This window comes from Mauremys mutica, chromosome 1 (assembly GCF_020497125.1).
Source record: "Mauremys mutica isolate MM-2020 ecotype Southern chromosome 1, ASM2049712v1, whole genome shotgun sequence".
Lineage (NCBI taxonomy): Eukaryota > Metazoa > Chordata > Testudines > Geoemydidae > Mauremys > Mauremys mutica.
Genome location: NC_059072.1, coordinates 99,611,724 through 99,755,902, shown reverse-complemented (window position 1 = coordinate 99,755,902; position 144,179 = coordinate 99,611,724). Strand labels below are relative to the sequence as shown.

Here is a 144,179-nt window from a genome sequence, read left to right as displayed (position 1 = left end):
AAGTCAACCAGCCTAAGGAATTCAGTTATTGTTTTCTAGACATGCTCTTGGTGCTCAATCCTGCAAGGTGCTGAGCCCTCTGGCCATGGTCCAACAAAACACTTAAGCATGTGCTGTGGACCAGAGAAAAGGGTATTATGTTGGACTTACTCCTCCACCACTTCTTCCAGAATGTCTGGAGATTGAGCATCTGGTGGGACCAGCCAGAGATTGGAGAGATTTGAAACCCCATCATGGCCCCTGTTTGGCTGTTGACAAACCTAGTGATTATATATGCTTCTGACTGAAAAGACAGGACAAATCTCTCCTAGAAGCAGTAAGTTTTCACAGTATCCCTCCATGAAGTTAGTTAATTTGGAAGCCAGCAGGTATTAGGGATTTAGGATTTAGGAGTAGATGGATCTTGCGTCTAATCCAGTTGAACAATTCCTATGTTCCTGTGAACACTGTGTAAGGCCTGGTCTACCCAAGGGTGGGGGTCGAACTAAGGTACGCGACTTCAGCTACGCGAATAGCGTAGCTGAAGTCGAACTACCTTAGTTTGAACTGCCTACCTGTCCAGACGCCGCGGGATCGAAGTCCGCGGCTCCCCCGTCGACTCTGCCACTGCCGTTCGCGGTGGTGGAGTTCCAGAGTCGACGGGAGGGCGTTCGGAGTTACACGCGATAGTTCGAACTCCGAGAAGTCGAACTCTACGCGTCGACCCGGCGGGTAAGTATAGACCTACCCTAAGACTGAAGGAACACAAAGATTCTGGTTAGCCTTTGAGTTAAGTTGATTAAACTGGGTCTACCCCTTTCCACCCAAAATACTTATTACTGCTATTTCATGGTACCAGCATAAGTGGTAGCAGTGGCTGAGTCATTCTAAAAAAACCCGAACAGGTGTAAAATCAGCCTCCTAGCGATATCTTCTCTGATTCTAGTCATCATAACCGTATCACACGTGTGGTTCTTGTTCTTACACTTCGTAGAAAGAGTAGTCTCATATGAAGTTACAAAATGATCCTAAATGACAGCATGTGCAGTAAATCTACATATATCCTGTAAGAATCCCATTCAAATCTCTTTCCGTGCCTTACAAGAGCAAGCCCCCCATCTTCCATCTATACAGTTTTACATACATCAAGAAGTAGTCTAGGATTTTCTTAATGATTACCCTTTCGTAAGAGCACAGCTGATCCTTCTGGGCCCGATCCTGAAGTTCTTATTCAGGCAAAATTCCCATTGACGTCAATGAGTGTTTTGACCATGTAAGGATTTCAATAGCGAGCCCTGTAATATTAAATACTGTTTTGCTCAAGGTTTTAGTCTATGTAAAATTATAGTAATCTTGGACCTGGCTCTATTGGTTAGAACTAGAGTGCAGAGCTGTGCCAGCTAAATAGCATAATAATATTGAATGCAGTAGGATCTGCAGGCTATCTGCTTATTTTATTGCGGTACCAAACTGGCTGCCAAAATGTTTTGAGTTTTTAACCACATGTCCTGTTTAGTAATAGTACTTATGGTACTGCAGTTAGGGTAGATTTTGGACTAGTTTTGCATTAATTATGTATAATACACACTCCACTTATACAACAAATGTTAAGGGTCCCTTGTTTGTCCCTACATCACTAGTCAGGTCATTTCTTAGCTCTGAGAGGTAATCTGAAGGGTTCAATGCTTGTTTTCTTTCACAAATGTACAGAGGATCACCTTGGACTTTTGGGAGGAAAGGGAGAAATAGACTAATTACCCTAATATACCATCACTGATATCAAGAGTTTTGAAGAAACCTAACCAAAACAGAAAAAACTCTTATCTGCAGTCTGAACACCAAAGGGCTAGATAAAGAGAAGCCTGCCCTTAGAGATTTATATTGTTGTTCATCAAGGTGAACATATCCAGCAATTCCTAAGCCATTCTTCAGATCAATAGCCAACAACAATGAAGAATAACGAGCTCCAGTGATCATATTCATGTAGCCCATCAATCTTTTCATATATCCAAGTTGCACAGAGAGATCTGGCAGGCAGGGCTGGCATCTAAGTATTCTTTCATTTAGTCCTGTCTCCAGTTAGATGATTAAAATTATAAAGGATTTCAAATGCTATTTTCAATGCTGTATCTACAGTACATACCTCCCTGACAAGCAATTGCAGATTACTTTCCAAGGGGGGTGGTTCTGGGATCTGCGGATCACCAGGGTGGAAGAGGAAGTGGTTAGGGCACTAGGTCTAGGGAAACTTGGGATCAAGTCCCTGCTCTGAACACAGGCTTCCTGTGTGACTGTGGGCAAGTCAATTAGCCTCCCTGTGCCTCAGTTTCCCATCTGAAAGTGGGGATATTCACATGTCTGCCCAGGGGTGTTGTGATGATAAATACACTAAAAGATTGTGAGGTGTTCAGCTATTATGGTGATGAGGGCCATATAAGTGCCTATGATAGAGACATGTGCTTATTGTATACATCTTGTTTGATAATTTCTTTTCATTTATAACATATGAAGACTATGTCCAGAAGGAAGACATGGTTGAAGGTCCAAGCCACCTAAAATCCCTTTAAACCATTGTTAATATTTTACCACAAGACATGAGATATGCATCACTTTTTACTGCTCAGTAAAGGAAATTCAGTCACCTCAATTAAGTATAAAAACATTGACCATACCACTACATGAACATCATCAGAGTCTTTTCATCCAGTGAACTGCTAATGCGATGGGGACCATATAATAAATGTTTGCGTTCTGCCTCTATCTTGAACAGCTTATATTTTTCTATAAAGTCACCATCAATTACACTAATAGCTGAATAACTTATAAGTTGTATTTATCTATGTAATTAAATTCAGTTAAACTCAATTAAATTCAAGCTATGTGTTTTCTGTTTGTTTCACATCAGATTCCATGTGCCAGCCCCTTCTCTGCTCTATTGTTTATATATTTTAGGAACAAATGCTTTTTACTATCCCTGAGCAAACCAACTCATCACCTCTCGTTGGTAAGTTGTAATGGCCATTCTTGTTTGAAGTACCGTATATACTCGTTCATTAGCCTGTTCGTTTATAAGGCAACCCCCTAAGATGGTAACGTAAAAATAGCAAAAACTGTCTGACCCTTTCATAAGCCGACCCTATATTTCAAGCCTTGGCAAACTTTGGCTCCTGGCCCGCTAGGGTAAGCCGCTAGCAGGCCTGGACGTTTTGTTTACCTGGAGCGTTCACAGGCACAGAGCCCCTCTGCTCCCAGTGGCCGTGGTTTGCCATTCCCAGCCAATGGAAGCTGTGGGAAGTGGCGCGCCACTTCCCACAGCTCCCATTGGCTGGGAACAGCAAAACGCGGCCACTGGGAGCAGAGGGGCTTCGTGCCTGCAGACGCTCCAGGTAAACAAAACGACAATGTATTATATATTCAATTCAATGATTCCATAGAGTTTAAAATCATCAAATTTTGGTGTAGACCCATTTATAAGCCGACCCCCGCTCTTTGATGCGTCACCTTTTAACCAAAAATATTTGGCTTATGAATGAGTATATATGGTATGTGTATGATGGCTAGTATGAATCATCTCCATTTTAGATTAATTTCCAAGCTAGATATTTTTCTTTAATTGTTTTCTTTGGATTTATACAAATAACATGTGCTCTAAGGCCCCTTGACATATCTTAAAAATATGACAGCACGGATACCCAAACATAACGAAAGTACAGCAGCGCGACTCAATATATCCCGAACAGTGCCAGCAAATCAACAGCTTAAATCCCTCCCCTCTGATGGCTGTCCATCCTATCTGACAATGATGTCATGGCATCACGTGTTCTCATAGGGCTGTATAGTTCAATGCACACGGAGCAAGCTTGCCAACAGATATCACAAAGGGATGTGCAGGCTGCCACTGAAGACTTGGCATGATGCTTGGCCCTTTTTTGATCAGTGTTTTGTGTCTTACAACCTTTATTGATAATTGCTCTCCATTAAAATCCGCCCTTGGCTAGGTCTTCAAGGTGATCAACATCTGCATGAGGTGAGATTCTGCTTAAGGGTGTCTTTGAAGCATTTTCATTGACCATCCCTCCTACACGTTCCCAGTTTCAGTTCACCACAGAAAACTATTTTTCAGGAGTCTATCATTGCCTGTTCTGATAATGTGGCTTGTCCATCTAACTGGAACTTTGAGGATAATTGCCTCGATTCTGGTTGGTTTTGCTCTTTCAAGGATGGTAATGTTTGAGACTTTGTCTCTCTAGTGAACATTCAGAATAGAGCAGAGACAGTGCATGTGGATTTTTTCAAGTTGCTTAGTGTGTCCATAGCAAAAGGTCCATGTTTCACACCCCCACTGTTTCAAATGCCTGGGAAAAAGGATGAGCTTTGTAGCATGCTCTGTAGTTCCCCATATTTGGGGTATTATAGATCAAAGGAGGAGCCCACAGAAAACACTTAACACAAACTTTCCTTTGTATAGATATATAGCTGATAAAGTAGCCTCTGCAGGAATCGCTATACTTTTCTACTCTCATTGAGTTCATCTGTGCACAGCTCCTGATTTGTCTCATTTGGGTATTTTTCTAGGTCAAATTTAAACTTGTTCCGTTTTTTCTAGGTTGTTTAAACCATTTAAAATGAAATCCTCCCATCCAATATCTGGAAATTTGTACTACCTGAGGTAAGAAAACACAGGCCTTGCAAATCACATAGGGAGAGTATTGCCTCTTAAATCCTTAAGTAATCTTCAGTGTTTACTGTGCTGATGCCTTGGAAACTTTCCTTTATAGAGGATAAATCTCTGTTTTTATTTGGGCTTATCCTGATCTAAATTGTCAGTTGATGAGAGCATTGTAAGATAGTGAGAACAGGTATGTCAACTTCCTGGTTAAATAATCTTTTAGAGTTTCCTGACCTAGCAAAATGGAAGTACTTGTTGCAGAGAAAATATACCTTGGGGAGGACAGATAAAGCAATCTTCATACCTGCCCCAGACTCCTTTGTTACCAGGTTAATGTTGTTGTTAAGTCTGTGAACATGGGTAGGTGATTATGGTCTTGATTCCAGAAAGTGCTGAAGTGCTCTCCTGAGTAGGGCTGCTTCCCTGAACTTGGGCCTATGTGATCTAGGGCAGTAGTTCTCAACCGTGGGTCTTTGGCTCCCTGGAGGGCCGCAAGCTGGTTTCAGGGGGTCCATCAAGCATGGCCGACATTAGTCTGGCTGGGGCCCCATTGCTCCTTTGGGCAAAAGTCCCAAGCCCCGCCACCCCACAGGGCTGAAGCCTGGAGCCCTGAGTCCCCCAGCCCAGGGCTGAAGCCGAAGGCTGAGGAACTGAGCTGGGCTGTGGAGTTTTTATAGCATGTTGGGGGGCCTCAGAAAGAAAAAAGATTGAGAACCCTTGATCTAGGGCCTGATCCTGCTGCCATGGAAATTATGGAAAGCCTCACACTGATGTCGTTGGATCAGATCTCTATTTAACAGGACTATAGAATCACTGCATAATACAACTGGTCCTTTGTCAACTATGTTCAGGGGCCAGATTCTGCGCTCTCTTTCATTTGGGATATATCCAAAGTAAATCCATTGACATTGGTGGAGCAATTCCATATATTTTCCTGTGTAATTGTGAGAAGAATCTTTCCAACAAACTGGGTAATAGAAATCAGTCAGCATTCCAGCTAGGAATACTCTACTTATTTGCCATGGTCAACATTGTGAGGTTTAAGAGCCAAAACATGACTGAAAATCTTTCTTTGAGGTATGAGATATTTAAATAATCTTAGAGATTATATTATTAAAGTATTTTCAAAAATATACAGTGTTCAGATGTGTGTCTTGGATAACAAGAGTGCAAGTGTGTCATGTCTCTGTCTATTACACATTTTTGGGATAACAATCTTGATCACTCATATACAAAGGTATGTGTAATACATTGGCTAAGTGAGTTGTGCTCTTCTAGGGGCTGGCTTATATAGAGGATATGAGTCTGCTACTGCTGCCAACTGATGGAGTTACTCCTTAAGGTCAAGCTCATGAGGTCTGTGCTTTAGATGATGAAGGTTCTGGGCTGTAGTCTCATGACATGTAATCATAGTTCTTACATATAAAAATATTTTTTAAATGATGTGCAAGAACAGAGCCACGTACAATGGCAGAGATGAATTTCCCCAGGAGATCCTCAGCTCTCAGAGGTCTCTGAGAGACAGCCAATTATCTCAGTATAACTAGGATTTTGACTGTAGATCTTGCAGAAAGTATGGGAAGGAGAAGGGAGCTGGAAACCCAAGAAAAGTTTGTAGGAGAAAGAGGGACTGCTGAGACAAAAATGTTTTAGAACCTGACATAAAGGCTCCAAAATAGACCTGCAAATGCTATAAAAGTATTATATCACATCCGAGCTATTTGGAGCCTTTGAAAGTATTATTTAAAAACCAGATATGGCTTGGAAGTAAGTCCTGCCCTGAGATACTATGTCAAGTACATAAAAGAACTCCAGACATAACACAGAGGTTTGATTGCCCAGTTATTTTAATCTAAGTATAAGAAAACAAGAGGTGGAACAAGAAAATGCATGTTTGCTGTTAAAGAAAAATGCTTTGGGACCTAATGTACCAGGAAGATACTGCTCAAGAACAATATACTCTTATGTCCTGTAACATTGCCATCAAGAGTGAGACTGTGGCTTGCCCGGTCTTCTGTTTAAGCAGTCAGTGGGACAGGGAAAACAGGGATAATTCCCAGAACCTGGGCAAAACAGTGTGTAGGTGTGAATGAGAGTGAATTGTATGAAACACTGGGCAAGGGACCATTTAGATGATATATTCTTTGGGGTGGGCATTAAGAATTCCCACTTCATAGTTTGTCCATGAGACCCTGGAGAAACAGTAGTTCTCACAGACATTGCCAGGTGTTGGAATCGCAGCAGGGAGTAGAAGGTTGCTCCAAACCATTACTAAAAGTGACTCCGTCCCTCTTATCAGCCCCAATGAAGAACTAAAGCAGTAGAACCTCTTTCACATCTGACACCTTGTTAGGAGCTCCATGTCCCAGATCTACACTCAAGAAGCCATATGCATGGCACAACATATTTATTCGTCCGACAAAACACCATGGACTGTGCGGAACCAAGGGCACTGTTATGACTGGATTGCACCCATGTTTTACTCAGCTGAGCAGGGATGTAAGGCTCCATCCCCCAACCCTTTGTTCACACCACCTGTATCTTTGGACAGAGTCTGATATAGAGCATTGCCCCATGCTCCAAATACTCCCTCTACAGTGAGCAAGGGAGCAGGGAAGGAGGTGGAAAAAAGCAGAGGTGGGAGGAGTTTTGGCTCCTCCTTCCCACTCATTCACCAGAGTAGCTGGTCGTGGAGGGGAGGAGGAGTAAACAACACCCTTTCAAGATTGTAATAACATTGTCCCTTTGGCCTGGCGGGGTTGTTTTTGTTGGGAAGAGACATCACAACACTAGTCATGTATATTGGGGTAATCTTGTTGATTTGCAAGCACTGTACACAAAGCCCTGTTTCCCTGATCACAGTCAAAACAAACAGGAACAGGCAGTTTCCTTGCTCAGAAATCCTCTAGTCTGCCACTCCAGTTGGCTCTGTGCCCAAGAAGCCCTGTCCTCTGCTTCCTCTCAGAGTCAGACTCACAACTCCTCCTCCTTTCTCTCTCCAATATACCGCCTGCTATCAATACCCTATCCCCTGCATGGGCAACCAGGAAACTCCTATTAATCTACTTATCTGTAGCACATGCAAATCAGCTATGTAGAGAGTCCAAGAGAGCACCATTTCCATAATCCCATCAAACAGCTCAATTTCACCCAAAAGAGAAGTCCATGAATTTCTTACTTAGATTTGTTAGTGTTTACACTAGTTACTAAAAAGTCATGGTCAGCAGCTCTAGCCAAACAGTTTTCTGGTATTTCTGGGGCCAATGTATCTCGCCAGTAAGTGCTGTTTTGCTTCAATGCCAAGTGTTTCTTCAAGTCTCATAGTTTGTTCATAGCCCCTCTTAAAACAATTTGAGGAAGTCACACTTTGGTATATGCTGATAATTCTTTGGCTCATTCTTTAATGTATCAAAACTGTCAGCAATAGTGCTCTACAGTTTAACATAACTTATTTGTATGGGGGAGAAAGAAGCACACAGTCACCAATGGGATGAGAAGACTGGAGTTTACTATATAATATACTTTACATTCAAAGATGATGAAAGACAAATTGATTAAGCCTTGCAACATCTCTGTGATGTCAATAGTGGAGTATTCAATGTCCTCTCATTTTGGGTAACCAAAGTAAGACACTTTGGACATGATTTTCAGAGGTGCTGATCACCTACCGATTTCATTGACTTCCTCTGGAGTTGAGGGTCCTCAGCACTTGTGAAAATCATGCCCTGGGTGTTTCAAGCTAAGGCCAAAAACGGCGGTAACCCAACTATGGAGGCCACTATTTAAAATGTTTGAATAATTGAATTGCCCAAGCTCCTATGACAGGTCAATGATGGAGCTGGAATTGAACCCAGCTTAGCTACGGTAACTTCCAGTCCCCAGATAATGCTCCCTCTCTAGGGATATTGAAACGTGTTGTCAATGTAGTCAATGTGTTTCTCTTCCAGTACATTCTCTTCCTGCCTAAATGCTTCTTCTTTCTTACTGAAACTTCAGTGACACATTGTTCGTATTATAGCCAAGCATCAAGAAGTCAACCCTACTTTTATTTTAAAAGTACAAGGTTTGATTCTCCACTCTTACATCAGTCTGATGCTGGTGCAACTTCATCCACTTGCTTAAAACTGATGTCACCAAGTAGAGAATCAGGCCCCAGTTTCCAGTTCTCTTTGACTTCTTTCCTTTGCATTACCTGCAGGTTCTCAGGTACATGAGCTGTTTCCATCCTTTCCCTGCGATACTGGCTTTTTTCCCTGGAATGTAATTGCCCATTTCAATAATGGAAGGATTTACAAATGGCCTGGGAAGAGAGCGGAGATGATATTTGTTTAATCTCCAACTAATATCAAACCATGCATAATAGATGTAGAACGTTCTGTACTGCCTGGCTTTATTCTGCACAGTGTCAGTAGAGGTACTATAGCAAATATTTACAACAGTGCATCCTGGTAAATTTGAGATTTAACGGCTAAACAGAAAGTTACATAACCTCCCACTTCCAAAGCCAATCAAAACAGGCTCTCTGCAATGCAGTAACTGTCAATTTATCCACTGTGGTATCCTCTGGGGTTTTGGTTAAGTATATCACAGTTACGAAGATTAATGTGTACAGAGGTTTTCAGTGGGGACCTGTATTCTCCTATTTATATAACAAGAGGATTTATTTTCACACTTTGGGTAGAAACAGGCACACGTTTTGTGTGTGCCGGAATTGTGCATTGTGTTTATGTGATAGAAGGGGCCACTTGCTCTCTCTCGGAAGTGTTGCGCTGCAGCCAGACCGTTTTATCTTGCCAGTGATACCACCATTTGACGTCCTGACCTTGTTTTCTAAACTCTGAGTTAATGCAGTGCTGTATTAGCACAATCATAGAAAACACCCAATCCCCCCAAAACTTGTGGGCTTAGTTTGTCTTCCCTCATCCAAGAAGAGTTATCAAAAACCTGATTTCCAAGTAACAGGCCTCCTACCCATTCCCATGCTTCCTCCACTAGCACACCCCTGCTAGGCCCCACCCAGAATTTCATCCAATTGCAGTCATGCTCTCACTTTAAGCAATAAGCAGTCAGCTGCTATATTCACAACTGCCTGGTCTACATGCAGAAGCTGACCCAGTTTAACCGAACATGCAATGTGACCCAGGGCTGGTGACACTGAGTTGGTGAAACTTTGTGGGTGGACACTCTTACATTAGTTTAGCTTGTCCAAATAAGGGTAAGCTACAACAATGAAAGCCAGGCTTGAGGCCAGCCTACACAGAAAGTTGCACCAGTTTAACTGAATTGGTTCGACATCACAACTGTATGGCAATTTCTGTGTGTAGTCCAGGCTGGCATGCTGGAGAAAAAATTAAAAAAAAAAAAACCAAAACACCAAACCAGAGTGACAATAAAACATATGAAAAATGGACTAAATTATCTGCTGGTCAATGGAGATGTCGATTTAAAGCAGCAGAACCCAGGATGCTTTAGTTCTATGGAGGAGGAGGAGAAGGGAGAAAGACTGTGGCATAGAGGACAGAGCACAGGACTGGGACAGAGGAGTGTGTGTGTAGCAACTAACAATTTGGTTCATTATAATGTATTCACTGTGGGTGTATTGTCATATCAGCCAGCAGCAAGTTAGCTTGTAGAGGTGTGGTCTAGTGGGTATAGCACAGCCAGAGACTCAAGAGACTTGAGATATCTTCCTGGCTTTGCCCCTGGCATGCTGGGTATCCACCGGTAAGTCATGTGGTTTATCTGTGCCTCAATTTCCCCGCCTGTAAAATGGGGATAGTGACATTGATCTCCTTGTAAAGCGTTTTGAGATCTGCTCATGAAAAAGTGCAATGTAACAGCTAGGTCTGATTATTATTGTCAATCTCTCCACTTAAACAAGAGTTTCTTTAAGACATATGGGAGCAGCGTGGGTTTTGGGAGCACAAGGACAAGAGTTCTAATCTCACCGCCATAAGGGGGAAGTGTGCGCACTCGTGAGCACATGCCTTCATGTAGGAAATGGGCCAGAGGCTCCGTCCCTCCAGCAGCACCCAGGGGACTTCAAGCAGCAGCTGAGGATTTGCCTGGCATGGGGGAATACTCAGCTGCTGTAGGACTAGCGTAGGGTGGGCTGGGGGCTGGGCAGGGGTGGAAGGCTGATACAACACCCCATGACGAGGGCACCAGAAGCTATCTAAGCTCCTCCTCTCCCCTGGGTTCACCGCACACTGCTCTAGTTCAGTGTGTCTATTCTCTGCAACATGTGGATTTATAACACTAAGTGCACCAGATAGTGGCATCCTCGTTACAGCCGTGTGAAATTTGGTAATGAAACCTGAAACCAGCTTTCACCTGCCATCGGGTCCTGTTACAAAACTGCATGGTGGCCAGGTTCACCTAAGGTAGCTGGCCTTTGAGCATGTCTTCACTGCACACTAAGCCCAGGCTCTGACTCAGGTTCGAGTCCAAGGCCTGCTTCTGTCCACACACAAATCAGTCTGACTTGAGTCAGCAAGCACTTAGTAATAGGTCCTAAGACACGGCTGGAGAGTGAGTCAGAGCCCAAGTCCTGCTGGGACTCAGGTCCAAACTCTGTCATTTTCCAGTGTGGACACAGGTCAAGCCACAGACCCAAGTTGGAAGATCTGCATAGTGGGGTATGATGATAGCCCAGCTGTGAAACCCAGGCCCAGCAACTGTAAACTCAGGTTTACAATGCAGTGTGGCCGCTCAGTCACTGTGGGCTTGGAAACTCCAAGCCCACAAACTTGGGTCCCAAAGACCTGAGCTTAGCATGCCGTGTAGACGTTCCCTGGGAGAGACTGCACCAAATGTCCAGCAGACGTGAGTCCATGTGTCATATAATGTGGAATCCGAGTTTTTCATCAGTGATTTTTCAGTTTCTACCTGAAAGCAGACAAAACTCTACAGCTCTGGCTGAATTTCATTTTGAAATTTTGGTTTGTTCCATTCCAAGACTCAAAGCAAAACTCAGGGGGTCTAACATAAACAATAAGAGAATTGATTTGTGTGATCTTGGCTTAATGTGTGTACAATGATCTGGGGCTTTAAGAACATACTAACATAAGAACGGCCATACTGGGTCAGAACAAAGGTCCATCTAGCCCAGTATCCTGTCTACCAACAGTGACCAATACCAGTTGCCACAGAGGGAGTGAACCCAACAGGCAGTGAACAAGTGATCTCTGTCCTGCCATCCATCTCCACCCTCTCACAAACAGAGGCTAGGGACACCATTCCTTACCCATCCTAGCTAATAGCCATTAATGGACTTAACCTCCATGAATTTATCCAGTTCTCTTTTAAACGCTGTTATAGTCCTAGCCTTCACAACCTCCTCAGGCAAGGAGTTCCACAAGTTGACTGTGTGCTGTGTGAAGAAGAACTTCCTTTTATTTGTTTTAAACCTGCTGCCCAATAATTTCATTTGGTGGCCCCTAGTTCTTGTATTAATGGAACAAGTAAATAACTTTTCCTTATTTGCTTTCTCTACATCACTCATGATTTTATATACCTCTATCATATCCCCCCTTAGTCTCCTCTTTTCCAAGCTGAAAAGTCCTAGCCTCTTTACTCTCTCCTCAGATGGGACCCATTCCAAACCCCTAATCATTTTAGTTGCCCTTCTTTGAACCTTTTCTAATGCCAGTATATCAGGATGTAAATGTAACTCTCTCCCACTTTAAGACCTTTTTATGCTGTCAGAGCAGCATAAAATGGCCTAAGTATCAATGAGACTTATGTTCAATGTCTTTTGTTGGGCACACATCACCAAAACGAATTATAGCTGATTTTCCTATTAAACAAATATATTGATAAATGCTGAAAAACTGTCCTCCTCTCTCAGAACATTTCTTACCAGGATGTGGTTAGCGCTAACCAATACCTAATCTGTAAAGTGACAGATCTTGTGTGCTACACTGTCAAGGGATCACTTTACTGGGCTAGTCATCATGCTAGTCATCATGCTTTCAATGATTAGTTTCTCTTTCTGATTGGTATTCGGTTGCACTTAGAGGATTAAGTTCCTACCGTGACTATTCTCCCACCTACGCACATCATTCTAATGCAGCACTTATTATTCATATTGATGGTTGTGCATTTATTTATTTATTTATTTCACGGTGGTACCCTATGTTTCTGAATTAAACAGAATGGGGCAAATTTATCTCTGAGGTAAGTTAATTGAAGACAGTGAATTTACACCAGGAGGGAATTTGGTCTGTGGTATTAAAGAAATAGTGAGACAAAATCCACAAGATGAACCAGCGATGTATGTGTATGCATGCCTCAAAGAGCATTCTCTAATCTTTGAAGGAATTAAATAGTCTACCCTTTTTTAACTGTGCCAAGAATCAGGGCTCAGGTTAGCATGGATCAAATCCATCTTTGTTACCCCAGCACTACTTTAATAAACCCACTATTTTATTAACAAGCCTGCCAGCCTGACATTGTTGTTTGTTTGAATATAAGTATCAAAACACTCCTTATTATACTATACGTGATCTGAAATGGAAGAGTCTTGGTATATGTTTGCCTTTACACTTCAGTGAGGAAAGAATAGAAGTATGTTACTCTGCAGATGCATGGTGTGTATATATACATTATATGTAACATATGCAATGTATAAATGCACATGCAGAGTGATAAATTAATTGCAGATGGCGTACAGTAAGCCCCAGTCTCCTAGGAATTAGTCAGTAATATACAACAACAACAACAACAACACAATCTCTGGGCTCTGCACACACCACACACACTCGACAAAACTAAGGGCTTCGTAAATCATTATGCCAAATTGTAATGCAAACAGTGTACAGAAGGATGAACAAAGAAAATAATTGACATTTCCATCCTGAGGCTTCTCTCCAGATTACAGAGGCCCCAGGGCTGGAATGTTATTTTCTTTGTTCTTCATCCGTCTGCTGGTTGTTTGCATTACATTTTGGCATAAGATGATTTAAGGCGCCCTTAGTTTTGATGGATGCAGGTGGCGTGTGCACAGTTCTTCAGTAAATAATGTTACCAATATGGATTGCTTTAAGTGGCTCTGCTACGGCTTTAAAGAACGCTATAGCTTAATTTGAAAATGCATTTAGGAGATTAAATAATGTCTCGGTGCTGGATTATTATGTCTTCTCTGATTTGAATATTGTTCTAATTAAGACCCCAAACTCATAATTATTTAAAACATAACAGTAAGTAACCGGTTCTTTTTATTGTTATAAATTAATACATGGTGAGGGAGTTAACCCAAAACACACATACACAAAGGGAAGGAGTAACCTGCCAAGCAGTAATACTGGAAGAGCCCTTGGGATAATAGACAGCAAATCAGATGTGACATTGTAATATTATATGACTGCAGAAGAAGCCAGTGCAGTTTTGGGGATACATACACAAAGGGGTCCCAGGGAAGGGAGGTAATAATCTTTGCAGTACAGCTCTGGTGCAACAGCATCTAGAATACTTTGTCAGCGCTATATACTGGCCACTGGATGAGTAGTTTTCTGTTCCCTGAGTGACCAGAGCAGGGGCTGCACTAGAGTAATCAGGAACCTGCTAGAACCAATTAAGGCAGACAGGCTGATTAGAACACCTGCAGCCAATCAAGGCAAGCTAATCAAGGCACCTGGGTTTAAAAAGGAGCTCACTCCAGTCAGGCCAGGGGGAGCCAGAGGAGAAGAAGTGTGTGTGAGGAGCTGGGAGCAAGAGGTGCAAGGAGAGGGAGAGGGAGAGGGAGAGGGTGAGGGTGAGGGTGAGGGTGAGGGTGAGGGTGAGGGTGTGGGTGTGGGTGTGCTGCTGGAGGACTAAGGAGTACAAGGGTTTTCAGACACCAGGAGGAAGGTCCTGTGGTGAGGATAAAGAAGGTGTTTGGAGGAGGCCATGGGGAAGTAGCCCAGGGAGTTGTAGCTCTCATACAGCTGTTACAGGAGGTACTATAGACAGTTGCAATCCACAGGGCCCTGGGCTGGAACCTGGAATAGAGGGCAGGCCTGGGTTCCCCCCAAACCTCCCAACTCCTGATCAGACACAGGAGGAATTGACCCAGACTGTGGGGAAGATCACTGAGGTGAGCAAATCTGCCAATAAGCGCAGGACCCACCAAGGTAGAGGAAGAACTTTGTCACAAAAGATATTGACAAACTGTTGAGGGGGGTTCAGAGAAGAGAAACACAAATTATGAGGGGGCTTGGGGTTTAGGAGGAAAGATTCAGAGAATTGGCTGAGTGACAACTGGATATATTTGCAGCCTGGGGCCTAACATCCAGCAAAGAGAGGGCAGAACAATCTTCTTCTAGCCGTAGTCCCATATATATATATATATATACAAGTCTATATATATAGACTTGAAGAGCCAAACCCATATATATATATATATGGGTTTGGCTCTTCAAGTCTTTCTTCTCCATTCCATTCCATCATGAAGGAGTTCCTCAGAAACTCCTCAGTTATGTCCTTTTGTATGACATCTATCCACCGAGTTTTGGTCTTCCAACTCTTCTCTTACCCTCACTTCTATATATTCTTCAGATCTTCTTGACACATGCCCAAAGCATCTAAGCCTGGACTTTCTCAACTGTTCTGTGATTGGTACCACTTTCACACATCCCCTAATTCATTCATTCCAAACCTGTTCAATCCTTGTAACTCCAAGCATCCATCTTAATATTTTCATTTCCACTGTATTCAAGATCTACTCCTGTCTCTTCCTCAGTGCCCATACAAAAGTGCAGGCCTGATTACCATTTTGTAGACCTTATTTTCCAGTTTGATAATCATTCTCCTATTACAAGTCACTGCGCTCACTTCTCTCCATTTAGTGCATGTCTCTCGGGTTCTGCTTATAAATTCATTTCAGAGTACACTATTTTCCTGTACTAATGACTCTACATACTTGAACTTCTGTACCTTTGGTAGTGGCTGGCCCTCCAAACTTCATCTTGTTGTTTTCCTGCAGGGTATCATCAAATCTACAGACCAGCTACAGTTTGTTTTATTCCTGATGATTTTCATGTTATTTCTTTCAAGTACACGCCTCTATCTCTCTAAATCATCTTCCACTTCCTCTCTGCTCTCCTCCATGAGCTCTATATTACTTGCAAAAAGCCACTCTGAATGTTTTCTGTAAGTGCGTCTGTGACAGACAGACAATTTCCTGCAATATCCTGAATGAACTTTATTGAGTTAAGTTAAACCTTATTGAATTAGGGGATACATATACAAAGGGGTCACAGGGAAGGGAGGTAACCATCTCTTGTAGTACAGCTCTGGGGCAACAGCATCTGGAATACTGTGCCCAGTACTCTGGGGACCCCTTTGGGGTCTATTGTATTAAAAATGCAGTTGTGTTTGTGTTATTGAGGAATTACATGTATTTCCCTGGGAAGGGTAAATAGGAGAACAGCAGGGGCTGATTAAGCAAATTCACTCATCCCCAGAGAAGCCATCCCCTGGTACCTCATATAAACTAGTTCAATCTGGATTCTCCAGGGACCGACAAACAAAGATAGGGTTTTTGGATAAATAGCCTGGTTTTAAAGTGACTCGGGGTCACCTTCCTGACCCAGCAGAAAGACAAGGCCCCAATCCTTACAGAAGGGTTGAAAGGACTGGGCCTATTGAGGCTTCATAAGACTGGGTACTTGTTCTGAGCTGAAGATGGGCTGAACTTGTATCCACAAGGCATTCCCCTTTGCTGAAGGGGGCAGGCAGTGTGGGAGGCAGGCTCCTGCCAGAGCCCATGTTAGGGGCAGGGTTAACTCTGGTAAGCTTATTAGTATGTATGTCGGTTCTTTTATTGTTTTTAATGTTCTCTCTGTAGTGTTTGTTTCCATAAGAATAAAGTAACCTTGCATAGGAAGTGCTGTGTGGTACCTTCTAACTGTAACAATTACACCTGTTAACCCTCTCTGAATGAAGAGAAAGCAAGCAGGTGTCTTTGGGCAGCCTGTCAGTGCTGGGAATTACACAGTGAAGGCAGGAAGCTGTGCAGCCTGTAAATACCCCAGTCAAAAGGGAGGGAAACGTGGTTCTTCACCCAAGTCAGGTTGCAGCTGGAGAGCTGGGAGCCTGTGAGTGGATGCCCCAGCTGGACCAAGAGGCAATACCGGCACAATTGCCCTGAGCTGTGAGAGATTCAATCACCAGCGTGAACAAAAAAGGGCTCAGTGCCAACCCTTGATGTACTCCGACGGACTAGAAACTGTTCAGTTTCTCCACCTGGCCTTCTGACTGTGATAGCAGCACCCTCGTACATAAGGTAATAATACTTGGAGATATACCTATCTCCTAGAACTGGAAGGGACCTCGAAAGGTCATCGAGTCCAGCCCCCTGCCTTCACTAGCAGGACCAATTTTTGCTCCAGATCCCTAAGTGGCCTCCTCAAGGATTGAACTCACATGTCCTGGACGAGTCTGATACAGTCTTCAGGGATCTGTTTTTCATTCTCACACATCACCAGATGACCAACAAAGAGAGGAATTACTGAGCTATACCTAGGAGTTATAGGAAGAAACTGAGACAGGGAAAAATGTTCAGTTAATGAGATATATTCAGCTATGGAATAGTATCCCAGGGCAGGCGGTGGAAGCAGGAGCAGTGCTGGTAGGCAGAGGAGGGTTAGCAGAGCCAGCCCCTATCCCTGCAGGATGGCCCCTGGCTCTGTAAGGAAGGGGGTTCTCGCCCCAATTGTCTGCAATATTGGGAGAAGCTGTGAACTTGCATGTTCCAGTACCCCCTAGCACCTCTCATCAGAAAACAAGCATAGGGAGAACTCTGCAGGGGGAAATCTTATTGAGTTTTCTTCACTCCTGTTGGTTTTTCTGCATTAAATGGGCGTTCTGGTCCTATATCACACAGCCCTTTAAAATACAGCCACCTCGGGGGTAGATGATAGCAACCAATCAGAGCAGATCACAGTACACACCAGGGAGTGGAAAAGGAAAATTCTGGCCAAGGAGGTCGGAGAAAACTTTCTTTTACAGGAAGTACATTCAGGTCTTTAAAAAAAAATGAGGAGTCTGGTTGCACCTTAAAAACTAACAGATTTATTTGGGCATAAGCTTTCATGGGTAAAAACCCCACTTCTTCAGCTGCATGGAGACCAGGCTTAGATGCTTCAGAATCAAGGTCTTTGTCCTTCAGAGCAGACAGGACTTTGGCTTTAAATGTCTCAGCGAGGAGTGAGTGTGAGAGAGGGAGATGCACATAGGTTTACACATACATGCACACATGTACATTGCTTGTTTAAGTGAAGGGCTGGCACATTCTGAAAATGTGGCCCCTAGGAAGTGCAGGTGTGTTAGATGTTATTTCTTGTACCCCTAACCTACCCTTTCCAGATAACATGTTAAAAAATCTATCAAGTTGAGTAAAAGGGAATCATACAGACTTAAAAGCAAAAGACTTGGTTCTCCCAGTCGACTAGTTTTACACTAGTGTAATTCCATGGGTTTTGCTGGAAAATACTTCCAATTTACACCCAACCGTAAATGAAAGAAGAATTGGACCCAAAATGTTTACACAAAAACAAATATTTCAAGGCATCATAATCAAATAGAGAAAAAAAAAGAGAGGTTGTGAACAAGGGTGCAATGCCTTCTGATGAGCCCTTGGTTACTTTTCACAAGCATCAGGAACAGTATCTTGGGGCATTGTCCAAATCCTGCCATTCATAGATTCTAGGACTGGAAGGGACCGCAAGAGGTCATCGAGTCCAGTCCCCTGCCCTCATGGCAGGACCAAATACTGTCTAGACCATCCCTTATAGACATTTATCTAATCTAGTCTTAAATATCTCCAGAGATGGAGATTCCACAACCTCCCTAGGCAATTTATTCCAGTGTTTAACCACCCTGACATTGTGGGACCGAGACACAGTTTCAGGATCTAAAGGCAGATGATTGACATGAACATTATTGGTCAGTTGATAGGGTGATGGTTAAAATAGAAATCCAGTGATTTCTAAGGGAACAGTCTAAGTTTGGGAAATTGCAAAGACATTTATAAATTATTCAAAATCTGCTTTTCTTTTTAAGTTCTAGCTTAAACGGGCAAGATTTGTTTTTAAAAGCATTGTTTCATGGGAAACTGTTGAACACACACTACCATGATCTCTGTCGTTCAGGTCCCTAACCAGGGTGCCATCTTTGACTCCTCCCTCTCCATCACCTCTCACTTCCAAGTCATGTCCAGATGCTGCTGTTTCTAGCTAATCTGTATCTTTGTATATTGGTGCCCATCACCATAGTATCTAAGAACCTTCTAAGAGTAAAAACTTCCACAAATCTCTACCTCTCTTCATTCCCTCCCACAGAGAGGCTAGTTTAAAATTTTCTCCTGTGTATATTTAAAGAGACACCATCTAACTTTAAGGACAAATTTGACAAAGTTGTGATGTGGGCAGTCATGAATTTTAAATGGCCATTTTGCATAGTGACTTAGGCTTTATCCAGGCAGTAGTTGCACATTTCATCCCATGTTTCCTTTTAGGAAATCATTTCTGCCTTTAAATCTTCATGGCCCTCTGCTGAGCGGCAGCAGATTGTTGGAGGTTCATGGGTCAGTTTCCCATTTGCAGCAGGAACTGGTGACACAAAGTCAGGATATTTTCTTTGTCTAATTCGTTTATTTACAAACTACAGGAGTCCTCTTCTCGGAAGCAAGGGTGGTAAGGAGCAGCAGACAGAAACTCCAGGTCTAGCATCTCTGCCCTCTCTCAAGAAATGTCTCTATCTCTCTCACATGCTCACACAGATCCACAAGCCCAAACCATCTGCTTCTGTTTCTCTACAGCTTCTGCTATTCACTCCAGCTCATTATGCACACATGGAGTCAGCCTCAACTTCTGTTGTGGCTGCATGGCTGGGAGAACCTGAGCCATAGCCTCTCAGTACTCTCTTAGCATCCCTCTGGCTACCTGCTTGTATCCACCCATTCTATAGAGCAGCGGTTTTCAAACTGGGGGTACACGTATCACTAGGGGTACATGAGCTCTTGTCAGGAGGCACGCGAGCAAAATCCTGTAATGGCAGACAACAGATTTTATTTAGTCAGACTTGGCAATCTAATCACAGGTATGTTATGACCCTATCTCAGATGGGGGTATGCGGTAGACTACATTATTTGGGAAAGGGTACATAGCCTAAAAAGTTTGAAAACCACTGCTCTAGGGAATTCCTCCTACCTCAGTGACTTAATGGTGGGTCATGACAACATATTATATTTTATAATGATGTCATGCACTGGTGCAGAAAGAAGGCCAGTGGTCAGTCTTAGATCATCTAGCAGGGTGGTCTTCCTCCACATCTGTAAGAACAATAAATTTCTCATCTATAAATCTTAACTGTTTCTGTCTATCCAGACAGAGAAAATGCTCTTCAATGCCCTCATTTCTTCTTGTCTTGATTCCTCCTCTCTGACACCCACATCATCCCTTCAGATCATTCAACATGGCGTTCATAAAATCATTTTCCTTGTTCATCAATCAATCTGATGATGTCAGGGAGAAGCATCCCCTCCTTTGAATCGCTTCACTGCCTCCCTTTCTCCAATACATCAAGGTCAAACTACATGTCCTCACCTTCCACGCCCTCCATAAATATACCCCTCCACTTACCTGAGCTTGTAAGCAGAGGGTGGAAAAGGGGTGTCTTAACTCCCACCAGCTGTGACTAAGCAGCAGCTACTAGTTGACTGCAGAGCTGTGTGAACCATTTATAACTGCACCCCAAACCATCAAGAAATCACCTACCAACTTCAGCCCAAGTGTGCCAAAAGAATGTTTATGGTCTATGAATCTGGGCACATTTTCACAAAAACTCTGGCATACTTTCTCTAGGAGAAGGCAGTGTCCTGGAGAGATGGATGGGTTCTGGTGGAAAACATAGCAAACTGTGGCCTGGTCTACACTACGGGGTTAGGTTGAATTTAGCCGCATTAGGTTGATTTTAAAATGACTGCGTCCACACAACCAACCCCGTTCCGTCAACCTTATGTGTGCATAAAATCAACTTCTGTACTCCTCCCCAATGAGGGGAGTAGTGCTAAAATCGACCTTGCTGGGTTGAATTTGGGGTAGTGCGGACACAAATCGACGGTATTGGCCTCCGGGAGCTATCCCAGAGTGCTCCGTTGTGACTGCTCTGGACAGCACTTTGAACTCCCGTGCACTAGCCAGATACACAGGAAAAGCCCCAGAAACTTTTGAATTTCATTTCCTGTTTGGTCAGCGTGGTGAACTCAGCAGCACAGGTGACCATTCAGTCCCCCCAGAATCGTAGCGCGTAGAATGTTTCTACGCTCTCCCTATCATCACCGTCCCTGAGGTTATCGCAGATTAGAAGGCGGGAAAAAAAGCACTCGCAATTACATGTTTTCTGAGCTCACGTAGTCCTCCTGCACTGATAGGGCACGGCTTAATGCATGGAGGCATTCAGTGGCAGAGGCCAGGAAAGAATTAAGTGAGCGTGAAGAGCGGAGGCAGGATGCAATGCTGAGGCTAATGGGGGAGCAAACGGACATGATGAAGCATCTGTTGGAGCTGCAGGAAAGCCAACAAGAGCACAGACCCCGCTGCATCCACTGTATAACTTCCTACCCTCCTCCCCGTGTTCCATAGCCTCCTCACCCAGACGCCCAAGAACGCGGGTGGGGGAGGCTCCGGGCACCCAGCCACTCCACTGCTGAGGATGGCCCAAGCAACAGAGGGCTGTCATTCAAACAGTGTGATTTTTAGTGTGGCTACAATAAGCAATGTGGCCTTGTCCTTCCCTCCTCCCCAACCCCACCCAGGCTACCATATCCATTAGCTCTTTTTTTTTTTTTAATTAATGAAGAAAGAATGCATGGTTTCAAAACAATAGTTACTTTATTTCAAAGCGGGGAGGGTGGTTGGCTTACAGGGAATTAAAATCAACAAAGGAGGTGGGTTTGCATCAAGGAGAAACACACACAACAGTCACACCGAAGCCTGGCCAGTCATGAAACTAGTTTTCAAAGCCTTTCTGATGTGCCTTGCTGTGCTCTTCTAATTGCCCTGGTGTCTGGCTGCTCAAAATCGGATGCCAGGCAATTTGTCTCAACCTCCCACCTCGCCATAAACGTCTCCCCCTTACTCTCACAGATATTATGGAGCACACAGCAAGCAGCAATAACAATGGGAATGTTGGTTGCGTTGAGGTCTGACCCAGTGATTTCCCTACACCCCCCCTGAATTTTCCCAACACCCCCCCCAGTTTTGTGAGCTAGTTACATACCAATTTAGTGACTGTTTGGAAATCTGAATTTAAACTGAAACATTAATACACACTTTAAAAGCTTATACAGTGTATGATAAAATATGTGTATCTGAAAAAGTATAATAGATTTGAAAAGTATGAACATAGACTAGCTTTCTTGCTTTCTTATACAGCTGTTTTTTATGATGTCAGTGCATTCATTTCGGTGATGTTGGCCAACCTAATAATTTCAAATGATGATTTGTAAGCAAAGTCTAAATGAGTTCACCCTGACAGCTAGTGATGAGCTGGGGGCTAAGGCTTCAGGGCCAGATTATATTTACATTCACACCTAATCTACCTAGATATCCAGCAAACAGAGCTGTGTTGTCCAAGTGATAGATTTTGGCTGGGGTTGGGTTACAAACCACTTGAATGTGGGGGGAAGGGGGGATGAAATGTTCTTATTGTATGAGTAAAGGGCAGTACAACTGTACTTAGTCTGTGATTTGAAGACTTCAAGAGAGAGGGTGGGGACCTGTCCCTCTCCACTGTTTAAAGACAGAGCTGATTAGGCTCCAATAGATAGTCTTTTGTTCTGTTAAGGGGGAGGGATAGCTCAGTGGCTTGAGCATTGGCCTGCTAAACCCAGGGTTGTGAATTCAATCCTTGAGGGGGCCACTTAGAGATCTGGGCCAAAAATCGGTCCTGCTAGTGAAGGCAGGGGGCTGGACTCAACGACCTTTTGAGGTCCCTTCCAGTTCTAGGAGATTGGTAGATCTCCAATTATATTATATTAAGTGACCACTGCAGCTGAAATCACTGACAATCAGGTCTAAGTGCTTAGTCCTGTTGTGGGGACAGTGTTCCTGTGGGTACAGTGTTTTTGTGTAAGAGACAGCCCAGACTGCACTAGCAGCGAGGTTCCCGCACTGAGAGCTCAGCTGAAATCACTGAGAGCTGGTGGAACCTCAAGAGACCAACTCGCAGAGGTCACAGTGGTAGGTGACAGCAGAAGGTCGCTGTGCAGGGCCATTGGCAACAGAGCGGTGGAGTGAACGGTGGCACAATGAACAGCCATGGCCAGAGCAAACTGTGCCTTTTTGTCCCCCACCTGGAAGGTGTACTCACGTGAAAGCACCTCTGAACTCTGAGTCTCCACTGACCAAGGACAACACCGGTGAGTGGAGTGCGGTGGAGGGAAAAGTGTGGGGCATGTTAAATAAACATTTGTTTGTTGGACTATATTTTAGTCACTTTGCTCCAGAATGCTAGATTTGTGACTGGGAATGGAGACTTATGTAAATATGTTTCCCAGTAGGCCAAGATTTTTAAAATGCATCATTTGTCAAGGTTGTTATCTCACATTGTTGCTATCTTGGGAGGTCATTATGTTGGGGAGTTTCTGTACTAAACATTTTTATTATAATTAATTTTTACATAAGAATGGTCATACTGGGTCAGACCCATGGTCCATATAGCCCAGTACCCTGTCTTCCAACAGTGGTCAAGGCCAGGTGCTTCGGAGGGAATGAATAGAACAGGGAATCATCAAGTGATCCATCCCCTGTTGCCCATTCCCAGCTTCTGGCAAACTGGCTAGGGACACTCAGAGCATGGCATTGCATCCCTCTCATCCTGGCTAATAGCCACAGATGGACCTGTTCTCCAGGAATTTATCTAGTTCTTTTTAAAATCCTGTTATAGTTTTGGTCTTCACAGCATCCCCTGGCAAAGAGTTCCCTGGGTTGACTTTTTATATTGTGTGAAGAAATACTTCCTTTTGTTTGTCATTGGGTGACTGCTAGTTCTTGTGTTATGTGAAGGATTAAATAAAATTTCCTTATTCACTTTCTTCGCACCAGTCAAGATTTTGTAGACCTCTATCATATCCCCATTAGTCATCTCTTTTCTAAGCTGAAAATTCCCAGTCACTTTAATCTCTCCTCCTGTTTCATACCCCTCATCATTTAGTTGCCCATCTCTGTACCTTTTCCAATTCCAATATATATTTTTTAGGATGGGTGATCAGATCTACACACACTATTCAAGGTGTGCACGTACGATTTATATAGAGGCAATATGATATTTTCTGTCTTATTATCTATTCCTTTCTTAATGATTCCCAACATTGTTTGCTTTTGTGACTGTTGCTGCACATGGAGTGGATGTTTTCAGAGAACTATCCACAATGACGCCAAGATCTCTTCCTTGAGTGTTAACAGCTAATTCAGACTCCTTCATTTTGTATGTATAGTTGAGATTGTTTTCCAATGTACATTACTTTGCATTTATCAACATTAAATTTAATCTGCCATTTTTTTTGCCCAGTCACCCAGTTTTATGAGATCCCTTTGTAATTCTTCGCAGTCTGCCTGGGACTTACCTATCTTGAATAGCTTTGTATCATCTGCAAATTTTGCCACCTCACTGTTTACCCATTTTTCCAGATCATTTATGAATATGTTGAACAGCACTGGTCCCAGTACCGACCCCTCAGGGATACCACTATTTATCTCTCTCCATTCTGAAAACTGATAATTTATTCCTACCCTTTGTTTCCCATCTTTTAACCAGTTACTGATCCATGAGAGGACTTTCCTCTTACCCCATGATGGCTTACTTTTCAAAAGTCAATTTAAATTAAATACTTTTTTTTTAAGTTATATATTTTTTAGAAATCTAGACCTGTTATGTGTTTTGGTGTAACTTGCATTATTCTTATGTTAAATTTGCATAATCTTAACAAAACATTTACTTTATTCATATCTTTTTTATATATCTCATTGGTCCTGACACCCCCCCTGTAATTTCGAACACCCCCCCTAATTTCAATTCCTGGGGAAACCACTGGTCTGACCAACAGTGCCAGCGAGCTTTTAAATGTCCAAAGGCACATTCTACCACCATTCTGCGCTTGCTCAGCCTATAGTTGAACTGCTCCTTACTACTGTCCAGGCTTCATGAATGGATCTTCTGAGCAGGAGAGCAGAGTTGCAGCGGAAGTGGTGGACGAGGACGGTTAGCAGTTCTACTGCACCGTCTGCTGCCAGCAGCACCCAGGAGGACCAGAACGGATCCCCTGAGCTCATCGCTGGGGAGCAGGAGAGCAGAGTTGCAGCGGAAGCAATGGAGCCATACACCATGCCCTGGAGGTTGCTAGGAGCCGGGCAGGGAAGATGTTCCCAGAACCCCCGGCCAAGCTACATGTCTGATGAGGACAATTAGCAGTTCTACTGTACCGTCTGCTGCGAAGGCAAGGAGCTGCTGCTGTGTAGCAATGCCAGCTGCTGCAGGTGCTTCTGTGTCGAATGCTTGGAGATCCAGGTGGGGCAAGGTACCTCAGCCAAGGCAAAAGAGCAAGAGCCCTGGAGCTGTTGTATGTGTGAACCACAGAAGTGCTATGGTGTGTTACAGCGCCGGCTGGACTGGAATGTATGGCTGCAAGACTTCTTCACCAGCGACAAAGGAAGGAATATGATGCACTTAAAATTTAAAAAGGCCTGCATATTTCCCAGAGCTACTACCCTTGATAACAGAACGTCAATGATGGCATTGGCTACTTGGATCACAGCAGCCCCCACAGTAGACTTGCCCACAACAGCAGCGGTGACGGTGAGCTGAGCTGGCTTCTTGCTTGCTGTGGTATGGCAACCCAGGAAAAAAGGTGCAAAATGATTGTCTGCTGTTGCTTTCATGGAGGGAGGGGCGACTGATGACATGTACCCAAAACCACCCATGACAATGTTTTTGCTCCATCAGGCACTGGGAGCTTAACCCAGAATTCCAATGGATGGTGGTGATTGCGGGAATTGTGGGATAGCTACCACAGTGCACCGCTCCTTGTGTCAATGCTAGCCGTGGTAGTGAGGACGCACTCTGCCGACTTAATGCACTTAGTGTGGACATACAAAATCGATTTCTAAAAATTGACTTCTATAAAATCGACCTAATTTTGTAGTGTAGATATACCCTGTGTGTTTTCAGTTGCATTTCCCTTTTGAACGTAAAACTCATTAGATCTGAATTACATAAACTAAAAACAAGAAACAGGTTTTACCATAGCCTCAGTGATCCAAAACTGCTATGTGCATTTAGGCATTAGGTACAGTGAAGCTCCTAACTCCCATTGGGGGTTCAACAGGTGTTAAGCATCTAAATATCTTTGAGGCTCTGGGATCAAATGACTTGCCCAAGCTCACACAGGAAGTCTGTGGCAGAGCAGGGTCTCCCAAGTCTGAGGCTAATACCTTAACCACTGGACCATCCTTCCTCTCAAGACAAAGGACATGTGCTCATTTACATCAGCTGAGGATCTGGTGCAGCATTTTGTTAAGGTTCCTCCAAATTAGGTAGCTCTAGGGCCATGTACTCTGCTGTCTTTGCTATTCACAACCCAGCCCTTCTTGAAAAAACCACTGCTAAATGATGTGACCCTATTTGTGCCATGGAAAAAGGTTCTCACTGGATTAATAGTTGTTGGGGAAAATATGAACTGATTATACTTCAGACACCTAACCTAGATGGCAATAAATTCAGTGCAGAGTTTTAGCATTTTAAAAAAGAAATTTAATCTGAAAGCTTACTAGTTAAATACTGAACTCATGAAGCACTACACTGCCTTGTGTGATTAGCAAGGTGCCAAAGCTGACAGCAAACTGGATTATCTTCTTCGCAATGTGGCCTGGTTAGCACAAAGATAAATGACAACTTTTAACAATGCAGGTTGCAATTGCAGTGAATCATAGGACTGGAAGGGACCTCGAGAGGTCATCTAGTCGAGTCCCCTGCACTCATGGCAGGACAAAGTATTATCTAGAAGACCATCCCTGACAAGTGTTTGTCTAACCTCTCTTAAAAATCTCCAATGACGGAGATTCCACCACCTCCCTAGGCAATTTATTCCAGTGCTTAACTACCCTGACAGTTAGGAAGTTTACAGTGAAGCAATATAGAGATCACAGGCAGTTATTAATGGAATTACTTTGGGATATGAAGCTACAGTTAACATTCTCCAGCTGGACGTGTTACCTCTGGTTCTTCTTATCCAATTGGTCTATTAATAAATCGTTATGAAAAACACAAAGGCCTGATTCAGCAGTGCATTACTCCCGGTTGACAGCAGTGTAACTCCCCGTTGACGTCAATGGAATAACACTCAGGAGGAACTGGAGTAAGCCAGCAATGAATCAGGCGCATATTCTCTAGCTATGCTCATCACCATGGCTTCTCACTGCAGTGGTATTTCTATCATACTTCCTACCCAAATCCTCCAGCAGAATATCACTGAAGTAAAAAATCTGATGCTTTCATATTGGACTGCATGCGGCTTACAGCTATGATACAAATGGCCACACACACAAAAGTATTGTTACAGCTGATGACTTATCTTTAATTGGCAGCTATGTATTGTTTTGCAAAGCTACTGCTTCATGTCTGATTTGACAGCGTTGATTTGACATTTCTCGGATTTAGTCTGGTGTGTGTGTGACAGCCTACTTTAACCTTATGTGTCTGCCAGATCTTATACTGTACCTATAATTATACTGCTTTATCCATATTACGCTAACTAAGCCTATCCCACCATATGCACTTTATTCCAAACAGTGATAAGTTTATTGAAAGGAGATTAAAGGCCTGGCATACTCACCAGAGACACTGGGATCCATAGCGAAGGAATCAGCTGGATACTGTAGCAAGTAGTGCTTTTTAAAAGTGTGTGTGTGTGTGTGTGTGTGTGTGTGTGTGTGTGTGTGTGTGTGTGTGTGTGTGTGTGTGTGTGTGTTGGGGGTGGGGTGAGTCGAAATGGTTTTTATATATCTTAAGTCTGATCCTCTGAGGTTACATCATGCAAGGTCCTGAATGCCTTCAGCTCCTATTGGGGCAGATTCATCCCTGCACCAGTAGTGATAGACAGAGGTGAGGTGGTTTGTGTCTCCCCTATTCAGAGGCTGCAAGGGACCAGTTCTTTCACGCAAGCACCCCTGTTGCAATAGCTCCTCTGGGTCATTACAAAAGTGCAGAATCACCACTGTGAGTGAAGGACTCCTCTGGCCATGTCCTTCTCCTTTCTCCCACCCTGCCTGCTCCCTCCCCAGGACTACTGTGAAGATGGCGCAGAGGTGGCAGAGTCGACTCTGCACCTGGGGTAGGGCTCCCATGCACAAGGGATGTTCCTCATGGCCAGGCTTAAACCTGCTTTGCTGGTGCTAAGGGACCCTAGAGCAACAATGGACCTTGCCCAGTCGCTTCAGTGATTGCTGAGAACTTTAAGGCACAAGGGTTTTGCTTTGTCCTTGCAGCTTGGCACTTAATGACTCCTTGAGTGACACATCTAAGGCCTGGTCCACACTAGGACTTTAATTCGAATTTAGCAGCGTTAATTCGAATTAACCGTGCACCCGTCCACACCAGGAAGCCATTTAATTCGACCTAGAGGGCTCTTTAGTTCGAATTCGGTACTCCACCCTGACGAGGGGAGTAGCGCTAAATTCGACATGGCTATGTCGAATTAGGCTAGGTGTGGATGCAAATCAAACTTACTAGCTCCAGGAGCTATCCCACACTGCACCACTCTGTTGACGCTCTGGACAGCAGTCCAAGCTCAGATGTTCTGATCAGCCACACAGGAAAAGCACCGGGAAAATTTGAATTCCTTTTCCTGCCTGGTCAGTTTGAATCTCATTTCCTGTGTGGACGTTGTGGCGAGCTCAGCAGCACTGGCAGCGATGCAGAGCTCTCCAGCAGAGGAGTCCATGCAATCTCAGAGTAGAAAGAGGGCCCCAGCATGGACTGACCGGGAAGTCTTGGATCTGATCGCTGTGTGGGGCGATGAGTCTGTGCTTTCGGAGCTGCGCTCCAAAAAACGGAATGCAAAGACCTACGAGAAGATCTCCAAAGCCATGGCACTCAGAGGATACAGCCGGGATGCAACGCAGTGCCGCGTGAAAATCAAGGACCTGAGACAAGGCTACCAAAAAATCAAAGCGGCAAACGGACGCTCCGGAGCCCAGCCCCAGACATGCCGCTTCTACGAGGCACTGCATGCCATTCTCGGTGGGTCTGCCACCACTGCCCCACCAGTGACCGTGGACTCTGAGGATGGGATAGTGTCGAGGGGCAGTTTCTCGGCGATGTTCGCCGATGGGGAAGATGAGGAAGGGTTTGTGGAGGACGAGGCAGGCGACAGCGGTTACAATACTGCTTTCCCCGACAGCCAGGATCTCTTCATCACTCTCACAGAGATCCGCTACCAACCCTCCCCGGCCGTTAACCCGGACTCCGAATCAGGGGAAGGATCAGTCGGTAAGTGCTATAAACATGTAAACATTTATTTCTTAACAAAACAGGACTAAAAACTATATAAAAAGAAGGTCAATGCATATAGGGATCGAACAAAAATCCTCTTGGGACAGTTCAACGAAGCTCTCTGAGAGGTACTTGAAAAGCCTCCGCAGGAGGTTCCTGGGGAGAGGTGCCTTGTTGGGTGCTCCGTGGAAGCACACTCTTCCGCGCCAGGCCATCAGGAGGTATAATGGGAGCATCGCCTCGACCAGCATGGCAGCATAGGGCCCTGGTCTGTGCAGGGATTCACGCAGCATGCGCTCTCTGTTTCTCCTGGAGACCCGCCTCAGGATGATCTCGCTCGGCGACTGCTGCATCTAATTAGGGGAATTACTTTAATGTTACTATTGTGAGTGCTTGACTTTTCCTTTGCATAACAATGACCGTCGTTTAACAGCCACGTGTTGTAGGCTGCAGAGGAAAAGCATACAGGGATCTTTCACGGGGACAGCCGCGAGGGGCTGGAACAGGGTCAGACTTTATGCTTTCCAGATTGCCTGCAGCAGGAGGGCACTGCTATCCATTAACTGTTAAGCAGCCTAAAGTTTACGGCTTACCAGGCCTGGCTGCTACATGGATTCTGCTGTCCTGCCCCGCTTGTCCGATCTCCAGTGCAAGACCCCAGGCAATGAAAGCGAATGCCGAAAATTCGAACTTGTCCTGAGAGCACATGAGATTAGGTGCCCTGTATGGTCTTGTTCACAGAAACTGAGTAGACTGTGTTCAGTGTTCGCAAACATGTATCTTTGGAAGGAAATCACTTCCTTTTTCCCATCACACAGCTGCGGCTCTTTCCCGAACTGCCCCGGCATCCCCCTCACAGAGGCTGGCGCAGATTAGGCGGCGAAAGAAAAAGACTCGGGATGAGATGTTCGCTGAACTGATGGCCTGCTCCAGAGCCGAGGCGGCCCAGCAGAGCCAGTGGAGGGAGACCCTCTCTCAGCAGCAGCGCTCACACAGCGAACGGGAGGACAGGTGGCGGCAGGAAGACCAGCAGGCGACTCAAACGCTGCTTGGACTAATGAGGGAGCAAACGGACACGCTCTGGCGCCTTGTGGATGTTCTGCAGGACCACAGGCAGGAGCAGAGAGCCCCCCTGAACTGTATCTGCAACCGCCCTCCCCCGCCACAAAGTCCTGTCCCCCCCTCACCCAAAATCACAAGAAGGAGGGGCGCTAGGGGCCGTGAAAACTGTCACTCCACCCCAGCAGAGCGCTCATGTACCAAACAGCTCTCATTCCCTAAAGTATGAGAATTGCTTGCCTTCCTGACTCACCCGATCCCAAATCCCAGTTTCATCCCACAACTGTGTAGTTGAGTATTAAAAATAGTTTGCTGTTCATTACTGTTTCCGTCATGTTTCTTTGCAGAAGACTTTGTGTGAAGGGGGGGGAGGGGTTTGTTAATTGCATAGGACAGCCACCATTAACAGGGTACAGACATGGGGGCAGGATCAACAGCAGGTCACACACAGAGTGCAGTCACTAGGCACCCGGGTCACTCTGCGAGGTGTCTGCTGCCCCAGGTCAGTCTGGGAGGTGTATGTTGCCCCAGGGTCCGAGCGCCTGGCATCCACAAATGGCAAGGCAGGCTGCCCTTACCATGCCCTTCCACCCTAGCCATGAACCTCTCCGATGCCCTGAGCCCCAGCCAGAGCCATCATCCCCCCACACCTACTCACCCTTCCCACACACCCCTCACCCCTTCCTGCAAACCCACCCCTTCCTGCACACCCTCCGGTAACCGTCCTCCCCCCAGAGACCGCTGTAGGAGCAGGAGCCTGTCAGTCCTCGAGTGTAGAAGCGGTCTGTACATCACTGCACACCGTACCCACCACAGTCTGCGTCCCTGTTGGAACCCTTGAATGAGAATTCATTAGTAAAGAAAACTTTGTTAATTAAAAATGTTCCAATAACTTTATTTTTAAACGTCTGATGGAAGTGGGGAAACCTGGTGAACGGGGTATGTAACCGCTGAAAAAAGTCAATAGTAACTGAAACAGGGGCAGGTTCAGCTTCTCTGTAAAGAGACTGGACAGTCATAGGTTACCCTGCTCTCTGAGGAACCTAGCTTTCAAAGCCTCCCGGATGCACAGCGCTTCCCGCTGGGCTCTTCTAATCGCACGGGTGTCTGGCTGAGCGTAATCAGCAGCCATGAGATTTGCCTCAACCTCCCATCCCGCCATAAAGGTCTCCCCCTTGCTCTCACAGAGATTGTGGAGCACACAGCAAGCTGCAATAACAATGGGGATATTGGTTTCGCTGAGATCCGAGCGAGTGAGTAAGCTCCTCCATCTCCCCTTGAGACGTCCGAAAGCACACTCCACCACCATTCTGCACTTGCTCAGCCGGTAGTTGAAGAGCTCCTTGTCACTGTCCAGGGCGCCTGTATAGGGCTTCATGAGCCAGGGCATTAGCGGGTAGGCTGGGTCCCCGAGGATCACTGTAGGCATCTCCACATCCCCAACACTTACTTTGTGGTCCGGGAAGAAACTACCTTCCTGCAGGCGTCTAAACAGACCAGAGTTCCTGAACACACGCGCGTCATGAACCTTGCCCGGCCACCCGACGTAGATGTTGGTAAAACGTCCCCTATGGTCCACCAGTGCTTGCAGCACCATTGAAAAGTAGCCCTTTCGGTTAATATACTGGCTGGCCTGGTGGGCCGGTCCCAGGATAGGGATGTGAGTGCCATCTATAGCCCCACCGCAGTTTGGGAATCCCATTGCGGCGAAGCCATCTATGACGACCTGGACGTTTCCCAGGGTCACCACCTTTGAGAGCAGTAGGTCAACGATTGCGTGGGCTACTTGCATCACAGCAACCCCCACGGTAGATTTGCCCACGCCAAAGTGGTTCGCTACTGACCGGTAGCTGTCTGGCGTTGCAAGTTTCCAGAGGGCTATGGCCACTCGCTTCTGCACACTCAGGGCTGCTCGCATCCGGGTGTCCTGGCGCTTCAGGGCAGGGGCCAGCAAGTCACACAGTTCAAGGAAAGTGCCCTTACGCATCCTGAAGTTTCGCAGCCACTGTGATTCATCCCAGACCTGCAGCACTATGCGGTCCCACCAGTCCGTGCTTGTTTCCCGGGCCCAGAATCGCCGTCCCCTAGCATGAACGTGACCCATTGCCACCATAATCTCCACGGCGCGGCGTACCGTGCTTTGTGAGAGGTCTGTGCCACTCTCACACTTCACGTCCTCACCGCGCTGCCGGAGCCTCCTCGCCCGATTTCTCAGCAGCTGACTTTGGAAGAGGTGTTCGATAAGGTGCGAGGAATTGACAACGGCCATAAGTGCAGCGATGATCGCAGCGGGCTCCATGCTCGCAGTGCTGTGGCGTCCGCGCTGTCACTGACCAGAAAAGTGCGCGAACAGAGTTCCCGCCGGCGCTTTCAAGGAGAGAGGGCGGGAGTGACGGTTGAATGATGACAGTTACCCAAAACCACCCTCGACACATTTTTCCCCCAGAAGGCATTGGGGGCTCTACCCAGCATTCCAATGGGAAGCAGGGACTGCGGGAACTGTGGGATAGCTGCCCAGAATGCACCGCTTCCAATGTCGATGCTTGCCCCGTTAGTGTGGACTCACAAAGTCGAATTAGTGTCCTTAGTGTGGATACACAAATTCGAATTCATCAGGTCGAATCCACAAATTCGACCTAAGTTAAATCGAACTACTCTTGTAGTGTAGACATACCCATAGAAATGTCGGGTCACATTTATCCAGGAGTAAGGGCTGACAGTAGTGACTACACCAACGCTGTGTTAGAGAAGAGCCTCATGATGCAATAGCACACATACGGTGGCTGTGCATCTAAAATTGCTCTATCCATTAGGTGCTGTCAGTGGTACAACACAGGCCCATGCAACAACTAAAGAGGCAAGGAATTCAGTGTTGTTTTTCTTCCTAAGGGAAACCCTTCCAGTAAATAACCAGCTTTCTTTGAAGACAATAAACGATGCCGGTGGATTTACACTTTTAGGGAAACCAAATCTATGTTTTTCCCCACGCACTTTGTGGGAAAGGCCAGACAGGCCTGTGCATGCAGGAAGGGCCATATGTTTGACTAACTTTTTGGCCTTTCAGCAGAGACAAAGTTCGCACGTAGGTGCTGTGTTTGTCAAGGAATCAGACTTTACATAGCATTGTACAGCTTTCTCTGGTGTAACTGCTGACTGTGACCTTGCCAAACACCCTCCATAGTGACAAGGCAGGCTTGGCGCGTGTGTGTGTGTGTGTGTGTGTGTGTGTGTGTGTGTGTGTGTGTGTGTGTGTGTGTGTGTGTGTGAATTTTGCGCATGCACACGCAAAGGGGTTATTGCTGCACGTTCAAGTTTAGCCAAATGGCTATGGACTATGTTCTAGTCACAAGGGAGCATTTGCCCACCAGGTTGGCAGTGTTCTGTTATTTACACAGCTGAGGTAAAAGTGGTTCGAGAGGAAGGGTGGTATCGTGGATAAGGCATTGGAGTGGGTCTCCAGCTTCAATTCCTGGCTCAGCCACAGATTCCTATATGACTGTGGGCAAGTCACTTAATCTCTCTGTGCCTCTGCTCACCATTTGTAACACAGGGATGATAATAATACTTCCTGCCCCCTTCCCCTTTGTCTGTCTTGCTGATTTAAACCGTAAGCTCTCCAGAGCGGGCCCTCGAGCAATGGGGCCCTGAGCTGGGTTGGGCCTTCTGGGCGCTACCTTAATACAAATAATAAATAATGATACTAAGGGTTGAATCCACAAAGCTACTTAGGCACCTAAACCCAGCTGTAGGTACCTAAGTCCTCCACTGTGATCCACAAAAATCCCATCGAACCCAGGAGGTGCCTAAACTCACTTGGCCACCTCTGTTTTTCGAAGTAAAAGTTCCCTAGGCATCCGCCTCTGAGCATGTGCACTGTTGCCTCGTTCTAAGCATCCAGACGCCTGTCTCCCATGTAGGCCCCAGAGCAATCCACAAACCGGGGGAAGACAGGCGTTCAGCTGCCTAACTTGCCCACAGTATGAGCATGAGCATGCTGACTGGGTTAGGCCCCATTTGAAAGCATGGTGAAGATGCCACTCTTATTTCTTCTCCTCCAGTGGTTAAAGTGCTTAGCTGGGTGGTGGGCAACATAGGTTCAGTTCCCCCCTCTTTTCAGCCCTTTTCAGCGGAGGGCAACAAAAATGATTAGAGGGCTGGAGCACATGACTTATGAGGAGAGGCTGAGGGAACTGGGATTGTTTAGGCTGCAGAAGAGAAGAATGAGGGGGGATTTGATAGCTGCTTTCAAATACCTGAAAGGGGGTTCCAAAGAGGATAGATCTAGACTGTTTTCAGTGGTAGCAGATGACAGAACAAGGAGTAATGGTCTCAAGTTGCAGTGAGGTTTAGGTTGGATATTAGGAAAAACTTTTTCACTAGGAGGATGGTGAAGCACTGGAATGGGTTACCTAGGGAGGTGGTGGAATCTCCTTCCTTAGAGGTTTTTAAGGTCAGGCTTGACAAAGCCCTGGCTGGGATGATTTAGCTGGGGATTGGTCCTGCTTTGAGCAGGGGGTTGGACTAGATGACCTCCTGAGGTCCCTTCCAACCCTGATATTCTATGATTCTATGATTTTTCTAGGTGCCTAGAAGTTAGGCGTTGCAATGCTGAGCATCACAGTGCCTAAGTCTCTTAATAGATTCCACCAGAAGTGACCATCTGGGGTCATATCAGGAATTTCTCTGCCTTGTGCTGATTGGCTGTTTGCTCCAACCCTTCCCATCACCAACCCTTCCCACCACCTCCCAGTCTTGTCATCTCAGATTCACTCTACTACTGCTCCTCTTCTCCCCGACCCTGCCCTCCTCACCTTCATTGCCTCTCCTTTTCTTTCCATGAGCTGATCCCTTCCTAAGCAAAACTCACCCACCCTCCAAAAAATCATGAAACTAACAAGACATTTACTGCCATCACACTGTTCACTCTGTCTGTGTGTTCTATCCTCCCCCTCTCTCCCTGCATCTGTCTCGTCAGTTTAGACAGTAGCTCTTCAGGGCAGGGACTGTCTACTACTCTGTGTTTGTACAGTACCTAGCACAGTGGGGCCCCATTTTTTGGTTGGCCTTCAGGCACTACTGTAATAAACATGATTATTATTAATAATAATGTAATTATTTTGGGTGGGAACAAAAATTGTTTTAGCAAAGGGATTCTCTGCTTTGCCTCTGGTAGAATTTCACTGGAGCAGAAATACCTTTAATAAAGTATTGCCAAAATAGGAAGCATTGCAATACATGGATTGGCCCCATCAAGGCATCAGCATTCACCCCTAGTTTACTACACAATGGTTTCCAAGTTATGGCAGTATCTCCCTAGATTTGGTATAGGAAATAACCATGGTGTCGCAGATGGCTCTTCAGGTAAATACTGACTTTTTAATAGAGACCACTTAACAAATTTGACATGTTTAATATATAAGAGAGCCAATGCAGTTTTGTGTTATAATGCCTCCTACTCACTTGTCCTGTGCACTAGTTAAATTCCATTTAAGACCTAAATGTTGCTGTTCCCAGAGGAATTTCACCTTAAGATGTGGTATCTGTATACTGATTTGGCTGGAAGCGTTCCAATTTGAGGCTTTAATTCAGTAAGGTACTGAGCATATGTCTTGACTAGCCCTGTTGAAGTCTGAAAATGCTGAACGAGGTTTATTTGCCCCTTTTCGGTTGTTTTCCTCCTTCTCCTTCAATACAGCCTTATCCACATGGATAACTAAGGCTTCTGTTGATTTTTGTCAAGCCTGTCCACAGTTTGCTATCACAAAACGAACACCCCTGCCCTTATGGCACATACACATGACAGTTTAGCTAAAGAGATGCTGTCCAGAAGGAAGAGTTATTGCAGTAGCTCACAAATGTAAAGAGCTGAAACATGGAGCTAAATAACAACGGGAGAGTACAGTTAGATTTGGATTCACTTCCAAGCTATAATACAGCACGGTGGCGTGCTTTACCACTAGACAATTTCCCCCTGGGACATTAACAGTGTTACATACTAGAGTGGGGGCCTGTAGATTTTTAACGTCAGATGCTAGTATGATGGCTGCCATCTTGGCTGAGACACTGGGCATTAAACCAGGGACCTCGAGCTAAAAGCAGTGAGGTAAAGCTCTCTGGGTAGTACTGCAATGCATTCAGATCCTCTGCAAATCAGCACAGGGCCTGGAGGAGCTGCACCATTTTAGGATGGGCATAAAAAAACCTGTACCCCAAACAGTATCCACGTATAGGTTCATAAGTAATGTGCTGAATGGACGTTAATTCTCTGTTGACACCAGCAGGGAGGATCATTGCACAAAGGGGGCACAGAGAAAAGTTTCTAAAGAGGGAGTGAGTCAAAGTTTGGTATTTTGTAGTGCAAAGCTGACTTGTGTTTTCTGCTACATAGGTTGGGGGGAAGGAAATTGAGGATTTACCCAACATATTTGAGCTGGAGGAATTGCAGCCAGGAGCTGAAGCAAATGCCTTGATTGTGACATCCTGGCAAGAAGCTTGTTCTAATAAGTATCTATTTTGAGAAGAGAAAAAAGACAAAAGTTGGCAAGAGTCACTCACAGCTCTGCACTTTACACAGATGTGTTCTTATGCTCTCCAAGCCACAGGGACCTTACCATGCTTCTCTGACTACAGTTCTCTGTGCCCCACTGGAGCCTCCCTCGCCATCTTCAAGGCCCTCCTGAACACCCATAGCCCTCTCTCTAGCTTGGTGCCTTTACCTTTCAACATTCTTTTGTGCTCAGTTTTCCTCCAGCCTTTGGCACTCCCCTATTCTGATTTTTGTGGTATGGTTATGTTTGACTCTACTTCTCCAGTTGCAGCTGCCTCAAATCTCCTCTGAACTGTCTTTTCAACTCACATGATTGCCAAGGTGTGTTTCCTCAGGTATCTGAGCTGTCAGGTAATACTGACTTTCAGTCACTACTAACCAGACTCACCTTAGGGCCTGATTCTCATCTGCCTGGGCCCTCATGGTCATTGAGACCTGGGAAAAGTGAATGCAACCTGTCTGTAATATGCTACCAAACTAAAACGGTGGCATTTAATACCCACCATGGACCACTGTAAATCGCAACATAAGGCCCATTTGTCACCATTATCACCCCCTGGAGTAATATTGCCTCCAAATATTTCATCCGTTTCAGTTATTTATATTTTCTCACGAATTAAGGCTGTGGCCTAATTCTGCTCTTACTTATATCACTCTTGAATTCAGCTATTGCCAAACAGCGTTATTCCTGACTCCCACTAGTAGGAGAAGGAAATCATGTCCTGTGTTTGCATTTATATGGCTATCCTAAATATCTGCAATTCTAGATGTACTAAATAGCATCCTAAACTAATCTGGTATTAATGACATTTTATAAACCAGCCCAGAAAACAGACCATGTTTAATCTTGAATTTTTCAGGAAGATTATACTCAATGTGGCGATATTTTTCACTTCATCTCTTAATGCTATCTAACATCAATGGAAATACTTGATGGCATTATCCTGAATCAAAGCTACGTGACTGGAGGAACTGAGGAAAATGCAAAGCAATTTAGCCTGCAGCAGCCACAGTGCCTCTTGTCACTAGTTTCAGGTTTACTAAGGGTTTGTCTTCACTACCGGGGATATTGATGCTGCTGCAACTGATGCAGTGGGTGTCAATTTAGTGGGCCTAGTGAAGACCCACTAAATCGATGGCAGAGCTCTCTCCGTTCACCCTGGTACTCCGGCTCCCCGAGAGGAGTAAGGGAAGTCGACCGGAGAGCATCTCCCATCAAAGCAGCGCAGTGGGGTAAGTCGACCTAAGCTACATCGACTCCAGCTGCATTATTCATGTAGCTGGAGTAGCGTAACTTAGGTCGATTTACCCCGGTAGTGAAGACAAGCGTCACATTCTGGTTCGACCTGGCAACACATTTCCAAATGAAATACCTAATGTGGGCGGTTTAGCACTGATAAATTATTGACGTTGATAATGTTTATACAGAAGACTTTTGACAGGCAAGAATCAGTTAGCACTGTTACAAATCCCTGGTTTGTTGGTGGGATCATGCAGAAAAAAGCGACCTTCTCTACCAAGGTCATATAGCATACATTAAAGTAGAACTAGATCTGGCCTAATTAAAATTCCCTCAGAGATCCCTAGACAACAGAATATAAATGGGAGGCGGGAGGAAAAGTAGGTAATTGTTTCCTCATATAAAGGGCTTCAGACCGAGGAAGCCAGAAAAACACTGAATTGCAGTGACCCAGAGCCAGCAATGTAGTGACACAGAGAACATCAAGTTCTAACAATGCAGCGCATCTATGAAAGGAATCAGAAACTCAAACATCAGGCACTTGGCAAAACAGTATTAAAGAAGCTGCCAGAATATGTCCTCGTAGGTGCCACGGAAAATGCTAACTCACAAAACTGGATACCAGCCCAACAGTACTGATGATTAATGATGAAAACATGGGCGAGTTATAGTCCTGTGGAAACACACTTAGCCAGAGAGTTAGGCTCGCCAGCTAAACAGATAAGTGTTTCTGATTTTCCTCATGTAGTGACCACTGGCCAATTATTCACAATAGGAAAAAAACCAAAACAAACCAGGTTAACTTTAGTCAAATGTTATGCCCATCACAATAAGGGGAATCCGGATGTGCTGAGGAGAACTCCTGGATGAGCCCAGAAAGGAAAGAAACAAAATAATCATTCAGTGCTGTAGATCCGCTGTGGAAAGAGGCTTCCAGAGCCTTGCTAAATAAAGAACAGCAAAGTTCAGTCCCACAGGTCTGGAGTTATTAGATGGATGACCACTGATTCTGATTCTTGTAATTATAATGATTCCTTTTCCCACTGGAAGGGATTAACAGGTCATTAGAGTTTTGCAACTGGTAGAAGATGATGACTTTACAGAACAGGGGTGATTCTAGCAAAATATTTTTCTGGTTCATCACCCAAAGTGTACTCTAGAAATTCAAGAATATCTAAATATCCTACCCAATCCTGGCTCTTTGGTATGCCTCTATCCCTGTTTTGCTATAAATAATAGCAGCAGTCATAGGGCCTGTGTCAAACAAATAATTTTCCCAAGTAATTCACTCACACATTCAGCCCAGAAATTGCCTCTATCTTCTTCCCTATAGGCACCCTGAAAATTCGGCCTGGTCCACACTAACAAGTTAAGTCAATCCAGCTACTTCACTCAGGAGTGTGAAAAATCCACACCCTTGAGCAACATAATTAAGCTGACTGAACCCCCAGCATAGACAAAGCTAGGCTGATAGAAGAATTCTTCCATCTCTTGGAGAGGTGGATTACCTATGCTGATGGGAGAACCCCTCCAATGGGGGAAAGTAGTGTCTACACTCAAGTGCTACAGCAGGGCTGCTGTCGCATTACAAGCATAGACAAGCCCATGCATAGATTAGATAGACTATGGCATTTATGCCACTGCCCTCTTGAGGAATGAGGAGCATTGGGGAAGTTATGCCTCAGGCAGACACAATCACTTTTGGGCCTCTGCTTGGTGCAGTGAGGTGAGCAGTTCCATAGTGCACCAGCCTCCCTCCAGCCACTGCAGAAAGGGCATGGGCTGTGCTATGTAATCTCCTCTCCTCCTCATCCTTCCCTGCCCCTCTCGCCTCTCTCCCAGTGTCTTGCATCCCAGCGGGAGCAGAAGTGAGCAGTGCCTGTGTTCCCTAGTGTACAGAGGTGGCTGTTGTGCAGAGCTTCCTGCACATTCTGAGCACCCTCAGAAAGACCACTTGGAATGTGGCCTATAAGGTGCCAGATTTTGATCTCAGTCAGACCTGTGTAAAACCAGAATAAGTCCATGGACAACAATAGAGTTACCCTAGAATCAGATTGACCTTAAACTCAATGAATCTATTATACCTGTGTGATACAGAGCACAATCTGGCCCAAAGAAACCCACCCCACTATCAGATGCAACTAGCGTTCCATTCCTATAAATCCAGATTCCCAACTGCTCATAGATTCAGAGAGTTGAAAGCCAGAAAGGGACCTTAGATCATCTAGTCTGACCTCTTGTACATCACAGGCCATAGAATTTCACCCAGTTTCCCTTGTGCCCAATAATTTGTGTTGGGCTAAAGTCTATCTTCCAGAAGGGCATCCAATCTTGATCAGAAGACATCAAGAGATGGAGAATCTATCTTTTCTCAGTAATTTGTTCCAATGGTTATTGTTAAAAATGTGTGCCATGTTTTCTATTAGACTTTGTCTGACTTTAATTTCCAGCTATTGATTCTTGTTATGCCTTTCTCCACTAAATTAAAGAGCCATTTAGTGCCTGCTGCTTTCTCCCCATGAAAGTACTTACACACTGTAATCAAGTCACCTATTGCTATTCTTTTTGATAAACTAAGCAGATTGAGCGTCTTCAGTCTCTCCCCATAAGGCATATTTTCCACCCTTAAATCATGTGTGTGGCTCTTTTATGCACTTTCTCCAATTTTTTTCAGTATCCTTTTTAAAATATGAACACCAGAACTGGACACAATGGTCCAGCATCCTGCTCTCAGGAAAGGTGAAGACTGGAGAAAATGAAGTGTCATCTTGAGGGGCCAATAAGATCCATGGCTCCTTTGCTGAATTTGGTTGGATCTTGGCATAACAAGGTTCCAAGAGCAGAATTTGGACCATAAAGAGTAACTATATACTCCTAGTGCAACTGCATAATAATTACATGCTTCTGCCGAATACAGTGCTTAGTAATTACACACAGCAGGCCCAAAAATATCATTTAACACGTATGCAGGTTTTTAAGGCAAAAATAATGATGAATTTACTTGGTGATTATATGGTACTTACCACATATATTTTATGCCAATGCATGATACTCACCATGTCATTAAATGGTCAATAGTTGCTCTGGAAGTAAAGAATACTTGTAAAATTGTTTCCTGTAAAATAAAGCATCATTAAAAAATCATGAACATCTTCCCCATGACATTTTTCCTAGGGATAAATATGCAAGTCTTCTAGTTTGACTTTAGGCAGCCAACCGTCTGTGGGAGAAATGTTTTGTTTTTATTGTTCCAAGCGGAAGCATATCAAGATGTTGCTTTCAAACTCTCTATCTTAGCTTTCTGTGATGCTTCCTTCCATTCCTTCCCCTCTCTTGGCCTCTTATTCCTCTGACCCTAAAAATATAAAATAGAGACTGATTATAAGTTTTAGCCAAACCTAGAAACAATGACTCTGCTCCAGTTGCAGGCAATGGACATGGCAAAGTTTCCATTGACTTCAGTGGGCTAATTCTGCCAAGTTACACCTGTGTAAATGTGGCGTAACTCCACTGAAGTGGCTAGCGTGGGTGGATATGTGTGGGTGTAAATGACAGCTGAATATGGTCATAGTGGCAGCAGGATCTGCTCCTATTTTTTTAAGCCAAGGCACATACCAAAAAAGACTGGGGTTCATAATCTATTAGGTTTCTCTTTAGCTTTGCTGACAGGTTATGTGATCTGATTGGACTGCGATGTTATTAAGATACAAGAGGGTGAGGGGGTTACAATGAGGGGACACTAGGAACAATACAAATTCTTCAGATGATGTGGCTCTTCCAGTGCTTAATCTGTGCCAGGGCTTGCCAGGGTTGAGCCCCTCCATCTTTAGGCTTGGCAGTTCATAGCCCTGGCACCTCTAGGCTCTCTGCATCAGTTCTGAATGTAAAAGAATTGCTTGAACCCCAACACCTCTTTCATGACAAATTAAACACTGGACTCTTCTCGTGATTTCTCAGATGGCCAAATTCAGCTCTCACTTACATTGATGTCCATCTGGATTAATTCCACTGAAGTCAGTGGACCATAAGAAATTAAGGAGAAAGCTCCATGAGTCGCCATTGCTAGAAACGACAATCAGGGCTTGTGGTGTGATATAGAGATGTTTAATTGGAAGGTACAGGAAATTTGGGGTTCTAAATGTTTAGCTCTTCTTTTGTTTTGTTTTGCGGTTTGTTTGCTTGGGTTGTTTGGCATTTTGGAAGTAGACTAACAAGGAACACTGCAAAAAAAGATGCATGCTCACGTGGCACAAGTTAAGCTACAAGAGTGGAAATGACCCGTCTGCAGAGGAGCAACAGAAGGCGCATGCATCACTTAAGTCGTCAAAATAGGGCTTTGTGCTGGTCTCCTGCACAGGGTTGTATTTCACTCTAATTCTTTTATATATCAAGGCCCCATCATGCGAATATTGAGGACAAAATATGACCAACATTAAACTATTAATGGTCTGATCCAACATCCATTGTAGTCAATGGAAAGACACTGACTTCAATGGGCGTTGGATCAAGTCCAAGAGTGTAAATGAAACCTGTCAGATTGAGATGGCTCCTTCTGTATCATATTCTAAGGTCAGAGTAAGAAGATGAATGGCCTTTGAGAAGTGCAGAGAGCTCATTGAACAGTATGGGAGGAAAAAGAAGATGCAAACACAGCACCTTCAACCACAGGATTACTTGCTGACTGGCAGGTGCAACAAGTATTTTAATAGCTACAGGGCTGAACCACATGAAATATTTCAAGTAACAAATGCCAGACCTCAAAATATTTTGTGGATTGCATTCTTTCTTTAATAATAATAAGGTTTGCCTCCTTTGAAAGCCACACATTTTCATTAGCCATGGCTCTGAGGAAAACCACCCTTTTTCAGATGTTTTTCAGCTGATGGATTGCTTTAGGGCGTGTCTTCTGAGGATCCTAGGGACATGGATTCATCTTCCTTGCATGTCTCATTAGACTATGCATACCTGTGTCTGAAGATGAAGTCAAGAAATGGAGTCATTTAAAGTAGCCATGTCTGTAAAAATACATATCAATTGTAAGACAATGCATATAGTTCAGGGATTTGAATACAATCATTCTTCACGGGATTTTTTTTATTCCGGTGGATGTAATACATTAAACTAGCTTCCTTGGAACCTCTATTTTTATATCTACATGACACATGCAGTTTTTCTGGAGCCAAATAAGGCTGCAGAATTACTGCTTACTTGTATTCTGTTATCCGGCTGAGGAAAACCTAGTCTTTCTGGCCTGCTATACTTTTAATAGAACTAGTACCTAAAAATATTCTGCTGACCTGTTGGTTTAAGACGATTTCCCTATCATAACATCCTGGACCTTTCTGCTCTCCTGAAGAGATCAAAGGCTATCTATTTTTAAATTGTAAAAAGGCCAAAAAAGAACCACTGTAATCTAGGTGCAAACAAAGGAGGCAGGTCTGCTCTAAAAACAGGAGCAGCAAGAGAGATGGATGGTGACTCAAGGCTTGATTCTGCTCTCAATTATACTGTGTAAATCAAGAGTAATTCCCTTGAGCCAGTGACATTACCACCTGTTTTAAATGGTGCTCCTTCTTGATCAGTTCGAGGCTTGTCTGCCCGGTGCATTAGTCCTCACCAGAAGAATGAAAATGCTAGTGTGCTCTAGAGTGTCGCACACTAACTGGCCTATGTGGACCATGCTGGTGTGTGGTAGAAGTTCCCTAATGCACATTAATGTAGCCCTGTATGAAATAGGACTGCATTAATGCACATTAGGGAACTTTTAGTGTGCACCACAGGCCAGTTACTGCATAACACCCTAGTACCCACTTGAATTTACACTCTTCTAGTGTGGACTAATGCACATTGTAGATTAGCCCTAGCCTTGCCTATGTGGGATCAATATGATTCAGTCATGACAATGGATTAGTTTTTCATCTGGTGTAAATCAGATTTAAAACAGGTGGGGATCTGACTCAGTATATAGAAAGAGAATTGATAGAGAACAACAATATAACCAAGTTTGGATTTAGTTTGGGGATAAATTGAGAGTAATGAATTATATTTCTGTGGCACACAGTACATGCTATATATTGGCTACAAAAATTAGGAAACACTGAGCACTAGAGTTGGTTGATTCTAGTAAAAATGGGGGGGGGTTCCATTTTTTTGTGGAAAATCTTTGATGAAAATGAGCATTTTTTTCATTTACACCAAAAATTTTCACTGAGGGAAAAATTTGTTTCCCAACCAGTTCTCCTGAGTGCTCTCAGTTCCCAGTGCACAGGAGCTGACTCACCACAGCCTTTAGGGTCTTCCAGGAGTGAACCCTGGAAAGGAGAGCGATTGCTTGAAAATCACACAAGGAGCCTTGGCAACAGAACTCTCCCTAGTGGAAATCTTTAAAAGGGTCTAAACAATGTGCAAATTGTTGGGATCTATGCTGTAGTTAAAACAGTATAAAGGCCATAGGAGATATTCTGCTGACTCAGTACTGTACTTTGTTCTGGCTAGACCCCCCACCTAGAATACTGGGCCACCTCATTGCAAAGCAGAGGTGTGATCAGACATCACTTATTGTCCACTGAGGAGTGGAAATGAAAACAGTTTAACATCTGCTACTCCTCACAGCAACAGAACAACTCAAGTGTGCAACTCAACTATCTAGCTTTTATACAAACAAAATATCACATCAGCATTTACAATATTATAAATCAAGGTTACAACCCCGAATGATGTTAGTCACACTATAAATAAAGGTAGGTAAATCAGAAAAAACATCTAAGTTAAAAAAAAAACATGTCTCTTGAAATTTATACTGCTGCTAAAACAAAAGGGATGGGATTCAATGGGAACAGATGTTCCTTGCATGCTGTTGCCTCCACCCATGCATTTTAAACAATATTCAGATTAAATTGAGCATTCATAATGATATTTTTTTCCTAATGCTTTTCTAAGGTCTGGCTCTTTCCCCCACACCCCCATTCCCTGACATATTTATCTTCCAGCTGCTAATTTCATAGACTGTCTCACTCACAGGCGGTCTAAAGTCTTGACTCCCCTTTTGGATTCTGTAGACATTAAAGCTGATACGGCTGCTGCTTAGCTGGTTGGTTGTACTATGTCTTGAAAATTAAATCTTTAAACAGGCCGAGTTGGACTGTGCCTTGGAGAACAGAGCTAAGCAATAGCTGAGTCCAGAAGTTTCAATATACCACCCCCCGCAACACACACACACAGTGGCCCAGGAAGGCACTGTAGCTCAGACACACAATTCAGTGATTCTCAGGCATAATTCCCTCTCTGCTTCTGTCTTGCTCCTGGGTGTATGTGTGCAGTAATTTGCTGCCAGCAGAAAATTAGGACACACCCAACAGCTGCATTGGCTAGTGCATTGGGGGGCCAGAGCCAATGTTCCACCCCCGCCCCCCGTGCTTTGGGATTGGGAGTAGCATCCCCCTACTTACTCCTACATTCCTGGACCAGAGGCATGGGTAGTCCATGCAGGGATGCAAGGGATGGTCCTACTACTGAGAATATCATTCAACGAGTAAGAAGGAGGACACATAAGGTTTCATGGGCCAAAGCAGCGTAAAGAGGCCTTGGGATAAATGACAATCAGGCCCTCATTTGCATAATAACTTTCATTACCACTATTCTATTATACACAGGTTCTTTCTTATAATACCCTCATCACTGTAATAGCTAAACACCTTCCAACAGGGTATTCAGCAACATACTAACAAAGTGGGGATTTAAGGTAATAGGAACACCCTATTCTATACAGGTTCTTTTGCTGCACTCGTCACCATAGTGCAGAGGCCCCAGACTGTGGAGGGGGGCAGAGGAACATTTGGGGGGGCCCAGTGGGGCCCAGGCCAGCCCCCACAGGGGGTGAGGGGGAGCACCACCAAGCCCTGCTCTGCTCTGCTCTGGCCATGCCCCCAGCTCCAAGCCCCATGCCCAGTCCTACCGCCAGCCTCAGCCCCCAACCAGGGCCCGTCCACGGCTCCACACCCAGCCCCGCTTCTGGCACTGGCCCCGCCCCCAGCCTCAGCACCTGGCCACAGCTCCGTTCCCAGACCTGCCCCCAGCCTCAGTCCCATTACCCCTGGCTGCAGGGGGTGGGGGGCGCAGACCTGAACAGTTTGGGGACCACTGCCATAGTGTCTGAGCACCTTCCAGTAATTCATTAAGCAACATGACTAACATCTGCCACGAGTTTGTCCTAGGAAAACATACTTTGACTTTTTAAAATGTTTTAAAATAAAAATGCAGATGTTTTCTAAGGTGTAAAATCAAAAGGAAATGTGTGAATATATCTGGTTAGATGGCATAGTTACCAAGGGACCACATTTTGTATGGCATTTATATCCAGAGTATCCCATTACCTGCAATGCAGATGCACGTGTGAAACTGGGTGCAGAATTTGGGGGTGCCTGGGTGTAACTGTGGGGAGAATTTGCCCCAGTGATTTCCTCCGAACTTCATTGTTCACTGCTAAACTGCAATTGCCACTGACTACTCCTTCATTTTGAACTACCCCAAACAGCTACAGACATTGGCATGGGACTAAGCACCTGACAAGGGGTATTTTTTAAACTCCCTTTTTAAGAAGACAAAAAAACATAGCAAGGGTTTGAATTGGGTTGGGTTTTTTAGATCTAATTATGCACCAAAGTCTGTAAAGTGCTCAGTATCTCCTGGGTTGTGCTATGCAGTCTCCATTCCCTTTCACTTCTGTGGGACTGAGGCCTCTCTCTGCTCCTTGTAGGATATGCTCAGAACCTAGAGGCTAGGGGCCTATGGTTCTGATTCAGGAAAGCATTTAACCATATACTTAACTGTAAGCATATCAAGTAATCCCATCCCTATTCAGCAAAGCTTTTAAATCCTTGCTTAACTTGAAGGATGTGCTTAAGTCCCATTGATTTCAATGAGATGTAATCATATACTTAAGCCCTTTGTTTAATCAAGGCCTATATGGTTAAACAATCCTAAATGTAAAAGATTTTTTCTTTATTTTACATTTCCAGTATCCCATTCTAGTAACACAATTTGCCAGACATTTGTTTGGATTTGTTATTTTCAAGGCACAATTCTGTGCGCTTCTCCCTCAGTCATTACAGCAACAAGCCAAGCAAATAAATAAATAGCAATACTTCTAGTATTCTATACAGATTAGTGGTGCAGCTGGAGTGAAATTCTTTTTTGTTGTTCACCGTGTCAGTGAATTGTTCTTCTCCAGATGTTTTTTTCTGATAACTAGTGCTCCAAAAGATTCATTGTGGCATGTAAAGCTGGAGCAGGAAGAGGAGCCAGTTTTGTTGTGTGTAACAGAAGGAGTTTTATGAACTAAGTTCAGTTTCAGTTTTCCCAGATAAACACAAATCTTACAATTTAACTGTGGTCCTCATCCTGCAGTTCTGTATTCCTTCTTCACTCAAATATCCCACTGACGTCTATGGGACTAATTGACTAAGAAAAAGGTTGCACAGTTGGGCACTATATATGTAATGTAACCTGTATAAGAAAAGCAGTTTATGAAAATCCAAGCAAAAATCAAAACATGCACCCAATTCTGCACCCTTGAACTCAATACAAGTTTTATCACATAGCAATAGTCATACTGGGTCAGACCAATGGTCCATCTAACCAGTATCTTATTTTCTGACACTGGCCAGTACCAGATGTTCCAGAAGGAAAGAACAGAACAAGGCAATGTTGAGTGCTCCATCCCCTGTCGTGCAGTCCCAGCTTCTGACAGTTGGAGGCTTCGGGACACCTAGAGCACGGGGTTGCATCCCTGACCATCTTGTCTAATAGCCATTCATGTCCTCCATGAATTTATCTAATTCTTTTGTTTTAACCTAGTTACACTTTCACCATCACAACACCCTCTGGCAACAACTGTCACGGGTTGACTGTGCATTGTGTAAAGTATTTCCTGTTGCTTGTTTTAAACCTGCTGGCTATTAATTTCATCAGGTGACCCCTAGTTCTTGTGTTCTGTGAAGGGGTAAATAACACTTCTCCACACCATTAATGATTTTACAGACTTCTGTCAGAACCTTTCCTTAAGTCATCCTTTTTCCAAGCTGAACAGTCCCAGTCTTTGCAATCTCTCCTCATATGGAAGCTGTTCCGTACCACTAATCATTTTCATTGCCTTTCTCTGTACCTTTTCCAATTCCAATATATCATTTTTGAGGTGGGGCAACCAGAATTGCACACATTATTCAAGGTGTGGGCATACCATGGATTTTCAAAGTGGCATTCTGATATTTTCTGTTTTATTATCTATCCCTTTCTATTAGCATTTTTGACTGCCACTGCACATTGAGTGGATGTTTTCAGAAAACTCTCCACAATGACTCGAAGATCTCTTTCTTGAGTGATAACAGCTACGTTGGACCCCATTTTTTTGTACGTATTGTTGGGATTATTTTTCCATTGTGCATTACTATTTCATCTGCCATTTTGTCAGATCCCTTTGTAATTCTTCACAGTCATTTTTTAATTTAACTATGTCGAGTAATTTTGTATCATCTGCAAATTTTGCCACCTTACTCTTCACACCCTTTTCCATATCATTTATTAATGTGTTGAACACCACAGGTCTCAGTACAGATCCTTGTGGGGGGAGCTATTTAACTCTCCATTGTGAAAACTGACCATTTAGTCCTACCCTTTGCTTCCTATCTTTTAACCAGTTACTGATGCATGAGAGGACCTTCCCTCTTATACCACAACTACATAGTTTGCTTAAGAGCCTTTGATGAAGGACCTTGTCAAAGGCTTTCCAAAAGTCCAAGTATACTATATTGACTGCTTGTTGACTTGCTCAAAGAATTCTAATAGATTGGTGAGGCTTGATTTCCCTTTACAAAAACCATGTTGACTCTTCCTCCACAGACTGTGTTCATCTATGTATTTGATAAGTTTGTTGTTTACTGTAGTTTCAACCAATTTGCCTGGTTCTGAAGTTAGGCTTGCTGGCCTATAATTGCCAGGATCGCCTCTAGGGCATTTTTAAAAAATAGGCATTACATCAGCTACCCTCCAGTCATTTGGAACTGAGGCTGATTGAAGCAATAGGTTACATAGCACAGTTAGTTCTACAATTTCATATTTGAGTCCCTTCAGAACTCTTGGGTGAATACCATCTCGTCCTGGTGACTTATTACTGTTTAATTGATCAGTTAGTTCCAAAGCTTTTTCTACTGACACCTCAATCTGGGACAGTTCCTCAGATTTGTCAGCTAAAAATAATGCCTCAGGTGTGGGGCTCTCCACTATATCCTTGAAGACCAATACAAAAAATTAATTTAGCTTCTGCACAACTGCCTTGTTTTCCTTGACTACTGCTTTAGCACCTTGATTATCCAGTGGCTCCACTGACTGTTTGGCAGGTTTCCTGCTTCTGATGTATTTAAAAAAATTTGCTTTTAGTTTTTGTGTCCTTAGCTAGGCGTTCTTCAAATTTTTTCTTGGCCTCAAGGGTAAAAAAATATGTTTACCCTTGACTTGCCAGAGTTTATGCTCCATTCTATTTTCCTCAGTAGGATTTGATTTCCAATTTTCAAATGATGCTTTTTTTACCTCTAGCCACCTCTTTTACTAGGCTTTTTAGCCAGGCTTGCATTCTTTGGTTCTCTTGCTGACTTTTTGTTATTATTTGGGTTATACATTTAATTTGAACCTTTATTGTGGTGTTTTTAAATAGTTTCTGTGAAGTTTGTAGGCATTTAATCCCTGTGACTGTTCCTTTTAATTTCTGTTTAACTCATTTCTTCATTTTTGTGTAGTTCCCCTTTTTGAAGTTAAATGCTACTGTGGTGGGTTTCTCTGGCATTTCCCTCCACACAAATACACACCCCACACAGATGCAAAATATAATTGCATTATGGTCACTATTACCAAGCGATTCAGCTATATTCACCTCTTGGAGCAGATCCTGTGCTCCACTTAGGACTAAATCAAGAATTGCCTCTCCTCTTGTGGGTTCCAGGACCAGCTGCTCCAAGAAGCAGTCATTAATGGTGTCTAAAAATGTTATCTCTGCATCCTGTCCTGAAGTGACATGTACCCAGTCAAATATGAGGATAGTTGAAATCCCCCATTATTACTGTGTTTCTTGCCTTTGTAGCCTCTCTAATCTGTCTGAGCATTTCACAATCACTGTCACCATCCTGGTCACGTGGTCAGTAGTATATTCCTACTGCTATATTTTTATTGTTCAAGCATGGAATTTCTTTCCATAGCATCCATCCATGGTACAGTTTTAATTAAGATTTTTACTTTATATGACTATGCTTTCTTTCACTGATAGTGCCACTCCTCCACCAGCGCAATCTACTCTGTCATTCCTATATATTATGTACCCAGGTATTATCATGACCCACTGATTATCCTCATTCCATCAAGTTTCAGCAATGCCTATTATATCAGTGTCCTCAGGCACTCTAGTTAACCCATCTTAGTATTTAGACTTCTAACTTTTAGATATAAGCACTTGTATATATTGTCAATATTCCATTGTTTGCCTTCATGTGTGTGACGGGTTGGATCACAGAAACCCCTTGAGGGCTGCCAACTGATGTGCCAAGACTGCCCCTGCTTTCCCTGCCAACTTGGGACTCCAGAACCCTGCCTGTTTGTGCCAGACACGCTTGCTGGCCACAAACACAGACCCAGGTCTGAACCATGTCCCACGAACGGCAAGCTTAACTGAAAGCAGCTTAAGAAATGTTCCTGTCTCTAACACTCAGATGCCCAACTCCCAATGGGGTCCAAACCCCAAATAAATCCATTTTACCCTGTATTAAGCTTATGCAGGGTAAACACATAAATTGTTTGCCCTCTATAACACTGATAGAGAGATATGCACAGCTGTTTGCCCACCACCCCAACAGGTATTAATACATACTCTGGGTTAATTAATAAGTAAAAAGTGATTTTATTAAATACAAAAGGTAGGATTTAGGTGGTTCCAAGTAGTAACAGACAGAACAAAGTGAATTACCAAGGAAAATAAAATAAAACACACAAGTCTACGCCTAATACAGTAAGAAAACTGAATACAGATAAAACCTCACCCTTAGATGTTTCAATAGGCTTCTATCACAGACTGGACGCCTTCTTAGCTGGGCACAATCCTTTCCCCTGGTACAGCCCTTGTTCCAGCTCAGGTGGTAGTTAGGGGATTTCTCATGATGGCTGCCCCATTGTTCTGTACCACCCACTTATATATCTTTTGCATAAGGTGGGAATCCTCTGTCCCTCTCTGGGTTCCCACCCCTCCTTCTCAATGGAAAAGCACCAGGTTAAAGACGGATTCCAATTCAGGTGACATGATCACATGTCACTGCAAGACTTCATTACCCACTTGCCAGCACACAAGTATACAGGAAGACTTACAAGTAAAACAGAGCCATCTACAGACAATTGTCCTGGTTAATGGGAGCCATCAAGATTCCAAACCACCATTAATGGCCCACACTTTGCATAATTACAATAGGTCCTCAGAGTTATATTTCCTATTTCTAGTTTCAGATACAAGAATGATACATTCATACAAATAGGATGAACACAGTAGATATAAGCTTTGTAATGATACCTTACAAGAGACCTTTTGCATGAAGCATATTCCAGTTACATTATATTCATACTCATTAGCACATTTTCATAAAATCATATAAGGTGCAATGTCACAATGTGTTTTATTTAAATGGGATTTTTTTACATTTGACTGTTCCTCACTAACTCCAACCTGTACTTTACCAACTCCTTTCCTATTCTCTTTACTAGGACATAGAGTTACCCCTTTAATAAATTCATCCCTAAGGGATGTTCCCACTTGAACTGGGGGCTCCGCCACACCTGTTGGTTCCCCCCCAGCCCTAAGTTTAAAAACTCCTCTCCAACTTCTTTAATTATAAGTGCCAGCAAGCTGGTTCCATTTTGGTTAAGGGGGAGCCCATCCTTATAGGATCCTCCTTTCCCAAAGGGTTCCCCAGTTCCCAATAAGCCTATATCCCTCCTCCCTACACAATTGTCTCATCCATGCCTTGTTACCCAGCAGTTCTGACTGTCTAACTGGCCCTTCGTGTGGAACTGAAAGCATTTCAGAGAATGCTTCTATGGAGGTCCTGGACTTTAATCTCTTACCTAACAGCCTAAATTTGGCCACCTCTCTCTTACTTTCCCTATGTCATTGTTACCTACATGTACCACAATCACTGGCTCTTCCCAGATCTGCAACCATCTGGCAGGCAATTTACCATGTAGTTCTCCCAGCCATCACAAACCCAGTTGTCTATATTTCTGTTAATCAAATCCCCCATTACTATTATCTGGCTTTTCCTAGTAATTGGGGTTCCCTCCCCAGAAGGGTTATCCTCAATGCGAGGCTGTCAGACTGGGAGTGGGACCTGCTCTATTGAGTCCCTAAAAGTCTCCTCTGTGTACCTCTCTGTCTCCCTTAGCTCCTCCAGTTCAGTCACTCTGGCCACAACAGCCTGAACCATGTCTCTGAGGGCCAAGAGCTGCTTGCACTGAATGCACACATACGCCACCTGCCCACAAGGCAGGTAATTGTACATGCTGCATTGAGTGTGCTAAACTGGATAGCCCCTACCCTGCTGCAGGACTTTTGTCTGCATTATTTTTACTCTTGAAGGTTTGTTTGCTTCTTTTGGGGGGATGGATTTATTGGCCTAAGTTTACAGTATGTATGTTAGGTGTATCTGCCTCTCACACTCCCGCTCTAAACTCCCTTGCAAAACTCCCCTATTGGCTAGATCCTCTGGTCTTTTAGGAGCTGACTTTTTAAACCACTGTTCTCCCTGAGTTAGCCCTGCCCCCTTGTCAATATAAGCAGAATCAGGACCTAAATAAGATGGCAAAATGCTTGACTGCTGTGCTGTCCATTGTGTGCAGCATATAACTTCAACAAACAGTGAGACTGCTTTGCTCAGAGCTTCTTTGTACAGCGGAAATGAGCGAGGGCAAGCAATTTACAAAACCGGGTATTCTGGAATCCCATTAATAAAAGCAGGCAGCTGTGCAGGACTCTTAGTCTGATTGCCCTATATGATGGAAAGCCCAAAGGTAAGACACAGTATAATTAAAGCCAACTTTGGAGGTCTGATATTTAGACATTTCAGCATTCTTGTTGCTCTGTATCACCATTACAATGAGCCTCAGCTGGGAAAAGGTTACAAGGAGATCGAATTATATGTTGGCCCATTCTGACACTGAGTATGTTTCAACCTCTGTAATTCCTGGCAAGTGGCACTACTGAATGAGGCAGGGCTTTATTCTTGGTGCCAATGCCACTCCAGCATTTTCTTCTACCAAAAAAAAAAAAAAAGAAGAAGAAGAAAGAAAGAAAGAAAGAAAGAAAGAAAAATCATAAAATTTCAGTTGGCCTAAATAAAATGAAATGAAAGCTAGAAGGCTGTTATTGCCTAGCTTTGAAGAAATTAATACACTAGCACCTGAAAAACACAGGGACGAACTTTAGGTTCAACTCATAAAACAAGTTTTGGGCTACAGAATTTTTGCACTGTGGAAAGCATACAGATGTCCAGCTTATGCACCAGTTCTGTATGTAAGTGTTTCATTAGCCCTGCCCTTATTAATCCTTTGTTGTCTGTGCCCCTTTAGTAGAAACAACCTCATATTGAGAGTTAGCCACATGAAAAAGGTGGGAAATGCATTCTAATTTCTCATTCATAAAAATGAATGGCTCCATTTATAAGACCGTAGGATGATGTCGAAATTACAGGGAAACCAGAGTACCATGACAAGCTCAGTGAGTTCAGCACTTACGGTGCTTACTCCATTATCTCTTGAGAGCAGAGCAATGGCATGAATAATAAGCAGTTACTAAAGTCCTGGTACTGAGAGTTTTAAAGCGGAGGGGTGTGCCTCATCAGAAGTGCAAACTTAAGAGGAGAGGAGAGCATTCTGAAGAATAAAGCCAAGAGAAGAGAGAAAGATGCACCAGGAACAAGAAACATTAAACTATGTCTGGACTAGAGAAATTTAGTCCACCGCAAGAGTGAAAATGAGACGGATTTAGGCTTGATGATCTTGAGGCAGTGGGATCAATTTGTACAGAAGAATAGAGGAAAACACACATAACTTACCACCAGGTGCTTCTTCCAGGAGTGCCTCTTGGGAGAGAGCACTCAGATACCTTAGAAATCAGCACATTATAAATGGATGGATGTGGATAGAGAGAGATCAGGCGGAAGAGAAGAGAAGAGTTTCTTTTTGGCTTGAGAGGATTTTTTTTTCTCTCTCTCTCTCTCCATGTAGTTGGTCAGCAACACAAAGCAACCTCTACAAGAGGAAGGATAGGCTTGAGGTTAGGCACTGGGTTTGGACTCCGGAGATCTGGATTCCATTCCTGGCTTGGCCACAGACTTTCTGTGTGACGTTAGATAAAAGAATCTCACAGTACCTCGGATCCCTATCTATGTAACAGGATAGTTTTTTTTTCTCCACTCTTTCTCTCTCTTGTCTGTTTTGACTGTGAACTCTCCAGGGTCCAGGCACTGTCTCTCTCTATATATATGGATAGCACCTCCCTGATCTCAGGTAGGGGATCTCTAGCTGTGTCTGTTCCTATAGTATAAATAATAATACTGTCTCTGAAGTCAATGAGAGTTTTTCTCTTGGCTTGGATGGGAGCAGGACCAGACACCAGTTATATTTATGATAATACAAGTGATATCTTTAGAGCAAAATTTTCAAAGGGCCTCTAGGATTTGCTTGCAGTATTTGAAAGCTCATCTGTTGCCACAAAAACACTCACACTTGCCCACCCTGCACAACGGATTACTATGCAGGGCAGGTATTACTTTTGCAAACAAATGCAGCTGCAAATATTGAGGATACATTACCAGACACCCTAACCAACCTGTGTTTATTTAGAGGCACTTTGAAAATACGGAACTTGAAATACCTTTAGCGATGCTTCACTGTGTAATCCACATTCATTATTAGGAGTGTGCTACTAATTTTTGAACATACTAAAATCTGACATCATGTCCATGAGGAGTCCATGGAATTCATTTTAAACAATAGCAAAAAAAAAAAGAGCTGAAAACGTCAAATCATGAGTGAAAGTGGATGCCAGGTTTTTTGCGTGCCAAACATACAGAAAATGCCAATTCACCATTTTCATAGGCATGGGTTTTCCTGAGTGGAATTTCAATGAGAACAGTTATTCCAAATTATACTCCAGGCATTTTTTACAGAAAGATCCACTTTCCTTGCAGTCATCTCTTTTTTTAACACCAAACTCAACCACAAAGCAGACCATCCACCCCACAGCCTATACTATCTGAGTTTAATATTTATTTAATATGCTGAAATCTGATAAACCACTTCCCCAGTCAACCTCACCTGCCACAGGTGTGTTTCATTCCTCTCATGTGCTGAAGTAACAGCACCACCTAAAAGCTGGGTTTTGTTGAGTGGCGGGTTTGGCTTTTAAACAAGAACAAAAATGCAGCTTCTTAAATCAACCAGCATGTATATGGAAAAGCTTGAGAATGAGATTTTAATATTTCTGAACAGTTAATACAGATCTGTTAACAAGTTTTCCCGCTCACTAAACACGAAGATCCAGCATTTTCATACTCACTCCTTTGGTGGGCGGGGGGAGAGAGAGGAGGAATCCTTCAGCTACATGTGTTTTCAGAAATGAGACATATTATCCTCTCCCTGCCTTCCAGGAAGAGGAGGGAGTGACTGGTGTGAGAACAGCTCACTTTTCAAGTGTACTGTAGTGTTGTGTTGTCTAGTGGTCTGATCACACAGCTGGGAACCAAGCACTCCTGCATATTAACCCCAGTTCTGCCACTTACTTCCTTTGTTACCTTGAATGAGTCACTTGCAGGGCCTAATTTTCAGAAATGCTGAACACTCTCAAATCCTGTTGAAGTATGTGGGAGCAGTTGATGCTCAGCACCTCCAAAAATCAGGCACTTTAACTTTTCTGTCATATCTGTAAAATGTGGCTGATGACACTTCCCTTCTTCACAGGATTGTTGTGACTGGATTACTTAGTGCTCATGAAGTGCGAGGTAAAGCCCTAAGTAGTCGTATTACTATTAACAGAGGACAGTTTTTATGCGATACCAGTCCCAAGGCAGAACACATTAATGTCTGCAAATGAGTCACTCAAACACGTGTGGCCATGAAATATACTGATGGTTTACACAGAACTGTGCTGGCACTTGGTGATGAAACTTCAGTGTGCATCGGAGACACAACTATAAATAAACCTCCATACCATACTGCAGAACCAGCTTTCATTCTCAACTGGGTTCTTCCAAGGACCCAGGAGTAACAAGCTTTTGAGATTGTACTTCTACATCTGAGTCACTTTCTACTGCAGTTGGCGGTTCCATTTCACCTCTGGTGAGCTGAGAACATCCTTAACTGTACACCAAACCTTGCGGCGGTTGTTAGCACGTCTCCTGTTTTAATAATCCACATTCAATAGCCTGACATTCTGCACAGCTTACAGCATGTCTCAGAAGCAGCTGACTTCCTTAAATACTGAAGCAGGGTACCTTACATAACCTTGGTGAAGGAAACACCAACATTTTCCCCTCACCGCCTTTGTTTTCGGTTGCTAATCTAGGAAACACACGTCCTTTCTATTTACTGAGAAAATAATTAATACTAACCTTGTTGTGCCTGGATCCCACTGCACCTCGCTATTAAAATGGAAACCCTTGTGCTGCAGACATGGCTAGGCTGCTAGAACACTTAAGCAACACACCGTGTGTTGCACCCATTTACTACGTGCAATTGTTTCTATGAGACCTAATAGCTCTACCATTGTTATTATAACACTGTGCACTAATATAAATGAGCCTGTAAATGGGGAGCCAGCTAAACTAAAACCATTATAATCACAGCCTGGGTTGTAAATCACAGGCTAGCGTGTTCTGCTGTGGTTTGACTGAGAGCCAGGCAATAGTCAAATAATCAAACTGCAGATGTCGGGATAGCAAATTTAAACAGTGGCAAAGAGCCAAGCAAGGGGGGGTTGGGACTTTGCACAATGCAGGAATTCCCCCTTCCCTCCTTTGTTGTTAACTGGGGTCTATGAAATAACCAGACATGTTAACCAATAATAGCATTGTTCCTTGGAAGCATGTGTGCCAGCAGGGGCTCATGGGCTCAGCCAACCCCATTCAGCTCAACACTAAATATCTGCAATAGTACTAATAATTAGCATGAGTTTCCTGGCTTCTGAAGTTCCCCCCTCCCTCCCATTGCAAATGGTGAGTTAGAGCTTCGGCCCTGAGTGAGAGGAATCCAGGTGTTTCAAAGAGTTTGAAAATGCTGGCCAGAGTCCAATGTCCTTAACGTGGGCGTAAATCCAAAGGAACTTCACGGATTTCGGTGCAGCCACCCCCAAATGTATGCTCATGTCACTGACATCAGAATCAGGCCCTCGACTTTGAACAAAACACCCTCCTGTGTTGTTCTAACCTTCTTGCTCTGATTCCCCCTTTGCCCCATTGCTTATTTCTGTCTCTGTGCTCTTATTAATGATCACAACAACCCTGAGTAATCTAGAGTCTTTAACCACGGAGCCCAGAACACAGCTACAATTCAGCACCTAAGGCTACCCACTAATAGCCTTGTGACAATTAATTAGTGCCTTATGCTGAGGGTGGTGCCAAGCTGCACGGTCCCGCTCCCCTTCCCTCTCTGCACCCTGCCCCCAACAAGCATCAGGGGGTACTGTGCCTCAGAGAGCCCTGCATCCAACCGGTTCTTTTTGGGGTGGCAATTAGCAGGGAGAAGCCCCTGTGTCTGTGAGCGCTCAGAAGCTGCATTTGGTCCCTGAGCAGTTGACACCAAGGAGGGAAGGTTCCTTGCACCCACATTCTCACAGCTGGCACATTTCTGTGCAGAAGCCAGCTATAATCTGGCCTGAATTGTGTTGTCCATTGAGAGAATAGTGATTGTCGTTGCATTGGTGTGGGATTGGGCAGTGAGAACCCTGAGGAAAGGAAGTGAAGGACCAGGAGTGGCACTGTAGGAATTATGAGTTGCATGTTCAGACAGTAAATGTGTTTAGCTGAGGACATGAGGGGGAAATTCACCCTGTGCAAAGGATCAGCACAAGGCCTTTGCAAAATTTAAGCCCAATAGGGCCTGTGCTGGATACAGTAAATATCACTTTATCTTTTTTCATCATCTGGCAAACCTGAGAACTCACGCGCTATGTGAACCTAGCCATTACCCTCCATAACGGTCTCAGAATGTAAACGGGGATGAGGAGTCCAAGAAACCAAACAAACGGAGACTGAGACGACCAGAAGCATGAATGAAATCCATAACAAGGGGGGACCAGACTGGTGCTAAAGAAGGAAAAGTAGGCTAGAAAGGCAGAGCAGGGGAGCTACCTCCTTAGTAGGTGTTGATGGTCTTAGCACCATTAAAAGTCAGTGCATCTGAGCTGAGAATTCTTGCTATGATTGTGACTGTGGTAACAATGACAGGACACTCCTGAACGCTCGGGCTGTGTTTACTGTTTCCATAGTTGTGAGAGATGCAATATGGTTGCTTTTCATTTCCAGTCAGGAGCCAGACTCTGTATCAGTAGTATATAAACAAAGGAAGTATGTTTTCATTTGGCGAATATACAAGCCCAAGCCACTGCCCCATGACATTTGAAGTGATATTATAAGCTTCTTTTAGGAAAGTACATTTCCATTTGTTTCTCTGACAACCCAAGGCAAACAAAATGGCTGGATTTCAGTTTTCTATTTAATACACATCAGCACGCTGTCATGTGAGGTGACAGAAGGGTGGTAAAATATGAGAGCCTCCTTCATGTTACTTAAAAATGACCATGGAGGAATTTTTGTAACCATTTTGGTTTTTTTCAAATGTAACATTTAAAGGCTGTCAGTGAGTGGTAAGAGCAGTCGCTCATCAGGCACCATGGAAATGTTTTGCTGAAGCAAGTAGCAGGCACTATCGTGTAAGGGATAAAAGATTGGCCTGGCTGGAGATAGTCATGACCTGAGTTTGCCAGCTGTAGATGAAGATTTGATGGATGACAAAGTGGTTTATAATTATATTCTAGAACTCTCTCCTTCCCCAGCCCATGATGCTGACACAGCAGCAGTGAATGGGTACTGTCATTTCCCTGAAATCCCAAGATTCATGCCACCAGCAAGACAGTTTCCCCTTCCTGCTCTGGAGGTGTTTGCAGCCGAAGTGTCCTGAAGGTAACGTGAACTCTTCCCACTCCAGCTCCAAGCACAAGGACCATAGGTGTTCGACGGCTAGGGCCAGACGGGGGCACTGCTCCCCCCACTCCAAATTTATGTCTGCTGCAGAAGTGTAATGCTTCCAGAGTGGTCCGGAGCATTGCTCCTGCATCTGCAATACAGGACAGAGCTACAGTCCAGCACTTCATAAATACCCACAATGAGTTTCCTGCCTGCCAGCTCTGCTCTGCTCCCAGCCTCCTCTCCTCCCCCCACACACAAACACCTGACAACTCTGCCTGAGACTTGCAGTCCATTTGGGGGGCAGGGCTACCTGCCTCTGCCCCACCAGCTTTGGGCTCTGCACACTACAGCTCCCACAAGGCAAGGAGGGATGCTAGGGCTATGCACTGGAGAAGCAGTGATGAGTGCAAGCCAGGCCTGCTGTATCAATATCAGCAGCTGCTGCTGCTGGAGGTTCAAGGGTACTGGCTTGGTCCAGTTGGTATCAATACCTTTGCAAATTGCTCCCTCCTTCCAACAGGCTCCTTCTGGACACCCAGGACTACCCCCTGCCCCTCCCATGCTCTGCTAAGTCACAGGGAGTTATTTATCCCATCCCACTCCTCAAAATAAATGCCTTATCTGCCACTCCTTTTACATGCCACAATTTACTTTGTTTGGTTTGGCACTAAATGAACTAACTAGCCCTAACCTTGGCCCTAGGAAAGAAGAATGGCTCCAACCAAATACATGGAGGTTAGCTGAAGAGAGGAAAGAGTTAAAGAAGAGAATTCATCAAGAAGGAGACGGCAGTAAAAGAGAGGTTCTCAAAAAGAACATCCAGAAGAGAGAAAAGAGAATGGACAGAAAATAAAGCAAGGGAAGCTGAGGAGATGTACAAGAAAGGGAAATCCAAAAAGCTCTTTCAGGTATCTAAACAGCTGACATCACAATTCTCAAACTGTTTTGGCATTATGCAGGCTCAGGATGGTACAGTTTTAACCACAGAGGAAGGACAGAAAGCCCAGTTGGATGGAACATTTTCAGGCAGTGCTCAGCCAGTCAGATCACTAACACACATTGAGAGATGTGAAGCATTGGCTGACTTTATCCCTAGAAGTAATAGCCTTTGCTGAAGTAGCTTAGACCATAAACCAACTGAAGAGTGGGAAAGCAGTAGGCTATGATAAGATAGATGCTGAAATGTTAAAAGCTGGAGAGGAAGTGATGGTCAATGACATAGGCAGGTTGTACAGGTTGGTTAGTGGAAAGGAGAGCTGTCCTAAAGATTGGAGAAGAGGTGTTATCTGCAAAATTCCTAAAAAGAGGCGCAAGCTTTTCTCTGATAGCTGGATAGGGGTGACACTTGTCTGTATGTAGAAAAGGGTTTTGCACTATTATTTTGAATGGGATGAAAACTGCTGTTGATAAAATACTCAGAGAAGAACAGGCTGGATTTCAATCTGGTAGGTCATGTTCAGACTAGATTTTCATCCTGAGAAGACTTATTGTGAGAGGCTCAAAATACCAGCGGAAGATGGTTTCTAACTTGCTTGATTTTATGAAAGCATTTGATAGCGTCCATAGAGAAGCCCCCTGGAAGCTCCTGGAACACTATGGAATTCCAGCAAAGACTGCTAATTTGATAAAAATGTGTATGATGAGTGTGGCGAGCCAGAGTGGTTTAAGATTTAAGATACCAGTGCAAGGCAATGTTGTGTGCTATCTCCACTTCTCTTCCACATTGTCATAGGCTTCCTGATGAGAAGAGTGATGGTTGTTGTCAAGGACATTAGTTCTGTGTGGGCCGCAAGACTTAGATTTTGCAGATATATAGTCATATTGGATACCAGCTTGGATGGATGCAATGAAAAGACTCTTTATGACCAGAAACTGCTAAAGTGGAACTTTGTATCAGTACGTAGAAGACCAAGACCAGGGGGGTAGGAGAGAAGGCTGTCAACACAGGTAGATGTGTGATTGATGGAGAAAAGCACAAACGAGTTGATGACTTCATCTGTCTTGGAAGTACAATATCTGCTAGTGGTCAGCTCACTAATGTAGCGAAGGCAAGAATCAGTAAAGCCAGTGGATCATTTTACTGTTTGTCAAACATCTGGAAAAGTGAGAAGAGGCACCTACACACTATAATGAGAGGGTTCAACACTATTGTCCACCCCACTCTACTGTATGACTCAGAAATGTCGCAGATAGTGAATGCATACAACAGGAAGCTGAATGGATTCAACTACTGCTCGTTAAGAAGAATATTGGGAATTCATTCCACCTGGAGAGAAAAGAGGGCATGGAAGACAAATGAATGACCTATCACAGGACAAGCGAAAGGATGCTACCATCAGAGAGAGAACTTACGATGGAGCCAAACATCTTGCTCTGGACAGACAGCAGTGGGGAAAGTTGGTTGCCTCATGTGCCACTGGGCAGAGCAGATTCTAAGTAAGAAAATCTCAGTCTAGCCCCTTGGGACAAAAACCGCCGCTGTGGGGGTGAGTGCAGGTTGGGTTCGCTTTCCAATGCCCCACCCCCTCAGCCTCCCCTCCATACCAGGCCTGGATAGAGACAGCAACTCCCCACATACTGGGGAGTAGGGCCTGATACCCCCAAAGAGTGAGTTCTTCTCGCACACACACATGGGTGGGGACCTAACCACACTCTGTGCACCTAGCATCCTCCAACCCCCATGAAAATTATTTTCCTCGGCTGCCTCAGCTGAGGATACTGGTAAGGTGTTGTTTTAAAAAACTCATTAGCAGATTGAAACCCCTTTCCCGATTGCTCTCACCATATGAGGAGGCTGAAGCCTCCTCCTTTCTGCCCTTTCTCCTTCTTCCTTTCTTTAAAAAAAATGTGTCATCTCTGAGACAGAGAGCTGCTTCCGCCTGAAACTCCTGCTAGAGCAAATACAACGTGAAAGCAGGAAACTGTGCCACTCAAAGCACTTCCTGTAAATGACGACTTTGATTTACACTGACTATAGATCCTCTCTCCTGGATTCCAGATTCCAGGGGCCTTTCCTGCCTTTTCAGTCCGGCATACCATTTTTAAAACTGCCATTCTTTTGATCTCAGGCTTACAGTAAACCAGTGTTGCTCAGAGGAAACTTGTAGAGAAAATTCTACGTCCTCTGATGCATTCCTGCACTGCTTACTCGGTGAACAGAATTGTTCTGGTATGTGATTCAGCCAAGCTTTCTCTCATTGTCATCCAAAAGATAAAAACAACGCAACCTTGCATCGCTGATACATTGTGCTATGTGTGATATGAAAGACCTATTATTCTTTTGCTATATATAGGTGCTTTACTGTAATGTACATAGATTAAATCAATTCTGAAGGTCACAATGAACATTGAAGAAATTGCAAGATTGTAACAAGCAGCTTGGTGAATAATCAGAACATCCTGCTGGGAATGGTGATGACTATACATAAAGGAAATTTCCCTGTGTGGCTTATAAATTTAGTTGACTGAATTAAGCACAAAAATACTAGACAGACTCAGCTTGATTCACCACTGTGTCACTCCAACTTATTCCCATGTAACACAATAGAGTTATGCCAGCATAAAAGTGGGGTAGTGCACTGGTAAATCGGTAAAGCTCAAGACTTGTTGCCATTGATTTCAGTAAGAACAAGGATTAGGTTGTATGTATACCCACCGTTGCCATACGCTAGCTGTGCAAAATGTTAATATGGTAGCTCACGCCCCTTGAAAAATTATACACTTGAGTTTCTGGTATACAAGTTGCACCCACTTGTAATGAACTCAGATTGAGTGACAGTCCACAGATGAACTGGAAAAAAAGTCCAATATTGTTTTAGTGTATGGCACTGCCGTCATTTCAAGTCCATATATAGTGAAACTCCTCTTATTGGTATAATAATTCTGTGAAAAGAGTGACTTCATTGCAAGAGAGGACTTCTGTACTTGCTGCTATGAAAGCTGAGCTCTAAAGCTTCTGCAATAAAAATAGCATTGAAAAGACTGTTTAAGATCCCATGCTACTGACACTACCATAGCCATTAGAGAAGGAAATGACCTGTTAGGTTCTCTGTCCGATCACCCTGTTGATGCAGGGTTACTCTCTGTGGTGTATTGTTGTGGGTTTTGGCTAGTCTACTGCTAAATAGGGTGTCTACCAATTTCCTTGGGAAATTATTCTGTGGTTTGATTAAACCTTCCCAGGATTCTTTTCCTAATACCCAGCCTAAATTTTCCTTTACTCAGCTTCATCCTAAACCATTCCTCTCTCTCCTTGGTGTCATTTGCATCCTTCAAATACTTCTAGACAGTTATTATACCCACCCCCCTTCAATTGTCATTTAGCCAAGTTAAACATAGTCAGCTCTTTTAATCTTTCTTCATAAATCCAATTTGCTCTCTTGAAATCTAAGCCCCTTCTATTTCAATGTGCTATCCACCCATTCCTGGGAATGAAGAAGTCAAATACCTTGTGGTTAATTCCACCAGCTATCCCCACTACTGACAGGAAGGAATCATTGTGAGCAGGGCCCTCCCACCCCCGTAACTGTGAGCAGCCCTTCCTGCTTCCCCCCCCCCACACCCTGCCCCAGCTCACCTCCTCTCCTGAGCGGGCTTTTAGGTGCCCTCAACCACTAGGAGCCCTAGGCGGCCACCTAGTTTGCCTAAGTGGTTGCACCAGCCCTGATTGTGAGGTTGTGAAGCAGATCAAGGATAGCTTCTATTTTGGTTGAATGCTCTGCTCTCTGGATCATGACCATGGCCTTGATGACCATCAAATTTTGGGATCTCTTTGAAGGTTAAAGTCATTGGGAATTTCTGCAGCTGAAACCCTATGCATCACTTTGCAAACTAACCCTGGAGGGTAACAAATTAGCCATTTTAATTCTTATTTTATATTGTGTGATATCTATAATAATAATATCTAGTTCTTAAATAGCACTTTTCATCAGCAGATGTCAAAGCACTTTACAAACAAGGTTGGTGTCATTATCTCCACTTTATAGATGGAGAAACTGAGGCACTTGGCAGGGCAGTGACTTGCCCAAAATCACCAGGCCAATGACAAAGCCAGTTCAGATCTCCTGAGTCCCAGTCCAGTGCTCTGTTCAGTTGGACACATTGTCTCAAAGACAGCAGTGTAACCAACATAGAGTACACTTGAGTGTTTTTTCACTTGCCTACTGTGAAGGTATGTTAACATATAGGGTAAAATTTGACTTTCAAATGGGACTAGGATCCTAAGTGACTTAGGAGTTTATGAAAATGTTACCTACATTGTGATTGGTTTTCAATGAATGACACAAGTACCAATGTGGGACAGAACAAGCTGGAGGAACATTTGTTATGCTTTCTCAGCACCAAATTTCTTATAGCCTAAGGGCAGGCCTGTGTAAATAAGAAGAAAACATCCACTCCTGTGTGTTGTCAGCCACATGGGGTATGGGGTTTGTTAAACTAGATTTTTGCTCCAAGCTCAGAGGTGGTGTCAAGGAACATCCCTTTACTTATCTAGTCCTTGTTCATAGAGTTACTATGTGTCACCAGCTCATCGGGTGGCATAAAATGGGAGAGGAAGGATGGTCCGATGATTAAGGCACTAGCCTAAGACTTGAGAGACCTGAGTGCAAGTATCTGATCTGCTACAAACTCCCTGTGTAACTTTGGGCAAGTCATTTAGCCTCTCAGAGACTCAGGTGGAGATAACACTCCCCTCCCTCACAGGGATAGTGTTTGGATAAATATACAAAGGCACAGTACACTGAGACACTTGGATCTTGTGGCCAAAATAGATATGTATCTAAAATAGATAAACTGGTGTAACTCTATTGACATCAGTCAGTGGGAGCTGGCCCATGAACTTTATGTAGATTATTGGAGAACACTAGAGCCGGAGGTGGCAGAGAAGGAATCCCAACCCTGCCACTGACTTATTGGTGAGATCTTGGGCGAGTCACTTAACCCGCTCTGTGCTTGGCTTTCCATGCGTAGAAGGGCACAGTGATGCTTCCCTGCCTTTGGAAAGCAGTTTTGGATTCTCAGATGAGAGATGCAATATAAATCCAACTATTCTAATCACCAAACCTGTTCGTAAATTTCTCCTCAAGCCACAACAACTTTGGGGTACCAATAATGCTTTCCGCCTCAGACCTGTTCCATTGGTGCTTTATTGTACAGATAAGGGAACACATTTAGGCATAGATTTTCAAACCTGCCTTAGGGATTTGGATACTCAGTCTTCAAGGTGTCTCTGAATAGCTCAGCTTCATATATTGGTGATAAACCATTGAAACAACTTATTAAAGGATGTGGTGGAGTTGCCATCCATTGGAAGTTTTAAATCCAGAACAGATGACTTTGTAAAGAGTTGCTGGAGCTCAACCAGAAGTTATGGGCTTGATTCAGGAATCACTTGATAAAATTCTGTCTTGTGTTAGACAGGAAGGGCAGATTAGAGGTTCTTCCTTTCTGCCCTTAAAAGTATTTTAGTAACCCAGAGTAATGGGGTTTACAAACCCCTCACTAAGTCTGAGGCAGGGGACGTGCTGGAGCAGGACTGGGCCAGGAAAGTTCTGCCCTTCAGGCACTGCCGAGCATGTTCCTGGGGCAAGGAGCAGTATTAAAAGAGCTCCAGCCGCTCAGGCAGGGGGAGGAGAGAAGACATTTCCAGGAGAAGCACTGCCCTGAGACAGGAGGAGAAGAAAGAGCTCTTACCAAGGCTGTGAGTCTTTCCTCTGTTCCTTTGAGACATCACCCCAGAGGGAGGGAGAACCACATGTGGGCTACCAGAAAGTCACCTGCATCAGCCCTGAGGTTCTGGGGGTTTGAAGCAAAGGACTATAATCAAACAGCAGCCACTCCCCAAACTGAGACATTGGGAGGGGTAGGAGGTGGGCCAAGCACAGGCCAGCCCATGCTGTCATATTGTCAGAGCCCTGAGCCTGCACCCCCTACCCACCCCATATTCCCCTACCCCTAGCCCTGGAATGGGCAGGGCGAGTGGGTTCCAGTCAAGAAAGCTGACCCAGCTGCTCCCTGTTGAGGGGGTCCGTGACACACTGAACAGAAAGAGAATCTAAAGCAGCAGCCCCTGACCAGTAAGCCTGCTCACTGAACAACCTTGCTACATCCACTTAGATAACTGTATGTGAATAGTTTACATATATTTTACATTGGGTGTTGGCCTCATTCAAGTGCAACACCTAAGAGAAAATGTCTAGAGAAGAACCAGGCTAGTTAGAACAGCTCTTGGGAAAAGCTGCAAATAATGAGGGAAAATCCCCAGTGCATGTGATCTGAGTATACGCCTTGTCCCGTTTTTATTTCCTCGGGCCAGCATTTTTTGTTCCTCTGGTCTTTATTTACATGTTGCTGAATCGCCATCTAACTGCAGTTGCAGAGTGAGTGATCAGGAGAGCTGGTTGAAGGTTTTTTAAATTTTAGATGACATTTTTCCATGAAAATTTTCAAAAAAAACTCTGAAAATGTTCTCCATTTTTTGACTAGCTCTGGTGATTGTATTGTTTTAATGGCATGTTTGACAAGGATGGGGAAAATACTTAATTTTGATCCATTCTTTTCTATTTTCAAATGCACTGATAGTGACGGCATTCCGAACTGCTTGTGTTGGTTTCTTACACAAATGACATAATGGGCAGTCAGGTGATTCCATGATGACCCATCATGTTCTATTTACCAAGTACTGTGGCTGGACTGTGAGTATTCATAGTCAACTAGACAGGCATTCCTATTGTGAGGGCCTCCAGCAGGTTGCTTGGCTTAGAACACAATGAGCTCATAAGGATATGTGTGCGCAGCTGTTAGGGGTAAGATCACAGTCCCGAGTTAATGGAAATACAATGGAGAGGGAACATTCTCTATATCTGTAACAGTCCCAAATACCTTAAACAGCTGGAGGAAACAAAATTCTATCAGATTTCTAACTCTTTCTCTGGTCATGATATCTTTCCTATGAGATCTGGCCTACACTGTACCCTCTAGTCACCAAGAGAAACCTACAAGTCTACGGGAGATGTCTGAAGTAGAGACCAGTGACTTCAGTCAGAATTGTGCTTGGGAACTGCAGAGTTTGCCTCATTATTATTTAGACAGTGTACATGATGTTTCACAAACAAGCACAATGTTTCACAACCCCAAGGAGTCTAAAATCTTTATTATATTTTACATAGCTGGGAATGACAAGCAAACTAAGAAAAAGTGGTCTAGATTAAATTACAATAAGGTGGGTGCACAACTGGTTGAAAAAAATGTACCTGAAGAGTAGTTATGAAAGATATGCTGTCAAACTGGGAGGGCAGATCTAGTGGGGTCCAGCAGGGGTCAGTTGTGGGTCTGGTACTATTCAATATTTTCATTAATCACTGGGATTATGAAGTGGAGAGTATGCTTACAAAATTTGCAGATGACGCCAAACTGGGAGGGGTTGCAAGCACTTTGAGGGACAGGATTAGAATTCAAAATAACTTTGACAAATTGGGGAAATAGGTCTGAATACAACAAGATGAAATTCAGTGCATTGTACTTCATTTCTTCTTCTTCTTCTTCTTATTCACTCCCTGTGGAGCATAAGGCGCCAACCACTCTCCTCCATTCATTTTGTTCTTGAGCGAGACAGCAGATTTCATCCCACTTCATTCCCATACCTTTAATTTCCTCTTCAATGGTCCTTCACCACGTCCCCAATGGTCTACCTCTCCTCCTTCTTCCTTGTGGTGTCCATCATAGGGCAATACGAGGGTGTCTGTCAGCATCCATTCTCAACACATGCCCCAGCCACCTCCATCTTCGTTGTTTGGCTTCATCCACTATATTGTTGATGCCCGTTAATCTTTTACTTCATTTAGGAAGGAAAAAATCAAATGCACAAATACAAAATGGGGAATAACTGGCTAGGTGGCAGTACTGCAGAAAAGGATCCGGGGGTTATAGTGGACAACAAATTGAATATGAGTCAACAGTGTGATTTAGTTCAAAAACAAAAACAAAACTATCATTCTGGGGTGTATTAACAGGAGTGTCATATGTAAGACATGGTAGATAATTGTCCTGCTATACTTGGCACTGGTCAAGCCTCAACTGGAGTACTGTGTCCAGTTCTGGGTGTCACACTTTCTCAAATTTGTCCACATCTTTCTTAGAGTCCAGAGGAGAGCAACAAAAACAATAAGTTTTAGAAAACCTGTCATATGAGGAAAGGTTAAAAAACAGTGGGCATTTTTAGTCTTGACAAAAGAAGACTGAGGGGGGACCTTATCAGTCTTCAAATACGCTAAGGGCTGTTATACAGAGGACGAGGATCAACTATTCTCAATGTCTACTGAAGATAGGACAAGAAGTAATGGGCTTAATCTGCAAAAATGGAGATGTAGGTTAGATATTAGGAAAATCTTTCTAACTGTAAGGGTAGTTAAACTCTGGCATAGCTTCCAAGGGAGGCTGTAGAATCCCCATTATTGGACATTTTTAAAAACAGATTGGACAAACTCCTGCTATGGATGGTCTAGGTTTACTTGGTCCAGCCACAGCACAGGGAGCTGGATGTGATGACCTCTTGAGGTACTTTCCAGCCCTACATTTCTATGATTCTATGACAAAAAACATGAGGGTCTGGGAAGGTGCAGCTCTCAACAGTGAATATCAAGTACATCATATTATGGATTCATTTTGTTAGCTCATCTGTGACTTTGGGAAAAAAAATGTAGTGTCACATTACAAGGGTTTGTGGATGGAGAGATGGCCAGGCTGGAATGGAAGATTGACTGGAAAAGTGAATTTTCAGGAAGAATTTGAGGGTCAGAGAAGCAACACAGATTCTAGGGAGTGGAGGCGGGGCACACTGGCTGTGGAGGCTACTGTTGGTCTGTCTCCAAAAGTGGCCACCAAGTGGCTTGTTTGTTGCTGCTCTGTGGCCTGGAAAAGGGAGATACATCTCCTTGGCCATGAGGCAATCTTTATTCCACAACCCAGCAACTGTGACTGCTCCTGGATTCCAGTGTTTGGCCTCCTGACTTCAAAGAAAATTGCATGCTTCTAGCCAAGGGCAGAATTTGCCCAATGTTAGATTCTGACCCAATTATTGCCTGTGCATCCCGGTTAATTAAGTAAACTTCAGTGGGATTAAGCTGGAAGTAAGTGAGGAAAGAACTTGGTCCGAAAGTAAGAGCCATCAGTTAGCCATTGAAAAGCAGCAGGCAAGCCCTTAATAACAAGAACAAAATTAAGGAACTAGTGTTACAAATATCAGAGGGGTAGCCGTGTTAGTCTGTTAGTCTATAAGGTGCCACAGGATTCTTTGCTGCTTCTAGTGTTACAAAGAAACCACAAAATGGATACCAGTGGCCAGGACGTACAACAGGTGCAAACAAAAGCCTACAGAAGGGACAAAGCAGCAAAAATAAATAAATCTGTGAGGCTACTGTGTGTGCAGAGATCCTGAGCGGAAGCGAGGTTGGAAAAGAGCATTCTCCTCGAAGTGGACTGACGCAGGGTGATAATTTTGACAAAGCTGCTAACGTCTTATGAAATGTAACAGTGGCTGATGGGCACCGCGACATCCTCAGGAATGTAGAAGCTGAGAAAAAAGAAATACGTAAAACTAACCATTTTTATTAGCCCTCTAACTTTATGTCCTTTCTTTTTGGTTTGCTTTACTTGGGCACTTTTTAAAAAAAATGGGAACAGGTTAAAGGTCATCTTACATTTTTCTAAAGTTTAAACTATGAACAGAAGAGATTTTCTGTGTCACTTAGGAAAGAAAAATCTTCATGTAAAACCTGATTTGACAGCCCATTTTGAGTTGCAGCTGCAACCATACTGGATAACATGCAAATGAAAACATGCACAGTAGGTAATTCTGGGTAATAGCCAAACAACCATAGCGGCTTTGATATTGGTATTGTTCATATTGTCTCTAAACGCACCTAAAAAAGGAACTTCTAAGATAAAGTTATAATTAAAATGTCCTTATTTTGTAGTTTCCAAGGAAGGCAGTGGTGTATTTTCTGCATGCAATAAGCTCCGTGTAGCACACCTCACACATTTTCATCAGTCTGAATTTAAGATAAAGACTTGGCTTTTGAAGTCTTAACAGGGAAAGTCCTCCAAAAGTCAGGGAGGGGGTGGATTTTCCTAAGCACTGCTCTGTCTGTCGGTGCTAGAGCACCAACTGAGGACACGCTTCACCGACACAAGGAGTGTTGTATGAACATGCACAAGTGATATAATTACAGTGGTTTATGAATGTCAACGTCAGTTAAATTGACTTAACTATAGTGTAGACATGGCCTAAGGTTCCTAAATACTTTTGAGGATCTAGCCCCATCTCCCATCAAGGTCAATGGAAGCTTTACCACTGACTTCAGTGGAAGCAATTAGACCACTGCAGGGCACTTTTGAAAATCTCTCCTCTGGTTTATCTATTAATAGCACAATCATTGGTAGGATTGACCTCCTGAGGGCCATTTCTCCACTGAAAGAACTATTCAAACTAGAACATAGCAAGGCAAAACTACGCTAACTCTTGTGTTCCCTGGATGTTTGGGATTTGCTGAAAGACAGATCTGTAGTATGCCAAAAAGCCACTTCTAAGTGTTTGCCAGACTCTTTGTTTATGTTTAAAAAAAGTGAAACTCTTCTCTCGCTCTTCCTATTTTAATCTTTTATATATTTTATGAATAGCATTTCTTTGTAAGCTAGAAAACATGGCCCAGATTTAGCAAGGTACCTAACCCTGTGCCTAACTTTAATCTTGTGAAGAGTCCCATTGTCTTTGAAGAGGATCTACTTGTGTTAAAGTTAGGCACCTGCTTAAGTACCTCCCTGAATAAGGGCCCACATGAGAAAGGGAAGATGGAGACTTCATAAGAAGCCTGACATAGTGAAAAGATCTGAAGATGTTGAGCTTGGAACTTTAAATGTATTCACATTTTTTCCTTTTTTTTAAAGGACACATCAGCTCTGGTTCAGCAACAGAACTCTATAAAGTAGTGGTTCTGCAGGGAGACAGGCTAAACTTGGCACCTACCTTCCCAGTGTTCTTATAATAGACCAATGTTATGATACATTATTTATTCTAGACAAAACCACACAAAATAGCAGTCTTTAACAGGGGGCAGCAAACTCTAGCCTTAATTTTGTAGGTGCTGGAAAATAAAATATACCCTGAAAAGAATCTACCGTGGCCAAGATGTACAAAAGCAACTAGTGATTTGGGGTGCTTTGATTTTTGAATGTCCAACCTAAGACACCTTAAATGGATCCCGATTTTCAGAAAGTACTGAGTCACTCACTCTCTGAAAATCAAGCCCCTTATAGGTTTCTCAATTGGCCAGCCAAGAATTGCGGCATCAGTAGCCATTTTTTAAAGTCTTGGCTCATACCTATAAAGACTCTGTTTTACTAATGAATAGATCTGTAACAAAAACATGTTTGTTCTGCTGAAAGACAGTATCTGCGATCACCTCTAAGAAGCCCACATTTCGTTATTTTTTTGTCATTCTTCCCCACCCCTCAAAGCAAACTGAGATGACCTTTTAACACTAGTTTATTTCTTCTCTGCTTGGTCTGAACAAAGGCTTTCTATTTCACATGGATCTGAATGCGAAGAGGATATTTTTGTGATGAAAGGTCAACCCTTTCTTTTGAACTTTGCAGTGCATGAGCTCATTGTAGCATCACTGCAGATTTTGCTGTCATTTCACAAATCAACCAATGAAATGTTATACCAGGGGTGTGTACCAAGTAGATCTGAGAGAATAATTTAGAGTGGGTAATTTACTGAATTAATGTAGCCTCTTTGTCTGCTTTCAGGATGCTGGGGATCCAAATGCAATTTCCTCCAGTTTATTTGTGTTTTTCTGCGGATTTTTTATGCTATGAATTGATCATGAACAGTTCACTACTAACTATTCACTACTCAAAATTTGAGCTGTTTGGAAAAGTTGTGATGGCCCACATTAATCACATGGTATTGTTTCCGTTCCCCAGTAGGATGAGCATAACTTTAATAACTTTAGTGCCCTTGAAGCAGCTATTGACTGGGGCTTTGAACCTCTCTGGGAAAAGAAGCAGTGTAAGAAGTGGAGGCAGATGAATAGGATTAGGGCGTGTTAAGACATTTTTAACCCTTTTCCTTTTGCAGCCCCACAGGCCTTGTCCAAGGTATGACTCCTAAGAAAATCAAAGTCTTGTAAGATTTAATGTCTGGGTGCAGAGTTTTAATTTAATGTTGTCTCATCCACATTCATTAAATGCAATTAATTATGTATGTGCAGTTCTACTTACACAGGGTGAGGTCAGACCCTTGGCTGCCTCTGTGCAAAAATACTGGTGAGGGGTGTTGTGGCCCCCTGCTGGGTTAATAAGCAGCGTCCCATCCCATTTAAAATAGACTAAGTGCTTTATTGCATTTACTTGTCTGTAATTTTATGTCAGCACCACAAAGATCAGCACAAAGTAATTGCATGTGCGTGCATGGTCCTAATTGTGAAGAGTGCAAATCGCATCAGTGATGTGCTGCCAATACTTTAACAAGAAGCTCCCACAAAAATGTTCCTTCCCCCCCTTCTCCCCAGCTCAGCTTGTGCTATACCCTGTATACCAGGAATATTTCCTTTCCCAGGAAAATTGTTTTAGCATTTCTGCCATTTGAAGCAATTTGGTTCATTCCAGAGGCAAACATGCTCTTCAAAAGTATTTTTAGACTATCTCTGGCAGGGGTGACTTAGGAGAATTTCGAGAGGGGAAGAAGGCTGCCAAAGAGCAAAATCATCCAAACCCTCCCTTCATTTGAGTGGCAGAATTTTAACAAGAGGCTCCCTGGAGTCTCCAAGAGCCCCTTTCAGCACACTACTGCTTCCAAGCCCTGTCTCACTGTGTGCCACGGTTCTGGTGAGGGACTTGGGGAACCCAGCCTGCTTCTGCTCTGAGCAGTGTCCCACATCATGTAAACTATTGCACATCTGCTGCCAATAGCCCAAGTGTGTGAATGAGGAGGACCCAGGTGAATGTTCTCAAACTTTAGAATGGACGTGCATGGCAGGGAAAGCCCATGGCCCTGCCTGCCCCCTTCCATTCCTCCAAGGAGCTGAAGATGTAGGCCTCCATTCTGTGAACACATATTTCACTTTATGCACTGTGAGCCATCCCACTAACTTCAGTAGCGGTTTCTGTTGCAGTGTGGGCATAAGTCTTTGCAGAATTAGGGCATTAATTTGGTATGTTTCAAAAAACTGAACTTTGTACTGTTGCAAAGCCTTGGTTTGCAGTCGCATCAGTGATGTGCTGCCAGAGGACTGGAAAATGGCAAATATAGTAACTGTCTATAAAAAGGGAAACAAGGGCAACACAGGGAATTATAAACTAGTCAGCTTAATGTCAGTACTTGGAAAGATAATGGGAGCAAATAATTAATTTGTAAGCATCTAGAGGAAAATAAGGTGACAAGTAACAGTCAACATGGATTTGTCTAGAACAAATCATGTCAACCCAACCTAACATCCTTCTCTGCCAGAGTAACCAGTCTTGTGAATAGGGAGGGAAGTAGTTGATGTGGTATACCTTGACTTTAATAAGGCTTTTGATACAGAAAAACTAGAGAAATATAGCCTCCTAGACGATCCTACTATAAGGTGGACGTGCAACTGATTGGAAAAGTGTACTGAGAGTAGTCATCAGTGGGTCACAATCGAGCTGGAAAGGCATATCAAGTGGGATCCCTCAGGGATCTCTCCTGGGTCCGATTCTATTCAATAGCTTGATAATGGCATAGACAGTACACATATAAAGTTTGTGGACGATACTAAGCTGGGAGGGGTCGCGGGCGCTTTGAAGGATAGGATTAGAATTCAAAATGATCTGGACAAACTGGAGAAATGGTCTGAAGTAAATAGGATGAAATTCAAATGCAAAGTACTCCACTTAGGAAGGAACAATGAATTGCACAAATACAAAATGGGAAATGACTGCCTAGGAAGGAGTGCTGCAGAAAAGGATCTGGGGGTCATAGTGGACCACAAGCTAAATATGAGTCAACAATGTAAAACGTTTGCATAAAAAATGAACATCATTCTGGGATGTATTAGCAGGAGTGTTGTAAGTAAGACACAAGACGTAATGCTTCCACTCTACTCAGCATTGATAAGGGTTCAACTGTAGTGTGTTCAGTTCTGGGTCCCACACTTTGGGAAAGATGTGGCCAAATTGGCAGAGGACAGCAACAAAAATGATTAAAGGTCTAGAATGCATGGCCTAAGAGGAAAGATTAGGACTTATGTGGGACTTATGTAAATTGTGTTTGTTTAGTCTGGAGAAGAGAAGACTTAAGAGGGGACATGATAGTCTTCAAGTAAGTAGACAGCTGTTATAAAGAGAAGGGTGATAAACTGTTCTCCTGAACCACTGAGGACAGGACAAGAAGCAGCAGGCTTAAATTGCAGCAAGAGAGGTTTAGGTTAGACATTAGGAAGAACTTCCTAACTAACAGGGTAGTTAAGCACTGGAACAAATTACCTAGGGAGGTTGTAGAATCTCCATCATTGGAGGATTTTAAGAACATTTAAAATATCACGTCAGGGATCTTCTAGATAGTCCTACCTCAGTGCAGGGGACTGGACTAGATGACCTATTGAGGTCCTGTCCAGTCCTACATTTTTATGAGTCTGTGAAATTAAGGCCAACAGTTCTCAAAGTGGTCACTAAGTTTGGATACCTCAGTTTTGGCTGTCCTGTCCAACACACTTGGGACCTGATTTTCAGAGGTGCTGAGCCCTGCAGCTCTGACTGAAATCAAGAGGACCAGAAGGTGTTCAACACTCTGAAAATCAGGTCCAAGTTGTCTCAAACTGGACACCCAGAAACTGAGGTACCCAAAACAAGTGATCACTTGTGAAAATTTGGACCTGTAGATGGGAATTTGCCAACCAACTTTTAGGGCATGCCCTGCTCCCATTCAATCCAAAAGACTTTTTACAATATTATAATTATTATTTATATTTTAGGGCCAAATCCTCAGCTTGTGCAAATCAGCATAGCTCTATTGATGTCAATGGAGTTATGCCAATTTACCTCAGCTGGGGCACTCAATCACTACCCATTGCATTTACCACTGTGACAGAAATCACTCCTGGAAGTACAGGTGGAAGCGTCATACTACTGTATGGTTGGAGTAAGCCTGCAAACTACATGCAGCACTGGGTTATATTGGAACTTTGCAAACCGTCTCTTCCCAGTGAGGCAGCAGGTTCTGCTGAAGAAGACTTCTGATTTACCTAGCAAGATCTGGTGCATGCCACTGAAGAAAACAGGGAACATGAAAAAAAAAAATCCAGCCTATCCAGGCTTATTTCTTTGGTAAATCCCAGTGCACATAGAATGCTGACATATGGCTAGTTCCAGCAAGCTTTCCCAGCAGGCCTTTACATGCAGTTACGGCATCTTGCAAACAAACAAACAAAAATTTCCTGGCCTCTGGTTTGAATTTGTTCTCCTTTTGTTTCTATTTACAGTATGCCTTGTCCTATTATCTCTGAGGCTGAAAGTTGGAATGGGGGTGTGGGAGGTTAATAAACTGTATCATTGCAGTGCAATAGAATAAACTGTCTCCAGTCGCTCCTGCTTTCACTTACTAGCCAGTTCTTTTCTGGCAGCTCCTTGCTCAACTTTCTGTATTTTCAAATGCAACAGCTTTGTCCCTATGTATGAAAAGAACATAGGTTTTCTAAGTGGACTTCTGCTAAGGATTGTTGAGAATCTCATAATAACTTCTGCAGAATTAGATTGTTGGTCTGTCTGTCCTAGCCATCTAGCTTTTTAATTGCTCCTCCACATGGTTCCATTTTTTGTAGAGAACAAGCCACTATTAGTGCAAGGTGTCTTCCAATTGTCCTCCCTAAATTCGACATCCAGAAAGAAAAATTACCTGATACTGGCCACCAGAAATTGAGCCAAACCTGGCAGAGCAGAATCCTGCCATAGGCTAATGGTCTAAAGAGATGCCAATTACTGAATCAATACCACAGCCATGCTGAGTACCCAAAAAGAATGTAGTTAGTAAAAGCCAGCCCAACATATGGCAGGGTGTCACTGAGTCCATGTTGGAAAATTAAAGGCTATAACAAGCTAGGTTTAAATCGACAGGGAATGCCATTACTTGTATAAATTATATAGCATAATACACAGGGGGAGCTAATACAAAAGAGAAGGGCAGCTAATGCCAAATTTTTCAAATAGCCTCTGCTATTGCATGCTCCGTGGAATGAGCAGGGGGAGGTTCAGTCACATTATCCATGTAACCAATCCCCAGAGGCACTCAGCTACTAGCAACTAGACCCATATAAGTATCTAGAGCGAGCTGGCATTCGTGAAAGCTCCATCCCATATTGGATAAAATTGTACCTTTAAATGCCATCTCAAGGAGCATTTATATGCATATGCAAATAGGAATGAATATAATGTCCTTTATGCCAAAGATATGCAGGATTGTGTATGCCCTCCTGATATGTATGTCAACTATTGTATGCACTGAGGGAAAGTCCATAAAATGTTTCAAAAAGGAGAATAGCTCTTGATGACCAGAAATAGAGCTAGGGAGGGGATCCAGAAAAGCTCTGGCCCAACCCAAGTTCAACTACCTAGTTATTCATGACAAAGTTGTCTTGATTTGAGGCAGAAGCAGACAACCCCTCATGGAGTACTAGAGCCAATACATAGCTAGATAGTGAATGTCATTGTTCAAGGGAAGAAGCATCAGTAGTTTTTCTATGTAACACTCTGAAATGGGGACTGCTGAAGATGTCAGTGGAGCCTGGGATGACACTGTCAAGCACATAGGTGTTCAAGAATTGTCAACCATCTGTAGTGATGGACCTGCACTTCTGCAACATTGCCTACAGAAACTAGCTCTGCACGTTAAAGCAGCGCATTTGAACCACCAAGATAGAGGTCTGCCTAAACTGAGTAGTCTTGCTATCGATGTAGCCCAGGCATTATTTGCCCCTCCCGCTTCTTGGGGTGTGTTATGTCCTCACTTGTGGGTCCATCATTTAGGCCCTGATCCTGAAAAAACTTAGACACGTTTACACTTTACTCATGTGAGTTGTCCTCTAGATGTTGGTAAGAAGTGACACTGAAATCATTGGGACGACACACATGAGCAGAGTTATGCACTTACTTTTCAGGCTCAGGGTGTTAGATTCTAAATTCCTCAGGGCGAGGACCTGTGCATACTAGGACGCTCCAAGCATGGCTATGGACTCTATAAAATAAACAGTAATAATGGGCGCTTTGCCTGTGCGCTACCTATCTCCCTGGGCAGTAATGCCCTTCTCCCATCTTATCCACTCAACGAAATGCCAATAGTTATTTGGAAGCAATCTGATGCAGCAGATGAGCACTGGGATGAGATGACCTGGGTTTTTATTCCTGGCTAAATCACAGATTTGCTGCATGACCTTCAGCAAGTCACTCATCTTTTGTGACTCAGTTTCTCCAATTTTAAAATGGGGCTAAAATACCCATCTTTGTGAAGTGTATGTGCTTGGAGATCTATAAACACACTTGCAATTAGTACTAAATGCTCTTGGCTTCCTTGCCCCGGGGCCAAGCTGTTTAGATTTTGTCTTCCAAAAGTCAATAATTAAAAAAAAATGTTGTCTCAACTTCCCTTTCTTCAGTGTGTGTGTGGCAGGGCGGGGGGAGGAGGGAAGGAAGGAGGGAATCCTGACACAGCTTCCCAAGTGCTGTCACAGCATAGTCTGCTTTCCTCTCATCATAGCCACCTCCCCCACCACTTTATCGGTAAGGAGGCTCCAAGGCATGCCCTCTCCCTCACCACACAATTTAGTCCTTATCAGCATCAGGTACATCAATGTTATGGCTGACTCTGTATATGCACTTAATACTTCCCTGTGTCAATTACTGTAAAGCTGGCTCAATTACTCCCTTTGTAATGTAGTAATGTATGTTTCCTTTTGTGCTTTATTGGTTTGTGGTTGCTATTACCCTGCTCTGTTGGGTAGTGTTATGTTACATAAGTCCTGCAATGAAAGTCCTGAGTTCTAACAAGATCAGGGTAGAATTAATTAGAGAATGAATTCACATGGCACCCAAACCTCCTGTAAGTAAAAAACTAAAAAGGCACCTGGACTGACTAACTCAAGCAAGAGGTTTTATGCAGCTTCAGTCAGAGCCAATAGCAGGCCATTAATTACCACCATTACCTTTATTGAAATAGGTCCTTGAGACCAATGGGAGACCCAGTCTCTGGCTTCCCTCACTGTGACCCCATATTGCCAAGACAAAACACCAAGATTTAATCTCTTAGCATCAAAAGCCTCCAATTTTCACGTGGACTCCAACCAATTAAATCAAAAGGAAACTCCCTTTTTGTCTTCCACCAGCTGACCACTCGGTCTGCTGAAAGCCGTATGACTAAAACCACAGCTCATCTGATAGCAACATATGGCTGATAGCCTTTTGTCCAAACAGGCCTTGGATCACATCAGCAGGAAGATTTAAAATAATAATACATTTCCTTCCCTGACCAGGGAGGGGAAGGTACCACTGTTGCGGGTGCTGCTTGGCATAAATAAATGTGCTGTTGCCTGGCTGTGAGACAGCCTGTTCTGCCCTCACCTGCAACATGCCTAGCTCATGGATCTCAGTCTTGAAGAAAGGAGATCCCAGTTAGCTACTCTTCTCTGTGCTATTTTAATACAGATGAAAACCGTGGCATGTTCATGCCAAATCTCTCTTAGGGTATGTCTACACTACCCGCTGGATCGGCAGGCAGCACTCAGTCCAGCAGGGATTGATTTATCGCATCTAGTCTAGATGCGATAAATCGACCCCCAAGCGCTCTCCCGTAGACTCCTGTACTCCAGTGCGAGAGGAGCAGACAGAGTCAACGGGGAGCGGCAGGAGTCAACTCACCGCGGTGAAGACACCACGATAAGTCGATCTAAGTATGTCGACTTCAGCTACATTATTCACATAGCTGAAGTTGCGTAACTTAGATCGACCCCCCTCTCCCCGCCAGTGTAGACCATAGCTCAGCATGCAAGTCTCAGTAGCCACCCATATTCTCTTCAAATACACAAATAAACCAAGAGCTTTGAGTAAACAACTCAGTACAGTTTGCTGGAGATGCTGCTGTATTGTTGCATGAGAAGTTCATTGGTATTTGGCCACAGCTGATCTACATTTATTGAAAGAGAAAAAAAATCTTACATTCAGTTCATTTTATTTTTATTTAATACAAAACAGTATCAGATTAAAAATACAAACACTTTGGGTGATTATCCAGCGTTTTCCCTGTGTGCCTTCTAAAGCCAACCAATGAGTGGAAAACAAAACCAAACCATTTTGGCTGCAGCTGTAAAATAATGTTGCAACAATTAAATTACACCAAATATATTATTATACCTTTTTGAAATGGCTTTCAGACCAATAAATAGAAAAGACAAATTCAAATAAAAAAAAGTCAACTTCGTATTACAAAAAAATTAAATAAAAACCACAACACTAATAATAATGTGCAGTCAAGTTTTTTTTTTTCTATTCTTCTAGGAATGATAACATGCCAGTAAATCCCTACATGACATTTCCAGTTTGGCAGCAAGCAGTCAATCATTCATTCACATTTTTACACAAGAAGGCAGGCCTGGGCAAAAATCTAAGGAGATCTGAGCCTTTGGGGTGCTTCTCAGTTCCTCACAACAGCAAGCTGAGGTCCGTCTCCTTCATCTTGAAACCTCTATAAATCATTTACCCATTTAGAGCCAGATTCAAAGCTGGTGTCAATCAGCGTTGGTCTACTGAAGTCAAGCTTCATTAGGTCAAGGGAAGTAGGCTGTTTTACACCAGCTCAGGGTCTCGCATCTTACACTCCAGGGCATAAAGTTAAAAGAACATCTTTTGCCCAAAGCTGCAAACAGGGCCGGCTCCAGGGGTTTTGCCACTTCAAGCAGCCAAAAAAAAAAAAAAAAAAAAGCTGTGATCGGGAGTGAGGGACCCTCCACCGAATTGCCGCACCTGCCACACCTCTCCGGAGTGGCTGACCCAAGCACTTGCTTGCTAAGCTGGTGCCTGGAGCCAGCCCTGGCTGCAAAGCTCACCTGAATTGCTGAAACCATGTGGTTTCTAGTTCACATTTCCCTAAAATGGAATATGGCAAAACCGTTAACTTTGCACCCCCCAAAATAGTACATGGATTTTTGACGAGGCAGAAACAACACATGTAAATCCTTGGGAGGACAGGATGCCTCACTATCATACTGAAACCCCCCTTCTTAAGAGAACAGTGAGCATTTGCTTTGTGTGAGCACACCACCATGGATGCCTTTTACACCTGGGCTGAATTTTGGCCAAGTGTCTCCTGGAGGAAAAACCTCTTCATTGAGATAGAGGAGGCACTTCAGGAAATTAAAAGTCACCCACCTTTATGCTGTTAATCCTGCTGATTTTAAGGAGGAGCTGACAGAGTGGAGTACTGTGACACACAAAATAAGGAGTTTGCAAGCTGGGAAGCAACGAGCAGTAAAGCAGCTCTTTGTTCTATCTTAAATCTATTCACATTGCTATTCTGGATTCTCAGCTAATCCAAATGGAGCTTGGTACTATTTCTCTATGGCTTTTAGGATTTTAGAGCATGCCCAGAGAGAGTGGGCCAAATTCTGCTCCCAGCTGAAGTCTTGGGGTAAAGATGAGAGCAGAATTTGGCCCATTAACCTCCAGTTGTTTGTGTGTTTGGACTGTTAGAGCTGTAGCCAATTTGACCTCACAGGCCAAATTCTGCCCCCAGTCACACCAATGCAGCCCCAGTGAAGCCCAGGGCCATATGTTCATGTAAATGAGATCTGAAACTGGCCATATGACTCCAGTTTGCCCAGGCCTGTCAAACGCATAGTGCCTTGCTAACTGAGGCTTACATTCAGGTAATCCAGTAGACCCAAGTGGTACCTTTATGGGAGTTGAAGCCTTAAGTCTGGATATTTAGATATATCCAAGGAAACATATACATTTTTCTCCTTTTCAGACTGATACCACTGCTCATGCAGTACCAATTACAAATAGAGATAGATACCTGCATTTTTACACCAAATCCCTTGTCGCGTCTACTGTTCTCATTCCAGCACTTATAGTCAAATTCCTTCTGTTCCACTACTACCTACTTCAAAACATTCTTATTTGGAAAAAGGCACATTCTCACTGATTCTCAGTCCTCTGTCCATTTACTACATGCTACAACCTTTTCTTAAGCTAACATTCTAGAAGCAAACTATTCTCCACTCTCAGATACATGCTCATAAGCAAAGTGGAACCATTTGCTGACAGTGAAAGTGACTGAAATCTGGATCTTGTGCTTAATTAACCTTTGAGAGAATGTGATAAACACACCCCTTCCTAGGCATTTGTTTGGCTGGCAATCTGGAAAATGTCACACACCTAGTAAATATGTTGCGGGTGGGGAGCAGAAATCAACTAGCCATTTGCAATGTATAACTTTTTCTAGCTCATACTACAGTTTCAGTTCTTGTATTTTTTCACTATTAGTACTGTGCTCCTTGCTAGTGAGGAGAATGACATGGTAGCTGGAAAATGGGAATCTGTAGCCACATGCCTCAAATTTTCTAGGCATACCACACTAAGGGTGACTATTTAAAACTACCCTTCCTATAGCACATTCAGAGATTTTTAAAGTCAGAAGGGACCATTGTGAACATCTACTCTGGCCTCCAGAATAACACAGGCCACAGATATTTCACCCTGTAATTCCTGCATCAAATCAAATAACTTCAGGATGAACTAGAGTATATATTTTAGAAAGACATCCAATATTGAGAAAGATTTAAGTGATGAAGAATCCACCACCTCCCTTGGTAAAGTTGCTCTACTAGTTAACTACCCTCACTATTAAAAATACCTGCCTTATTTCCAATTTGAATTTGTCTATGTTATGCCTTTGTCTGCCAGATCCTGGTGGTGGTGTTATTATTTATTTCTTTGTACAATCACAGCACATAGAAATCCTAATCATGGACCAGGACCCCACTGTGCTACACACGGTATGTTTGCATCTCATAGGAATATTTTCTTTGGGCAACTAGGTAATACTTTAATAAAGCAAACTAAAAGAGAGTTTGCATAATGCTCAAGAGAGGACTTTGGGGTTTTTACATATCTCACGATTTTCAGCTGAGAATGCGCATTCAACCCATTTTGATGATCCTACCACTGTCAGCAAATTGGTAACCAGGCTAACTCCATCATAAAGGTACACATAACAACTCCCTTCCCTTCCCACCCTCTCACTGTGCTAGTTGAGCTTGTTGCAGATCTCCAGAGCTTTCTTGTAGACCTGAGTCACATCATCCATGTCCGTGAGAAGGGAAAAACTGCTGTCCCCCAGCCGATTTCGATAACGTTTCAAATGCTGTGGGCGCGGGCGGTTCTGGAGTCCTTCAAAATCTTGGATCTGGAGGAAGTTTTCAGCAGAGACACAGCTCCGTATCCTTTGCCTGTTTGGCCTGCTCTCTTTCAAATCTAGCAAGTCAAAGGAGTCACTGGACAAAATACTGTCATCACTAATCACACTAGAAGGGCGACTGTAACTTCGAGATAATCTATCCCCAGGCAGGACCCCTTCTTCCATGGCTTCCACCATCGGTGTTTCAGGACTGACCAAAACAGAGTCAATGCTGCTGGTGGAATACTTGCTGTTGTGTTTTAGGATGCCCTTACGTCTATAGGAATGGCTATGAGACCCAATTCTTGATGTTTCATTGATGCCTGAGGAAGTGTCACTGTTTCCTGTTTCATCCTTATTGTCCAACAGTTCAGAAGATTCACTTCGTTCTGGGGAAGAGTAGTAGCCAGACTCTCTCTGCTGAGTCTTCTTTAAGATTCCTTTTTTTGGCATGAGGGAAGACGCTTTAGTGCTGTATTTGCTTGCTATCTCTCCCTCCATGGCACTCTTAATGACTACACCAGTCCTACACAGTTCTTGCTCTATCTTAAAAGCGGAGGGTAAGGCTGGGTTGACCACTCCTTCGATGAATCCTGCACTGTGAGACCGATGCTCACTGTTGCTCCTTTTCTTCAAGATGCCTTTGGGCCTCTTGGAGGTTGGTTTGGATGCATTATCAGCCCCTCCTTCCTGGATTGATTGCACAATGTCATTTTCCTTCTTTGATTTTTTCAGGGACCTCTGTCGCTCCAGCGTAACTTCCGAACCTTTGGGTTTGGAAAGGCACTTCATTTTGGTATCAGTCTCTGGCTGGAGACCCGTCGAACGGTGATGCCAATCAATAAACCTAGCCAGCAGTGGGGACTCTGAGTCTCTCAAGGCATCACAGTCACAAACGCTGCTCTTGTAGCCCCAATTAACCCACCAGTGATTGGCTATGTCTTCGATGGTTGCTCGGCGCTCAGGATTCACCATCAGCATCCACCTGATCAGACCACGAGCATCTACGGTCAAAGAATGACATTTAAAATAGTCAAAATATAGACATCTTTGTTTTTTCATTTTAAAATGGACATACGGGCACGACAGATTAACAGAAATTATGTTTTGCAAAACAGGTGAAGTGAACGTGCTGTGTGGGAAGAGTTTGCCCATCAATTCAACTTCAGGAAATGAAATTAAGTGTGATTTCATATCTGAAGTCACATGATACACCCAAACAAATGTACCATTGGCTTATCAAGTAGATGAGTGTTTTTCCATATTAGTGAAGGAATCTAGTGTAGACACTGAACTTTACATCAACCCAGATTAGTATAAGCCTTAGAGAAAAACAAAAGGGCACTCGGGTATTTCAAATGATGTACATTATTAATTTTGTATCTTTGTTTTTTTTAAAAAAGAGGGGGACAGAAAGTAAAATGCAATTATAATATAGTCTTTTATGTATTTTTAAAGGTAAATTTCCACAAAGCAAATTAGGTAGGAAAAACCAAGAGGGAGAATATGAAAAATGGTGGCAAACAAATGATGAAAAATAAATGGCTAGAGAAATTTATTGATAGATTCATAGATTTCATGGCCAGGGACCATTATGATCATGTAGCTGGACTAGAATTCTTTGGTGCCTTTCTATCAGGGTTCTAATCATGATGGCATCCCCTTGTGTAATGATTATTGCGAACATACTGGTATTAAATTCAGACTTCAGAATGGGTTCTTGGGCCAACTGGTTGCTTCCCCATGATTATTCATCTTCTCTCTGATTTTGATATATATCACACAATGTAGTTAGACTAGAAGACTGATCTGTATCAGGACCTTGTATCAGTTTACAGCTTGTCTGAACAATTTTGCTTGCAATAGCTAACAGACTTTCCACTGTCATAGATCTAGTTAAAAGACCCTGTTAAAGCTTCCACAAGGCAATAAAATCTATCTGCTGTAAAACTTTCATTTCAAAAAGGCTTTTGGTAAGAGCTCTATCCAGACGGGAACTGATGGCAGATGATGTTTTGAGAGGGGATGGGAGATCCTTTTACTTGTCATTCTAAAGTGACACACCAGAAAATGCTGGTAGAGGCCAAGTCAGCCAGCCATTCTGAACTCCTGTCATCTCAATGCATTATACCAGCTCTTTTTTATACCTGAGGGCTGTGTTGGCTCACGATATTCTCCGCTGCTGATCTGCCTGATCAGATTTTTGTGATCAAAGCCATCAAAGGGCATCGTTCCATAAACCAGAGTGTAAAGCAATACACCAAGGGCCCAGCTGTCGACCTAAAAATACATAGACAAGAAGCGTAAAGGCTAGAAACGCTGATTCCTGCAGTCTTCCAGACCATTAACACCGCAAAAGCAAGGGAACATCCAGCTGTGCTTGGTTACCAGCATGCAGGTATTTAACAGCTGACAAAGTGTAAGCAAAGCAAATGGAAGTAACAGAAGGCAGCTTGAACACTTCCAACCTAGGAGAGGCCCAACATAGTCTATGTGTGAGATACTATCAGGACAGAACTAACGTTCATGCTCATTATGGCCAAATACAGATCGTATATGTGCCACCAACACAGGATTAATTTTAATTTCACTTTCCTTCTCCCCTGTGCCCCCTTACCTCCGGGCCTCGATAGGGTCTTCCGTTAACAATTTCTGGGGACGCATACAGTGGGCTCCCACAAAAGGTCTGCAGAAACTTGTCTTTGTGATAGAGGTTGGAAAGACCAAAGTCTGCAATCTGTAAAGACAAAAGGGGTCGGTAGTACTGACATTTACCTTATAGAAAAGATAGGGATGGAGTGAGATCTACTGGTTAAATCTTCAGGATTAGGCACCAGGATTCTTGGTTTCTATTCACAGCTCAGTCACTGATTCCCTGGACAGCCATCAGTAAGTCATTTAATCCTGGATACCTCATATATCTTTGCAGGGATAACTGGAAGAACCTGGACCTTACTATCCTCTGGTTGCCCTGCACCATGTGTAGTCATTTACACCAGTGCAAAGTGAACATCAAGTGCTACCATTCTGATGTGGCTGCACTGGTCTAAAAGCCTACACAAGGTGCAGGCAAACTGAGAGTCAGGCCCTTAGAACTCAACAGAAGAAGTGAGGCAGTGGTGTCCTGGGGACTAGGTTCCAGAAGGAAGTGGCATCTGAAGTCATGTGGATCCAATTATAGTAGGGGGAGAAAGAGAGTGACACATTGTCTAACCTTTCCAGGTTCAATAGGCTTTGATCAATTATGCCATTATGGATTTGAACGGTCAACCAAACCAGAGTGCCCTCTGTAAGGCAATAAACAGAAGTCCGTTCCGAATTTGAAACAATGGACCCAAATCCTGCATTACTAAAAACGCCCCTTGTGATTGTTGGAACATTTATTTACTTCTTCTAGTCCAGCAGCTCTCAACCAGTGGTCTGGGGCCCCCTGGGGGCCCACGAGTAGGTTTCAGGGAGTCCACCAAGCAGGGCCAGTGTTAGACTCACTGAAGCCCAGGGCAGAAAGCCAAAGCCCCTCTGTGCAGAGCAGAAGCCCAGGACCCTGAGCACTGCCACCTGGGGCTAAAGTTGAAGCCTGAGCAAATTAGCTTTGTGGGGCCCCCTGTGGCATGGGGCCCCAGGCAACTGCCCTGCTTTCTACCCCCTAATGTCAGCCCTGGTTTTTATATGCAGAAAACCAGTGGTGGTGGCACAGGTGAGCCATGGAGTTTTTATAGCTTATTGGGGGGCGGGGGGCTCAAAAAGAAAAAGGTTGAGAGCCCCCGGTCTAGTCTCTGCTCTTGTTCTTATCAAACAAAAGTTGAGGATTGTGACACTGTGGCTTAAAAACTCTCACATCCCTTACGTTTTCTTTGTTTTCCCAGCACAAGGCAACATAGCTCACAGTTTTATCTTGTTTTTGATCCAAATGTCTGTGTCACAGAGATCCACCTTTTTATTAATGTACACTATGGACACAAAAATGCTGGCTCACACAACTTAGAATTGGTAATATTCACAGTAGCTCTCTGTGCAGTTACCCCAGAAGTCCCCTGAGCCACACTGCAGCTGCGAGCACAGTCAAGCTGTCCCTTCATCTTGCAGGAGGTCAGACTAGGTGATCATAATGGTCCCTTCTGATCTTGAATTCTATGATTCTATGATTCTATGATTCATGGGACAAATCCTGCTCACCATACTATCGTGGCTTCAATGGGACTATCCTGTGGCTTCCTTTGAGATCCTGGGATGGGGGAGTAGTTTGCCAACCCATATGAGATTCTGTAGAGGGGGTGGATTACCATCTAGGATTATGTTGCTAGGAATTACATTGCTGGGGCTTTGCTGGGTTTAAATGCCTTGATAGACATTTTTTCTTATTTAGTTGTTATTTAAATTACATTATAAAAATTAATCCAACATAGTAGCAGGGTAGCAGAGGCTGCTTCCTCTTCCCTTTCTGCAAATCTCTGGGAAATGGAGGCACAGAAGCTGAGCCTCCCACCATAGCAGAAAAAAAGCGTAGAAAAAAATGGGGCAGAGGGTTGGGCCCATAAAATGCAAAAGACCATTCAGCCAGAAGATGGTTTAGGGGTGCAGTGGAGTGGAGCTGATAAACACACACAATAATGGCTGCCAGTGACGCAAGAAGGGTAGAAAGCATGCGGAGAATACATGAGGCAAGTCTGACAACTTGTATCATGGTTCCTCCCATGATAATAGATGGCTTAAACAATAAACAATACAAAAAACAAATAAACAGAACAATAAATTGGGTTTGTCCCTGTTTTTGCATCTTTATGATGTATAAAGGAAGCTTCAAAAGTATTTTTCTGACCAAAAAGAAAAATACTAAAAAGGAAAGAGTTTTCTGTTGAGGTTTTTTTTTTCACCTTATAAATGCAGGCCTTTTCTACCATGAAGAACTAGTGATATTATGACATCAAAAAAGACAAAAAAGCAAAAGCAGAGTACTGTCATCAGAAGGCAAAGAGGATTTTTTTTCAGTTTTTAAAACTTTTTGTTGTTGATTGCTATTGCTAACATCTACATAACTGCAATGTCTAATCAGCATTTAGGAAAAAAGATGTCCTTGTTAAACTTTTTTGACACCTCTCACTCTTCTGCCTTTCTCTGAGACATCCCCCACCCCACCCCAATGTTCTGCAGCAAAACTAGGGAATGCCAGACTAAAAACCAAAAATAAGCAGCAGGGTGCGGGAGAACTTCCAGGTTTTCTTTATATATCATAAAGAAAAAAAATGGGGGTCATGTCCATTTTTTGCTTAAATCCTTGGTCACCTTTAAAATCCTATTTATCCCATTTCAAGCTCCCACCTCTAATATTTTGCTGGGGTGCATGTGTGTGTGAGAGTCCTGCAGATATTTGCAGCTCGTAAATTAGTGCTGAAGGAGTAGCTGATTTCTATTCATTAATAGTACTTTATCCCATTCCAGTATAATTATTATAATTTGAATTTACTCAATATCCCAACTAGTGCATTATAAATCTGTTGTAGCAAATTCAACCCTTAAATAAGTGTGTTTTGTAAAATCTTCATTGGATGTCTGGAATACTATTGAATGGGGTGTACTACTGCAATCTGCAGACATATTCTCATGGCTCAAATTGCACTTAATTGCCCTAAATTCCACTTTCTTATCAAGTCACCCTGACTGGCTTGCAGGAAGTTGGTTTTAAGTCTTATGAAGTGTGTCCTGTCAATCAGAAGAAGAGTGGAACCAATTCAGTGTTAACACTTTCCTGCTAGTCCCTGAGCTTTCGTTTAGTTCAGGATACAGCAAAGACAGGGGCAGACACTGCACAGTATGCTTCCTTAAGAAAATATATTCCCTTAAGGCCATGGAATGTATAAAATGTGTGTCTATGTGCATTGACATATATAGGGATACACATACCACACTTCACACCAAGGAACTCCCAGACTTGGACATTCATGTTTTCATTTTGGCCATTCAGGAAAAGGGTATTTATATTACAATCCACTCCCATACTCACAGACTGATATTTATCAGCTTTTCCCGTAAAAGCTGTCGTGCCCCCCAAAACAAGATTAATAGAAGCCAAGATTACTTCATGTTCTTGGCACTTAAATGGAGCTAAAGCATTAAGTCAAAAAACCTTCAAAATTGGGAAGTGCTGGCAGCAGGCTTTTCTTCCCTTAGCTTCGGGAGGTGCATGTTACATGTTTACTGTTAACTAGAATAACCTAGATGTAATTTATTGGTTGGTTATAAGTATGGATTGTAAATTCCATGAAGTGTGCATTCATTTAAAGAACTTGGGCCAGGTCTTCAGCAGGTATAAATTAGCATGGCTCCACTGACTTCAATGGAGCTATTCTGATTTACATCACATGAGGATCTGGCTCTTTGTATTTCAGTGCAGACTAAAAATATATTTGGTCCATTAAAGCAGATGAATGACTGAAGAATTTACATGCTGGGGTGAAATTTTCAAGAATTACATGTATCTACTGTGCTACTGTGAGCAAACCGCCTGTTCTGCATATATGTAATCCCCATGGGTTACCAGCACTTATTCTGGCTTGTTTCCATTTTAAAGCCCGACAGAAGGTGCAGTTAGCAGCTTCTTGTCGCTACTACACTTAAATTTTTCTCTCCTGCTGTCACTCTGCATCATTTTAAGTTTATCGTATCAACAGGAGTTTTGGTCTTTTGCGGCTGCCTTAGCCCTACTGTCTTTCTAGCCATTGATTGCACAGGCACGTATGGGGGATGATTGTGGAAGAGGGTGACCCCCTTCCTATTGGTACAAAAGGCATTGGTGAGAGACTGCAGAGTTGAGCTCAGGGGAGCAGCAGAAGAGGTAGCTGATTGGGAGGATCTATGTATGCAGTGTTGTTGCAGCCATGTTGGTCCCAAGATATTAGAGAGACAAAGTGGGTGAGGATCTATCGTTTATTGGACCAACTTCTGTTGGTGAGACACACAAATTTTGAGCTAGACAGGGCTGAAGAAGACCTCTGTGTAGCTCTAAAGTTTGTCTGACTCATCAACAGAAGTTGATCCAATAAAAGATAGATCCTCACGAGGTGGCTGAGGTCATTCGACATACAGAGGCGCTTAGTTCCCAGCATTCCACACAATGTTTCAAATTAATGAGAGCTGGAGGCGCAGCAGTGAGAGGGAGGAATCTCTGTTATTTGGACCAAGGTCGAAAGCCCAAAGTAGTAGTAAAGTCATTTTAAAGTAAATTGTATTGCTAGCAGCTGGGAAGTGAGTCAGGACAGGGAGAGGCTAATATTTTTTGCACGATCCCACGCTTCATTACCACATGATTTAAACTGACTATTGTTTTATGTATATTGCACGGTATACAATGCAATAAAGATTGTAATATTTTTTCAACATAGCAGACTGTGCTGACTTGGAGAGTCCTGGGAGGGATCAACTCATTGGATTTCACCCCATTTTTCTGCTCCAGGATAAAGATAGTTAGTATCCTGGGAGAACCTTTTTTGAGCATGGACCCGTGACTCTGTTCCAGAGGCAGGAAAGTTCAGTGGTCAATCTGCTGGTAACACTTAGGTGAAACCAAATCAGACAGGTTTCATCACTATCAGTTTCCTTTCTTAGTTTAAAAAATGTTTTTTCTTTCCTGACATAACAGTCTGTCCATATTTGTTATAATCATTTACTGGTACCGCAGTAGTGTCTAAGAGCCTCATTCATGGACCTGGACTGCTGCTGTGCTAGGTGATGTCAGCACCATTACTGACATGCAGAATAGTAACACTCTGGGTCCAAATAACACCATGGTTCAGTTCAGAGGTCTTAGCATCATCATACTTCGCAGAGTTATATGATTTCTCCATTGAGATTCTGTGCTACGGCACAATTTACCAAGAAACTGATTATACAGCCATTTGCTCTGAAAATGCATCATAATACTGACTGCTAAGGACATTAAGTACTAAGCTATAGGACTGCAATGGTCAGTTCTACGCCAAAACTACTATGGTTGTTTTTCCTTACTTCCAAAGGATCTGAGCACACAATCCTTCTCATGAGTGACTGAAACAAGACATTATTTATGATTTAATATATATCAGCTCCCCCCATTTCAGGGAGTGTTCAAGAAATGGTTTTCAGGGAACACCACCACCACAGAAAATCCTTTGGTAATCTAACCATGTAACTTAGACTAGAGGCCCCTACACACACTGGTCTGTGGAACAGTGGGGATCTTCCCAACTGTCTGGATTCCAATGATGCTACATTTGTCAATCTTCAAACATTGATGCTTCCTGTTTGTTGTACTTCAGTCCATGACTCTTTCAAGTTTCCAGAGACTTTACTGGCTAATTAAACTCAAAAACTCAATTATCTCTATGCACACTGTTCATCTGCCTCATGACTTAAATTTAATCAGATCAAATTTAAGGATGGCTCCAAAGTTGGCAGGGTATCAAATAGAAAGGATAGAATAAAATGGCTAAGTGAATCCTTGAGCTCAGAGGGTAATTTCTAATAGATGAACTGTTCTTCACTTCCCATCCTAAAAGCACTGTAGGGTGCTACTCTACATTGTTCTGGTTTCTTATAATGACATGTTATTAGATGTTAGCTGTTAACATAGCGGATGAATAGTACAATTGTGTAATCTGCACTATATGTGTCACTAGTTATTTGAAAAGTTTATACTTTGCAACCCAGTGAACAAAGTGGTTCCTTTTTATATACATTTCTTACAACCGGTTAGTAAAATTTATGAAGGGCTTTGGGATCTACTGGCAAAATAAAAAAATATAAATATTAGTTCATGAGGATGGGCATCTTAGAAAGACAGAAAACAATAAGTCTCATCCCATTTTAGTAGATGTGTTTCCACTGAGCATTCAAAACCAGCCACCCCTTCCTAAAGCCCCAAACTGCACATTTCTCTCTTTCTGCATAAAGCATGTATAAATATTTTCAGAATCAGGGCCTGTGAGAGTCACTCAACTGAAAATAAATAATTTACAGCTCCAGATGTGTTTCCTTGCCAACACTGTTTATGAAACAGAAAAAAAAGGGGAAATAAAATCCTGTGTCACTAACATAGAAACCACAATAACAAATTCTAACCCCAAAGTATCAAGGCAAATAGCAGCAGTCTGTTTAATATCAAGTACTGGAAGTAGTTCTCAATGTGGTAGGTAAGGTACAAAAAACCCTCCCTCAGAGGAATCCAAATTCAAACACCATTGATAGTGGGATTGTGAAATATAAACCGTTTCCAAATCCCAATCCTTAAACCTCAAGAGCTTCTTTGTTTAAATATAGGCATCATGAGAAAGCAAGACAGCTTATAGCCACCTGTGTGTATTTCATGCCCATGCATATTTGCACATATAGAGATGTGCATTACTTTTAGCAAAGGAATGAGTGAGGAAGAACTGAAAATATGCAAAAGGCACACACACAGTAGGCTAAGCAGAATTTAATCCAACAAAGGGGGTCCTTGAGAAAACAGCCTATGAATACCCCAAGCTGTTCTTTACTGGGAGCTGTAGGAAATGTGCAATTATTAAAAGATTCATCAGCTACCAATATTTCTTCAGGTATTCTATGAACATAAGATTTATGTTAAAGTACCACTGCAGTATTTGACATATCTAGAGCCCCAGGGTGAAATCATGGCCACAAGTTTTTCCACTGATGCTGGTGGGGCTAGGCTTTCACCCCCATCCTGCAAACCCTTGCTCACAAGAGCAGTCCTGGCTCATACCCATCAAAGTCAACAGGATGCTTCATGTGAGTGAGGACTTGCAGGATCAGGCCCCTATTTACTTTCTGACTAGCATCTTTCAAAAATAGCACCAACCACTGTAGTATCTGAGAAAAAAGTCTGTGATTTTTGAAGTGCTTTGATCACGCTGAGTTTGGGTATTATTCACCTCTCACTGGGGTGTAAATCAGGATTAAGTCCCTTGAAATCAGAAGAGTTGAAGTGGTATAAAACAGACAGAGAGAGAATCAGGTCTTTTGTCTTGATGCAATTTCCTACAGGCTTGAGAAAATGACTGGTTTGCATGTGATGAACACAGCCCACTCCATTTAACAAATTCCCTAAATTCTTCTTCTTCTCTCAAGAAATCTGTGATTAGCTGGGAAGATAGTTGGGTACGTAATGCCGAAAGAGAGGCCGTCCTGCATGCAGAAGCCTGGACTACATGCAATGTCCTAGAAAGGCTATTTTTTGTTTTCAGTGCTATTAAAAGGGGCAGTGGGACTGCCAGCATTAGTGACACTATTGGCGCATAATGGGAGAGAGTGACTCTAGCACTACAACCCTGACGTTAACAACAAACATTCAAGTGTCGCATAGGATGTGCCCTCTGTAAAATGCTATTTTTAGAAACTGCATATTTATGTGTCTTTAATCCACCCGCTGATCCAACGTAGCTTCTGTCATCAGTTTTTCACAGATGGTACCTACCATATGTTATTGTCTATTTCCATTTCCATTGTGCATACATTTAAAATGAATAGGATCTCTTCAGTATGATGCACAAAAGACAGAGCAGGGAGCACGGTGGCTTTAAGTGGAGAGACAGGACAGAGAACTGACAAAGACAAAACTTGAGCTGTTGGGATAGTTGGCTGTGTAGATGGTTTCCTGATTTCTTCTTTTTCTTAATTAAGCTATAACGCACAACAGCCAGTTGGTAGTATCTATCATCTGCCTCTCTGTTTGTCCATAGATCTATACACTTAACCAATCTATGCTGCATCAGGAGGGGACAGTGACTGCATGCCTCATGAGTGTGAACTGCCAGCAAGCTGAAGGTGAAACAGATTCACCATCTAGGAACTTCACTAATCTCCCAGAACTACATTACTTATCTGTCTTATGGCTATTATTTAAAAAAAAAATAAGAAGAAGAAAGGAAAGAAGGTCATTCCCATGCTTTCACTGGGGATTACTGACATGGATATGACATCACTGATTGCCAGTCAGAAAGCTACATTTGTGTCTGGAGTTCTAAGGCCATTTCCTAATGAAGCACATGTGCTTTACTAGGTTTATTTTGAAACTCTATTTGCTTATTTTCCAGACGTGATCAAAAGGACATTCGGAGTGTTCTGTAGGAGGCACTTGAACCCTCTAGGCTAAGAAAGTTTTTTCGAGCCTTAGCAGCAGCCAGCAATAATACCATTTGTAATGTAAACTGTACCGCTTGAAACACTCTGCTGTCTTCCACTGGCAAATTAATATTGCTTTGAGAACTGAACCCCTTGGGTGGCGAGAACGGTTTCCCCCCAAAATTATCCAGAACTCCATTTTGCACTTCAGGCTAACCATACACAGTACTCTCTCTCCTCAACCTCCCACCCGCTCAGTTACTTGCCAGTTGCTGTTTCTATAATACTGGATCCTATCACACCTTGGCTAAAAATTGCTATGGAATTTGCAAATCCATTCAGAGAAGAGGACAGAAAGAACCTTACCTTAATGTTAAAATTGTCATCAAGAAGGATGTTTTCCAGTTTTAAATCCCTATGGACAACACCATTCTAAAATGAAAAACAAAAGGGGGGCGGGATATTGGACAGGTTAAAGAACTGAACCATCAGGGTGGTCTTTGTATCTACATTTCAGGGCTGAGTTTGCTGTCATAACACTCACGGCCCAGTGACTAGTGACAGGAGATGTATTAGTCACTTGCTGTGTGGTTAAGAGAAGAATGACTGGAATCTGTCCTCCCACAAAGCCTGTAAAACAGCAGGGGGATTCTTTTCGGAACTTAATTCCAACTCCTATCCTACCCCCACTGTGTGAAAGCAATATATTCTTCCCAGGCACCAGAAAACAGAATCTGTCAATGACATTAGTCCTTAGAAAAGCTCTAATTCCTCCAGTATGCATCCATTTGGGCAAGGGAGTTATAACCCTAAAAGACTGCTACTGCCTGCAAATGTTAGGGATGGAAATTAACAAGAAGGATTTAAGTCTCAGCATCTTATTCCTAAAGTTCTGAAAACTAACCCTGCCCAAAAGACTGTGATGGATTTTCTGTGCTGTGCACTGAGGACTTTGCAAACTTCCCTTACTTAGCAGTATTTAAAGAGAGATTAAAATGTTTTAAAATTCTAACAAAAAGGCTTCACTAGCTGCTTGTTGGCTTTAATCTGGTGCAAATTTTGGCTCTATACCTTCATGGCCCACAGGAGGAAGGATGGCCCAATGGTTGGGGCACTGGCCTGAGAGACCCAAGTTCAATTCCTTGTTCTGCTACAGACTGCCTGTGTGACCTTGGGCAAGTCACTTAACCTCTCTGTGCCTCAGTTCCCCATCTGTAAAAATGGGGGTGATAATGCTTCCCTGCCTCAATAGGTTCCGGAAAGGAGATGGGCACTCCTGAGATAAAAGCAACACCCATTAAAAATGTCATGAAATAACATCCCTGTGACTGCATCAGTCCCAGGGTATGTCAACAACCAGGGCCCGTAAGGGAAGATGAAGTGCCCATGAAGTTAATCAGCCTGATACTTGTTTTTCATGACTTAAATTGTCCTTCGGAAGCATGCCATGAAGGATAAAGACAACAACAAGGGGAATCCTGCTGATGCTCCTATTATATCTGGAGGAGTTACTTTTGGATAACTTAAATGACTCCATGACAGGTATTCTCACTTTCTTCCCCTCTCAAAAGAGTTCCCTTGTTTTGAAGTAGCACATTTACACCTCTGCTCTGCTTTTTTTAAATTGTATATACTGTACCTTATTCTTCTGTCAAAAATTGTTCTGAATTCAAATTACAGGAAAACTATCAATCCTTTTCTATGGACTGTGTCACTAACAGTGGTCTTTCTTCTACAGAAAGCTAGTGGAGTATTCTGTTACATAAGGAGACAATTTTCAAAGGCTCAAATGGGAGTTAGGCTTGGTGTAAGGGAGCTAGCTGGTGGAAATGAGCCCAGGTGAGGATATGGCCTTTAGTCTCTAAACATGGATGGTGAACTAGTGAAATATTTGCACTTGTGAGATCTTGCTGTACACTTACAATACTGCACCTGGACCCTCCCACTTCAGCAGCTGAACATTTTTACCTGACTGGTCCTTTTATGCATGAGAGTCACTGTTAAAGCCTCAAATAGTTACATTAACACCAAATGCTGTGCTCACCTTGTGACAGTAATGTACAGCAGAGACAATCTGCCGGAAGAAGTGTCTCGTCTCCCTCTCGCTCAGCCTCCGCCTCTCGCTGATGTAATCATACAACTCCCCTTTGCTTGCATACTCCATGATTATCACAATCTTATCTTTATTTTCAAACACTGCAGAGGCAATAAAAAAAGATAATAAACTGTTCAGTTGATAGATTTATAATTGACACTTAAAAGGGGGAAGAGACTAAAAATGATTTGGGGTATCTGATGCACCATCACTGGAGCATGGAGAGGTTTTCAATATACTGCCACCAACATGCTTGGCAAAGGTTTGGGCTAGTCAAGTGCATTGGTTCTAAACTTGAAGGTCACAACCCTAAGGGGATCATGAACAGGTCAAGGGAAGAAGGGTTGTAACTATCCTCACTGTCTCTACAGCTAACTGAGAGGGGGATCCTGGCACTGTAATATGGGGTCTGAACAAGACTACCAGTCTGAGCAAAGTACTAGAGCCAGGAACTCCTGAGTTCTAATCCCAGGTCTGACAATGGTTATATCCTTGTGAAACACACTTAGCCAGTCTGCAAGATTGGTATTGCACATCTTTTGAAGAACCTAAATTATCTGGCATGCTAAAGAAACGAGGCAGAACTGAAATGCAAGTGATGAGCTCACAGAACTACTTTCATGCCCGGACATCTTCCGTGAGCCAATACTGCACCAGATTCAATCCTTGGCTAAGTTATCTTTTCAAATGCTTATCCAAACAAATCATGTAACTCCAGGAGCTGCCTAGGGAGAGAGGCTGGTTCACAGGGCTAGGAGTCGGGAATTCCTGGCATTAGAATCCCAGCTCTGACCCTAAGTCTCATTGTGGCCTTGATCTTTTGCTTAGGGACAAATTCTCAACTCACGGGCACTGATGTAAATCCCAGAATAACTCCACTAAAGACAGAAGCAATACCCACCTCAGAGGGGTGTCATAAAGATTAGTTACTGCTTGTAGAGACACAGTGTAAAGCACTCATCATTACTATGATTATTCAAAAATACAGATAACTTAAGACACATAAAATAAGCATTAGTTAAACAATAATAAAGATTATGTCTGAGCTTTTTGCTGCAGGCATAATTAAAGGACCTGTGATAAAGGCAAAGGTGCTTAATGTTCTACACTTGTTCATATTATAAATCATTACTGCTACTAGGTATCATTTTGTTCAGTTAAAGCAAGCTTTTTCCCTACTCTTGCTATTGTGTACTCACAGTGCCATTGAATAGCCATTAAGATAAAAGGGCCTGATTCTGTTTCCCTGCACCATGTATCATCAATTACAGCAATGCAAAATGAGTGCAAAGCCATTCCGGTTTGTCAATGAAGAATCAGGCCCAAAGAGTTCTAGGGGTCATATCTTTAACCAGAGTTCTGCAAACAGGTTTCTATTTATTTCCAGTAGTAATACAGTCCAGACCCCTCCGTCACACTATCAATCTGTTGCCTTCCTGGTCTGAAAGAAGTCTTTTGTAACCATGACTCATAATATGCTTAGAGACTGTTGGATATGTGATTTTATAAATCAAACAATGCATAAATAACCAGTTAGGTCTTAAATGTGTCAAATTCATGAAAAATTATTTTACTGCCTATATTTACCATCAATATTTCATATGTTTGATGTTTTTCATTAGAATTGAAAACAGCCACGCTAGCACACATTTAAAGGCCACTTCAAAGGGGTTTTGAAGTTATACTGTTAACTTTTATTAGAGACATTACAGTAGTGAGCCAGGGCCCCATTGCACTAGGTGCTGTACAAACACAGACAGACAAAGACCTGGCCCTTGTCCTAAAGAGCTTGCCGTCACAAAGGAACACACCCTCCTCCACGTGTTTAAATCGGTGAAATCAATGGAACAATGCCAGTTTCCATCAGCTGAAGCTCTGGCCTTAAGGGTTTATGTATACTGTACAAATATTTTAATTTAACAATTGTATTACATATTTAGCATACAAGGGGAGTCTGGGATGTCTGCAGGGGGGTTCATTTCCTTACTGTTGCCTGTCCTTCTCCCAGGAGGAGGCTATCCCTCTGACTGACTTTACTATCACAATTCTAGGTATTATTAATTATTACTTAATTGTGTGAGCGCACTATTCTGAACTTCAGTGGGAGGGCTGGCTGCTCAGCACCTACAGTCCTCCCCACAACAGCTCTCACACATACAGTGTGTGTATGTGTATGTGTGGGGGGGGGTTGGCTATCAAATATTTGTGACTGCCTTGAAACTCAACATTCTGTAAAGGCAAATGCGCGGCCACTGATGATAACTCCAGAAAGCTTATCTTCATGGACATACAAGTTTACAAAGGACTAGATTGTGCCTTTAGTGATCAGCTCTATATTGGGTGTGAGTTAGGAGCTGACAGCCAGCCCTGGGAGTCACCAGAGGGATTCTGGCTGACTCAGCTAGGACTCCTCCTGGGGCCTTGGGAAAGGTGAAACAGGAGCTCTGCCACCCTTCAAAAGTGTCCCATGTGTGCTTCTCTCTAGGCACATCCAGCTCCTTTGGCTGGTACAGAACAGGCACATGGCCATGGTTCTGCTTTCACCCATTCTTCCCTGCCTCCTCTGGGTGAACGCCACCGATGCTAGGCTCAACCAATGCCTGTGCTCACCATCCTGCAACTGGGGGTTTGTGCCGCCTCTGTCTCTTGTGCACCTGTGCAGGGCCAACTGCAATCTGGCCCACAGTGTGTACTATCACACCTGTACATTCACAGCAGTACGTGACCTGACTGCTCCTTCAGAGCTCAATCCTGCAAGGTCCTGTGCTGTGTGCCATCGACTGCCACTGACTCCACTGGGAGTTCATGAAAAATAAACATTTAAACTAACAAAACAGGCCGTGACCAGTTTCAAATTGCCGCACTGCTTTGGCTGATACATAAAATTTCCTCTGACTCTGACAATCTACTGTACAGACAGGAAACACTGTACCTGGCTTGGATAAGCACAGTTCACTTTAGAAGGTATTGAATTTCCTTTTATTTCATACTATAGAGGCAACTTGCTGAGGCACGACCATGCTGGCAGTGAAACTTCCTCCAAAGTAACAAGGTTACTGGGAGTCTTCCAAACCAGGGCTATTCTGGACCTGCACAACTGGAATGTTGTCTTCCAACATGGCCATTAGTGTTTTAAGGAACATACTTCAGCTTTTGCAGCTCAGTGTGAAGCTGCAGCTCCCAACACACAGACAGTTTTTATTCTTGGGCTTTGTCTCTTGTCCCTTCACACCTTGTCATTAAATTCTACATGCCAAAGCCTCTCTGCGGTTCTTTCTAAATCCCCCTAAGCTTCAGCAAAATGGCTCTGATAAAAGGGAAAGGGAACTGCCAGATAAAATTGGCCACTGACTTGTCTGCTGGCCTTACAGTACCCCAACGCATAGACTCCTGCCAGTGATTACATCCTACATGCATCCTCATTAACAATAACCTTCGGAAACTGGAAGAGCTGTCTCTGGATGGATTATACTACAATATCCTCTCCAAGAATGATAGACTGATAGTCTCTGGAAAGGACTCAACATAATATGTGTTCTATACAAAAGCGTTCTGATGTGTTATTGATACAGCATTAATGAGTGCACCCATATCTCTAAGCACAGAGACAGTTGCTAACTAATCACTATTCAGCCCAGGAAGGGGGAAAAGGAATAATTCTTTACGCTTAGATAATACACTAAAAATACATGAATTCAACATTTTGAATCAGAAGTGAAGTCAGTTCACAAACAGCTATTGAACAGTTTACCAGGCTTTATTGTGTACTATATGTACAATTAAACTGGCCAAATTCACCACTGGTATAAGTGGGCCAAGATCCACTGATCTCCATGGAGTTTCACTCACAACAAAAGTGAATTCTGCCCATGCATGTGCAAGGATACAATGGGGCTTGATTAATCCCAATGAGTTTGCCACTTTTTTCTGACTAATAATATTGAATCTAACAGATTGTTGTGCAGATATGCTGCTTGCAGGCTAGCAGCTCTGAGTAGGGAGTGGTTTGTAGCTGCACTACCTCCAGGAAGCATTGTGGGTTTAGGATTAAGGTTTGTGAGCAGCCAGCTAGCATGTGTCTGGGGTATGCACAGGACTATGGTCCCTCTTCCACTCTGCTGTTCTTGGGGCGGCTTGCACTCCAAGGAGAGTTAGCAGACAGAATGCTGAGGCCAGAAGAATGTTAACCATGGCACAGGGGCACAAGTGGAAAGATTCCTTTTGCCTTTGGACACCCTCCACTCATGACTGAGGATGTCACAAAAGCTGTTTGATGCCATTAAACATGGTAACTTCCTGGTGTTCCATGGCTGATGATAGCATTCTTTTGATACATGGATTTACTGAAGTTGTGCCTTAGCAACTCAATCCTTTAAGTTTTGTCAAATTTTCCTTTATATTTAAAAATTTCTAATTCCATGACCAAATTTCCCTCTCGGCTAAAATTTGACATCCAGTTTGAGTCTTGGTCCAAGAATATTTTCCTACAATTACATAGAAGCATATACAGATGGTCTTTGGTTTGAGAAAGGCACGTTATTATTTATATAACTTTTTAAATGTTTTCTATTCTCCTCTAACAAACAGAGCTTATCTTTTAAAAGCTAAATTTAGAAAATACTAAATCTCAACTATGTATTTTTGCCTTTGGGGGGAAAAACATATTGGATCCAATCAGTATATGAGCATTTCAACACCTAGCATCCTGGATTCACTGCACTGTCTTCTGAAGGATGCACTGATGCGTATTATTTATCTCCATGAAGGAGACTTTTCATAGGGACATTACCCTTTGACTTACACTGACACTGCGGAAGCTCTCTCAGCATACCCAATACTGAATGAGCACAGAATAGGCAGCAGTACCTCTCTGCACTGTGGCATCAGTACAACAAGGACTCCCCACTGCAACACAGAGGAAACCCTTCAAGCACAGATTCCTTGGCATACAGACCTTTCCATCCCACCTGGGACATCCTTGCATGCATCCTTGGCCCCATACCCACCACATCCTTACTCACACCTCAGCCCCTCACATCCTTATTCTCTCCCTGCATGCAGATGTCAATTCTCTAATTTCTACATAAAAATTAATACCAGTTTTAGAACAATCACCAACACATATCACCCATTTGTATAAATTCTCCTGAACGTTACAGAAAAGCATAGCACCTCCTTGGCCCCATACCCCATTTGCAGTCTGCCACTGTATTTTATTGCTTACATACACCAATACACAGTCCTGTACAGTGTAATGAAAGCCACACCTACCCTACATTAATCACCAAAACATCTGAGCACATACCCAATAAACAGGGGTGTACAATGGTTGCACAGGATGAGGATGGAGATGGTGGTAGAAAGGACATAGCTAGATTGAGAAGGGGAAGTAATGAGCGGAATGGAAATGCATGGCTTTGTTGCTGATTTCCTTACTTTCTGGGGTTCACATGAGTGGGATATGCAATCTGAACTCAGAGACAAGGAGTCCAACATTAAACATTCACTGAAAGTAGTGTTTGTATGGGAATATCTATCTATTTACATGTATCTTCACACATGATACAACATAATCTGTGTGTGTGTGTGACGCACAGACATGCACCAAATGTAATTTTAGAAATATATGCCCCAAGAAAATAATGTGATTGTGAGTTGGGGGAAGAGAGGAGGGCATTAACTAAATGCTGGATTTATTTACTGCAAATAATAATGAGGTAATAAATACGCTACCCTGTTAACACCTGGGCTGTGACTTGCAAGCTGATGATGGACTGATTGCCTCTGCATAGCTCCTGTGAATGTTTGGTGCACATTGTGTTTTCACTGTGTTTGATTTATTATCTGCCACCCTCTGCCATTCTGAAGCTCACTCCACTTCTGAAGTGCTTCTGCACTTCTGCTGCAGCTGGCAATTTCAAGGAAGCGGGTTTAGCCAGGACAGATTGCTCCAGGAACTCTCCATGGCTCGCTAATGAGGAGGCCAGTTCATGAAAGGCTGCCCTGGACTGCTCCTCAACTGCTGATGAGGGTCATGGAGTTTGAAAGGTTATTTATGCATAACAGCAGGGGGACAGCTACGCATAAGTCCCTTGAGGGAAACAATGCAAGCAGTGCAAGTTAATCAAGAGCAAGATACAGAAAGTTGTCAATATCAACAGTTGTTATAGGACAGAAAGAAGAAATACTTGTTAGAACCTGTTTATCATTTTTATTTTTGAGACACTGACTTTGCATGTATTTAGTTCCAACACCTTGTATGCTGGGTGATGTTGGGAGAGATGTAGCAAGGCCCCAGGAAGTGGTGGAGGGAGCGCCACAGTAGGTGAGGGAAAGGGCCACGGTAATGTATCGGGAGGTGGAGGGAGCACTGCAGTAACGTATAAGGAGGGCGGGGGGAAATGCTACAGTAATGTATCAGAAGGGGGGTGGGAGCACTACAGTAATGTATCAGAAGGGGGGTGGGAACACTGCAGTAACATATCAGGAGAGAGAAGCTATGTATCGGGAGGTGGAGGGAGTGCTGCAGTAATGTATCAGGAGGTGAGGAGAATTATTTTTCACTGAGCTATACATTTGTTTCAGTCTTCCCACTCCAAAGAGCCTTTCCTAAAAGTAAGAGCAGAACTGTGCACAACCAGCAAAAGGTGCTTATGTTCAAATACTCAAGTATGTGTTGCAGCTTCTCGTTCTCTCTTTTTTAATTTTCCTGTTAATTCTAAGGAAAAGGTTTGTTTGTTAAAAAGAAAGCTCCACATTTCTGGGCAGATAATTGAAACCAAATTCCTTGGCTTGGGAGTTAATTGAAGAATACAAACGTACAACTGGACATATACTTAACTTCTCACTACCAAAGATATATTTGAGCTGAAGTATATTTTGTAACATCAAGAATTGTTCTCCATCACACTCTGTACTGCTATAGTAATAATTCCTGGATATAATCTTTCTACTTAACTAAATTTAGAGGGCTTGAAATGATGAACTCAGCTTCTATTCAGAGCTTTACAACTCCCAGATAGGACTGGCAGTGCAGAGACCTCTTTCTGCTCAGAGCACTGGGAGTCTATTATACCCAAAGTGTGCAATATTCCCCTCTAGGAACACAAGAGTTACACTTCCACAGAAACCGTATGGGCTAAATTCTGCTATTGGATGAACACACTTCATTATCCATTTAAAGAAATGGGCGTTACACAAAAGTGTACCTGAGGGTAGTATGTGAAACACATATGAATATGCCTTTGCAAAGACTGGTCAAAAAGATTCAGTGATGTTGTGGACATCTTTTTATTAAGATAGTTTCCTTGTACTTGTTTGATACCTAATTTCAAAAAATACCCGGATCCCTTTGTTTCTGTGTTTCCAGAATGCTAATTCAGACTGGGCAGGGGTTGGTTTGTTTGTTTGTTTGTTTGTTTGTTTAAATGGACTACCTCCTCATGGGCTGATTCCTTTTGTTTTATATGTAACCCTGGAGTAAGAATTTTAGTTTGTTGGTTTAAGGGGGCAGCCAATCTCCCTTCCACTGGAACCATTTGAATTCTCCTCATGCCTTTGCTCTCTATCAGAGCAATCTCCTAAATTAGTTCCAGTATGTTGACATTCCTTCCATCTGGTGTCTTTCCATTCCACGGTATTTTTATTACTCTCTTAACAGCCACAGACAGAAGTACCTTTCCTCCGCTATAAAGTGCTCTTTTATTAAAGGTCAGCCAAATCAAAAGAACTAGCAAGTTTATCTTTAATTTTAGGCACACAGGCTGGAATAACCTTTTCATTCAATAAAATCATTTAAAGCCCAGTTAGCACACTCATGTTATAAAGGACAAATGATTCCTCAGAAAGACACTTGAATAATGGGAAATAACTTCTTCCTAAGAATTATAACCTAACATATCTCATCAGTTCATGACTCTTTGGAAAAACAATGTGTAGCTCTTTGTTCCAAAGCCCCAAATCAGTATCTTCAAGATGTTATTTACTAGTTTATTGCTATATAATTTTTAAAAATAAAGTACATAGTAGGCTTGGGTAGCCTTCCTCTTTCAGGGTCCAATTCAGCAAAGAATTTATGCACATGTTTAACTTTAAACATAAGCTTAATTACCATTGAAGTCAATGGGATTTAAAGCATATGCTTTAAAGTTAAGCATGTTTTAAACTGCTTTCCTAAATCACAGCTGCATACAGTGGAAATGCAATGCATTTCTTCTTAAATTAAAGGAATGTAGTTAAGATCCTGTGATAATCGTTTTAAATCAGTCTGTGGGTTAAAAATTAATCCCCACTGAGTGGATTAAATCAAAATGAGAACCATACTCCTTGCTGATATCCATTTTCTGTATACATGGATGAGGAAACAGAATTTGATGTTTCACCATTTAAAAAGAAGCTGAGAAAAATGTGAGAATCACTAATCAGCCATAACGTTTAATCTCTCTGTTACACTATTTTATCCCAATTTTGCCCGAGTGAAGAACAGACTTGCTAATTACATTTTTAAATTATGATTGCTTTGTAACCTCAGACAAGCAAGCATATGCCATGAGGTGGCAGTTAGAAATTTGTTTTTATTTTTTAAATGTAATGTAGCTTGAGATCATGTCAGAATGTGATTTTAAATTCCCAGTGTTCTCAGGAACCTGAGGGTTCATCTCACAAGTGGTGGTGTTTAGGTGTTAACCCATACTGAATGCAAGGAAATTCATGTGGGTGGAGTATGATAACCTAGGAGTTAAGTTTGTTTATACTTGTTTCATTACTAATCACTAGACTATAGAAAATTTGCTTTATATTCTTGGATGTTATCAAAAGAAAACAATGGAAATAATATACTTGAAGGTCAAAAAGCTATATAAATAGAGGAAGCCAATTAGCAATGTGGTTAAATGGTGTCACCATTGAAATACTTTCCCTTGGTTAAATTTTAAAAAGAAAAAAAATCTCAGCTTTCTAGTTTTTATCATTCATGTTAAGCGCCCAATCCCACATGTGCTTCACACTGCAGGACACCTATTGACTTCACTGAGTTCTCCACACAGAGGCTCGCATGATCAGGCACTCAGGTCCATTTTGATTCTGTCTGTAAAAATGCAGGGTGGAATTGACTGACAATGACTGAAAACTAACCGATCATTTTCTGTTACTGTTGCAGAAGCACGATATAAAATGTTAGATTTAACATGTATTTGTAAATAAAACAACTATTATAACTAGGCAAAATACACCGTCTTTGTAAATATATGTTAGATTTAAAAGGTTTTACATTGAAGTTAAAAGGTTTAAAAGAACTAAACTAATTTCCTGATTAGCAAAGGAAGGAAATCTAATTCAAGTCAGTTTACATTTGTAATTTACACTTTGTGGGATGTGTGAAGAATCTTTTTATTCTCTTTTTTATTAATCAATAAAATGCAATTGCAAAGACCTAAGGAAATGTGTTTTAAGGGAAATGCAGTTTTAGTACTGTGATGTTTTAAAGGAGCTTGACCCTTCAAGGTGCTGAGTGCCTTGGCTCCAACCCAGCAAAGCACTTAATACATGTTTTACTTTATATGCAGGAGTAATAATGCTATTGACTTCAATAGGCTTTGTATTGGGCTCATAATATTATATTTCAGTAGGGAAAATCTTTGTTAAATGATTTCCACAGTGTTTGCAAACAATGTGTTTACTTTTTTTAAAGTAACTTGTCCTTTTCATAAATGGAGGAACTTCTCTGTATTTACTGAAACCTGGGACAACACCCAGGACACGCAATGGAAACTCTTACACAAACACTGTACTTCACCACATAGAGACCCATGGGCCTGATCCTGTGCATCCATGTGTATAACTTTACACCCATGAACAGTGTTACACATGTGTAAGTGTTTACAGGATTGGGCCCTGTAGGCTCCCCATGTTTTAACTTTTATAAAATAAAGTATTGCCAGATGGGATGTTTTTTGCAGTCAGGCTACCAATGGAATAATATGTTTACTCTCAAAGGCTTTAGCTACCAAGTCCGGGAGTTTGCAAGGGGGGGGGGAAAGGGTGGAGGGCTTTGCTTTCTGAGTTAAAATTTATGCCCTGAAATCAGAACACTTCTGGCAAAGTCAGCTTCATCTATTCAGACCTTTTCAAGGAATTTAAAGTCACTCGAAAGAACACTTCCCTTCCAGCTGCACTCTAAAGACTGCCAATTACAGTCTTGCTTGAGAGGATGGAATTTCTTCTGACTCAGAACTGGAGGTCTACCTCTTGCAAATAGTGCATGAGATAAATTCATTTTGATTTGGGTACAAAAAGTATCATTAAACCAGAAAGCCTGTTTACGTGCATTTGGATTTGCTTAGCATTAAAAACCAATGGCTTATGTTTACACTGAGTTGACAAATTCAGAGGTTAATCACCTTTAGCCAACAAGGTCAAGAGGATACCAAAACATGGATCCCATTTCAGGAAAACATGTGTTTGTAAGTACAATTCAAAGATCTTTTAAATCTTCCGGACAGAGAGAGCAGTACTCATTCTAGCCAGACTCAGTGCAGCCCTGCACCTCTGCTTATGGATTTTAGGGAGTTTGATGGCAGTTCAAATCTCTTCTTGAATACCCACAGCAAAAGATAAATTATAAATAGACAACAGAGAACTAAAAATAAACTTTATATATAACAATAACTATAATCATGTTTATGGCTCATTCATGAAGATGGCTTTGTAATCTAGGCCCTGCTGCAGCAAGCTACAGTACCTGCCTAATCTCAAACATGGAAGTAGTCCCATTAACTTCTTTGGAACTACCTCTTATTCTTAAAGTGAGGCACATGAAGAGGTATCTTTCTGAATTGGAATCCTAATAATTCTGCAGTATGTAACTATTCCCCTGGTGAATATGGCTATGTCTCAGCTGGTCTGCCCTGCACTTCAATACCCATGGTATGATGTTGGCTGTTGGAGAATATTTCTTTTGGCCTCCTGGAGTTGGTGAAGCTACAGCTGCCATGCCTCTGTTCCCAGTGCCACATGATTGATTTTATAATGGATAGGATCACACTGTCCATCTGAATTCCCATTGCCCATCTCCACAGGCCATGACTGAAATACAGATACACCTCTACCTCGATATAATGCTGTCCTCGGGAGCCAAAAAATCTTACCGTGTTATATCAAACTTGCTTTGATCCACTAGAGTACGCAGCCCCACCCCCCTGGAGCACTGCTTTACCGCGTTATATCCGAATTCATGTTATATCGGGTCGTGTTATATGGGGGTAGAGGTGTAATTATTTTGTTTCAATAACAGAGTAGCTATTTCACCAGGGATAGAAGCAAACGGTAATGTAATGAACACCCTGAAAACCTCTAAAGACCAGAGGAAAGCTGCCTTCAGCTTCCATGTAGAAAAGAATCACTCATGCTTAAGGAATCACAACAGAATAAACAGCATGGAATCTCACTGACGGTAACATTATCATGTGCCATATGCACTTTCACTGGGAGGGAAGGAGTGAAAAACCCTGAACTAAAAACCTGTCTTGGTTCTGCTGTGGGAAGGGATCATCTTCAGCTAGAGTCAAGGAACTGAGGGTTGTGGGGGAAGGTTTTGCTTCAAGGTAACTTTAAGTTATTTTCTATTTTTTTTTAATCTTTCTAACTCTTTAAAATATTTTAACTCAGTAAAATTATTTAAAGCAGAGCAGGGGACATAAGAAGGCCACTTGGTCAAAGCACTGTAGCATACCTAATTTTTTTAGTTCCAGTGCACACTGGAAATAACTTTTGCTCCATTTGCAACCCACATGCTGACACAGCATCCCTCCCCTTTTCTGTTCCCAGATCCTGTTATGTGTTTATTCCATAAAAAGACAGATGAATTCATCTCCTTTCAAGTAAAAGAACATGCTTTTGAATAACTCAATATGTGATATTGTAACATTATTCCAGGCCAGACCTTGTTTCAATCAGTCAGATCAACTCTCAGAATGGAGTTGCCATATACCTATCATCGCCTAGCGTGTACAGTGGGTGTGTAGAGTTAATACTTAGGGCCAAATTCAGGTGCCTCTTCCCAATATAAGCATGTGAGAAAAGAAGAGTGACTAAGTGGGGCAAAGCTCCCTCAACACCTTTGGAGTTTGCACTTTACAGGTCCTCTGTGGCTCCATTCCTACTCAGGACCAGAGAGCATGTACACTTCCTAACCTGTTTAGGTCTGGGCAGGACGTCACAGCCTAAGGAAGGGAGGAGGAGGAGCTTCCGCTAGAGGCCACTATTCTATTTTTTAAAAAGCCTCCCCAGAGTCAGTAGCAGCCCTGGAGCCAGGAACTATCAGCTGGAGAAAGCTACTAGCCCCACGCGGAAGGGAGCTAAGGAGCAGGAATGCAGAGCACAAGGGAAGGAGTTGGGACTGGACTGGGAGACAGGAGTGATGAGCTAGTGACTGGGTTGGGAGCAAGGGTTGGGAAGTCAGTGGGAAGCTGAACCTTGGATTCAGGGAGGAACGGGGCCTGGGAAGACAGCCAGCAAGAGGGGCTGGCGGCAATGAAGGAAACAGGTTGTGGGGAGACTGAGACTTTCCAGGTGGGCTCCAGGGAAGTTAAAGCAATGAACTATGTGGGGAATGTTTGGGGGATTCAAAGAGTTTAAGACCAGAAGGGATGATCAGATCATCTAGTTTGACTCCCTATGTGGTTGAGGGACATGAACTGAAATTGATTTTATATTGGTGGTGGGGAGGAAATGAATTGGAGTGGGAGGGGGGAAATGAAATTGATGTTCTGGTTTGGGACAGGGAGGACTGGATGGTTTGTGTGACAGCTCTCCTCACACTCAGACAGAAGCATTTCAGCCACACATTAACAACTTCCCCCATGCAAGGAATTCCTGTGGTTGCTAGAGAAGTGGTGTACATTTGCAAAGTGGAGTATGATTTGAAGGGGAATTGGTGCTCAAAACTGTCTCTCTACTAAGAGATGGTATAAGACCTAATCTAAAAGCGTATGAAAACTAGGTCTGAGACAACAAATAGTACAGATGGTGAAAAGAATCGCAGCCACTAACCTTCAAATATAGTGATGATATGAGGATGGCTGAGGGATGACATGATTTCAATCTCCCGTCTGATGTGAACCATATCTTGTTCATCCTTAATTTTGTCCTTACGAATGGATTTTATTGCAACCTATAAATTCAGGAAATCGAGCATTACTCTTGGAACTGAACAGATGCAAATAATCTATTAGGAGTGTTCAGAAAATAAATACAGATGTCAGATGCTGGCAGAATGTGGAATGACCAAAACAAAGTTTTAAAATACATACCCCATGCCCCCTCCACTTCATTACAACACTGCACATACACTCTCATTACTGTAGTGAATCACATTAAGTTTTGAGACTTTTATTTGTATGGCCTTATCCTTCAAAAAAGGGTGGGTGTTTTCAAAAGGACTCGGAGTTGGCATAAATCTGAAGTCAATGGTAAAGCCCCCCATTGATTTCAATGAGAACAGCATTTGGCCAGAGTTGATTGTTTTTGACAATCTCACACAAAAGCTTTAGCCCATTCCCATTAGAAATCCTATTAGTTTTTCAGAGAAAGATGCTGAAATTTTAGGGTACCGATAACAAAATATATTGGACCAAGAGGGAGAGATAGCTCAGTGGTATGAGCATTGGCCGGCTAAACCCAGGGTTATGAGTTCAATCCTTGAGGGGGCCATCTGGGGCAAAAATCAGTACTTGGTCCTGCTAGTGACTCAATGACCTTTCAAGGTCCCTTCCAGTTCTAGGAGACAGAATAGCTCCATTAATTTAATTTTTTTTATTAAGCTCACACAATGAGCACAATATTAATACAAGTTATTACATGATGAGCTACAATACACGTCCTAAGTCCTGAGCAGGCCTAAGTAAAAAAATAAAGAAATCCTTAATATATGCAGCCACTGCCTTGAAAATTGCTCTTGTATAAATCCTGTACTTTCATGTCCTATACAGCACTTATGCAATCACTCCAAAACCATATCCTTCCTGCATCCTTCCTCAATCAGCCACCTTTCACAAGCACATCGTGTGACTGGGTATCTTTCCAAAAAGCAGGGTGGGAACAGAGGAAGTGATAGGCAAACTTGCAGCACAAATTCAGATTCAAAAAGGCCTTGCAAATGTGTGAGTTGCCTGTGAAAGAGAGGACTTATATGAGCAAGCTCATAAATAATTGCTGAGGTCAGATCATGCTACAGAAGAAAAGCATAAATCAACAATGGGAAGACCCTGATAGGGGGAATGTGCAATTTGAATGACAGCAAATGGCAACACTGACTTTATGATCACGGATCCTTGTGCCCTGGCTTTAAAAAAAAAGCCATTTGGGGTATGTAATAAATTACCAGCTAGTTTAAAATCAAACATTAGCCTTTTGTTTAACATCATTATCCTCCAATGCTCTTCCAATGACCTTGTTCCTACTATGGAGACCACCCTTTTGTGGATGAATAACACTTTCGTTATTCCACAAGCTTATTATAACATGGAACTTTCCTGAGAAAACATTTTGCCTTGTGAAAAAGTATTTGGGTTTACAGTGTTCCAGTCTATTGTGAAACACTGTTTGCGTGCATCAATAATTGCAAATGACATTATTGGTGCCTTTTTAATTATTATAATGTGTAGCATCAATGACATTGGCAGGAAAGGGAAAAATATAAAAGAATATTAACATGAACTGTACTTAAATGGGAACTACAGATTGGGAAGGCATTCCTATTCGGCAAAAACTTAAGCACATGCTTAACTTTAAACTTAAACCTAAATCTCTCTGAAGTCAATAGGACTTAAACTCATGCTTAACTTTAAGCATGTGTTTAAATGCTATCCTGATTCAGGACCTGAGTGAACAACAGAACACAGCAGGCAGTAAAGGATGAGTGGAGTCATATATCTAAAAGCTAAACAATTCTTTTCTGCTTCTTGACCCAAACATTTGGGATAGAAGTTTAAAAAGTAACAGTGCGATGCAATGTTTTCATCTAGGATTCACACCTTTCTAGTAAAGGTAACAAGAAAAAGTCCTCATCAGAGGAATTCCAAGCAGAGGGCTAACGCAGCTAACACTAGCAGACAACGCATGATTTTTCTCTCTTTCCATTTTTCTGCACTTGGATAGGCTGTAAGTGCATACCTTGTTTACAAGGAGGATGTGGGTGGCTCTTGGAGCAGCACATGCATTCCTGAAAGTAAATTTAGACATGGGTAAAAACATGCCTTTTATTGTAAGACAGCCTTGCACTTGGCTCTCAAGAAGAATTTAAGAAGGATTTTATTGTCAAGCATATAACAGGTAGCAAATTCTTCACCATCCTGGGTCAGGAAAGGAATAATGGCATCCAGGAGAGCATGACAGCCTGCCAGCATCCTAACTCTATACTTGATAAACAGGAAAATTAGCTCTCATAAGCAGTTTTTATTTTAAACATGAAGTATATACTTTTTATATGAAAAATACACAACAGTGATTCACATTATAGGACTGGAAGGGACCTCAAGATGTCATCTAGTCCAGTCCCCTGCATTCATGGCAGCACGAAGGGTATGTCTTCACTACTGGCCAGATCGGCAGGCAGCGATCGATCCAGCGGGGATTGATTTATCACATCTAGTCTAGACACGATAAATTGATCCCCAAGTGCTCTTCTGTCGACTCCTGTACTCCAGCTCGGTGAGAGGCGCAGACAGAGTTGACAGGGGAGCGGCAGCAGTGGACTCACCGTAGTGAAGACACCGCAGTAAGTAGATCTAAGTAAGTCGACTTCAGCTATGTTATTCACATAGCTGAAGTTGCGTAACTTAGGGTACATCCATACTACCTGCCCGGATCGGCGGGTAGCAATCGACTTCTTGGAGTTCGATATATCGCGTCTCATCTAGACGCTATATATCGAACTCTGAACGCGCTCCCATCGACTCCGGAACTCCACCACCGCGAACGGCGGTGGCGGAGTCGACGGGGGAGCCGCGGACGTCGATCCCGCGCCATGAGGACGGGTAAGTAGTTCAAACTAAAGTAGTTCGACTTCAGCTACGCTATTCGCGTAGCTGAAGTTGCATACCTTAGTTCGACCCCCGCCCCCACCAGTGTAGACCAGGCCTTAGATTGACACACACTCCGCAGTGTAGACCAAGCCTAAGTATTATGGCTGCATATAGACATTAAAATGTATCTTTGAACTTGCCTTGGAATACAATCTTTGAACTTGCCTTGGAGATGTGTTGCCTGTGGCTAAGTTTTTCATAAGCACCTAAGTGACTCAGAAGCCTAAATCCAATTTCCAAAAGAGTCTTAGGCACTGAGGAGCCTGTCTCATTGAATATCACTTTCTTTCTTTCCTAAGTACTTGTCACTTTTGAAAATGGGAATGGATAGACTCAACATCACAAAGACTAGCAATCCTGTCGGCAATCTCATATTAAAGACCAAGTATTGGGCCTGGATACTGATCTTTCCCCCACAGAGGTGGTACCCAAGTCTAGACTGCACACTTCAGACTTACAGTGTTCAGAAGGTTATATTGGAATCCATGGTGTTGCTTTTTTGTGGATAGAGGAAACTTCACTCTCCAAAACTGTCACTTTCACCAGTACCAAATTCACACAGATAGGGTCAGATCGTCAGCTAGTATGAACTGGCACAGTTCCACTGACATGAAAGAATCAGCACAGATGAGGATCTCGCCCAACATCTTTCGGTTGTATTGTTTTTGAAGTATTTTATTGAAACATGTTCAATGGTTTCTCTTAGGTGCCATGAGGGCATTTTAGGAAATTATTGTACATGTCACTGCTTGTTATAGTATCAAAATGTAAAACAAGTCTCTTCTAACTACTCTAAATGCTGCTAATGGATTTCTGTTTATGACATTTATTTTATACAAAAATACGTTCAGGAGAAAAGCAGCCTTTCTAAAATGTGTTTACTCTTTTAGCACTAGAGGTATTGTAGGCTTCATTTGTCAGAATCTTAATTATGACACTGATGCCAGAGACTGTACATGAGGAACCTGAACAATTTAGACCTAAGAAGTTATCTTAATTGAAAAATACATTTTAAAAAGCACTAATTTGTTCATCCTGCAGGTGCCCTTCTTTGAAAGCAGCAGATCTGTTCTGTTCATCAACACAACATATTAAGTGTCAAAGTACATGAAATTTGGTAGGATAAAATACAATATGCATTTTATGCCAACCTTATCAACAGCTCATGACAACCCAGTTCCAGATCTGACTGCAGAGGAAGTGTGATTAGTCCCTATGGTAATCCCAGAAAATAGTACATGATTCTTACCACTTTTTCTTTGTGTTTTGCTGATTTTAAAACACCTCTAGCTTTATATCTCAGAATATGTAATTATGGTATTTTTGGTAACTTTACTAGCAGAGCAGTTTAGTTTTTCCCAGCCTCCTGAATGGATGAGATGCGTTGGGTAACTAAGAACCCTAGTTGCAGACAGAATAACATACCTGGTTCATAATAGAGAGATAAGTCTTTCATTCCTATGTTACAGGTTCAAGATCAATAGAGACAAAGGCCCTGATCTTGCAAACACTTAAGCATATGGTCAGGGCTGTCCCTAGGCGAGTGCGGGGCCCGGGGCGGAAGTGACGAATCTGTCACTTCCAGGACTGACCTGTCACTTCTGGGACCGACTGCACCGCCCAATAGCACCGGCCCATGGGGCTCCCCCAAAGCGTGGGTCTGGAGCGGTCGCCCCAATTCGCCATACCCAAGCGACGGCTCTGCATATAGTTAACTTTATGCACGTAAGTGGTCTCACTGACTTTAGTGGAACTACTCACACGTGCAAAGTTAAGCATGTGCATTTTCAGAACTGGGTCCAAAAGTACTTGCCCACAAGATGGCTTCTTTGGGGACCACAATAGGACGATTTGGTCTCAGTTAATTTCCTAGACAGGTGTCCATTGCACATGTGCACACAAAAGGATCACAAGTAGCACTAACTATAATCTTTGTCAGGCCTGGTCTACACTAAGGGGGGGGGTCGAACTAAGGTACGCGACTTCAGCTACGCGAATAGCGTAGCTGAAGTCGAAGTACCTTAGTTTGGGCTACTCACCAGTCCAGATGCCGCGGGAATGAAGTCCGCGGCTCCAAGGTCGACTCCGCCACTGCCGTTCGCGGTGGTGGAGTTCCGGAGTCGACCGGAGCGCGTGGGGAGTTCGAACTATCGCGTCTTGATTAGACGCGATAGTTCAAACTCCGAGAAGTCGAACTCTCCGCGTCGACCCGCGCGGTAAGTATAGACCTAGCCTCAGTCACATACTGAGGCCAAGGATTATATGGGCATAGAATATGAACTTCCCTTTCAGTCCTACAATTGGTCAGGATTGAGTTCATTCGTGGGGAGGAGCTGGGAAAATCTCCACTCCCCTCTTCTGAGGATAGCCAGAAGTAAACAGAGTAAATCCTGCACTCTTCAGAAACACAAAGTAACAACAGAGACAAAAACATCTAAGCAACAGTGAACCTTTTTCCAGGGAAGTAGCTAACTCCAGTCTTAAGAGTTAATAATTTGCCCACTACCTGCTGATCTACTGACAGGAAAAGAAAATGTACCTAAAAGTATAACTTTAAAGTAGAAACTTCTGCACTGTGGAAGTCTAAAGTAGAAACTTCTGCACTGTGGAGGTCCACCCACTCTGACTCAGTTCAGTGATGTGCAATGTTAAGAGTTAAGCAGCATGGGTAGGTGCATTTGGAAATGAAGCTTTCAGTTAAAAAAAATCCCACACCACCACACTTTACTGTTTAAACATTTTGGGCTAGATTGTCACTAACCCTCACATGGCCCTGCAGGGCAATACGGTCTCAACAGTCCAGTGCAATTGTGCCACCGGTGATCATATCATGACACTGGGTCCTGTCACCCATTGTTCCCCCTCCAATAAACACACAGGCAAAAGTGGGGCAGAGCTGTGGAGGCACTCCTCCATGCAATGACTAGCAGAGTTGGATGGGCATGAAGTGCGGGGAAGTAAGTTACTCCCTTTGCAGGGCTACAATAAATTACCTGTCTGACTTTGCTGGAAAGAGGATTTATACTCGTTCTCTGGGCCTGCCTGGAGGGATGGTGGAGAATTTCCCAAGTATGTTTCATACTTATTTGGCTTTTGTTTGTTGCAAATACTTTGTATCAAGTTATATTTCATAGATGGTTCATGACAGTTACAAAGGTTTCTGTACGTTCAGTGCTATCTTCATGAGAAATGTTTCACTTCTTCCAGACTTCTGGGCAAAGCAAAATGGTTGAAATTTTCCATAAAGATACAGTAAAAGCATTGTGCACAGCAAAATATGACATATTATAAACACTTGGTAAAGTGTACAAGTAGGTAGTAGGTGTCCACTTCCTGGCCACTCATTCAGTTCCTATTAGATATGTATGTTTGTGGGACCAATCTAGCCATCAGGTTATTGGCAGGTGAGGGTGGAGATTAAGCCATACAGACTTAATCTTGAACAATAAAGCAATATTTTCAGGAAAGAATAAAACAGTTCCTTTTGGCTGTTTCTAACTGATTTTTAAAGACAATGTGCCAAATTCTGACTCATTTCCCCCTGGGATTGCACGAATGTAAACAAAGGCAGAATTTGCTCTAGGGCATAGATTTATAGATTTTTAAGGCCAGAAGGAGCCATTATGATTATCTAGCCTGTCCTCCTGCATAACAGGCCATAGAATCTCCCCCAGTAATTTCTGTATACAATATGTTCAGTTTGGCTGATAAGAAAACTATCTTCTATTCTGTAGAATATTTTTGTGTTTGAAAAATAAACAAAGAAAGATCCATCTGTGTGCTCACAAGCTGTTCCATTTCATTGTGGAGGCTGGGAATTTTAAGTTGATTCAACCTTAGACATACCAGTTAGGCTGTGGCGCAAATTCCAATTTGTTACTGCAACAGCATTCTAAGAGTGCAGGGAAAATGACATCAGGAGAGAATGCAGTCCCCTGAGGGAGGAAGACCAACTACTGTCACTAGGAAATATGTTAAAAATGCAGCTTAAAAAAAGTTATTTAAAGCAGAATAGGGTTTGCTTCTTTTTTTGGGTCTGTGTGTGTGGCGTGTTTTAAAGCATCCACAGGCCACCACTTCCTCAAATCTGTGACCAGAGAGGATCATCACTGTGTGATGGAAAGTAGATTCAGCTTGGTCTGTGGCTCTGTTTCCCCTCCTCTGGACTTCATGGAAGATGTAGGTCAGGAGCCAGTGCCAACTGCCAGATGCTGGGATTGGATGACAGGGGATGCATCATTTGATGATTGCCCTGTTCTGTTCACTCCCTTGGAAGCCCCTGGCATTAGCCACTGTCAGATTACAGGATAGTGGGCTACTTTACTCCTTGGGGAATTCTGTGCTACTGTGTGTGCACATAATTAATAAGCTATGCATATTTTAAATTGTTGCGCAGAAAAAAACTTCTGCTGAAATATTAGTGCAGTTCTGCCTTTTGCCCACCAGAGGGCGCTGTGGTGCTAGAACACAGCAGCAGCTTCCAGCCAGCTAGGGAAGAGAAAAAGGCTGCCCTATTTTTAGCTCCTGTTAGGCCAGGTCAGGAGACAGGGGCTATGGGGAGACAGACAGTGTGGGACTGCCGGGGGGGGCTTGTCAGACAGGGGCTCATAAGGGCTAGTGGGGGAGGACAGACTGGGACAGGAGCTGAAAGGGAGTGGAGGCACAGAGCCACAGGGGGGAGGGAGGTGCAGGGCCGCATGGTGATTGCGGAGAGGGTGCAGAACAACATAGGGATAGAAAGTGTCTGAGTGGTGGCACAGAAACACATGGGGATGGGCGAAGGGGTACAGGGACACATAGGGACAAGGGAGTGGCTAGGCTGGGGCACAAAAGCACATGGGGACAGGGGGAGGGGTGCAGGGCCACATGGGGATGGGAGAAGCAGGTGTATTAGTGGGGTGGAGGGACACTTGTAGACAGGGGTGCAAGGACAGATGGGGTGCAGGGACACATGGGGACAGGGGTGAAGAAGAAGTGCCTGACTGAACGGGAGAGGCTAGGGATCAGCCAGGGTCTGCACAGGGGAAGCTCCCTAATAATCCCTCCCTGCCCCACCCCAAACTTATTCCATACTTTTCCCACCCATACCCAACAGCCCTCCAAGTTCACACCCAGGCTCCTTCCCAGCAATTTACTTCCCTCTCCCTGAGCTTCTCTGTTACCCCTCACTCCTCCAAGCCTTTCCACTGCTTCGGAGGGGTGTGGGAAATATGGTTCTGTATTGTAGTTTAAATGTATTCTTACTCAGAGTTCTGTATTAATATGCCTAGTAAGGAATCTATTTGTCAAAAAACATTTCCTGAATCTTTTTTGTTGTCTGTATTGTTTTAGACATACTTGCTGACAGGTATTTTTAAATAAATGACCAAAAATAGTTGAAACTGGTGTGATTATATTGTGTTATTTTGACATATAAAATGTGCAGAATTTTGCAGAATCTGAAAATATTGTGTGCATAATTTTTAATTTTTTGTTGCAGAATTTTTAACTTTTTGGCACAGAATCCCCCCAGAAGTACTAGGTTGGACCATTGGTCTGACCCAGTATGGCTGTTCTTGTGTTCTATGTGTGGAGTTAGCGATTGGGTGGACCAAATGCAAGGAGTGGCAGGATGAGGCAGACCAGGAGTAGAGCCAGTGTGTGTGGGAGGGGAAGGGAGAAGGAGACATGTTCCTCCCCCAACCCTATGGAGCATAGTCAGAAAAAATAATAAAGGTTGGGACTGTATTACATTTTTCATGGAGCCTCCCCCCCTTCCCCGGGCACTCCCTGGGGCAGCTGCAGTCGATTGGGGTGGAAGGGGTCGTTGCAAGTGTGATTCCATTGGAATTGCTCTGCCAGGGTCCAGGGAGGCACCAGGGATCAGAGCTAGGTAAAGGGCTCTTCTGGATCTGCTGGGTTTGGGGGCAGATCCCATGGGTTATTCCATGGGGAAGGTGAACAATCAGGAAAGAACTCCACAAGGGCATCCTTGTGGAGATTTCCTCTCCTAGAGCCCCCTCCTGTATTTCTTCCCATACTCCTGGGCCATACTCCTGCTCTTAGCCGGAGATGGAGAAGTACAGCTCTCTTAGCAATCTGACTTCAAGCCATATTCAATATAAACAGAAAACTGTTTACAAGAGGCTTCTGCAGAGACATAGAAAACACTTCATGTGCTGAGTGGAAAGTCAAATGAAAAGGTATTATATGAGTTGCTGTAAAATTAGTGCCTGGCCTTGTATGTTGGACTGATACATCTCAGAGTGTTCTCCTTTTGCGGGGCAGAGAGAGTCAGGCCATCACAGTACCATCATCTTGGAGAATGTTACTTTTCAGATCCCACAAGCTAAATCATCTCCATGGAGATACTGCCTGGGAGACAATCATGCAGCAAAATCCTAATTAATTATTTATAAACTACCCAACTCCATTGTTTAGTAGATTGGCAAACTGTGTCATAATCAGGGAAGTTGCTTAAATGCTTTCCTCTAAGCAAGCAATGGTGCAATCTGTACCCAATGGAACCCTGCTGATTTAAACCTCAGGGATTTTGCTTTTTTTTATTTGCATGTTTGTTCATGTCATTACATGGATGTTTCCAAAGATGAATGCTGTTGTTTGAGAGCCAGCAGCTGCATCAACAAGCACTTAAGAGCAAGCATGCACGTGCCAACCAAAGGTTATGTAGGCACCTTTGATTTTTCTCTCTTAAAAAGGCGAGGTAACATTTACAGCAAACTCATTCAGTATGGTAAAAACAGAACATCTTCTACATCCCAATGTGTCATATAAAAAAGATTCTATTTTCCAAATCTGAAGCTGATTTACTGCTACCATATCTCTGCCTGTCGAGAAACTCTCTCCTGCTCAGGCACTGGGAGTCCTGGGTCTAGATGATAAATGTCAAATCAAAATTTGATTTGCATAAGATGAGACATTGTGTGCCTGTGCCTTTAGAGAGAGCCAGGATACTTTTATCTGTGTTTTACTTCTTCGTTTCCAATTTTGTTGGCTGTAAATGCCATTATCATATCATGAGTGGTGACTCAGCAATAGAAGAGGAATTAGTGATTCTGAAATATTAGGTTGATTTTCATCGCCTTTATCATGCCTCCTTTATTCAGACTCAGAAAACTGCCTGTGTAACCAGGTATGAGCACTAGAAGCAATCAGACCAAGAGATTTATGCTGCACATATATAAAGTGGGTGACAGGAGGCATATTGTGCAACACCCTTCCTCCCCTTCTGCCCTCATCCCTGTCCATGGTATATGTTAACAGGATTTATGTGCGTATTTCCTGAGTAATGCCCTGCTGGAAAATTTACATCCCTTCATTGTTTGGTACCTGCTGTCCTCAGTCTGCTGTGTAAATGCAGCTTGGCATATTTTTATTGTGCATCCTCTAATAAAATTCCATGGACAGACCCATTCTTTTGGCATTCGGAAGGAGCTCTGCCTTGTCTTTTCGTTATTTCCAACTGGAGATGACAGCTCTGCATCAACCATTTCAAGACTGATTTACCCTCAGAAATAAAAGGCAATTCATATGGTCTGGCATAAATCTTCTTCCCAACAGGACTTAAAATATGGGTTAGCAGTTTGGTTACTCATGTTCCATCTCTGTGCAGTGGATCTTGGAAAGGGGCAACCGGAGGGCTCAGTCAATGAGCAATAAAACCTTCTATTTCTATATTATTGCTGGTTCAAATCCAGCCTAAATCAGTTACCATCTGATAGCTCTTACATTTGGTAGTCTCAATCCAGTTGCCACAGAAGACTTCACATCCCCAAACCAACACATAAATTGATGGATCTTACAACTCTAAAGAAAGCCACCTTCCCCATTTAAATATGGCAATAATACAATTCCATATTGCTGTAGTTATGTTCAAAAGAAGAATAAATATATCAAACATTCTTAGGACTTAAGTGTTATCCAATTTTTCAAATACTGGATCAACATTAATCTATCATCTCGATATCCACCCACGTTATATCAGTTATAATATACCACTGCAGTTCCAGAAACATTCCACTCTGGCATAATCAACAGTGAAGCAAGTTTGTCATGGTATCTACAGAATACACAGTTCCAGTCATTTTCCTTTTTTCCCCTTGAACTCTGTAATATCCATCCCACCTCATTCACAAAAACTCCATCTCCCCAGGAGGGAGTGGTGGAGAGCAATGATAGTTCAGAAAATAGGGAAGAAGATTGCTGTTACTTTCTCAAAGTGGAATTGTGTGGGGAGCTACTGAAGAGTAGAGATCCGCAGGTCCTGAATTGGAATTAAAATAAAAACTGTCTTACAACCTTAACTACACAGTCACTCTTCCTTAAGAAATGTTAACCAATACTGAACGCCATTTTCATTGAAAGGATAAAAACTGCATTTATATTAACTTCTGGTGAAGTTGCCAAGCAGATGTTTGTTTTTGGCTTCCACATTTACTAAAGCCAAATGCAACAAGGAATTGGGATTCCACAATGTCTAACTGCTTTCCTTCCAGGTTACAATTTTGTTGGAACAAAAAAAAGCTGACTTTACTTATAAGTAGGAAAAAAACCTAGTAGCATCTGTTTCAATGTCTGTTTATATCATAGTTTGAATAAGGTTACAATTGTGAAATCTTTGTTATTGATCAGCTTCCAAACACAGCACAGCACCATCCAGAACATGTGCAAGGGAGGAAAACTTACTGCAAGTGTCTCATGTGCCAGTCCTTTAAGGTCTGCGAGTCCACGTGCAGAATGTTTATTACTAATTTAAAATACTAGCAAATCAGGGAAAAGGGGAGTGAAATAATTCACAAGTCCCATGATCACTGTGCTCAGTTTTGCATGGTTACTAAAGATTCCTCCTCCAAATACTGGAAGGCAGTTTTCAAAATTAATTTTGCAGCTTGATTTCTCAGCTGCCATAGCCAATGATACAATAAAAAATGGCAAACTGAAGCAGTAGAAAGGATCTTTAGTGATTCAGTAGGCAACATCTTCATTGTGAATCGGTCTTGAAACATAGTGTTAGAGGGCACTCTGCCTTTGGAGGTGCTAAATTGGGATGAAATGTAAAAGCAAGATGCTGGTCACTTGTGGTCATTTAAAAAATCCCTTACACTTTTCTCAAACATAGAGGTCCTAGCCTTGGTGTTTTGGCAAAACTCCAGTTTGAATATATTCTCCTTGTCTACTGTTCCCCCCACCCCAAATTTAAACTGGTAAATATTATTCACATCCTCTTAGAAACTTGCATCCTGTTGTTGTGTGTGTTAAAGAGTTGCAACAATGTACTTCATCAGTTAGAAAAGTCTGTAACATATTGGCATATGTTTAGGTGAAAGACGCTAGATAAATGACACACATAAAACAAGAGAAGGGTTTTGGATGATTTCAAAACTCTTTCTTACAATTAACTAGAATTTTCCAAGGACCTACCTGCAGGTACATTTTCCTTTCAAGCATAAGGTCCAGCTGATGATGATATGGATTGACAAGTTTAACACTGCCTATATTAAGGGAACTCTTCACCCTATTTTCTCTCTCTACTGTATACTGCCACTAAGATAATTAAACCTTAAGAATAAGGCCCATTACATGGGCACATGCATGCAAATAAAAATACTTGGCTTTCTCTAGCAGAGCTATAACAAAGGAGTAATCTACAAAGCATTCTCTCAAAATAAAGACAGTAGGGGAGAAGCTCTGCATGCTCCTCTAAACAATCAAAATCTAGCTCCCATTGAAGCCAGTAGGAGTTTTGCCCTTGACTTCAATGGGAGCAGGACCAACCCACTGTGAGAGGAAAATGGTACTCCCTGAAGACACTACTGAGGGAAGAGGTCTGCCATCCTCTCCTCAGTATGTCACAGAGAAGGGAAAATGTCTATTGGCCACATCCTTAATGCACTAAGGATGGCATGCAGCAACCTAAGGTTTTCCATAAGGCTCCACAGCAGGTAAAGTGATGTCATGGGGTGTATAGACCTCATGCTGCCCTGGCAACCAATGAGTTAATGCAGGAACTACCAGCCAACACTGATTGGCAGCCTCACAGCAGCTGGGAGAATAAAAGAGATGAGAAGCACAGGGGTGGGGTGGCTGCCAGAGGAAGAAGCAGACTAGAGAAAGTAGGTCCTGCCAGCAAGCTGGTGAGAAGCTGTCCCAGAGGGACAACACCCCAGAGAAGGGATGACCAGCACCACAGGCTGCAGAAACCGATAGAACCAAGGGAGGTAGGATGGAGCTCAGGATACAGCAGAAGAATTGTTGAGGGTTGATGCTGCCTGCCAGGGTTGAGGGCCCTGAGCTGGAACCCAATTGATGGATGGGATTGGGTTCTCCAACCTATCCTTTAACAGAAACTTAAGAACCAAAGGGGGTTCCAGACCTCTTGGGGACAAGAAACAGCTAACCGCTGCCAAACATAAGGGGAAGCCCATACTCTCCAGTAAGACAGAATTTAATGTCTTTGCCTGCAGAGTAGGACTACAGAGATTCAGTCACGAAGGGTGGACTGACTGCCCTGCTGAACTGAACAGATTCTGTGCAACACTCTGTCTGACCAAAGGGAGGTGCTGACGCAATGGGGCACCAGCTCACAGGGCCCCTATAGATTCAGAGAAGCATCAGGACTGCTGTATGCTCATCAAACCACAGACTTTTGGGGGTTCTCTTCTCCATCATTAATGAGAGGTAATTTTATAGCATAAACATGGCGGGGGCCAAAGGGGTTATGCGCTCATGCGTACACTTTTACAATGCTCATCCTGGGTTTTATGTAGATTTTGTTTTATTCTCCCAGTACTGGTGGTCTTAGAAGCAGGATGAGAGTTAATTAAAAGGGAAAAGAGATTATTATTTCAGTCTGAGCACCACAGCATGAAGAAGTTTTCTTTGAAAAGTTTATTTTTAAAGAATCCATATTCCTGGGTTATGATTGTGTTAATCAAGGCCCAGACCTGTATTTCTTGAGCATCTAACATTTCCAGTTAAGTCAATGGGAGTTTTGGGTGGGTAGGAAATTCAGGTTTTAGGATTGCCAATTGTGGGCAGCAATGATGATACAAGGAGTGCTGTACTATACAGGGAATATGATATAAAGTGCACAAAGGTATGTAATGGAGAGGGAGGGGCAGGGGCTTCAGTTTATCACACAGGAGTATCAACTCTGAGGCCCTGATGGCTAAATTATAGTACTTTTCTAAAATGGACCAGGCTGCAAATACAATCCTCTATTGGGGGTCTAGTAACCCACAGTCTCCCATCCTGTTTGGAGAACTGACCCTGGAAAATATTTTCAAATGTTGGCAACTTTGTCAGTAAACCTCACCCAGTTTCCTTTTGTTCTAGGTCTGCAGATCATTCTGTAATACTAAACTCTCCTCTCGTTTTTGTAATAATTCTACTTTGGTTTCATCTTGTTCAGCCTGAATGGTATTAATTTAATTGCCCTTTTTGGTTATGGACCATCCTGGAAATTATTACAGAGTTCCGTGGAATTATTACAGAGGGAAGAAGGGAATTGCTAACATATTTTTTTTCATCCGTCTCTGATTTCTAAGAAATGTCTGTATCCCTGAAAGCAGAGGGACCTGCTGCTGCTCCTTTCTATTTATCAAAAGTAAATGAGAGGGGCCAACCTAATGGCTTGGTGGAAAGGGTAATACAGAAACAACCATGCTCAGGTTCTCCTGGGCCAGTAGCGCTGGAATGGACAAAGATGTGACAGGGAGGGTGAAGAATGAATTGTCCTATCACAAGATCTAGCAGCCGGTTACCAAGCAAGTTTGCAGCCACAGAGAAGGGTACCTATTCTCCCTGTTCAGAAATCAAGGGGGTTGTTCTGAACAGTTGAGGGAGAATTAAATTTGAAAAAGAGGAAACCCAGAACAAAGGAATGGGTAAAAAAGCCTTTGGCAATGAACTCACTCGGACTGTGTAATTTCACTCAGACTGAAGCCCCCACCCCCATCATACGCACACCCCCTTTTCCTGGCAGCTGCCTTAGCCAGAGTCAATTGAACAAGGGAGAGTCAGTGCTCAGATTTCTGGGATCCTTTTGCCAAAAAGTTAGGTAGAGCATCAGCAGCAACACAGGCTTCCCACTTCACCCTGCCAGTGACCTTAACACAGACTTGGATGTACCACCATCCCCAGAGGGGAGAACAATTCCCTCTCATGCTACTTGGTCCAGAATTTCATCCCAGCAAATACCACAAATCATGTCATGCTGCGTAGAACTATTTAAGAGGTGCTGTGCACTGTGAATTGCTGTCCATGAGGGACTGAGCTAGCCACTGCCTAACCCATTTTATTTAACTTTTTACTTAAACTACCCTGAAGGAGGAGGTTGCATTGCTACCCTGGAACTCAGAACCACTTTTATCTCATTTGAGCACGGCATTCCTTTGCTAAGTGGCAGAAATAATTTAATTTTTAAAACAGAGCCTAAATAAAAATATTTGTGACATTTTCTACATAAATTATTGGCTCCATGTCCTAGAAATATACTAATCCTGACTTAGCTAAAATAAAACCAAATACATTACATTCAGTGAAATTACACCAGCAATTAAGTCCTTTTTTTTAGCCTCTGGATAAAACCGTGCATTGTATTAAATTATGTGTTTTCCTGGTTTTGCATTTTTACATTCCTAAAAACAAGAATGCACATGGCTACCACTAGAATACTGATAACTTCAGCTCAATCCTATATTAACTTGTGCAAGCACTGCATTAACCTCTCAATTGCATCAGATAATCCATGAAAGGATTAACAGAGCTGCCTTGTTGAAAATGAAGCAATCTTAGCCCTCCTTTTACTGTGACTGCTTTCTGAAGTGTGCTTTAATGTGCATGCCATAGCTCAGAATGAGCCAACATTTAAATTAGCTTATATAATAGGCTGTTAAAGTGTCATAGAGGGCTTTGTTGGGCAGATAATGAGAAGAATTTGGGTGTACAGTGAAACAAAGACACAGCTGCCTGTGCCAAACATCCAGTTTATGGCAATACTTCATACAAATTATTCCCTATAACAACTGAACTGTCATATCCTACAACCACATCCCAGGCAACCTCCCAACTGAGCTCACTAAGGCTGCAGTCTGATGTGCTGTACACACAAACACCAGTAATACCCAGATGTTCTCTATGTAAAACATTTGGTTTGAAACACAGAGCACTTCTTTCCAAAAAGCCATTACATTTGTTTAATGGACTCATACAGTTCAACTAAAATATCCTGGAGCAGACATTTGACTGCAATTCTACTCTATGAGCCCCATCTGCAAAAAAGAGAAAAAGCAAATGAGAATGCTTTACATGATTTATTCTGCCTTTATGATCAGCCAGTTCATAAAACACAAGCTCTGTCCTACAGACAATAACACAGATTGCTTTCAAGTGTGTCGTTTAGCCCTTGCCTGCATTAAACAAATACATCAACTGAAACAAAGGGCCAAAATTCTTCAACTAATAACAGTGCTAGTGTAACCAAGAGCAGAATTTGGCCCAAAGACGTCACAAGGAATGTGATTTTCTGTTTTACATTCAGGGAGAGTGAATAATGATCGCCAGTAACATTCATGGCTACACAGTTTTCTTCGCATGTGAGGAAGGCTGGAAGGAGGGAGGTTAAAGTACATAATTAAATTCTTTTCTCTAATGAATTCCTCCATGGTAATATTCACTCCACAATGAAGCATTTCATGGTCCTGTTAGAACACATTTTTATAATGAAATGCTAGACAGGAGGAACTGAGACTATACTTATTTCACTGAAATAAAGAGATGCATAGAAAACTCTTGGATTATTCTCAGAATAAGACTGTTGCTGAAAAAGAGGGCCAGCCAATCACTTGGCTGCCAATATGTTGCACAATTTTTTGCTGAAGGCCCTTGTTCATTATGAGTCTTAACTACTTAAGCTGATAATGGGGTAGGGTCTGGGCATGAAGAAGAAGAGACAGTCCGTGGGTGGAAGAAAAGATAACATCTACAGCGCTCATGGGCTACAACTACAGCCTCAAATGAAGATACTCACTTTACTTGTCACAGAGGAAGTGCAGCTTTTTCCTGGGATGTATGAAGCTGCCATATATAGTCAAGTAGAAGGTGGCTAGGCTTATGATTAAGGCACTGGAGTGACACTTGGGAGATTGGGCTTCTGTTTCTGGCTCTGCTACAGACTTCTTGTGTGACCTTGGGCAAGTCACTTAATCTCACATTGCCTGAGGCCTTGTCTTCACTAGGAAGGGTTTGTCAGTATAGCTAAACCAGTATCGCTATACCGTCAAACCCTCCTAATGGAGACACAGCTTATTCCAGCAAATAAAATAAAAAAACTCAACAGTATAGCTCAGTCCAGTTTCCACAAATGAAATAAGCTATACCAGCAAATAGACTTTTTTGCCAGTATAACTGTGTTTACAGTAGGGCTTTTGCTGGCATAAGCTGTGTTGGTTAAGGGTATGATTTTATTTTTCATAATCCTAACCGATATAGCTATGCTGGCAAAACTTTTCAGTATAAACCAGACCTCATTTCCCCTTCTGTAACATGGGAGAAATAATTCTTCCTATCTCAAAGGGATGTAGCAAGGCTATGTCAATGACTGCGGGGTGCTCCGACATTATGGTGATGACAAGCACAGAAAAAGCCTATAAATAAAAATGAATGGGGAAAAGTTGAGTTATATAAAGAAAAGGCAGCTCAGGATAAAGCAATGGATAAACATCCTTTTACTCATATGCAGACAAGGTTCAAATATTCTTTGCTTGTGGGAGGGAGGTGAGTACCCCCCTCATATACACCCTTATCTGGGTTAATTAAAGCCAACTAAAGCTCATTCTCAGATGACTGGGACCAACAAACCATAAAAATAGACCTAACATCAAACAAACAAATGTTTAGCTAACCACTGCTATCACAATAGAGTTATCAAATGTTTTTACCCATTGGTGTAGGTCCAGCTGTACTGCTTTCTAATGTATTTTAAATACTCTTGTGGTAAGGCAGTAGTACTGTATTTTAGCTGGTATTTTTACAGGCTATAATATTTCATATCGGTATGCAACTACTTCAAGCCTCAGGGACTGCAGTGTTAGTCAACCTACCCTCCTGCTGAGCATTCAGCTACCAAGGAGGTTTCACTCTTCAGAATTCTCCTGATGGTCACTTTTTCCTATGCCAAAATGTTCCACTTGGAACAACAAACCACAGAACACTGCTAAGGTGATTATGAGGTAAGTCTTCATTTCAAATTTAACTACAGATGCAAGGGTTCTAAATTCCAGGACTACACTATTTAAAGCATGTCATTCCTTGTGACAAACATAATTAAAAGCCCAATATGGAACCAAAATGTATTATGACTTTATGTCTGCAAAGCCTGGCAAAAACAAAACAAAAATTCCAAATGTGTATGATAGTGGGTTGTTTTTTTAAACAAATGATGCACAGTCATTTTTCTTTGTTAATCTTTTGCTTAAATATGGATAATCATTTGTATCAATAATAAGCAAACCAGTTATTTTCAATTATGATCATTAGCAAACACTGATCCTAAAGTTCATGCTGCCTTGCAGAGATGTTTTTATCTAACCCTCATTGCTAGATTATGAAGCAGGTTCTTCTACAAGGAAAATATTCAGACTAATTTTAAATTAAACAAATCTCTCTTCCAAATACAGTGAATATTATGGAGGTGTCCTCTAGCATGTCCATCATTAGGATTGTGTCAAGATTGATAGTTATATTAGGGATTAGATCCCTTTTCTGTGTATGGGAAATATATTCTGGAGGCATCAGTAGCAACTCCGTTGTCAAAACTGCGCTATGACTTCCACCTAAAGCAGGACCAAAATCTCTCTGCTCTGTATCTTAATGACTGAATTTAGTCTCCAACTTTGGCATAATAATCCTTCCTAGGACAAACAAATGTTCTATTCTTTTCAGTCAAGTATGTACAAATCGCTGTGTCTGTGCCAAGGCATTGGTGCTTAGACACCCTGCCCCCCCCACAAACACTGCTGACTCAGCTCTCCAACACACTGAAACACTCGCACCATGGGGAGTCTTTCAAGTACCAGTGCCTCAGCTCAGACACTTGGCTCCTCCAGTGCTCCTGCCTGAGCTCTCCAATATGCCAGCAGCAGTGCCAAGGTAACTAAGGGCCTCTATGCCAAAATACCAACACATCAAGGGCTTACCCAGTGCTGCTGACTTGGTGTACCAGATAGCCAGGGCAACAGGCCTGAAGGAGCCCTTTAAGCACTGATGCCTTGTCACAGAGACCGTGGGATCCCTAGTCACTCTCCTGCCCCCCATTGAATCTCCAATCACCATCAAGCTCCCCCACATCCTACCTCATGTCCTCCTTGGTTCCCCAGTGCACTATAAAAATGCCCCACTGGGACTGAGGAGGTGATGAATGGTGCATTTAAGGAGACCATGACAGGCTGAGCAGGGATGTGGGAGAGAACATGGAAGGTGAACAAAATGTGGGGTGTGCAGTGGGCAATGGGGTTGTGGAGGGAAGAGTGCTGTGGTGTGGATGTTGCTGAAGTCATGTGGACAAGGAACAACTGTTGTAAGTTGCGAGGGATGACTGGGGAATTACCTAGGGATTAATTGTTGTACTGATGGAAGATTAACTCTTTATTTAAAAAGCTGTTGGTCTTGGATAGAAGGATGACGGTCATGTGATCATTTTCACCAAGGAATGGACTGTGGCCATGAAATAAGCTACAACTCATGGAATGAACTGCATTTAATTTGCAATTTCAAGTTTACCTACGGTTGACTCACAAATCTAATTCCACTGGGTCTGCTCCTAACATTCCAATCCTGTCAAGCACTTTTCCCACATCAGCCATTTTTTTTAAATAAAAGGAACTAACCATAAAAATATTTTATTCCTTTCCTCTGTGTGTCAGAACAGGACTTGAAAAATCACACTCAAGCAAGATCCAGGACTTGTATTCAATCCTGGACCAGTGGCAGTTACAAGGTCTGATATCTTGGGAACAATCAAAGTTAGTAGCAGTGCTATCTGTCCTTGGAGAGCAGGGATATTACAAATATCAATAATCCATATTAGTTTAACGGTGTGACTTGGGGATTGTTTAATTTGTACACATGGTGATAGGTATAAAAATTATATTTAGCTGCAATCAGAAATTAGACAGCACCACAGCAAGGGACGACTGCATTCAGGCATTTTTTCCCCATTTGAAAATGTAGTTAAAGGTGATGGAAGGGCCTCTACATGAATTAAACATCTGGTATTTTTGGTGTGAGTCCAGGATGTTTGATCAGTATGGCCAGACGCTATACTCTCATGGAATACCTCACCCAGCCCCCTAGTGTTCAAAGGTCTAGGATCTTCTAATTTATACAATGTACAATGTTGTCTGTGCAGACATGGTGATAAATATAATCTGTTTAAAAAGCAGATACTTCTCAAATCATAACTCACAGATGCTTAAAGGCTTTCATGTGGGTAAGACAAATGAGAGCCACAGTGCCTGATTCTATAGCCAGGGAGTGCAGGAAGCAACAGCAGGAGAACACTATTGAAAGCCTGGATACACTTATGGCTTTAGTGAATTGGTCATCAAATATAACAACACACAGATGCAGTTTTTACCTTGCTCTGTAGTTTTTTCACTGTTGGCCATGTATCTAGCAAAATGTGGAAACAGTTTTTGGTTTCATTTGTTAAATAGACACACATGGTATCCCTGTCTGTTAAAAGATAGCTAAAAGATGCATCAACCAATAATTTGCATATCTAGTATTACACTTCTGATTGGTCCATATATGGGGTATAGTTGGAGTTGCAAAGAGGTGTGTCTCAAACAAAGAAGTATAACAAGAATATTTTTTTAAAGAGTCAGGTGCATGCCCTGACAATGTAGGGCCAAATTCTGCTTTCTGGGGGGAAAGAACCAGAGAAAAATGTCAGCAGATCTGTGTGTGCTATAAGGGCACTAGAATGTTTCCCACATTCTCTCCTTTGATTTTCATGGATCTGTGCACATGGATCTGGCTGTGGCCAAGGTTTACCAAATACTGTCAGTGGTTTTTAACCCATGTATGGCTTTCTCCTCTGGTATTTTGTGGCTACCACCTGCTGCTTATTGGTTCTCCAATCCAGCAAAGACCTTCTAGTTATTTATTTATAACAACAACAAAAATTGACTCGCATAGTAATTACGATTAGAATTCTATACTGAATAAACAATATTTATCAGGAACTGTAAGTTCCAAATAGCTTTATCCAACACAGATGAGCTTAAACTAGAATATGTATGAAAGCGCTCTCCACATGTCATATTGTAATTGTAATTCTTAGGCAAAAATAAAATCACACACACCTTAACACCATAATACATTTGATCAATATGTACCAAGAGATATTTTGTACAGTTTCCATTCTGTTGTGTTCTCATACACAACAGAAACCATCTGTAATAAAAACTTAGCACTTATAGCATTTTTTAACTGAGAGCTACTTTATAAACACTAGGACAAATTCTATCATGACTTTCACTTCAGTGAGATTGCATGGGGTGTAAATCAAGGCCGAATTTGACCCATAAATTAAACAATTTCTCTGTGTGGCAAAGTAGCAGTATCCCTATTTTATAGATGGACAAGCTGAGGCACGGAGAAGTTAACTGAACTGCCCCAAATCACACAGCTAGTCAGTGGAAGAGCCAGAAATAGGATCCCAGAGCCTAGAAATCCATTCACTTATTTATAGATCCGAAGTCCTCCAGTAAATGCCACCCACTCGATATTCACCCAAGAGTCAGAGTTAGTGTCTGGCTCCGACTGAGCTAAAAGAACTAAAAGATTTGTGAAAACTATCATATTCAGACAATTACGAGTCCTTACTGGCAACTCATTGATGCAGACTTTTACAGAATATTTATTTCACCAAACTAACTTGCTTCTACATTTTTCAGCCATTCGTTTAAGTTATTTTTAGCTAGGAGAACCCCTTTTGATCTAATCACTCTCTAGTTTGAGGATCTGGAGAGCTGTGCTTTAGGAAGGATGGCAGAATACAGGCCAATCAATTTCTATTTCAATCCCTGAAACTCAACCCCTTCCTGCACATTTCAGATACTCAAGTATGTATGTGAGGGTTGGATGTAGCCACTTGACACTTACCTCATGATATTTCCCACTGTAATAAATGTGTGGTACTTTCTATGAAGGACTTTACATAAAAATAAATTATACAACATTGGATTTAATTAGGAAATATTTACACCACTGTTTTAGAACAAAGTTACATAATAAGTAGGGATGGAACAAAACAACAAAAATCAGTCCCCAAATCCAATTTACTTAGGCTTATTATAGGCAGTGCAGGTAGCAATTTCCATAGTTAAGGTTGTCTTGACACTTTCTGTTATAAGGCTCTGTTTTCAGTTGCTTATATTTTTGACAAATTTTAATTGTTTGGACTGCCAATTTTCCATGCTGGGTATCTGCCTCAGGATGAATATTGCTGGAAAGTTTTAGCAGTTCAGCCATTTCCAAGAAGGAGGTTATGAAAATTGTTGTTTTGCCCATGTTAAAAAAAAAAATCTTATAACTTTTTCACTAAGCTCTAATGCCTCCATGCTTTGGAGCAGGAACTTGAAATTTAGCAGGGGGTCTCCCTGGTGTCAGGAATGTACCTTCTCTCATCTACATGGAAACTTGCCCAAATTTATCAAAAGTCATAAGCCTCTGAAAAATCTCAGTTTGCATATGCTCAATAGAGTGTTGTTAGAGTCTGGAGCTAAATTCGCCAAAGATTCCATCTTCACAGATCATGCTGCAACCCTCTCAACTCCTGTGTGATGACTGGAGCTTGTATGCATGGTCTCCACAGAAAGACTGAGCATGCTTCATCCTGACACTGCAGGAGCTCAGCTCTTCCCTGCAATTGCTTCATGCAACTGTTAGGTCCCACTGTGGCACCAGGCACAGGAACTGAGAGCAGGAAGACACTCTCTCCTGTACTCTCAATGCTCCCCCAGCTTGTTCCCTGTCAGTACAGAAGAGGAGAATGCAGCTTGACTGGAATGCAGATAGGGGGTTTTCACAACAAAATTTTTGGTGGTCTCTTGCTGGTGGCCGCTCTGACAAATTTTCCTAAAATACTTAATTAACTTTAGGAAAAACAAATAAATATGCACATATACTTGTCCAAATCACTATAATTTATTTATGCAGGTGTTGGTTTTTTTTGCAGATTCAATAAGGTACAGTTGTATGTTGATGCCCTTGGCCCTCGCTGCCCCCCATGGATGTCCCTGGCCTCTGCTGCTTCCCCCCACCCACCCCGCATTGCCCCAACCTCCCTTCTGTGGCCTCACACCCCAGGCTCATCCCGTTCCTTGCCGCTTTACCATGGCGCCTGTAAGATCAGCCTTGCTAAAGCCCAGAGCCAAGTGGGAGAAAGACTGCTCTAGGAACGAATCAGGGTTGAGTAGTAAAGGGGGCTGTCTGTTGGACCCATGCCTCATTTGTTGCAGAAGTTGGAAGGTATGTAGTGAAAGAGACAGGGAACTGCAAGAAAATAAAAGATGATCTCACAGCTAAGGCACTTGAATGCTGCCTTGGAGAACTGGATTCTATCCCTGCCTCTGCCACAGAGTTCCTGTGTGATGCTGGGCAAGTCAATTAAGCCAAAAAAATTACAGGTGGCCACTGTGTGTTCCTCATTTTCTGGGTGCTTGACTTGAGGTGTTAGGGTCTGATTTGTAGAAGTGCTGAGCACTCACAACAGCAACAGAAATCTGCAGAAGCTCTACTCTGAACATACAAAGTGCTATAAAATGCTAAGTACTCTGAAAAAGTCAGGTCCCGGCATCTCAAAGTGGGCACCCAAAGTGTGTTGACACTTTTGGATTTAACCTCTGCTCCTCATTTCCCCATGCATAAAATGGGAATAATAATCATATCACTTCACATCACAGCAGTGTTCCAAAGACACATTAATTAATGTTTGTCATGAACTAAATTACTACAATGAGAGCACTATAGAAAAGTTATAAGGAAATTTATAATTCTGTATTTGGTTTGAATAATGTGTAGTAAATAATGCATGGGGCCAAATATGAACAATGAAAATAAAAATAAATATTGAACAACTGCCCGTTCACTGTATGAGAGAGGAGTCCTGTGGATAAAACAGGAAGTGATCACATAATTAAAATAAAGCATACAAGAGAGTTGAATTAAGGTTCCACAGACAACTTTACCCCTGACATTTCCTAACTTTTGAGTGCTTGACTTTTCAACATTAACTTGCTTTTAATGTAGGTTTTTTCCCCTCTGGCTGTAATGGATTACTGATCTACCTCTAAAGGGCTCAATTATGGGTTGTCTGACAGACACATTATGTAATTTGCTGATGTAAAAGTTACATAAACTGCTATAAAGTGGCTCCTCACTTGCACAGAGCTCTACTGGAACTGCTCTGCACCAGACCCTTCTCAGTTCTCCATGTATGAGGCATGCCGGAAGACAGGAGGAAGAGTGGGTGCTGCTATTCTTGGCCAGCAGCCACTGCAACCAGAGCATATTGTCCGTTAGAGCAGCCCTCAGGACTGGGCAGAATGTTGACTGGGCCAAGAATACTGGAAGGCTTTAAAGTGGTGCACAACCCCATTACTCCCATCCTTCCATTCCTACACTGAGATCAACTCAGCAGAATGGAAAATCGGGGCACTACTCCTTGTGATCTGCACAACTGCTCTTATCTTGTTAATTGGGACATACTCCACTTAAAAATCTTGTTGTAAACAAACAAATGTATGTGTTACAAATAAGACCCTAATTATTAAAATGACAAAACTTAAAAAAAATTCAATTTACTTGTCACTACTGTAATTATGTTTTCTACTTCTCTCTGTCAGGGCAATGACAATCAATGAAGCCAATTTCCCTTTGTTTATACCATTTCACTTTCAGGTTCTCAAAAGCAATGTTTGAGTTTCCAACACTACAGGGAAATGCTGATTTGTTTTGAAACAAGGTTTTTTCATTGGAATTTTTTCAACTGTGCAATCTAAAATTTTGCAAGAGATTGCTTTTATACAATGTAAATTTGTGGCCAAATTCAATTTGTCCCTATGACTGAGAGCTACATGGTGCACTTCTATACAGAAGAGTAAATAAGATGTAAACACCTGTACCAATATGCATGAAATACCTGTGTTTTATGTTGTGCTACAACTTGTCATCAGTTCTCAGAATAATATGCCTGTCTTAGGGGTAGGGAGAGAAGAATAATGTTTTTTGCCCTCTGTTGGCCAGGAGGAAGATAAAAGCCCTGACTCTCAGGAGGGGACCAGAGAAAAAAATTCCCTGCTGCTGCTCCCACTCCCCTAGCCCACTCCTGGCCCCTGCAGAAAGAAAAATCTGTCCTGTGAGTGAATGTTAAGGGGGACAGAGACTGGGTGTTTGGAGAGTGGGCACGTGAAAAATTGTTACATACAATATACAGTGTTATTAATCATTGGGATATTGGGATATGGAGCGGGGACTGAATGAGGACACAAGAAGGAACCCCTAAATGAGTGGACCCGCAGGGGGCTCAGGATGTGCCTCCTTTAAAAAAAAATCCAGTTCTGCTCTGCTTTGAGTGCATCATGCAATGTAACAGGCTTTCTTCTGGATTCTTGCCAATTTTCACAATACTAAACCTTCTTGCACCGATATTAACCAAAACATGCACCGTATCAGCAGAATATCATTTACTGGTTTATATGTAATCCCAGAATAAAACTACATAAAGATGGAATTAAGGTTGGAAGGACCTATCAGCAATTTAGGGTAATTATCCCAAAACCAAGCATTTCCTAGCATGAGCATCTTGCAGCATTTCCTTTCATTATGCACCATGCACTGTACAGGCACATATGACCACTACCTAGCACACCTTGCACTTATATGATTGTAACTATGGATTCCTTGGCTAACCAGTACTGATTATAGTACATGAGCAAAGCTTTGTTCTACTGCTTTCATGTGCAATAGGACAAGTGGAGAAAACACCTACAGGAATTTCAATGTACATGCTACTTCACAGACTTTCTATATCCTCTTTTCACCCTTATAGGAACTTTCACTTAAGATATCATAAGGTGTGAATTTTATACCCAACCAGTACTAAATAAGGAAATCTTGTCTGGAAAACAGGGTGTCCCAAAATATCATATTGGGGTATTAATTTCTCTGTTTCATGCAACACACAACATTGTATGTAGTAACTAGTACACATTCAAATAAATTGTTTTCAGCAACCAACTAAAGATATCATACAATCCACCTAGCAGTTTTACTTTCAGATCACTTTGTGAAGATGTTTCAATGCAAAATGGTTAAAAAAAAAAAGGATCAGCTAAATACACATACCCTGTTAAATCAAAGCCAAATACTATTCCTGCTGAAGTCAATCCAGACTTGCTGTTGACTTCAGTTGGGGCAGGATTGAGCCATTTATATATATAGGACTCAATTCTCCTCTCATGCTGGTTCTGTATTGATGTTACTCCATTGCCTTCCTTGGTGTTACTTCTCATTTACAGCAATGTGAGATCAGAATCAGACTCTTAGCCTGTCAAACCTGTTGATTGACTTTGTTAAGTTGTTTATTACAGTTAGAAACAACTGAATGCAAAATTCAAAGCTTACATTTTATATGATAGTCTGGCTACTCATGCAATAATCTTTAGCAAAACATTGTATAGCTAAATTGCTTGTTGGCTAATAAAAAAATTTAAAGGCCAAATATGTTAGCACAGATCACTTGGACAGGGCTAATAACTGGGAATGTAATGTTGTTTCCAAGGTTCAGGTTTGCAATCTGCTGCCATACAGCTTGAACTATTTACATACTGCTGAGTGAAAAAAGATGATTGGAAGCAAACAGCCAGGTTAGAGAGTGACCTTGGGACTCTTGAAACCTAGCTTCTGGTTATTGGACAATTTGTGCTTAAGACATAATGGAATGGTGCCTGCCACACTGCTCTCTGTGCATCCCCTGCTGGTCACAGTATGAATCTATTCAAGCCTTTTCAATGATGCCATAAATGCTGATGACTAATGAGAATAGAAGGGAAGAAAGAAAAGAGAATGAAAAAAAGTTGAATGAAAACCCTCTCCTCCTCTCCTCCCCTGGGTGCCTCTCCTCACCCAGCCCCCTTTTGCTGCATTCTCCTCTTGTGGGTGAAGTGGTCTGTGAGAGAAATTGGTGCTCAAAGTACGGGAGTCAGGGGGCAAAACTGGGGAAAAAAGGTCATTTCTATTAACTTCATGTCTGGTTGGGTTCAGGGCCACTAGCTCTAACTCATTAGAACAGACAAAATGCAGATATTTTACATGTGCTCAAACAGGAGAGTTCAAGCAAAAACATTACATTATAATTGAATGTATCTTAATAAAAAATAAATGCATTGTGGCAAGGATTAAGTTTTACAATATAAAATTAAGTAAGTATTCTAGATACCGGTAAACAGATTGTATGCAACATTTTTATTTCATTTAAGAATCCAGCCGTATTGTGATTTTTCACCCTTTCTCCCTATTTCCCCAAGTTTTGCTACCTCAGCCACATAGATTCAGTTCAGACTGAAATTTGAAAAACTACGTCTCTTTTCAGAAGAGGATTTTCCCTAAACAATTCAGATTAAAGCTCATTCAACATCTTTCTTTAAGTTATTCAAGTTTAAAAAATAGATGTTTGTTACTTTTTGCAACTAAAAAACATCAGACTTTAAATAAATCAATCTCCATAATAGAGATCATTAGCTTCTGTTAGTCTGAAATTTTAGACCAGCCAAGACAGAAAACATTAAAAATCTTGTACTTGAAGTGAGCATGTGCAGAGATGTTTGTCTCTGGTTTCTCTTTAGCCAGCCTCCAAATGAGCTAGTAAAATGAAAGAACACATAATGTAATTGTTCAGCTTGGTTGAAATTCTCATTTTAACTGTTGACACACAGATCTAGTTGTAAAGTAAATGTCCCTTGTTAAAGCCACCTCACTGGCAGTTTCTGTTTCTTGCTTCAGGTATATGCTAGGTTTGCAGACAACCAAAACAAAAACAGCAATTAAACAAAACTTGTATCTCACTAGGGCAATGTCTTGCTTTTGTACAAAGTCTGCTGAAAATCAGTCTACCTCAAATGAAATATATGTTAAGATGTCTTCAGAAAAGCATTTATGTCTCTGAGCAGTCAATCCCTAATGCACTCACTGCATCTTGTACCATCACCCTACTACTGGAGATGTATTTCAATTGAAAACAAATGGCAATGTGTGTGTTACTTCAGATGCATTACAAGAGCCCATCTGTATGATGCTGAAGGAGATGTTGGAGGACTTGCTGGACTCCAGTTATTACAGGGTGGCCTCAAGGCTGTGTTAGGTCTTGAGCCATCTCACAAAACTGAGCCATGAACTGAAATGTAAAATTCAATGGGGCTGGATTGCAGTCCCAGCATTTTGTAGGTGTCAGCCAAGTTCAGATCACAAAAGTTAACTGCAACAAATCACTGCAATGTATCACTTACAAATAGCAATTAATATTCTGCACACCATTCTGAAGGTCACTTCAATTAGCTAGAGAACACAGCAAGCTTCACTGCACTATAAATTTCCACCCTTAGAAATAAAGATAAGGTTACTGGTGATGATGGCCACATCTGTGAAGGCCAACAAAAATACACATTTTATTCCAATCATAAATATCTTTTGGCACCAGGTAAATATGCCCAACTATATAAATACCCCACATGCTTCATCATAAGTATTTGGCTGGAGTCAAAACACTGGTTCCAAAGGCACTTGAAGGCTATTCAGATCTAGTTTCAAACTCCATAACTAGCTGTATAATGTAGAACCCCAAAGAGCTGGGTTCATATTCTCCCATCCAATGGGAAAATTTCAGCTCGAAGCTTTGTAGCTTGGGCACCTCCTTTCTACCTCCTCTGAGTTACTGGTCAGGGGACTGGTCTCTAAGGAGCTCCTGGGAAGATGCACCCGAGGAGCGGTGTTTCCCCTGGGAAGCTATAAGGAAAACAGCTCAGGCTGCCTTACCACTCTGCCAGAAAACCTCTCGATGGCCCTCTTGACTTTGCCATAGGTGCCCTTGCCCAGGGTCTCCTGCAGCTCGTAGCGGTGCTTCAGGTTGTGCTTGTGATGATGCCTCTTCACCCCTTGCTGTTTCCTCAGCTCCGGCGCCGCTGTCACCTCGGAGGATGGAGCCTCTTCCGCGGGCTCCTCCAGGGCCGCGGCTCCCTTGCCGGCGCCCGGCTGGGAGCCGCAGGAGAGGCAGCGCTGGGGAGAGGGGCCGCGGCCAGCATCCAGCTCAGCGCCCTCCATCTCCGGCGGCGGCGGCACGGCGCGGGGGGCACTCGCGGGAGCGCAGCTGCCGCCTCTCCGCTCTGCCCACATCTGCTGTGCGCCAGCCCTTGCGCCACTGGGGTGGGGATCCGCAGCGCCCCCCGCCCCTCCTCCCCCTCACCCCACTCGCCGGCTGCTGAGGCACATTTGGCACTCGGGGAACAGGCGCCGCTGCAGCCCCGCTTGGCAAGTCCCCCCCCCACGCCCCACTCCGCCCCCCGGGAAGAAGCGACGCCCAGGAGCCAGCGACCCGAAGCTACCCCGCTCCGCCCCGGCGAGCACCCGCTGGCGGGGATCCCCTGGCTGGAGCCGCTCTGGGCAGCCCCCTCCCGGCCGGTGGCCCCGGGCTGGGAAGCGGCTCTGGGGGTGGCGGGGAGCCGAGTTCCGTCTTTGTGCTACAGCAGCGGCCGCCGAGGAGACTGCCCCGCCTGGCCCCTCACTCAGCCGGGCTGCCCGGCCCGGGGGGTCGGTATTTACAGCCCGCGGGCCCGGCGCTGGCTGCCCCTGCCGCCGGCCTCGCCGCACATGTGCGGCTGGAAGGTGCCCTTCTGCTCCAGGCTATATTTGGTGGCGGAGGGTGCCCGGGCTGGGGCTGGAGCCAGCGGCGGGGCTAGGCGGCCGAGCCGCTCTCTCGGTGCGGAGCAGGCGCCGGAGCCGCCTCCTCATGTTCCCTTCAGCCCGGCCCCGGCTGTGGCGAGCAGCCGCTTTGCCGCGGCCGTGAGCGGAAGCCACAGTCCCTCCCTCCGCCCCAGCTCCGCACATGCCCCGGGCAGCCCGCCGCCTGCCTCGCTAGCCTCCCTGCGGGCTCGGCTTGGCTTGGGGAGGCGGGGGCAGGCAGCGCCTAGCGGATTTGCAGCCGGGAGCCGCCCCTCTCCAGTGCAGGCGCTGAAGTGGGGGGCGGGAACCAGGCAGCCAGGAGTGGGAGGCGGTGGCCAGCCCCCCGCAGGTCACAAAGCGGGACTCGCGCTGCTTGCAGGGTGCGGTTGGCAGTGCCCAGCCAGCCACTCAGCTCACAGCCCAGCAGCCGGCGTGAAGCGAGGCAAGGACAAAAGCATGGCACAAAAGGGACTCAGCGGCAACCTGCTGCTAAGGGAACTGAGAAGAGGGGGCAGATGGACGGATACCAGGACAGACAGATTGGACAACGGAGGAACAGACAGATGCCACGGGCGGAGAGTGGGACGATAGAAGATCCCATGGACAGAGAGATACCATAAAGGTGGATAGACAGGATGCTTTTATTTTCACGTTCACATCAGGCTCCCTAAGCATTTACAAATTGGATTATAGTAAGAGAACCAGCAAGATTAGGCAGAATACTGTGGCCCACAATTTCAAACAAAAGGCATTTGAAGATAGCCTGTGTTTTACAGATGCAAACACGTGCACATACAATTTAAACCAGTGGTTCTCAGACTTTTGTACTGGTGACCCCTTTCACATAGCAAGCCTCTGAGTATGACCCCTCCCATACATTAAAAACATGTTTGTATATATTTAACACCACTATAAATGCTGGAGGCAAAGCAGGGTTTGGGGTGGAAGCTGACAGCTCGTGCCCCCCGTAATAACCTCGCAACCCCCTGAGGGGTCCCAATTCCCAGATGGAGAACCCCTGATTTAAACAGATTTACACCAAAGCATGCATACGTGTTCAAATTTGACACTGCAAAAACTTGTGCGTGCACAGGTATTGGGTTATTTAAAATGTGCACACCAATGTCAGAATTTTTATAGCACGTGTTAGTGTTAGCACCTGCAAAGTGCAGGCATAAAGGTATGCATGCAACAATTTTGTGTGCACAAATGCACACACACAGGCTGGATAGAGGCCCAGAAGAAAATGTACCCATTTATGTCTGAAAAGTGTTTCCAAAAAACTATTATATTCCCCAGTATCCTAACAGCTCTGTAAGATTTCCGTGTAATTAGAACTTTTAGAAAAACACTGGGCACACCCATCAGCTTTCTGCATTGGCATCATGCAGCACATATAATCCCTTTTATGATCCAGGCTAGTGTTTTTCAACTTTAAGAAAAATCTTTGGTTTCTGTGCCCAAATTTTCCATGCAACCCAGAGCCAACCTTTGGGCCTGCAGAGCCATCATCCCTGGTTTGGGGCACCTAGAAATGTAAAGGAGAAAATAAACTTTTCTTTTCTTTTCTTTTCAAGTAAGTTTCTAGTCCTTTCCCTTGCAAAGATAGCCTAGAAAACTTAAATCAAAATAGATATGTCAACTGATTGCCAGGGTTGAAATTTTATCACTTATCTTTCCTAAAAATTGCATGTCCCCTGAAGCCCAGGAGCGGGTTCGGGGCACATCCTGCTTTTAGCAGAGGAGTGGGAGCTGTGTTGCCCCCTTATTTTATCCTCTATTCAGCATGACTAGTTTGCTGGGCAGATGCAAAGACCCAGGCCTCTCTGAGATTACTGGCTCAGCATTTTCATCTTGCTGACTGACAACAAGGCACAGGCCTTTTTGAGGTTACCGGCTAGGTACCTCTACTTTGCTATAATAATCACAAGGCACAGGCCTTTTGAATTTGCTGGTTCAGTAGCATTGTCTTGCTAAACTGGTGTCAATGTCTGTACCTTTGTGAGGTCACTAACTCAACTCTTCTTGCTTGCTGTGCTCTCTGTGCATGCATTGGCTCCGCTTGTGTAATTGGCTGGGCTAATGCAAAAGCTCAGGACGCTAGCTCAGGAGTGTTAGAAGGCTGGGATGACGTCTAGGCAAGGGCTCTGTGAGGTTTCTTGATCAGCACCTCCAGCTTGCTGGGCTTATGTGAGAGCTTAGCTTTCTGTGAAGTCTGTCGACGCACCTCTAGCTTGCCGAGATAATGACAAGAAACGGGTCTTGGTGATGTTGACTCTGCACCCGTCGTTTAATGGACTGATGTGAAAGCACAGGTCTCTATGAGGTTATTTAATAATAATGGAGATATACCCATCTCCTAGAACTGGAAGGGACTCTGAAGGGTCATCGAGTCCAGCCCCCTGCCTTCACTAGCAGGACCAAGTACTGATTTTGCCCAGATCCGTAAGTGGCCCCCTCAAGGATTGAACTCACAAACCTGGGTTTAACAGGCCAATGCTCAAACCACTGAGCTATCCCTCCCCAAAAGTAATTTGCTTTGCCCAACATGGGGCTCAAACCCACAACCCTGAGATTAAGAGTCTCATGCTCTACCAACTGAGCTAGTCAGGCTGCTTTTACAATGTTTTAATTCAAGCATTGGTGCTTCAGCTTCATCTTAGGCGCAAAGGACTTGCCAGAGTGGATCAGACCTGAGGTCCACCTAGTTCAGTATCCTGTCTCTGACAATAGCCTGTACCAGATGCTTCAGAGGAAAGTGTAAGAACTCCAGAGCAGGCAGATGTGGAATAATGTGCCCCCTCTCATTGGGTCTTAGCCTCATCTCTAATGGTTAGAGACTGGTTTAAGCCCTGACACATGAGGTTTAATTTCCCGTCCACAAAATTTATCATTAACAACAATAATCGTATGTTCTTGATATCCATATAAATGCCCAGTCTCTTTTGGAATCTTAAATTCTTGGCCTCATCAACTTCAGGTGGTAGTGGGTCTAATCACACATTACACAAAACGTATTTCCTTTTCTCATTTTTTAAATTTCCCACCTTTTATTTAATTGAACAGCCCTTTGTTCCTGTGCTACGAGACAGGGAGAACAGAAGCCCCTGATCTACCTTCTGCAGATGAGTCATTTTGTGGATTTTTATCATGTCCCCTCTTATTTCTCGCCTTTCCAAGGTGAACAATTCCAGTCTTTTCAATCTCTCTTCATAAGAGAGTTTTTCTATGCCCTAGATCATTCTTGTCAACATTCTTTTAACCCTTTCTAGTGCAGAAGGCTGATGGTAAAGAACAGGCCATTTTGAGGTTACTGGTTCAACACTTCATGTTGCTTGGCTAATATCAAGTAAAAGGACTTGTGAGCTCACTGGCTCAGGACCTCTAGCTTTCTTGGCTGATGATAAGGCTGAGCCCTCTGCGAGGTCACTAGCTCACTGACTTTAACATACCGGGCAGACGTGAAAGCACAAATCTCTGTGAGATCACTAGCTCAACACCAATGGTAAAGAAGATCAATATAGCAGAGGAAGCTCACAGTTGTGGTGATGGTATGTTTTGAATATTGACATCATGTGGAATAGTGACATTGCATCATCTAGTGTGATGGGACATAGCAAAGAGAACGAGGGCAAAATAAATAAAAGTATCTGACTGGAGTCCATATCTCTGAGCAGGCCCTTAGCCAACCAAACAAATGTGCATGTGCACATGCCAAGTGTGGCTCTGTGCTGAGGAACCCTTGTGCTTCAATCCACCCTTGATACCCTGCCTGGATGCCCCACTATGGAGTGCCAGGAGAGGAGAGGAAACTGACAGGACTATTACCCTAGATTCTTTCTATGGAATGGGGGAGGCCAGAGACACGGTCTCCCTTTTCCTCTGGAGGAAGGAGGAGGGACAGGAGGAGGCTGCAGAATCTCCCTTTTTCCTGCTTTGCCCCCTGGCCAACAGGGGCAGAGATCTGCCTGTAGAAATAAGGAAGCAGGTAGGGGACTGACTCCCAGCAGGAAACAATTCATCCCGTCACATCAGTGTTGTACCACCCACAGGCAGTAAAAGCTCCACAAATTCCCTCACCAGCCACCAGCTCCTCCTGCTGCTCCACTTCAGATTCTCCAACTTGCTGAGTCCTCACTTCATTTGCCAGTGAAGAATCAAGAGGAGAGGGGATGGCTGAGCTCCCACAAGATCAGGAGAGGGAAAGAAAGGGAATGGGAACTCACCCTCTTCTTTGAGCAGAGAAAAAGGAGCTGTGTTCCTAACTGGAATCCCTAGGAGGATGAAAATTCAGTGGCCTGTGTTATTCAGGTCAGACCATAATGGTCTCTTCTGGCTTTAAAATCTATCATTGTATAGGTTCCTCTCACACAAAATTTTAAGTAAAATAAGGTAGCTAAGTCAGAGAGGAAATTCCTGCAAATCCTGTTTCTGGGGCTATGCATAGTGGCCTGGACATTAACTGGTTATGTTTGAGAGGGTGTGGGAAGAAGTGAAAAATTGTTTTGCATGCCTGCCCCAAAATTCTTGGCCAACTTGGTGCAACCTCATTTGAAGCGGAATGGACCAAGATATGTATTTCTGGCATAGTTTGAAGGAAAATAAGTTAATAACAAAGTTTAGAAAAATTGGGTCAGGTTCTCGCCTGCATCCAGTTTTGCTGAGTGCAGGAGAGAGGGCAGGCTGTTAGGGAGTAGTTACAACTCTGACTGTTCTGCCCTGTGCAGCTCCAGCCCTGGCTCTGCTAAAAGTTACAGCAGTCTAGGGCTTGTCTGCCAGCTGAAAATTGCTGGAGGCAGGCAAGTAGCACTCCAGGCATACCTCCTCCCACCACTGGCATGCTTCTTAGGGCCAGGAGGGCAGGCTGGCATAGGAACTAGCTATGCCAGTCTCAGACTGACTGGGTGAATTCTTAGCTAGCTAGATACAGGGCAGTATCCAGAGCCTTTGCATATCTTGAGCAGCACAGAGGGGCCAATTCCAGGGAAGAGAATCTGCCCATTGCGTTTTGGTCATGGAGGGTTATTAATCTTCACAAGAAAATGTTCTCTTTGACCTGCCCATAAGCATACACCATAATCACTCTTATATGACTTCATATGTCATCAGTAATTGTTATTTATTCTGAATGGGCAGATATAAAATGTAATAATACTCCA

At 43.0% G+C, this 144,179-nt stretch overlaps 1 protein-coding gene and 1 non-coding gene across 3 annotated transcripts; both read right to left on the bottom strand.

Moving 5' to 3' along the window:
- Positions 1–79,459: 79,459 nt before the first annotated feature.
- Positions 79,460–138,529, bottom strand: NUAK1 (NUAK family kinase 1). 2 transcript variants are annotated; one of them, XM_044996850.1, is made up of 7 exons: positions 138,118–138,529; positions 108,989–109,109; positions 95,891–96,042; positions 94,213–94,278; positions 85,370–85,489; positions 84,900–85,032; positions 79,460–83,756 (listed from the first exon to the last, which is right to left on the bottom strand). In XM_044996850.1, exons 1-7 carry the CDS (start codon positions 138,472–138,474, stop codon positions 82,603–82,605), a joined length of 2,103 nt encoding a protein of 700 aa, XP_044852785.1. In that variant the 5' UTR covers positions 138,475–138,529; the 3' UTR covers positions 79,460–82,602. The 2 variants fall into 2 exon arrangements, with proteins under 2 accessions (XP_044852785.1, XP_044852794.1); XM_044996859.1 differs by lacking the exon at positions 138,118–138,529 and adding an exon at positions 127,122–127,196.
- Positions 138,530–141,560: 3,031 nt separating this feature from the next.
- Positions 141,561–141,633, bottom strand: TRNAK-CUU. The gene has a single exon. It is a non-coding gene; the product is annotated as a tRNA-Lys (tRNA).
- Positions 141,634–144,179: the final 2,546 nt, after the last annotated feature.

Coding starts and splice junctions, on each gene's coding strand:
- NUAK1 (XM_044996850.1), bottom strand. CDS start 138,474: ATGTGGGCAGAGCGGAGAGGCGGCAGCTGCGCTCCCGCGAGTGCCCCC. Junction 85,490..94,212: donor ATGACAATTTTAACATTAAG/GTAAGGTTCTTT, acceptor TTGTCTTTACAG/ATTGCAGACTTTGGTCTTTC. Junction 85,033..85,369: donor GACCCTATCGAGGCCCGGAG/GTAAGGGGGCAC, acceptor ATGTATTTTTAG/GTCGACAGCTGGGCCCTTGG.